We start from the raw sequence: 125,965 nt of genomic DNA on the forward strand, positions 1-125,965 counted from the left end.
CAATGCAAGTACCACCTGACTGGCCCTCATGCCAGTAGCACGTAAAAAGCACCCACTACACTCTCGGAGTGGTTGGTGTTAGGAAGGGCATCCACTGTCCCCACTTTGTGAACCCCTGGATTAGATGAATGGCCTGTGAAAACCAAACAACCAATGTACAGGGGTGTTATTAGCAAAGTTAGTTTAGCAAAGAATTTAACTTTCTAGCATTTAGACCAGCCATATCTAGCCAAAGTATTCTGTCTGTTTAATGTTCAAGCCAGCCAGAACTGGCCTCTCATATCAACACTACAATATCATTCTAAAAATTAACAGTAACCTCATCAAAATCTCAATGTTACAAGACAATAATGCATGATTAATTCTAAACAACATGAATAAATCGGCATTACATTTAACAGAGTAATGTGAATGCTAAAGGGTTAATGCTCAAGGAAGGGCTTCATTAGGGTGTCTATCTTCAGTAGCTTTCTGTTCAGTATAGTCCTCTGAGCTATAAAAAGACCGGACACATGGAAACCTCTATAAAATTGACCTAGCTCTTCAGTTGAATCAGTGGTGGATTGGGAGAAATTCCAGATGTGCAAGCAAAACCTGTAATTGAGAGGCCTGAGGGTTAACTTAGTAAAGACTAAAGATAGGGCCCTGCTATTAGCTGGGAAATGGTCACGCTCTGTGTGTAGAAAAGGAGTAGGTAGGAATTCCATAAGGTGTAAAGTGTAAACTATAGAGACAGAAGACACGTTAACCTAGGTGCGAAGAGGCATAACTCTATATTAATTTCGCCTCTGAACTGTCACTGGAGACCAGGGTCTCTTAGGCCGAACCGTTTAACTACGGGGACTCAAACATACCAACACCAGTTGTCAAGTGGTGATGGTGGACACACACATACATATATACGATCGGCTACTTTCAATTTCCGTTAACTAAATCCATTCATAAGATTTTGGTCAGCCAAAGGCTATAGTAGAAGACACTTGCCCAATGTGCCACGCAGTGGGACTGAACCTGGGACAAAGTGGTTGGGAAGCAAGAGTTTTACCACACAGCCAAGCCTGCATGATATATAAATGTATGTGTGTGTGTGTGTGTGTGGTGAAATTGTTGAATTCGCACGCTTCATTTAAGAAACGGAAGTGTTGTAGCAGCCGATACATATGCAGAGAACTGCTAGAAATAGCAGCTGAATCCCACCTCGAGTCACACTGTACTATTTTGAAAAAAAAAAAAAAGGAAAGGCACATTAAATAATATAGTATTTGATATGTCTGCAAAACAGAATAAATAAAAGATGATTATGGTTGGAATGTTCTTTGTTTTTCATCTTTCCAGGTCAATAAAATAAGTACCAGTTGTGCTAAAATTTGAAACCATTGTTATTATAATTATTATTCTGCTTCACGCTGGGCAGTATATCGTTGTAAATGCTTAGCAGTATATAGTTGTCCTTCGGTTCTGGGTTCAAATGTCGCCGTGGTTGATCTTGCCTTTCAACCTTTTGAGGCCGATAACATAATTGACTTACCCCTTACACCGAAATTGTTGGCTTTGTGCCAAAATTTGAAACCAATATCATTATTATTATTATTATTATTATTATTATTATTTGTTGAAGTATCGTAATCTGAAGAAATTACAGGTGGAAAAAAAAAAGGCAAAGTTACGACGCATTAATTGGTGTGCTTATTCCGAAACTCTGCCAAATAAGAATTAAACCGTGAAAATATTACAATATCTGATGATAAATTATAGGAAAAATATTTACCTGAAAAATTAAATCCATCCTCTGTCCACATCTAATTTAAAGGGACATGTATAGTTATACTGCAATACAATACTAGAGATATAGGTACATATGATAGATATTATTTTACTGTTCGATGTCAAATTATTTTCTTCATGAATTTGTTTGACATTCTTTTATAGTTTTGACGGTCGATATCCGGTTGAGCATGCGCAATGTGAAATGTCAGAAGAGAAAATGGGGTTTCGTGAACTGATGCATTTGCCTATACGTACATACATGTTACATGCATGCAGATATACATACATACATACATGCATGCAGATATATATACACACGTACGTACTTGCATACATACATACATACATACATACATGCGTACATGCATACATACATGGATGCATACGTACATACAGACATACATGTATATATACACGCATACATACATGCATATGTATATGCATACATACATACAGAGATATGTATGTATGTCCATGCATACATGCCTGCATAAATACATGCATACGTACGTACATACATGCATGCATACATACATACATACACACATACATACATACATACGTACGTACGTACATGCATACATACTTGGATACTACGTAGGTACATACATGCATATATACATACATGCATGCATATAAACATACATACATATGTACATGCATGCATACATACAGAGATACATACATATGTCCATGCATACATACAGAGATACATACATGCGTGTATACATACATGCATGCCTACATACATACATACATACATGCGTGTATACATACATGCATGCCTACATACATACATACATACATACGTACGTACGTACGTACATACATGCATAGATACAGAGATATGTATGTACGTACATACATACGCCCATACATGCATACATACGGAGATACATACGTACATTCATATATACCTACATGTATACATACATACCCTTTCATCCTTTCGGAGTTAATAAATTAAGTGAAACACTGGGGTCGATTTAATCACCTGGTCCCCTCCTCCAAATTTTCAGACCTTGGGCCTATAGTAGAAAGGATTATTATTATTATTATTTTTATTATTATTATTATTTTTATTATTATTATTATTATTATGGTGGCCAACTGGCAGAATTGTCAGTATGCCTGGTAAAATGCTCCACAGCATTTTATCTGACTTTATGCTCTGAGCTCAAATTCTGCCGAGGTCAACTTTGCCTTCCATCCTTTCGGGGTTCTATAAATTAAGTACCGGTGAAACTCTGGGGTCGATGTAATTGACTCGTCCCCTCCCCCAAAATGTCAGGCCTTGTGCCTTTAGTAGAAAGGATTATTATTATCATTATTATTACTAAGGTGAGGCGCAATGGCCCAGTGGTTAGGGCAGCGGACTCGCGGTCATAGGATCGCGGTTTTGATTCCCAGACAGGGCGTTGTGAGTGTTTATTGAGCGAAAACACCTAAAAGCTCCACGAGGTTCCGGCAGGGGATGGTGGCGAACCCTGCTGTACTCTTCCACCACAACTTTCTCTCACTCTTACTTCCTGTTTCTGTTGTGCCTGTAATTCAAAGGGTCAGCCTTGTCACACTGTGTCACGCTGAATATCCCTGAGAACTACGTTAAGGGTACATGTGTCTGTGGAGTGCTCAGCCACTTGCACGTTAATTTCACGAGCAGGCTGTTCTGTTGATCGGATCAACTGGAACCCTCGACATCGTAGGCGACGGAGTGCCAACAACAACAACAACAAGTTTTTATTGTTGGTGCCTGTTGCTGTGTAGTTCAAAGTGTTTTGCTGATGTTGAGATGTGCAATCTGAAAGTTGTGCATGTGAATTGGGTTGTTTTTGTGAAGATGGTGTCTGTGATAGTAGTGGTGGTGGTGATAGTAGTGATGGGGGATGTTTTTGTTGTTGACAGTACTGGTGTAGTTGCTGTTGGGAGGAGGTACTTGAGAATTGACCTCAGTACTCAAGTGGTACTTAATTTATCAACACCAAAAGGATGAAGGGCAAAGTTGACCTTGGCAGAATTTGAACTCAGGCTTGGATAATTCACCTCTGGAAACATGGGTGTTTTGTTCAACATCCTTAAACAACCCTTATCCAGGGATCTTTTGAGTGGAATAGGCGACTCACCCTGAAGAGAATTCTAACTGGGGCCCACCTGCGAGGTCATGCGCTGTTTATCTTGATATGAGATCACTATGTCGCGCACATATGGTTATGATGCATGTGCCTGGTGTACCCTTATCAGACAGGTAGTCATGATGGGTATAATGGGCAACCAACACTGATTGTCAAGTAGTTGATGATGGGGTAACAAACACACACACAAACACATAAGCATGCACACACACACACACACACACATGCACATATATGACAGGCTTCTTTCAGTTTCTGTCTAGCAACTCCAACTCCAACTCCAGTTAATAAGCCTTGTTTCACTTGGGGCTGTTGTAGAAGACACTTGTCTAAGGTGCCACACAGCAGAACTGAACCCAGAACCATGTGGTTGGAAATCAAACTTCTTACCAGACAGCCACACCCATACCTAAGAATATTTATGAAATTTTATTTCAAATTCAGGAAAATTGCTGTTTTTAATAAAAACACTTGTTAATTTCTCAATGTAGTTCTTATCCGTTTCGTTACCATATTTCTTTTAAGATGCTTTATGTTTCTTTCAATTAATTTTGAATATAACAAAGAATTTAGTAAAATAACTTAGTTATCATTAAGCTAGTGTTAGGAACATAAATTGTGACTAAGGTTTGGTGGAAGATTTTAATTCAGAACTTATGAAAACAAGACATTAGTACTACAGAGCCAGAAGTGGTTTCTGCTGGGTTGGTATCGAAAGGGTTAATATTTTCTCTCATTAAGGTGGTGAGCTAGCAGAATTGATACTGTGCTGTACAAAAGGTATTTCTTCCAAGTAAATGTTCTGAGTTCAAATACTGATCGTATTGATATTGCCTTTCCTCTTTTGAGGGTCAATAAATTAAGTATCAGTTGAGCACTAGGATCAATGCAATCAATTTATCTCCTCTCCTGAAATTGCTGGCCTTGTACCAAAATTTTAAATCAGTATTTCCTGTTGTTTATGCCACAAATTAACCCTTCATTCACCAATTCCAAATCGCCTGGTTACTTCATGATTTCTTTCTTTTCTTGAGCTGCTTTTAATATTTGGAAGATTCTAAGGCAGCAACATTAGCACACCGGGTGAAATGCTTAGCTGCATTCTGAGTTCAAATTCCACCGAGGTCAACCTTGCCTTTCATCCTTTTGGGGGTCGATAAATTAAATACCAGTTGCATACTGGAGTCGATCTAATTGACTGGCCCCCTCCCACCAAAAATTTGGGACCTTGTACCTAGAAAAGAAAAGAATATTTGGTAGCTCCCCCTGTCTGTAGAAGAACAACAATGCTTTTCATCATCATCATCATCATCATCCTTGCTTTTGTTGTTGTCATGACCACCACCACCACCACCACCACCACCACCACCACCACCACCACCACCACCACCACCACCACCACCACCACCACCACCACCACCACCACCACCACCACCACCACCACCACCACCACCACCACCACCACCACCACCACCACCACCACCACCACCACCACCACCACCACCACCACCACCACCACCACCACCACCACCACCACCACCACCACCACCACCACCACCACCACCACCACCACCACCACCACCACCACCACCACCACCACCACCACCACCACCACCACCACCACCACCACCACCACCACCACCACCACCACCACCACCACCACCACCACCACCACCACCACCACCACCACCACTACCATTATTGTACTACATCTTTGCATGCTGCTGTTAAGTAGTTCCTGGTTAAATGCTGGGATAATTCGAGCTTTGCATTGGCCTTCATTTTGTTGGGTTGAGCAGAAGTATCACTTTAGTTGGGGACAACCCAAATATGGAACAAATGTATAGGATTACATGAATTACATGAAATGAATAAAACTGATTGTGACTTGATAAATAATTGTCAAACCCATACATACACGCGCACACATAAACAAACTCATTACACACACATACATTTTTCCATACAAACATGACAACAACATATGTATATATATATATATATATATATATATATATGTATATATATATATATAAATACACATGACATACACTTTACTCTTTTACTCTTTTACTTGTTGCAGTCATTTGACTGCGGCCATGCTGGAGCACTGCCTTTAGTCGAGCAAATCGACCCCCAGGATTTATCCTTTGTAAGCCTAGTACTTATTCTATCGGTCTCTTTTGCCGAACCGCTAAGTTATGGGGACGTAAACACACCACCATCGGTTGTCAAGCGATGTTGGGGGGACAAACACAGACACACAAACACACATACACACACACACACATATATATATATATATATATATATATATATATATATATATATACATATATACAACAGGCTTCAATCAGTTTCCATCTACCAAATCCACTCACAAGGCTTTGGTCGGCCCGAGGCTATAGTAGAAGACACTTGCCCAAGATTCCAGCAATGGGATTGAACAGATTCAAAAGCATTTTTGTGGGCCATGGTACATTCGTCCCAGACAATTAAGTGACATCTTTGTATTAGTTCACCCATTCCAGAATTTTTAGATATATTACAAACTGGATCTTTGTTAGATAAATCGGATCATTTCAATCTGGTAGCCACATCGATTAATTGATTTTTTGTAAGTAAACACTTTGACAATGCTAAGAGTAAATCCTGTTCTATGTGACATATTGTACCAGTATCTGAAGTTTCAAAGTGTTTAGTTAAAGAAAATTAATTGATGAGTGTGGCTACTAGATTGAAAATATCCGATAAATCTAAAGGTAACTTGAATGTTGAATGGGCTGTCCAACCTCCAGGTAATAATCTTGCTGCAATCCCAGGAATAGCAGTAGCTAAAACTATTTTGTTTTCTTGACAAACTTTAGCCAGGAGGAGTTTAATTACAAATGTTTTCCCAGTACCTTCTGGAGCATCTAAGAAATAAAGTCCTCATGTGTTACTGTTAATACATTCTATGACAGTAGAACATGCACCACATCGATCAGGTAGAAGCTTGGGAAGAGTATCATTTAAGTACATGGCCAGTTCCTCCATGTCATAGGAAATTTCCCACATTATTTTAGTGGACAGGCTGTTAAGATCCCCTTTATTAGTTAGTGGAAGACCTAAACTTTTTATAGATTAACCCTCCCATCGAAATAATTCGATCTTCTATTTCAATCAAAGCCACGTTGTATATCGCATCAGTGAAACCAATATCTTGCTCACGATTACTGAACTGAACTTCTTGCTTGAAATCTTCAGCAAGTTCATTTCTGAACTTATTCCACAGTTCAGCAGGATTACTTCCTTTACAATTTTTGAGAATAATAGCAAAAAGACCTCTTAAAATCTTTGGTGTTTTTGATATTGAAGCTTCTTCCAGTGTTGCTTCTTATTGCTAGCCATTTCCAAGCTTTAACCACACTTCTTGATATGCTCTGTAAATCTCACCATCAACTTCTTTCAAACTTTCCCAATTGAGAATTATTTTAATGGAAATAAATTATAAGAATGCAAAAGGTGTGCATATAAATAGGCACATACATACATACATAAGTACATACACACACGCACACTTACATATGCATATACTCATAGACTCGCATACACAATTATGCATGTTCGATTTTGTTTAGTTGTACTTGAAAAAAATATATACGAATATTTCCTATGATAAAACTATCCCTTCATAAAGTTAACACAACTTCTAATCGAATTATATATATATATATATATATATATATATATATATATATATATATATATATATATATATATATTCTTTTCTTTTATTCTTTTTCTCATTTCAGTCATTTGACTGCAGCCATGCTAGAGCACCACCTTTAGTCGAGCAAATCGACCTTAGGACTTATTCTTTGTAAGCCAAGTAATTATTCTATCGGTCTCTTTTGCCGAACTGCTAAGTTACAGGGACGTAAACACACCAGCAACAGTTCTCAAGCGATGTTGGGTGAACAAACACAGACACAAACATATACACACACACACATATACATATATACGACGGTCTTCTTTCAGTTTCCATCTACCAAATCCATTCACACGGCTTTGGTCGGCCCGAGACTATAGTAGAAGACACTTGCCCAAGGTGCCACACAGTTGGACTGAACCTGGAACCATGTGGTTGGTAAGCAATCTACTTACCAAACAGCCACTCCTGCGCCTATATATATATATATATATATATATAATTCGATTAGAAGTTGTGTGTATATATATGTACGTATGTATGTATGTATGTATGTATGTATGTATGTATGTGCATATATGTGTGTGAGTGTGTTGGTTGTGTGTACACACACACACACACAAATGCCTACATATGTAGACACATACTATGTGGGGACACAATTGTTTCAAGTGGTTTTTATCTGCATGTTTCAGTGTGTGTGTGTGTGTGCCTACGTGTGTGTATCTGTGCATGCGCATGCACATGTGCGTGCATTTGTGCAAGTGTCACAACATATAAATAGCAATCCCCATTTCTGCCTTCACTACAACCAGGTCAGCTCTACTGAAACAACAAAGCAAGCAAGAACAACACTTTCAAGGTTTGATATTATCATTTCTCTTAAGCATTTATTTACTTCTCAATTACTTTCATTTACTTATAAATGATCATCCCTACACACACACACACACACACACACATATATATATATATATATATATATATATATACATATTACAGTTCTATATTTAAGAGATGAGGAATTATTTACATTATTTACATTTGACGGATATTTATCCTCATCTTTTTTGTTGTTAACGGGCATATGGCGTAGTGGTTAAGAGCGCGGGCTACTAACCCCAAGGTTCCGAGTTCGATTCACGGCAGCGACCTGATTAATAATAGTAATAATAATAATATAATAATAGTAACATCATTAGGAATGAGAACCCAGGTTCGAAATTTCCCCAAGAGACCTGACGAAGGCTGGAGGGTATATCAGCCGAAATGTTGTGTTAACAACAAAAAAGATGAGGACAAATATCCATCAAATGTAAATAATATATATATATATTTCGAGCGAGATTGTTGCCAGTGCCGCTGGACTGGCTCCTGTGCAGGTGGCACGTAAAAAACATCATTTTGAGCATGGCCGTTGCCAGTACCTCCTGACTGGCCTTCGTGCTGGTGGCACATAAAAGCACCCACTACACTCTGAGTGATTGGCGTTAGGAAGGGCATCCAGCTGTAGAAACTCTGCCAAATCAGATTGGTGCCTGGTGTAGCCTTCGGGTTCCACCAGTCCTCAGTCAAATCGTCCAACCCATGCTAGCATGGAAAGCGGACGTTAAACGATGATGATGATGATGATGATGATGATGATTTCCATGCTCTTTCGGTAACAAACCATCACTCTTTCCTGTTTCCTGTCCGGTGGCTTTCTCGGCTGTAGCCCCTTACTCTCCACCTCTGTTGCTAATATTTCTGTGCCCCTTCTCACTTTCAAGTCTCTTCTTCCGTCTTTCTTCCTCCTTACCAGTTGAAGGTTCCGGTCTCTGCGTTCGTTCCTCCATTGGAACCTCATTTTTTCTTTTTCCATTCTTAATTTCCTCCACCTTTCTTTACTTTTTAGGTGGAGACTCCACATTGTTTCTCTTCCTTTCTACCTATACTCCTCCATTTCCTCCTCTGCAGTTGCAGTCGCTTCTTCCCGACTCTCCTCCACCTCCTCCTGTTCGCTTTTCTGGGGACACTTTGCTCTCATGTGTCCCCTTGTTTCACAAGAGCAGCATACTGGAGGTCTCCCCTCCACAACGATTCGCAGTCTCATGTCATCCGCAAGCACCAACTCCTCTGCTATTTTATGGAGGTCTGACAGGCTAATATGGACCAGAACCTCCAGTCCATATCCTCCAGCAATTTACCTCCGTTGTTTGGGATATTTTTAATATCTGCACATCCTCTTCTGAATTATATAGGATGGCTGCTACCAGCCATGCCTCGTCGATTTCTGGGGGCACTCTACCTATCCTTACTTTGGCCGCATGTTTGCCGCAGTAAGAAAGTACAAAAGGCGGCGAGCTGGCAGAATCGGTAGCTCACCGGGCGAAATGCTTAGCGGTATTTCGTCTGCCATTACGTTCTGAGTTCAAATTCCACCGAGGTCAACTTTGCCTTTCATCCTTTCGGGGTCAATAAATTAAGTACCAGTTACGCACTGGGGTCGATGTAATCGACTTAATCCCTTTGTCTGTCCTTGTTTGTCCTCTCTATGTTTAGCCCCTTGTGGGCAATAAAGAAATAAGAAGGTACAAATGCCCACCTGTCTGTTTTTTATTTCTTGAAGGCACTCTTCTACTTCATCCTCTGCTGCTATTTCCACCTTCTTTGTTAGCATATTCAATGTTCGGTAAATTACAGTTCTCTTCTCTGCTTCTTCCAGTATTTCCTTCAGGGGTCCCCCAGGCTGTCCCCCACCGTCTTCAATAAGGCGTTAAACTTTTTAAAATTGCGTCTTTCAGTTGGATTTCATGGACCTGCAGTACTTCCTCTGCCAGGCCTTTACTGGTTACCGCAGCGTAGCTTCCTGTCTGTTTTCCTTCCATGGCGCTTATATTCTTTACTTCACCCATAAATGAGGAAGAAAAAACAAAAACCAGCAGAAAAAATAAAAGTCAGTTCACAAAACAATTACAACAAAAGTTCTGTTGAGCTGTTAATTTAAATTTGGCTATGGTGGATCAAATACATTTCATGCCTGCAAGATCCTACACACACACACACACACACACACACACACACACACACACACACACACATATATATATATGTATATATATATATATAAATTAAAAACGTAAAATGAAAACAGAACACAAAGGATTCCGCAGTACACGTGTTTCAAGCTTTATACACAAACAGTCATTGCATCATTATATGGGTATATAATTGATAGACAGGATGGTATAAAGCTATTTTCAGCTGCAAATATATTCTTTCCCAAGATTATATCACAAAGAAGAAATTACAAATATATATATATAATATAATATAATATAATATGATATAATAAATGTGAAAACTACCATAAAAACTCATGTAATTTGCACACCTGCGTAATTTACGCAGGTGATTTTCAGGATAAAATTTGTTTAAAAAAAGACTTCTACTCATGTAAAATTCGCACCCAAAAGTTTTCAGAATCGCCGATATAGCCAGGAGAAATAGGTTTTCAGTTTAGTTGTATTTAGCTTAATTTCACTTACTTATGATCAGATTTTATTAAATTTTCATTAAATAAAAATCGTTTCTGTTTAACAGGTATCACATTGACAGCTATTAAATTACAAAGTGTTTGTGTTGTTTATAATAAATTTTATTTTGCATTTCTTGCCCACGAGAGATTATGTCCAATCTTTAGCATACTGCTGTATGTCTTCTCAAATCATGATCACCGGAAAAGTTGTTGATAAGAATTACCAACAAAAGCAAAGCTGATAAATACGCACAGGTGTTGCAAATTAAGTTTTATTACCAATAAAGATCAGTTTGAATGATACTTTACTCAACTGACAGGGGAAGGTGACCATGTGTGTGTGTGTGTGTGTGTGTGTGTGTTGTATTTTTGAGTGCAAGTATCCTTGCTTTTGTTGTTTACTACTTTATTCGTGACACTTCTTCATAACACTTCTTCTTCGTGACACTTCTTCGTGACACTTCTTCTTCGTACGTGTCTTTCATGACACTTGCTCTTGTTCTGTTGTGTAGGATTTATCAATTTTGTGATATTTCAATGAAGTCGTGATGACGATAAGGAGCAATCCAGACACACCTTCATACACACACACACACATACACACACACACACACACGCACGCACACACACACGTGCACACAGGGCTGGTCTTAGGAGGTGCAGGACCCAATTGGGAGCAATTTTGGTGGGGCCCCAGGTTCCCAGCCAACTTATACCAAGGTCTATAGAATCACAAGGATATAAACATCATTGAAATATTAAAATCCAGTCGTTGAAACTATGCCACCATGCGGTGCCACCTTAAAAGCACTCAGTCCATGCTGTAAAGTGGTGGCATTAGGAAGAGCATCCACCCACAATAAACATGCCAAAGCAGTCAGGTACCAGACGTAACGGTAAATAAATACTTTCTTAAAAACTTCCTTCATTCTCCATCTTTTGCATCCTACAATATGCAATTATTTCAAATCTTACCGGTTACAATTGGTAACTACACAATTTTTTATCGTTACATATATATATATATATATATATATATATATATATATATATATACTACACTCTCGGAGTGGTTGGCGTTAGGAAGGGCATCCAGCTGTAGAAACTCTGCCAAATCAGATTGGAGCCTGGTGTAGCCAACCGGTTTCACCAGTCCTCAGTCAAATCGTCCAACCCATGCCAGCATGGAAAGCGGACGTTAAACGATGATGATGATGATGGTGATGATATATATATATGTATATATATATATATATATATGTAAAAATTTAGATTCTGATGAATATGGTACTTAAGTTGAGGCACCAGAATTTAGTACGGTATTATCCATACAATTTGAAAATAAGGTGATTAAAATCAAAATAAGCAACAAGGATATCCAGAGATAATGCAGGACGATTGTTTCATGCAACTCCATTTAAATGGATTTTATATAAGTATGTATGTATATATATATATATATATATGTATATATATATATATATATATATATATATATATATATATATATATATATATGTATGTATATATATATGTGTGAGTGTGTGTGTATGTATGTATGTATGTATGTATATATGTATGTCTGTATGTATGTATGTGTATGTATATATATATATATATATCTCCAAAGTTTTAGATTTTTACATTTAACCCTTTAGCATTTAAACCGGCCATAAGTATCCTGCCTGTTTTATGTTAGAACTGGCCAGATCTGGTCTCTCACACCAACCCTACAATATCGTTTTAAAAATTAGCAGCTACCTTATCAAAATCTCATAGCTACAAGAAAATGCATGATTAGTTCAAAGCAATGTGGATAAAAAAGCATCAATTTTGGCAGAATAATGTGAACACTAAAGGGTTAAGAAAGATTATATATATATATATATATATATATATATATATGCACACACCTATACATATGTATGGAAATGTGCATATATACAAAAATTTCTAAGACCAGTCATGTGACTGTCCTTTGCAAATCAAGTCCTATTCAAAACATATACTAATCTAAGTTATGAACTCCCTATAAAAAAAGGGGAAAGCTTCAAACACTAGTCAGGAGCAAGACGGCTGCAACATCAGCCCCATCTTTCTATTTCAACCTTTTGAGAATCAGTGTAACCAAGGAAACTGGTTAAATCTTTAAATATAATAATAAAAGAAATATTTCACCTATTTTCGGTGCATTTTCAACTTTTATTTTCCCTATATTTCTACCTGTGTGGAATAAAGTAACTTTCTTTTCTATATATATAAACAAGGCTACAAAATAGTATTAACATTGCGAGAAACAAGAATCAGAAATGACTCAGTTAGCCACATATGTGACTCATTGAGTTGTTTTTGACTCTTGTTTCTAGACATGCTGGTACTATTTTGTACCCTTGTTTATAAATTTGCTACATTATACACACACACACACACATATACACCAGTTGCAGAAGGTAACTAGGAAATTAGAGCATGCAGTCCAACATGAAAAGTGTAGTATTCTATATGCTTTGAGATATGGGGAGTCTAAAAAATGAAAATAGTTTCTCCCCTACAATGCACTGTTTTGAAACATAACAGCAACAAATGCTGTTTTTTTTTTTTTTTTCCATCATTGGTTTAATTACACCTTCACTTCTAACACCTATACAATTAAATGGTTTCATTTTGAACATCACTTGAAAGTGATATTCGTTTACAATATTACTTCTAAGCTGAGAAAATGTGTTCTTATACTGACAAATTAAAAGTCATGGGAAATAGAAAAATTTATTCAGAATGGGTCATCTCGTCATTCACTCAGACTATTCATAATTCTTTCAATCAAAATAACAATGACATTCCTTGCTGCCCACTTCGGTTTCGATTTTCAGCTTAAGCGTTGGTTTCTCTTTTCTGAGAATGATAATATTCTTCTTATCTGTTTCAAAGTTGGGGAAAGTAGAGAGAAAACTGAACTAATTGACCCTTTTGCCATTCTGGGGGTGATTGAAAGCATCAGAAATTCTACTGGGTTATAATCTTTTTAAATGAATATCAAAGCTTTTTGCTAATAGATAATTTAGCTGCTCATTTACTTTTTTATGTAACTTTTCTTAGATAACTTTGTATGTTTGTATATATATATGAATGCATGAATATATATGTATATATGAATGCATGTATAAATGTATGTATGTATGAATGTATGTATATATATACATGTATGTATGTATCATGATCATCATCATCATTTAACGTCCGTTGTCCATGCTGGCATGGGTTGGATGGTTTGACCGGGCTGGCACGCTGGAAGGCTGCACTATACTCCAGTCTGATTTGCCATGGTTTTTCTACAGCTGGAGGCCCTTCCTAATGCCCACCACTCTGAGAGTGTAATGGGTACTTTTAAGTGCCACCAGCACGGGTGCCAATTTGCACGACACCAGTATCTGCCACCATTGTGATTCTGCTCGGCTTGATGGGGCGTCTTCTCAAGCATGACATAATGCCAAAGGTCTTGGTCATTGCCTCCATGAGGCCCAACACTCGAAAGGAACTCAGCCACTTTGCCTTTGTGAGGCCCAACACACATGTATGTATGTATGTATGTATGTTTCTGCTCCAGTCTGGGAGCTCTGGAGTTTTGGGGAGTATGGAGTCAACCCCCTAATTACCATTACTCCTAAGTCTGTTCTGATTTGAAATGGTAGTTCCAGTCTGGTTCCTGTCTTTGGGGTAAACAGATTTCCCAGTGGTAGAGGAGGTTCCTGTTATTCCTGGCAAAGCCAAGGAGAAGATAACTCCTCCAAGAAAATGATACTCTGTCATAGAACTTGCAGTCAAACTAGTTACCAATCATCTTTCAATGCTTGTCACTGGAACTTACTATGGCAACCGAGAGTGGCAGGTGTTGGAAAAACTTTTGTCACTTCAATTCAATGACACACAAGTGTATCAATATCATTTCACTTTTTGATCTGTTTTGTATTTTATGAAGTCCTATGATAATGGATATCTGTGCATATGCAGGTATGTATGAGAGTATATCAGAACAACCTAACTGGATGTGAGATGGCTATCATTTGACAGGATGAGGCAATCATCTTTTGTGTATTTATACTTATAATGAACTTTAACTAATTGCTATTCTTCAAATGTTTGTCTCTTTAAAATCAAGATGGCAACCAACATCACAAAATTCCTGCTACCATTAATTCTTCTGGTATTGGCTTTCAAGGCAAAACCTTCTAATGCATTTACTGGTATGTGTGTCTGTACTAAAGTGAAAATAATTGCAGCACGTTGGAGTTCTTTTAGACGTAGATTTATATATGGGGCGCATTTCAGAAGAGGAGAGTGCTTCAAATCACTTCGGACTACATCTTCCTACGTCTTTGCTCTCGGAAGAAACGGGGTAAGGAACGTTTTTACATTTCTTCGTGCCACTTGTCAACAGTTTTATCTATTTATTCATCATTTATAAAATCTGCTTAGAACTACTACTATTGGTTCATCCCATAAATAATGCTGTTTTTTATACTTCTTCTGTTTTTCAAAATTAAGAACAAAGTTCTTTTTTAATCTAAAATATACTCTCCTTCATTTTCTACAATGCTCTTCCATCTATCTGGTGGACTTGCAAGGCCCCTCTTCCAAAATTCACTTGTCCGTGATGAAAAATATTCCTCCAGCACTTTTCTGACCTCCTCTACAGATTCATATTTTTTCCATCCAAATGATTTTGAAGGCAGTGGAATAAAAGATAATCAGATGGGGTAATGTCCGGCGAATATGGTAGGATATCATTTCCCATTTAAACTGCTCCAACCTTTGGAATGTCGTCCTCGCTGTATGTAGCCAAGCATTATCCTGATGCAAGAACACCTTTCATCTTGAAACCAAAGATGGTCGTTTTTCTTCTAGCGCTGACTTAAGCCACTCAAGCTGGGGCAGGAGATCTCCTTTGTTATCATTTGGTTTGGGTTTAAAAGTTCAAAGTGGACTAAACCTTTCATATCCCACCAAACAGATCACAACACCTTACATAGGTGAAAAACTTCTTTAACCTGGTGTCTTGGTGTTTCTCCTTTCCCTACCCACTGTCTTCGGTCCTTGACATTTTTATAGAGAACTCATTTCTCATCACCAGTCACTATTCGGTCCACAAAAGATTCATTCCTACAGAAATACCTAAATCACTGCAATGGTGTGAACAAAGGTGAATTGGTGTGGGAGTCCTTCGTGCAACACGGCTTTCTGCAGCTCATCTCATTGACACAGCTAAAGTCATGGGTCAAATATAGGCCAATGTTGGGCGTTTGGCATGTAGAACGTCGCCAGGCACTGACTGTATTGTACCAGCTGCACAAAACAACCCAAGATTTCTATAGGTGATTAGTTGAGGGTATGAGCATCCAATGTAAACCCACTCCCCCATTGGGTTTTGTTTTTGTAATCTTTATTTTGTTTTGTTTTTGTGAGTTGTAAGTTGTCCTTTGATATTATCCTCCATGTCTTGGACCCTTGTGGCCAATAAAAGAAATTAGTTTTATTGTTATTATTATTGAGTGAGAGAGCAGTGCATGCCATCAAAGTGACACTGGGGTACAAATATATGAAACCCAATATACCCATCATGATTACCTGTTTGATAAGGGTACACCAGGCACATGCATCACAACCATATGTGCGTGACATGGTGATCTCATATCAAGATAAACAGAACATGACCTCGCAGGTGGGGCCCAGTTAGAATTTTCTTCAGGTCGAGTAGCCCATTCTGCTCAAAAGGTCCCTGAATAAGGTTTGTTTAAGGATGTTGAGCAAAACGCCCATGTTTCCAAAGGTGAATTATTCGAACCCCAAAGAATTCCTCTCAACACATGGCTATGATGTTCCCCCACTACTTCTGCTCATGATCAGAGATGCACATATTGTCAGCCACTTAGAGACATGCTCAACTGGTTAAGGTCAAACAACTGACAAGCAAATCTGTGGTATTGAGCAGAATATTTGCTGTAGCCCATCTTTTTATACCAAGACAAAACAATGTACATGATAACACTTCCAATCAATTAAGATCAGAAGCCATGAGAGCCACTGCCTGGTACTGCATCCGGGCATTTATTATTATTATTATTATTATTATTATTATTATTATTATTATTACTTTTATTGTTGTTGTTTTGCAATATCCTTTTGAAATTTTCAGGACAAACTCATAATTCCGGCAAATCATCTCGAAGCTAAGTTGTGTCCTATGAGTTGTAAGTAATTCCAAATCAAATATTACCATTTTCTTCAAAATTTCCACTGAAGAAGAACTCTACATTGTCACATGAACAGTAGAAAAAAAAAACTGAAAAAGGTGAAGAGACATTGAGTATAAAAAGAGATAAAAGACAGGATCGTCACCAGAATGAAGCAGAATGCAATTCAGCTTGAACTATTCTGAGCAGGACAACTTTTCAGATCTTCAGGTCTCTGGTCTTTCCTGTCTTGCTATGTAGTTGCAAAACTTGGACAATGCCTGAGGCCTTTTGGTGACGGCTTGTGTTGGTTAACATATACTACATGGTCATGGCAGACAAAAAAGAATCTCGCAGAGATGGAGTGTGGCTGGGACACTGCTCAGAGATTTGCCCAGGATGAGCCAAGCAAATACTGACAGATGATGGATGCAGAAATGTGCTGTAATAGCGGCCCCACCATCACCACCACCTGATCATCCTCATTATCCTTGTCTCTTCAGAGACAATATGGATGGAAAGATGTCTTTCCACATCCAAATTTACATGAACGTATTAAATATGATCATACATGCATATATTTCACTCAAATCTGCTTTTTGTGTCTCTAATTAATATACTCATATGTATATTCTCATGTAACTGTACTTCTATGAGAAGTGTTCTTCATTTTAACTAAAGTTACTCATGTACAAGAGTAGGTACCGACAACTACCAAAATGTATTCTAATCGAAAAAAGCAAAATGGAGGTTAAAAAATCTGCACCAATGATGCACTACAACTGTGTGCACAGTCTATCAAAGGGTTACTCACTTTAGCCAGCTGATTGGACAGGAGCAATGTGAAAGAAGCGTTTTGCTTAAGAACACAGTGCATCACCTGGCTCAGGACTTGAAACCACAATCTTATAATCATGAGTTCAACACCCTAACCACTAAGCTGTGCACCTCCACTAGTAGTGATTTTGGCAGTCGTAAATGATGATGGTGAACATGATTATGGTGATGATGGTTGTGGTGATGTTGATGCCCTTCCAACCACTCTGCAGAGGGGACTCAATACTTTTTACATGGCACTAGCACAGGTGAGGTTAGTTTTGGGCAGGATTTCTATGCAGCTGGGTATCCTTGCAAAAGCCAACCACTTTAAAGTGTGGACTGGGTGCTTTTTACGGGACACCAGCACTGGCAGGGTCATCAAGTAACTAGCAAAACAAGGAATTATGAGAGGGGCAGGGACATTTGTGGAGGAGAACTCATGTCAGAGGATGAAAGGTTAGAAGGTGAGAAGGAAAGAGATTGGTAGAAACAAGCTTCTTGCTATAATGGACGGGGCATTGGAGGAGGTATCTGGTATCAGATGATGAGAGGTTAGAATGTGACAGAGAAATAAGGGTACAGAAATAGGTGTGTTGCTATAGAAAAGGTACATGGTTACCCAGTGTGAGAGAGAGAGAGTGTGGGGTGAGAAGAGAGAGACAGTGCAACCAAGAATGAGGGCAGAATTAGGTATGCTGCTGCGGAGGAGATACATGGCTACCCAAAGGGAAGAGCGAGTGAAGAGAGAGAGAGAGAAGAAAACAGCAAAAATATAAGACAGAACAGGAGAGAGATGGTGAAGTGGCAGGGTGTACTCACAAGAAACAAGGATCACTAGGTTATGGGCATGTAAACTTACCAGCACCTGTTGTCAAGTGGTAATGGAGACAAACAGACACAAGCACACACACAGATTATGACAGGCTTCTTTCAGTTTCCCTTTACAAAATCCACTCACAAGGCTTTGATTGGCCTAAGGCTAAAGTAGACGACACTTGCCCAAGGTATCACACAGTAGAACTGAACCCAGAACCATGCAATTGGGAAGCAAGCTTCTTACCACACAGTCACGCCTATCGTTTTTATTGTGTTTTTTTATCTTTTTTTTTTCCTTATTTATTTTCATTCTTATTTTTTCATGAGATGTGGCCAGAGTGCCGCAGTACAATTCATGCCCAAGCATACGGAGTCGGTCTCAATGGAAAGCCAGAACAACCGGATCAGCGACAAAACTGAACGTCCCTGTCGAGAATCTCGTTGTCCATCATTCAGCTACTAAGAGCTGCTTCACAACTGAGGACTGTGACTCGAGAGTGCGGGGTATCCAGAACTATCACATTGATAATAAAAGTAAGTAAATCTTCAGATATCCTCCTCCTCATCATCATTTAACATCCCTTTTCCATGCTAGCATGGGTTGGATGGTTTGAGCATATAAGTGTACATATGTGTGTGTGTGTGTGTGTGTGTGTGTTTATGAGTGTGTACATGTAAGATAAGATGAGTATATAGGTAATTCAAAGGAGATACAGGGTGTCCCAGAATTAACTTTGTATTAAAGTAAAATCGGACAATTGTTTTAGAAACTCCCTTTTATTTATGTTTATCATGTTTGATATGCATTAAAGGTACAAGGCAGCAAGCTGAGAGCACTGTTAGCATGCTGGGCAAATAGCTTAGTGGCATTTTACCCACCTTCACGTTCTGAGTTCAAATTCCGCCAGGGTTGATTTTGCCTTTCATCCTTTCGGAGTCAATAAAATAAGTACCAGTCAAGTACTGGGGTCTATGTAATAGACTTAACTCCACACCTAAAATTGCTGGCCTTGTGCCAAAATTTGAAATCAATATGTGTTAAGAATGTATAAATTTTATAATTTTTTTGATAATTATATTGTAAATAGTGAATAGTTGTCATAGAGACTTTAGTCTCGCTCTATCACCTTTCAACAGCATTATATATGAAGAGACATTAGAACAATTAACAACATAATAAAAAGGTTTTATTTATGATGATGCTTGGTTTCACAATTCCTGTCATTCAGCTTAGCAGCCTTTGATTAAGTTGTAATTTGGTATTGGAAGGTTAAGGGCTTCCTTGATGCCTGCCAGAGAAGCAAGTAGCTATCACCATCGAAGGCATCAAGGTGAAGAGTGCTTTGTGGAGGAGTGAGGTGTTGTCACGTCAACGGTCTCAGGCTCAACTCGCTGAGAAAGTGAAACTCACTGTTTAAGTACCAGTTTTACTACACATGCGCACTCGAGGAGCTTCCGGTGGTGAAGTCCCTTGCATATGCGCAGAATAGTACTTCCTCAATGGCGGCTATAATTTCGCGCCACTAGAATATTTTCATTCCTGTTGGATCCTGCTTATCTGTCCACGACAGCTTTTTCTCAGTTTGGGTGCACTCGTTTTCTCTACTTCCATCCCCACGATGGAGCAATGATTTAGCAGAACTTAAAAGAATGCATTCCGTGAGCAGTGCAGGAGATGACTCTTGAAATGCTTCAAAATGTGTTTTGCAACACTAAGGAGAGATTGGAAATTTGCAGGGATACAGACCGAACACACATTGAAAATTTCCAATAAAGCTTCGACACATGCTTTATAAATCTATTTGTTTTGGTATCAATAAACTTGAAGTTCTGTTTTGTTTTTTAAAAAATTTGCCCTATATCATTGAAATAGATTGTTAATTCTGGGACATCCTCTGTGTGTGTGTGTGTGTGTGTATTCTTTTATTGTTTCGGTCATTTCATTGTGACCATGCTGTAGCACCGCCCTTTAGGAGAAGAAATTGACCCCTGGACTTATTCTTTATAAGCCTGGTGCTTATTCCATCAGTCTCTTCTGTTGACCCACCAAGTTACAGGGACATCCCTGTAACACACCAACATTAATTGTCAAGCGATGGTGAGGGGGACAAACACAGACACAAACACCAACACATAAATATATACATATATATATATACACACACTAAATCTGAATAGTATGTTTTGTTGTTAAAACTCTCTGATATCTCAACCTATAAAGCAAGAATTTGGAATCAAAAGTCTCTCCCAATTGGGAAGGAGCGGCTGTGTGGTAAGTAGCTTGCTTACCAACCACATGGTCCCGGGTTCAGTCCCACTGCGTGGCATCTTGGGCAAGTGTCTTCTACTATAGCCTCGGGCCGACCAAAGCCTTGTGAGTGGATTTGGTAGACGGAAACTGAAAGAAGCCCGTCGTATATATGTATATATATATATGTATGTGTGTCTGTGTTTGTCCCCCCAACATCGCTTGACAACCGATGCTGGTGCGTTTATGTCCCCGTAACTTAGCGGTCGGTTCGGCAAAAGAGACCGATAGAATAAGTACTAGGCTTCTAAAGAATAAGTCCTGGGGTCGATTTGCTCGACTAAAGGTGGTGCTCCAGCATGGCCACAGTCAAAAGACTGAAACAAGTAAAAGAGTAAAAGAGTATATCAACCCTAAAACAGGAACTGGGTGCTACTCTTGAGAACTTTTAAATTTTTTTCTTTATATTCCGTTTTTTTTTTTCACTTATCCATTTCCTTTTTGTTGTTTTCTTTCACCTATACCATCACCATCGCATGTACTATTGTCATATGAAGACTTTGGGGATATTGGTTACAACTTCCTGATTGGTGGAAACGGTGCTGTCTATGAAGGCCGTGGCTGGTCCATACGTGGTGTTCATGCTAAAAGCTATAATCCTAAATCAATTGGTAAGTCCTTTTTCATAAATCTCTTTTATCTTTGTCAGTGTGCTTGTAATGGATGTGTGAGTGTGTATATATATATGTGTGTGTGTGTGTGTGTGTGTGTGTGTGTAGAAATAATTGAGATTCTGTTGCATTAGGTACTGAAGTTGGAGCATCAAATCAGTTTGGTATCATCCGCACACACCAAAGTTTGGTGACTAAAATCAAAATAAACAACAGGATATCAAGTATATATACATATGTATGTATGTATATATATATATATATATATATATATATATATATATATATATATATATATATATATATAATTTTCCAGTAAATTTTGTAATCGTTACCAATATAGCATAAGACTTCACCCCAAAGGATCATTGATTAGCTTCCTTAAGGGTCGTTCTCATTGTTTATATTTCCAAGGTTTCAAATTTGTATGTTTAAAAGGATAGAGACCTTCAACACGACCGATTTTTATTCCATTTATTTAATTATTTACCATTCGATGTCAACATTTCTGTGCTCAACTCTATCCAGCGACTGATCCGTTGGATGTCTGACGTTTGGCACTTCCTCAGGAATGGCTTCCATCAGAACAAATTACCAAAAAACACAATTATCGATCATAACAGATTATTAAAAATTATTTAACTATACCGTTCTTCCGCCATGCTGTCTTTATTTATTTTGATTATGATATACAGGGGAGGTAACTCCTTAATCTTTTCTATTGCTACCGCTCTCCTGTGAATGTCTACTAAATTAATTTATTTTATTTATTTATTTATTAATTTAATTATTAATTTATTTTTTAATGACTATTGATTATCCCCGATAGGTAGATTATTTTTGTTGCCCCTGGGAGGTTATCATTGCTATTATTTTATTTTACATTATTACTGTGTATCAGTAATAATGTAAAATGGTGGTTTATTAGCAATTAGAACTTAAAGGCAAAATTAATGGAGGTCATAAAAGTGACAGAGGGTACTGACTAGTAATGCTTTTGCTAAAGATAAGAGTTAAATTAACTCAAAGCCCCAAACCCACTGTCTTAAGTGTATGTATGTATGTGTATATGTATATTTGTAATTATGTATAAATTTAATATTTTACAAAGATTTCTGTTTCACTCCTCTAGCAATTTGTTTGCTGGGCAATTTTGAGAATGAGAGACCCACTGAAAAGGCACTAGGATCGTTGAGGAGAATGATTAGCTGTGCACTCAGCAAGGGACAAATCAGTCAAAATTATATCCTTAAAGGGCATAGGGATGTGGGAAGCACACAATGCCCAGGGACCAATTTGTATAATATCATAAAGAAATGGCCCCATTTCAAATAAAAAATTATATTAAAATTAAGACATTTTTTATTATATACCTATACTTAGATATTCATGTATGCATGTGTATATATGTGTGTGTGTGTGTGTGTGTGTATATATATATATATACACACTGAGTCCATCCCCAAAATGTATTCACACTTCAGGAAAGGAAAAATCTGCAAAGATATTTTAATTCAGTGTTATTGTAGTTTATTCATTGTCATCACAATTTGATAAAACATCAAAAGTGGTATCTATATTTATAGAGCTACTTATACAAGTTGAATATGTACACAGAATTTTCCTTCCTTGAAGTGTATATACAGTTTTTTGGCAAACTCTGTATGCACATACACACACATGCACACACACACACACACACATTTATATAAATATATACACACATATATGAGAATGCATGTAACAATGGGTTGACAATGTAGTCCCCAATATATACACAAATGTAAGTTCCCTCTTCTGAAGATCTGGCATTTCAGTGTTGCTTTTCAATTATCCACATAATGATTACTGCATAACATACTAATGTTTGCAAATGAAACATGTGTAAAAACTATGTAATTTGTGATGTCGTTATAAATAAAAGTACTGAAACTACTTGTTGTCCTGTTCTATTCTACTCTTACACACACACGCACACACACACACACAACACACACACACACAAAACACACACACACACAGAACACACACACACACACACACACACATGCACACACACCTTTTATCAACTGAAAGCAATGCAGTTAATCAAAGTATGCACCTAAATTATCAACACAATTTTAACAATTTTATCGGCAACTTATTTATGCCTGCAGCAGAGAATTCTGGAGAGCAAGAGGTGATGGAATCACGAAAGGCTGTTTTTGCATCTTCTTCAGATTTGAAGTTTTTTCTTTGCGAAAAGTTGTCTAATGCCTAGAAAATGTGATAGTCAGTTGGTGCAAGGTCTGGTGAATATGGTGGATGACAGAGTACTTCCAACTTGAGTAGTGTTCTTTGTGCAACATGTGGTCGAGCATTGTCTTGCAAGAGAATTGGCCTCTTTCTATTGACCAATTTTGGTTGTCTAATTGCAAGTTCACTCAGCATTTCATCCAGTTGGTTGATGTATACATCCACTGTAATTGACTGACCAGGTCCCATGAAGCTGTAATGGATGACACCAGTGCTGGATCACCAAACAGACACCAGTAGCTTTTTTTGGTGAATATTCTTTTTTGAATTGAGCTTTGGCACTTCATCTCTATCCAACCACTGTGCAGAATGCTTGCTGTTGTTGAAAAGAATTCATTTTCCTCACACGTAACAATACGATGCAAAAATGGTTCACTTTTATGTTGTGATAGCAAAGAACAGTAAGTTTCAATATGTCGTGTCATTCGATGCTCGTTCAGTTTATGTGGTACCCACTTGTCCAGCTTCTTTACCTTGCCGATTTGTTTCAGATGGTCCAATACAGTTAGAATTGAAACATCAGAACTCGCTTTCCATGGGTTGGACGATTTGACTGAGGACTGGTGAAACCGGATCGCTACACCAGGCTCCAATCTGATTTGGCAAATTTTCTACAGCTGGATGCCCTTCCTAACGCCAACCACTCCGAGAGTGTAGTAGGTGCTTTTATGTGCCACCGGCACGAAGGCCATATATATATATATATATATATATATATATATATATATATATATATATATATATATATATATATATATATATATGTATATATATATATATATACTTGGAAAAGGATATGTGGCGTTCGATCAGATAATAATATAAATAATATATAAATATATGCATATATCCATACATATATGTACATACCTACATCTATATGTATACATACATGTATATATAGGTACAGAAATAAAAAAAATGCGTTGTCTCGTTTCTGTTTGATTTTTTTTTTTGTTGTTTAATAAAAGTTCGTTTTCTATGTTTTCATTTCTCATTGTTTAACATTTTTTTAATGTCTTGTACCCATATATGCTTGTATGTATACATATAGATGTAGGTATGTACAAATATGTATGGATATATGCATATATTTATAGTTTATTTATATATATATATATATATATATATATATATATATATTTTTTTTTTCAGGATTAAATAAAAAGACAACAAACAGAAAATATGACATACCTATATATATATATAGGTATGTCATATTTTCCTTCTGTTGTCTTTTTATTTAATCCTGAAAATATTATTTATGTAATGCATGTACTCATAATTTTTTTACCCTATATATATATATATATATATATATATATATATATATATATATATATATATATATATATATATATATATATATATGATCATCATCGTTTAACGTCCGCTTTCCATGTTGGCATGGGTTGGACGATTTGACTGAGGACTGGCGAACCAGATGGCTGCACCAGGCTCAAATCTGATCTGGTATAAATATATATATATATATATATATATATATAAATGTATGCATGTGTGTGTGTGTATATGCATATATGTGTGTGTGTGTGTGTATGTGTGTGTGTGTTGGATGTGTGTACCCAAAAAGACACAAACACACGCCTACGTATGTAGACACATACACACTTGCTTCAAATAGTTTTGGATCTGCATGTTTCAGTTGTGTGTGGGTGTGGATGTGTGTATTAGTGTGATTGTCACAACATATAAATAGCAATCCCTGTTTCTGCCTTCACTACAACCAGGTCAGCTCTACTGAAACAACAAAGCCAGCAAGAACAACACTTCTAAGGTTTGATATTATCATTTCTCCTAACCATTTCTTTACTTCTCAATTACTTTCATTTACATATAAATTATCATGCCTACATATATGAATATATACATATATAAATATATACATATATAAATATATACATATATAAATATATACATATTATTTTATTATATATATATTATAACATATATATATATATATATGGACTGGCTCTTGTGCGGGTGGCACATAAAATACACCATTTCGACCGTGGCCGTTGCCAGTACCGCCTGACTGGCCTTCGTGCGGGTGACACTTAAAAGCACCCACTACACTCTCTGAGTGGTTGGCGTTAGGAAGGGCATCCAACTGAAGAAACTCTGCCAAATCAGATTGGAGCCTGGTGTTGCCATCCGGTTTCACCAGTCCTCAGTCAAATCGTCCAACCCATGCTAGCATGGAAAGCGGACGTAAAACGATGATGATGATGATGATGATGATATATATATACGTTATATTATTACTATTTTACTTGTTTCATTCATTTGACTGTGGCCATGCTGGAGCACCACCTTTTAGTCGAGCAAATCGACTCCAGGACTTATTCTTTGTAAGCCTAGTACTTATTCTATCGGTTTCTTTTGCTGAACCGCTAATGTTACTGGGACGTAAACACACCAGCATCAGTTGTCAAGCGATGTTGGGGAGACAAACACAGATACACAAACATATACACGCACATATATATATATATATATATATATATATATATATATATATATATATATATATATATATATATACATACATATGCATATATACGACAGGCTTCTTTCAGTTTCCGTCTACCAAATCCACTCACTAGGCTTTGGTCGGCCCGAGGCTATAGTGGAAGTAACTTGCCCAAGGTGCCACACAGTGGGACTGAAACCCAGAACCATGTGGTTGGTAAGGAAGCTACTTACCACACAGGCACTCCATATACATACATATATATATATATATATTAAATATAACTTACATTGAAAGTGAACAAACAAATTATTTCCTAATCTGTATCTTTCAATATATATATATATACACACACACCCGCGTATGTATATATGTATATATGTAAGTATGTATGTATGTATGCATGCATGCATGTATGTATATATGTATGTATGTGTATATGTATGTGGATGTATATGCATGTGTGTGTGTGTGTGTACACATACACACACACACACACATACACCTATGTATGTTAGACACATACACACTTGATTCAAATGGTTTTCTATCCACGTGTTTCAGGATGTGTCTGGGTGGGCGTCTGTTCATTTGTGTGAGTGTCACAACATATAAATAGCAATCCCCATTTCTGCCTTCACTACAACCAGGTCAGCTCTACTGAAACAACAAAGCAAGCAGGAACAACACTTTCAAGGTTTGATATTATCATTTCTCTTAAGCATTTATTTACTTCTCAATTACTTTCAATTACATACAAATGATCATGCCTACATATATATATATATATATATATATATATATATATATATATATATATATATATATATACTCTTTTACTTGTTTCAGTCATTTGACTGCGGCCATGCTGGAGCACCGCCTTTTAGTCGAGCAAATCGACCCCAGGACTTATTCTTTGGAAGCCTAGTACTTATTCTATCGTTCTCTTTTTGCCGAACCACTAAGTGACAGGGACATAAACACACCAACATCGGTTGTCAAGCGATAGTAGGGGGACAAACACAGACACACAAACACACACACATATACATACATATATATATATACATATATACGATGGGCTTCTTTCAGTTTCTGTCTACCAAATCCACTCACAAGGCTTTGGTCGGCCCAAGGCTATAGTAGAAGACACTTGCCCAAGGTGCCACGCAGTGGGACTGAACCTGGAACCATGTGGTTGGTAAGCAAGCTACTTACCACACAGCCACTCCTGCACCTACATATATATATATTATATTATTATATATATATTATAACATCTATATATACATTATATTTATTATATATATATATATATATATATATATATATATATATGTATATTATATCTATCTGTCTATCTATCACGGATCCCTAGCTCCTGCCTTAGCTGTGAACTTGAAACTAAACACCTGTCCAGTTATAGCACTAAGCATACCTAGTCCTTTAGAATACCAGTGAACTAAACCCCTCATATTCTCTCTCTCTCTCTCTCTCTCTCTCTCTCTCTCTCTATATATATATATATATATATATATATATATATATATATATATATATATATATATATATATATATATATATATAAATTTAATGAATGGAGTAGAACGCATATGTTAACTGCATACTTTTATTTTCAACATATGTTTCGAAGATTACAAATTATACTATAGTTCTCATATTCGATTAAAATGTCTTACGTTTAAGCTGGTTCCCATGCATTTCCCTGAAGAGAAGATTACATTCTTAACTTCACCGATTCCTATGGAAGGTATGATTTGTAATCTTCGAAACATATGTTGGAAATAAAAGTATGCAGTTAACATATGCGTTTTACTCCATTCACTAAATTTATATATACTCAAGTACCCAAAATATCAAGGAGTTTCTACCTCATAAACAGGAGTTACACCACAGTTATTTTGTGATCTTTGCTACCCTGGTATCTATTAACCAATTTATTTTGTCCAAATTATTTATTAATTAGGAGAAAATAAATACATATAATAAAATATATATATATATATGTCGTTGTTGTTGTACTTGGGGATGGTCATATTGCCAGTTTAGCCAATAAAAACACACGCACAGTATATTTGGTGTTAATTTGCTTCAGCTTTATATTACATTACATTACATTAATCCTATTTCGGCCAGAGTTCTTTCGTCACACTTCTGTGACCTCATCAGTGGTCCTTTGCTTTCTTCTTTCTTATGTGTGTGCCACCTTGCTAACTATCAGCCATTTTGTAATGGCTGATAGTTATATATATATACATATACAGATGCATATATATATATGGGCGAATGTACGAAAAAACAACAACAGACGAGGACAGGTGGTGTAAATAACAAAAGGATGTATTAGTATGACGCTCGGGAATACGGAAAGTCTTTGACTTTTCGAGCTACGCTCTTCAACAGAAAGAATACGGAGACAAGGAGAAAAACACGGAGAAAAAAAATTGAATAGTGTTCAGTCAACGGTCAATCATATGTATGTATGTATATATTTGTCTACACATATACACACAAACGCACACACACGCACACACATATATATGAGATAGAAAGTATGGTTGTTAATTTCACATGGTTGAATATACAAAGAAAGAGAAAAGACGAAAAAACAGGTTTGTTTTACACAACTAAAGAATATATTACAATAACCATAGTAAAAGTATTATACAATATTATACAAAATAAGAATATTTTTTTTTCTTCCAACTTACTATAACCGGTTTTATATTTAAGAGATGAGGAATTATGTACATTATTTACATTATTTACCTTTGACGGATATTTGTCCTCATCTTGTTTGTTGTTAACACAAGACACCTGATGAAGGCTTGGAGGGTATATCAGCCGAAATGTTGTGTTAACAACAAACAAGATGAGGACAAATATCCGTCAAATGTAAATAATGTATAGGTGTAGGAGTGGCTGTGTGGTAAGTAGCTTGCTTACCAACCACATGGTCCCGGGTTCAGTCCCACTGCGTGGCACCTTGGGCAAGTGTCTTCTACTATAGCCTCGGGCCGACCAAAGCCTTGTGAGTGGATTTGGTAGACGGAAACTGAAAGAAGCCTGTCGTATATATGTATATATATATATATATATATATATAATCGGACTGGAGCCTGGTGTTGCCATCCGGTTTCACCAGTCCTCAGTCAAATCGTCCAACCCATGCTAGCATGGAAAGCGGACGTTAAACGATGATGATGATGATGATGATATATATGTATGTGTGTATGTGTTTGTATGTCTGTGTTTGTCCCCCCAACATCGCTTGACAACCGATGCTGGTGTGTTTATGTCCCCATAACTTTGCAGTTCGGCAAAACAGACCGATAGAATAAGTACTAGGCTTCCAAAGAATAAGTCCTGGGGTCGATTTGCTCGACTAAAGGTGGTGCTCCAGCATGGCCACAGTCAAAAGACTGAAACAAGTAAAAGAGTAAAAGAGTAAAGAGTATATGATATCAACCGGTTTCACTAACACTTTTCAAAAGCTTGAGTGTTGGAAACAATTAGGAGTTAGAGATTTTATTTGCTAGCGAGGATAATTGATAACGAAGATATTTTTCAGTAAATATAAACCCATATTGAAAAGTAAAGTTTTACCCCATCTTTTGAATATAATATTGATATAAGCCAGAATCAAATACAAATCAATATTAAAAATTACAAATTCAACTTCCCTTTACTGAAAAATACCTTTTATTTTGTTTTGTTTTTGTGTGTTGTAAGTCGTCCTTTGATATTGTGCTCCATGTCTTGGACCCTTGTGGCCAATAAAAGGAATCAGTTATTATTGTTGTTGTTGTTGTTGCTGTTGTTGTTGTTTTGTTAATATCCTTTTGAAATTTTCAGGGAAAACTCATTGTTCTAACAGTTGATCTCAAATCTAAGAAATGTCCTCAGAAACGTAAGTAATTCCAAATAAAATACTACCTTTTTCTTCAAAATTTCCACTGAAGAAGAACTCTACATTGTCACATAAACAGTTGGAAAGAAAAAAACTGAAAAAGGTAAAGAGACATTGAGTATAAAAAGAGATAAAAGACAGGATAGTCACCAGAATGCAATTCAGCTTCAACTATTCTGAGCAGGACAAATTTTCAGATCTTCAGGTCTCTGGTCTTTCCTGTCTTGCTATGTAGTTGCAAAACTTGGCCAATGCCTGAGGCCTTTTGGAGATGCCTTAAATCCTTTGGCACCTGCACATTTTGTAAGAATATAGGTTACCATTGGTCAGATTTCACACCCAACCAATGATTCTACTCAGAAACTGGGATTTGTTCTGTTACCTGTATGATTCAATGTAGTGTCAGCTCAAATTTTTTGGTCATGTTGCTCGATTTTCAGAATCAGATCTTTTATTGTGTTCTCTTCTCTGGTTGGGGTGATGGCTTCTGTTGGTTAACCTTATACTACATGGTCATGGCAGACAAAAAAAGTATCTCGCAGAGATGGAGTGTGGCTGGGACACTGCTCAGAGATTTGCCCAGGATGAGCCAAGCAAATACTGACAGATGATGGACGCAGAAATGTGCTGTAATAGCGGCCCCACCATCACCACCACCTGATCATCCTCATTATCCTTGTCTCTTTAGAGACAATATGGATGGAAAGATGTCTTTCCACATCCAAATTTACATGAACGTATTAAATATGATCATACATGCATATATTTCACTCAAATCTGCTTTTTGTGTCTCTAATTAATATACTCGTATGCATATTCTCATGTAACTGTACTTCTATGAGAAGTGTTCTTCATTTTAACTAAAGTTACTCATGTACAGGAGTAGGTACCGCCAACTACCAAAATATATTCTAATCGAATATATATATATATGAACAATTGCAGCATGGAAGGTGTTTATAAGCCATTTAAGAAACACACAAAAACCGTTAGATTCACTTCAACATTTAAATTTAATTTGGCATTCCAGCACACGATCTCAGATCAGGTTGCTTGCTATGCAAGTACATCTCCGTAATATATATATATATATTATTTTAGCCTGGTACTTATTCTGTCATCTCCTTTTGCTGAACCACTAAGTTATGGGCATGTAAACTCACCAGCACTGGTTGTCAAGTGGTAATGGAGACGAACACAGACACACAGACAGAGGTTTTGACAGCTTTCTTTCAGTTTCTCTCTACAAAATCCACTCACAAGGCTCTGACTGGCCCAAAGCTAGAGTAGACGACACTTGCCCAAGGTGCCACACAGTGGAACTGAACACAGAACCATGCAGTTGGAATGCAAGCTTCTTACTACACAGCCATGCCTATCTTTTTTGTTTTTGTTCTTATTTTTATTTATTTATTTATTTGCATTCATATTGTTTCATGCCCAAGCATACGGAATCGGACTGAATGGAAAGCCAGAAAACCGAAATCAGTGACACAACTGAAGGTCCCTGCTGAGTATCTCATTGTCCATCATTCAGCTACTGGTAGCTGCTTCACAACTGAGGATTGTGACAAGTTAGTGCAGAGTATCCAGACCAATCACATGGATAACAGAGGTAAGAAAATCTGCAGTTATCCTCCTCCTCCTCATCATCATCATCATTTAACATCCATTTTCCATGCTAGCATGGGTCGGATGGTTTGACAGGAGCTGGGAAGCTTGGAGAACTGCACCAAGCTCCAGTCGTCTGTTTTGCGGTGGTTGCTATGGTTGGATGCCCTTCCTAATGCCAACCAGTTTAGGATGCCCTTCCTAATGCCAACCAGTTTAGGATGCCCCTCCTAATGCCAACCAGTTTACAGAATGCACTGGGTGCTTTTTACGTAGCAGTGGCACAAGTGCTTTTATAGGCGTGGGCATAGCTGTGTGGTTAGGAAGCTTGCTTCCCAGCTACATGGTTTCGGGTTCAGTCCCACCGTGTGCCACCTTGGGCAAGTGTCTTCTGCTATAGCCCCGAGTCGACTGAAGTTTTGTGATTGAATTTGGTAGGCGGAAGTTACTGCTGCATGTGTATATGTCTGTGTATGTGCTTGTGCCTCTCCCAGAGAGTGAGAGAGAGAGAGAGGGAAATTTATATATATATATATATATATATATTGGCTGTGTGGTAAGTAGCTTGCTTACCAACCACATGGTTCCGGGCTCAGTCCCACTGCGTGGCAACTTCAGCAAGTGTCTTCTACTATAGCCTCGGGCCGACCAAAGCCTTGTGAGTGGATTTGGTAGACGGAAACTGAAAGAAGCCCGTCGTATATATGTATATATATATATATATGTATGTGTGTTTGTGTGTCTGTGTTTGTCCCCCCAACATCGCTTGACAACCGATGCTGGTGTGTTTACGTCCCTGTAACTTAGCAGTTCGGCAAAAGAGACCGATAGAATAAGTACTAGGCTTACAAAGAATAAGTCCTGGGGTCGATTTACTCGACTAAAGGCGGTGCTCCAGCATGGCCGCAGTCAAATGACTGAAACAAGTAAAAGAGTAAAAGAGTAATATATATATATATATATATATATATATATATATATATATATATATATATATATATATATATATATATATATATATATATATATATATATATATATATAATTATGTGTATTTCTTCTATCTTAATGAATAAAAATTCTTCTGATAGAATAAATGGGTTAATAGAAACCAATGTAGCAAAGAACACAAAATAACTAATCGGTCATAATGTCTTACGTTTAAGATGATTCCCATGCTTTCCCTGATGAGAAGGTTACAATTTTAATATCAAAGATCCCTATGGATCACACAGGTTGTAATCCTTTGAAACATATGTAGGAATAAAGTATGCAATTATAACATGCGTTTTCTCCAATCCTTAAATTCTTATATATATATATATATATATATATCGAAGCTTTGTGATTGAATTTGGTAGGTGAAAGTTACTGCCGCGTGTGTATATGTGTGTGTATGTGCTTGTGCCTCTCTCCCAGAGAGAGAGAGAGAGAGAGGGAAACCATAAAATGTCAGGGGTTATGATCAGTAAATATATCTATTTATCCTCTTGATGTCTTTAGGGTTATGACTGTTTTCACGGCCTTCTTTGTGTAGTAATAATTTCAGTGTTGGATGAATTATGGTTACACATTTGTGTTATGTATTTTCAGAAATAAGCCTCTACATTCACTTAACGTATGCTTAACCAAAATTATTCTTTTACTTTTACTTGTTTCAGTCATTTGACTGTGGCCATGCTGGAGCACCGCCTTTAGTCGAGCAAATCGGCCCCAGGGCTTATTCTCTGTAAGCCTAGTACTTATTCTATCAGTCTCTTTTGCCAAGCCGCTAAGTTACGGGGACGTAAACACACCACCATCGGTTGTCAAGCGATGTTGGGGGAACAAACACAGACGCACAAACATATACACACACACACACATACATATATAAATATATATATACATATATATGACGAGCTTCTTTCAGTTTCCATCTACCAAATCCACTCACAAGGCTTTGGTTGGCCAAGGCTATAGTAGAAAACACTTGCCCAAGGTGCCACGCAGTAGGACTGAACCCGGAACCATGTGGTTGGTAAGCAAGCTACTTACCACACAGCCACTCATATAAACATGGCATAGTAACTGATTTCAATACTTTTACACACATCAGCTCAACATCATGTCACTTGAAGTGGAGACTTTACAACCATTTTTTTTCCTTCAGGAATCAAGAAATAAGTTTATTACCTATTTGTTGTATTTTGTATTTTGTGATGGCCTTTTTTTTTTTTTATTTTTAGAGATAGACCATTTTGTACTAAAGAAACACATACATATCATTACACACACACACACATGCACTCTCATGCACATATACGCACACTCTGTCTTTGACACACACACACACACACACACACACAAACATGCGCGCACGCACGCTCACTCACATGCGCACGCACCTGCACACCTTCACACACATGTATAAACGTATACATACGCATGCACTCTCTCATACATACACTGTCTTATAGACACAAAAACGCACAAACATATACACCGCATATACACACGTGTTCTCACACAAACATACATGCGCGCACACGCACTCAAACACACACACACACACACACACTGGCATACACACGCAGTGACCGAGATTGACAGAGAAAGAGAAGAATTGAAATGAAAAGGATATAATTAAAAGATAGAGTTGTCTCCCTTTATACTATGTCCCCAGACAACTAAACACTTCTGTTATTTCTAAGTGTAGTACTTGTTCTGTGGAGGAGCGATGGCCCAGTGGTTAGGGCAGCGGACTTGCGGTCATAGGATCGCGGTTTCGATTCCCAGACCGGGCGTTGTGAGTGTTTATTGAGCGAAAACACCTAAAGCTCTACGAAGCTCCGGTAGGGGGATGGTGGTGAACCCTGCTGTACTCTTTCACCACAACTTTCTCTCACTCTTACTTCCTGTTTCTGTTGTGCCTGTAATTCAAAGGGTCAGCCATGTCACACTGTGTCACGCTGAATATCCCCCGAGAACTACGTTAAGGGTACACGTGTCTGTGGAATGCTCAGCCACTTGCACGTTGATTTCACGAGCTGGCTGTTCTGTTGATCGGATCAACTGGAACCCTCGACGTCGTAAGCAACGGAGTGCCAACAACAACAGCACTTGTTCTAACGGTGTCTTTTGCCGAACAGCTAAATTACGGGGACATAGACAAACTAACATCCAGTTGTGAAGTGGTAGGGAAGGACAAACAAAACACATTCATATGTACATATACATGAGCACAGATGTGGGGGCTTGAAAACTTGCTTTCTAACCATGCAGTTTTGAAAACAGTCTCAATATGTTGCACTTGCGCAACTGTCTTCTGGGAAGTGATGCCTTTGTTGTTTTGAAAGTTACTAAATCTGAATTGTGTGTCTTGTTGTTAAAACTCTCTGATATCCCAACCTATAAAGCAAGAATTTGGAGTCAAAAGTCTCTCCCAATTGGGAAGTTATATATATCAACCCTAAAACAGGAACTGGGTGCTACTCTTGAGAACTTTTGAATGTTTTTCTTTATATTCCGTTTTTTTTTTCACTCATCTATTTCCTTTTTGTTGTTTTCTTTCACCTATACCATCACCATCGCATGTACTATTGCCGTGTGAAGACTTTGTGAATATTGGTTACAACTTCCTGATTGGTGGAAACGGTGCTGTCTATGAAGGCCGTGGCTGGTCAGTAGAGGGTGCTCATGCTAAAGGCTACAATTCTAAATCAATTGGTAAGTACTTTTTCATAAATCTCTTTTATGTTTGTCAGTGTGCTTTATATATATGTGACAATCTGTGTACAATGGTGTGCTGAAAAGTTCCTGGCTTTGGGTAAAAGAAAATACAGGAGGATCAGTTAATTATGATTTTATTCAACATATTCCCCTCTCAGGTTCACACACTTATTACAGCAGTCCTTCAATTTTTCTAAGCCTTGCAAAAGAACTCAGAAGGTTGGGCTTCCATCCAGGCCTTTCACAATACCTTTAAAGCCAGGAGATTTTCTGTACTCCCTTATATTTTATATACACACAAACACACACACATATATACAGGGTGTGTAAGGTATTTGAGGGTGGAGGCACAATGGCACAGTGGTTAAGGCAGCGGACTTGCGGTCATAGGATCGCGGTTTCGATTCCCAGACCTGGTGTTGTGAGTATTTATTGAGCGAAAACACCTAAAGGTCCACGAGGCTCCAGCAGGGGATGGTGGCGAACCCTGCTGTACTCTTCCACCACAACTTTCTCTCACTCTTACTTCCTGTTTCTGTTGTGCCTGTATTACAAAGGGCCAGCCTTGTCACACTGTGTCATGCTGAATATCCCTGAGAACTACGTTAAGGGTACACGTGTCTGTGGAGTGCTCAGCCACTTGCACGTTAATTTCACGAGCAGGCTGTTCCGTTGATCGGATCAACTGGAACCCTCGACGTCGTAAGCAACAGAGTGCCAACAACAACAAGGTATTTGAAGGCATACCTTTTTGGGGTCATGGCTGTTACGATGGGATTTTGTCTCACCAGGGTTGGCAGGATGTCCTCGTTGAGCTCTACAGACCTTCCAGGATGAGCCTCATCTTCTAGGCTGTAGTTTCCAGCTCAGAATTTCTGGAACCACCATTGACACTGGCTTAAGTTTATTGTCCGATCCCCATATACTGCATTAATATTCCTCACACTTTCCATTGTGTTGTTGCCTTTATTGAACTCACAAAGCAAAATATACCGAATATGCTCCTTTGTTACTTTCATTGTAGCTTTGAAAAAATAACTGCTAAAATCGAACTGCACTCTTCAAAATTTGCACTAAGAATATGCACAAGGTAAAATTACTACCTGCTTTTATAGCAAGCTGATGCAGGTAATTTATCCCATCCCCCTCCTACCTTTAGTTCTTGCAATTGAAAAAAACCACAATATTTACGGGATAACCCTATATATATATATATGCGTGTGTGTGTATGTATATATATATATGCAAAAGATCAAAAGATATTAGCTGTTTCTGTTGGGGTGATTCTAACAGATAAGCACTCTGAGTGCTCAAATTGGTATGTCACTAAAATTCTGGTTTAAACATACTTGAACTGGTGATGTCATGAATGCCTCTCTGAGCTGGGATATTCTACAAACAACCATTAGAGGCAATGAATACCTTTTTATTATACAGCCAAATTTAATAACCTTTTCAAGTCTTGCTAAACCGTTTGCCTTTTCATTTCAGCTTTTAATTTATATATATATATATATATATATGTATGTATAATGAAGTATGTATTTAAAATATTACCAAGTTTTTGCATATAATATTCCTGTTAATTTATATTATAATAAACGTAAAGTTAATTATAGAACGTTTATAATTTTGATATTTTTAATAATATTTTTCTATCTTAATATAATAAGTAATTTATATACATTCATTTATTTATTGTTGGTTAATATATATATAATGAAGTATGTATATATATATATATAACCTTATCGGTAAAACCATTTATAATCATAATTAATAATTAACAATTTTGCCGGGTAGCTCAGTATGAAAAAACCTTATCGGTAAAACCATTTATAATCATAAATATATAGGGATTAGCAGCATCATGCTTCTCCAACATACTGAGAATTCAGAAATAGCAGCCAAAGAACTACTGATTCCAAAACTACAAATTTTTCTCTAAATTGATAGCGATATTTATGGTACACACAGAGCAAAAAAGGCTGCTATTTCTGAATTCTCAGTATGTTGGAGAAGCAGGATACTGCTAATCCCTATATATTTATGATTATAAATGGTTTTACCGATAAGGTTTTTTCATACTGAGCTACCCGGCAAAATTGTTAATTATTAATTTTATTACTAATTGACGATTCCCTGCCCTGTATATCTATTCGTTTATTTTTCATTTCGTTCATCGTTTAACGTCCGCTTTCCATGCTAAAATTCTACAAAGATTTCTATTTGTTTTGCTCTTCTAGGAATTTGTATGCTAGGCAACTTTCAGAATGAGAAACCCACTGCAGAGGCAATGAAATCGTTAGAGGAAATGATAAAATGTTCGGTCAACAAGGGACAAATCAGTGAGAATTATATCCTTGCAGGGCATCGCAATTTGGGAGACACAGAATGCCCAGGGACCAATTTGTATAATATCATAAAAGAGTGGCCCCATTTCATAAAAACAAACTAAAACTCAAAACATGTCTTATTATATGCCTACATCTTAATATTCATGTATGCATGTGTGTGAGCGTGTGTGTATCTATATATATATAAATACATATATATATGTATGCATGTCTCCATATATATATATATATATATATATATATATACACACTGAGTCCATCCCAAAAATGTATTCACACTTCAGGAAAGGAAAAATCTGCAAAGATATTTTAATTCAGTGTTATTGTAGTTTATTCATTGTCGTCACAATTTGATAAAACATCAAAAGTGGTATCTATATTTATAGAGCTACTTATACAAGTTGAATATGTACACAGAATTTTCCTTCCTTGAAGTGTATATACAGTTTTTTGGCAAACTCTGTATGCACATACACACACATGCACACACACACACACATTTATATAAATATATACACACATATATGAGAATGCATGTAACAATGGGTTGACAATGTAGTCCCCAATATATACACAAATGTAAGTCTCTGCTTCTGAAGATCTGGCATTTCAGTGTTGCTTTTCAATTATCCACATAATGATTACTGCATAACATACTAATATTTGCAAATGAAACATGTGTAAAAACTATGTAATTTGTCATGTCATTATAAAAAAAGTGCTGAAACTACTTGTTGTCCTGTTTTATTCTATTCTTAATAACACACACACACACACATGCCGAGTACTTATTCTATTGGTCTCTTTTACCAAACCGCTAAGTTACGGGGATGCAAACACACCAACATCGGTTGTCAAGCGATGCTGGGGGGACAAACAGACACATAAACATATACACCCATACATATATATATATATAAATATATATATATATATATATAAATACATATAATACGGGCTTCTTTCAGTTTCCGTCTATCAAATCCACTCACAAGGCTTTGGTCAGCCCAAGGCTATAGTAGAAGACACAGTGGGACTGAACCTGGAACCATGTGGTTGGTAAGCTACTTACCACACAGCCACTCCTGCGCCTGATTAATAAACATTCTTGTATCTTCCATCTTTCTCATTACACAAATACCCTACAAACACCATGAAAGTGAATGTGCTTGACTGGTAAGCTACCAGGTATATACCATACAATTTTATTATCTTGAGCACGTTTTCTCTGCTATAGCCTTGGGGCGACCAAAGCCCTGTGAGTCGATTTGGTAGACGGAAACTGAAAAAAGCTCATCATATATATATATATATATATATATATATATGGCAAAAAACGCAGACGACCTATTACAATATATTCTACGTTGTGTGGCAGCGTGTGCATGCATGATCGAGTCATTGAAGGCTCCATAAGTCAGGGAAAAGATGCATTTGGATACCTGTCTATAGAGTGGGCATATTATCCGAATTATACATTATCATTTATCCACCAAGGCTGATCTTACCAATCGCTTTTGCACTAGGAATACAATGAAGTGTATATATATATATATATATAAATATATATATATATATATATATATAGAAAAGCTGAACATTAGAAGCATCAGTTGTGGCGTGCAAGAGAGACGATTGCGCTGGTATGGACATGTGGTGAGAATGGAGGAGGATAGCTGCGTGAAAAAGTGCCACACCCTAACAGTTGAGGGAACCCGTGGAAGAGGTAGGCCCAGGAAGACCTGGGCTGAGGTGGTGAGGCAAGACCTTCGTACATTGGGCCTCACCGAGGCGATGACTACGGACCGAGACCTTTGGAAATGGGCTGTGCGTGAGAAGACCCGGCAAGCCAAGTAAGATCGTTGCCAGTGCCCCTGGACTGGTTCTTGTGCGGTTGGCACATGAGATGCACCATTTTGAGCGTGGCCGTTGCCAGTACCGCCTGACTGGCTCCTGTAGGATTTTCGAGCGAGATCGTTGCCAGTGCCCCTGGACTGGCTTGTGCGGGTGGCACATAAAAGACACCATTTCGAGCGTGGCCGTTTTCGTGCGGGTGACACGTAAAAGCACCCACTACACTCTCTGAGTGGTTGGCGTTAGGAAGGGCATCCAGCTGTAGAAACTCTGCCAAATCAGACTGGAGCCTGGTGTTGCCATCCGGTTTCACCAGTCCTCAGTCAAATCGTCCAACCCATGCTAGCATGGAAAGCGGACGTTAAACGATGATGATGATGTATATATATATTTGTTTTGCAAGATTTTTGATGTGAAATCGTGTGTTGAAACAGATGTTGTTGTACTTGGGGATGGTCATATTGTCAGTTTAGCCAATAAAAACACACGCACTGTATACTTGGTGTTAATTTGCTTCAGCTTTATATTACATTACATTACATTAATCCTATTTCGGCCAGAGTTCTTTCGTCACACTTCTGTGACCTCATCAGTGGTCCTTTGCTTTCTTCTTTCTTATGTGTGTCTCACCTTGCTAACGATCAGTCATTTTGTATTTTGTATTCCTATTGTATGTGTCTACGGATGCGTATCCCTCTATGTGTGTCTATGTTTTGTAAGTGCATGTGTGTGTATGGGGAGTGCCTGTGACAATATGACCATCCCCAAATACAATATATATATATATATATATATACAGGCATTCTTTCGCTTGAATCTGCAGTTTGTTAATTTCCGTAATTTTCTTTTTATTTATTTACTTTTTGCACGCCGTGTTCAGTTCTATGTATCTGTAGTCAGTCACACATGCACACACGTTTTTGTATGTACATTTGTATAAATTTATGTATGTGTGCGTGTGTGAGAGAGAGAGAGAGAATGATGTCTAAGTGGCACTCTCTCTCTCTCTCACAAACACATACAGGGGTTGGACAAAATAATGGAAACACCTTAAAATTTATTTAAATATGGGGTAGGACTGCTTTTGGCAGTAATTACAACTTGAATTCTACGAGGTATGGACTTGTATAAAGCTTAAATTGTTTCCAAAGGAACTTTTGTCCATTCTTCAGCTAAAACAGTCTCCAGTTCTTGTAGTAATGATGGTGGAGGATATCGACTCCTTACTTGTTTTTTCTAAAATCCACCATAAATGTTCAATAATATTGAGATCTGGGGACTGTGGTGACCAGATACGATGTTCAACTTCAATAGAATTTTCCTCGTGCCATTCAGTAACAACTATAGCTGTGTTAATTGGTGCATTATCATCCTGAAAGATTGTGTTTCCCTCTGGAAAAAGTTCTGCAACCATAGGATGAATTTGATCAGATAAAATCCGTAAATAGTCTTCTGCCATGAAGGGAAACCATTGGGTCAGCGGATTTCCAAGATATAGCCCTCCCAGATGATCACAGATCTTCCTCCATGTTTAACAGTTGGAAAAAGGCAGTTTGGGTCAAATGCTTCTTTTGGCTGTCTCCGCACATATACTTGGCCAGTGGTCGGAAATAAGGTACAGGTTGACTCGTCCAAGAAAATAACTTTCTTCCACTGCTCTAGGGACCAATTCTGTAGGTTTTTACTCCAACTCTAAATGCTTTGCAACGTTTGTTTTTGAAAGTAGTGGTTTTCTGATTGCAGCCCTCCCACAAAATCCAGCTTTGTGCAGCTCCCGGCGAACAATTCTTGTGGAAACTGGGTTCTTAAGGTGGTTATTAAGCTCTGCAGTAATTTTGGGAGCTGTACTTTTGTGATCCTTTCTAACAATTCACATAAGAATCCGACGGTCCCTATCTGAAAGTAGTGGTTTTCTGATTGCAGTCCAGATTTGTGCAACTCCCAGTGAAGGTTTCTCGAGGTGGTCATTAAGCTCTGCAGTGATTTTGGGAGCTGTACTTTTGTTATCCTTTCTAACAATTCGCGTAAGAGTCCGTCAGACCCCATCTGAAAGTTTTGGTTTTCTTCCGGAGTTTTGTTTCGATGAGGAGGTTTTTCCCCCATTCTCAAAGGCTGTCGTTAATTTCGAAACAGTGCTTCTTGATACACCAAACATTTCGGCTGTTTATATTACGCTAGTGCCTGCCATACAAGCACCAACAATTTGACCTGTTTGAAAGTCCAATTGATCTGTCATTTTAATGAATTTTAATTACCTTTTTCGGATCTTTTTTAAAACGGGGGCCACATTTTTCATTAACGAAACACTTTGAAACTTGGAACACTGGTAGAATGTGTCATATAAAACATCTTTTTCTCTTAGTCTTCTTAAAAAAAAAAGAAATCCATAAATTATTCCATGTTAAAGTTGTCGTATTTCTGTAATTTCAACCAATCACTGACGTCCATTCAGCCGATATACATTAAGTGCCGACTACATAAACAAACGATTCTGAAACAATTAACCCTAACCCTAACCCTAGGGTTAGAGTTAGGGTTAGGGTTAGGGTTAAAGCAAATTTAAAATGAAAAAAGCAAATAAAACGAAGAATCGTTTGTTTATGTAGTCGGCACTTAATGTATATCGGCTGAGTGGACGTCAGTGATTGGTTGAAATTATCGAAATAAGACAATTTTTTACATGAAATAAATTCGAATACAAAAATATTTTTCTGTTCTATAACACAAAATAGATAAGTATACGAAGTTTGAAAGTCTTTCGGTACCAAAAACACTACGTAAAACATTAATGAAAAATGTGGCCCCCGTTTTAAAAAAGATCCCCTTTTTCTGATGATATCTGAAAAGAAAGAGCAATTTTAGCAAAACATATTAAGCATGACTAATAATAAATCAAAAACAAAAATAAACAAGCTTTTGATGGTTTTATAGATATTTCAAACTTATGATGTTAGGTGTTTCCATTATTTTGTCCAACCCCTGTACATACAATAAAGATTTAATACCGAATCCATCTCCTGTTAATTAATATTATTACCTGCAGAGTTCTTGAAGTAGATCCAACTGAAGTGTACCACAACTGCGGATGACCACAGGTAGCCAAAACTGTGCCGGTGCTCTACTCAACATTTAAGCACGCTAATCGACTTCTATACTTATTTGTCCAAATTATTCATTATTAGATATATATTTATCTGTGTTTGTCCCCCACCAACATCGCTTGACAACCCATGCTGGTGTATTTACGTCCCTGTAAAAAGTGACCGACAGAATAAGTCCTAGGCTTACAAAGAATAAGTTCTGGGCTCGATTTCTTCGACTAAAAAGCCATTTAAGGCGGTGCTCAAGCAGAACTATAGTCAAATGACTGAAAGAAGTTAAAGAATAAAAGAATATATGACACACCCACATGCAAACACAAACATTCTCTCTCTCCTGTCACTGTTTTCTGTCCAGCGCGCGCAAACACACACATTCCGTTGCATTCTGAGTTGAAGAGAATCGAAATATTAAAACGAACAGAAATATTAATTGACCAATCAGAAAAAGTGAAATAGAATCCTGTTTATCACATAGAAACGACTGTTGAACGAGTGCCATAAATAGATATTGTTCTTACGACAATCAATTAAAAAATATTTTCTTAATTGTAATTATTATTACTAGCGTAGGCATAAGGTTATAAATTTTTGGGAAGGGATTAGTCTGTTAAATTGACTCCAGTGCTCGACTGGTGTTTTAGTTTATCGATCCCGAATGAATGTCGGGATTTGAAAAAAAAAATCCGAATAAATGAATGAAGAAAAATAGTTTGTCCGATGCTCTGATAATTTTGCCAATATATTGCCTAACTAAACACTTGCTTTAAGGACCATTCGTGATACTAAATGTCAAGTAATAATAATGATGCATATGTATTTTTTATTTTCGGCTACAAAGGCAAGGGTACGTGGCGGGCATACCTACACAAATGTACACCCACCGTTCGACTTTGTTTCTTCGTAACTTTCAGAAAAATGAATATTTTTTAAATGAAATGTTCTTCAAATATCTTCGAGATGGTATGGATTATGATCATATTAGAATTTAGTATTAAAAAAAAAATTCGCAGCGGAAAGGAGAGGAAGATCTTCAAAATGCACGTGTTAATAGCTGTTCAACATAAACTCCCAAAATCAACAAAACGCGGCTCCTGAACCCAGTAAGTGTTGGATGCGTTTCGTCTCCCTACTCTAATATGACTATGGCTGCAGAGTTTATCCAGAACAGACAAAGCCCCATGTTGCACTACCAGGTCTAGAACTGTCGAAGAACGTTCATAATCTCTAATCTGAAGTCATCGACGAGGAATGATCGAAGCGGTCCCAGAAGAGACCGCTTCGATCATCCTCGTCGATGCATTGAGAAGTTATTATTGCTTGAGAAGTTACTATCCTCTTCTAGTCCTCTGTAGAATGCATTCACTAACTTTATTTTCTGACTAATTGACTGCAATGAGCGACCTGGTAACATTTCAGGTACCAAACACCTGACCCCAGTCTGCACTTAACACGGGATTGTAACGCAGTCAAAGTGGAGTCTTGAGAAAACCTATCGTATGAACACTCACAGGAATATCCATAGATGATGCATATCATCATTCACGGTATCCCGACGGACTGGGGTGGTTGTTAGCTGCGGACTATCGTCCGACCTGCAAAACTTGCTGTCGCATAGACTTGCCTTCTCATGTCCCAAGCTGTATGCCGGTACAACCCTCAACATCTCCAAATTTCTCGGCAGTGACTCGAGTACCAAAACAGACAGTAGAAATAACAACGGGCATCCTTGTTGAACCGAGTACGCAACGTGAAACAAATACCGTTGTTCATTGCAGCGATCCGGTCTCACAAACGAAATCAATGCATTGGACCCTATAGTATTTATTTATTGACAGCAAGTCACAACATACACAGATCAGAATAGGGCCGCTAGATCCGTGAGGACCCTGGGTAACTGCCCTGTCTGCTCATTCATAAAAACATAACTACTCTCGAGATCAATAAAAGCCAGCAACGAACGTCTTATAGCAATAACAAATTAGTAAATAAATAACAGTGCAGGTCGCCTTCCACACCATGCTGTTCTTGAGATCATAAAGCATGGTGGCCTAGACGCTGCAGGCTTCCCTTCCTAGGGAAGATCGAGGAACGGTAAAAGGCCTGACGATGACAATTTTCCCGTTGCGTGGTGATAGGCCCCTCATCTGGGACGCCACATGCTGTGACACGTTTTCCAGCGATAACTTGGTTTGTTCAGCTACCAGCCTAGGCTCCGGTGCACGTCAGGCAGAGAAGGGCTAACTGTTAAAGTATCGGTTGCTCTTTGACAGGTTTATGGTTGAGCCTGTGACAGTGGGAGACCTCCAGCGTTCTCGGCCCCCGGACTATATCCCGCTCACCACTTTCGGGGCGAAGATAGCTATCCACAAGTGCGAGGCCCTGTTTGTCAGATTGACTGTTCCAACGCATCTCTCTCTCTTCAGACAAGCCATTTTAGATATTTCTCTGCTTGTTGACGATTTAGGTAGGGTCTTTTACACCATTTCATTGATCATTATTGCACGTCACGCTTGCTGAGAAAAGAGAGAAGAATGTGGCATACTTTTGCCAAGCCATAAGATAGTGCTCCAGCATGGCCGCAGTCAAAATGACTGAAGCAAGTAAAAGAATAAAATAATTACAATAAAACTCATGAGATAAAAAAATTTAAAAAATCGTAGCCCCAATTTTTATCTTAATTTCAAAAATAAGTTTTCATAAATATTTCCTGTTTACTTTTACGTGTTAGAAAATTTGACAACCGTTGTTGGTTTGTTTACGTCCCACTAACTTAGCGTTTCGGCCAAAAGAATAAGATAGAATTAGTACCAGACTAAAAAAAAAAAAAGAAAGAAAGAAAGAAAAGCTTACAAGCACTGGGTGGATTCGGTCGACTAAACCCTTCAAAGTTGTGCCCCAGCATGGCCGCAGTGTTCAGTGACTAGAACAATGCTTCCAAATCACATGGTTCTGAGTTCTGTCCCACTGCATGGCACCTTGGGAAAGCGTTTTCTACTATAACCGCAGGCCGACCAAACCCTTGTGAGGAAACACTTTCGGTTTCCTCATAATGAAACCAGTGTTAGTTTGTGTACGTCTGCGTTACTCAGTGGCTCGGGAAAAGTGACCGACAGAATAAGTGCTAAGGTCGATTCGTTCGACTTAAGAACCTTCCAGGCGGTGCCCCAGCATGGCCGCAGTCCAATGACTGAAACAAGTAAAAGCTGTGTGTGTGTGTGTGTGTGTGTGTGTGTTTACGCAGATGTGGCTGTGTGGTAAGTAGCTTGCTTACCAACCACATGGTTCCGGGTTCAGTCCCACTGCGTGATACCTTGGGCAAGTTTCTTCTACTATAGCCTCGGACCGACCAAAGCCTTGTGAGTGGATTTGGTAAACAGAAACTGAAAGAAGCCCGTCGTGTATGTATGTGTGCGTGTGTGTGTCCCTACTATCGCTTGACAACCGATGCTGGTGTGTTTATGTCTCCCGTAACTTAGCGGTTCGGCCAAAGACACCGATAGAATAAGTTCTAGGCTCACAAAGAATAAGTCCTGGGGTCGATTTGCTTGACTAAAAGTAGTGCTCCAGCATGGCCGCAGTGAAATGCCTCAAAACAAATAAAAGAATAAAAGATATATATATATATATATATATATATATATATATATAATAATAATAAATGAGTATATGCATATATACGTACAAGTATGTGCATACCTACATCTACCTGTATGTATAGGTGAATATCTGGGTACAGGACGTTGCAAACAAAACACACACACATATATACATATATATATATACATATATATATATATATATATATATATATATATATATATATATATGCACACACACACACACATGTATTATAACGCTCACACGCAACCATGTGCCATAAAGCGGATCTTTCTTTACGACAGACGCACTGTCGTTAAACCAGAAACGAACCTTTTTCCAGTCAGTTTGATGGCGGAAAAAATCCCTTTTGAAAAAGACGCACGTTAGTTTGGCGTTGTTTTTATTTAACTTGAAAAACCTACAATGAACGAAGTGATCGTATAGCCAACAGATACATAACATCTACAGTGATTCTACCCAATTACTAACAATTCCAATTAGTAGTGATTTATATATATATATCTAGTAATAATGTTCCGAACGAAGAAAGAGGTAGACCGGCACGCTGCCGATCTGTTGAGGAGGACTCGTGACGATAAAGAGGTAATATTTATGTGATATATATTGTTTAATACACGTTATAGGCATGGAAATGTATTGGTGTATAAATATATATACATTGATTTCGGTTACGTGTGGATATATGGACGTATATGTACGTATATCTATATATACGCGTATGTCTATCGGTCTATCTATATGTACATGCATATCTATACGTATATGCCTATATATATATATATATATATATATATATATATAAAGATGTGTATATATGTATAGGCATATATAAATATATACACATTTATTTCGGTTACGTGTAAATATATGTACGTATATCTATCTCTCTCTCTCTCTATATATATACTCGTATGTCCATCAGTCTATGTATATATATATATATGTCTATCAGTCTATCTGTGTGTACATGCATATCTATACGTTTCTGTCTATATATATATATATATATATATATATATATATATATATATATATATATAAAGATGTGTATATGTATAGGCATATATAAAAGTGTATATAAATATATACACTTCGGCTGTGTATATGTACACGTATACTATCTATATATGTGTATCTTTATACGTTTATTTGTGTGTACATATATATATATATATATATATATATATACACATACATAAGTGTATGTAAATATATACACCTTTACTTTAGGATATTTCTCTCTCTCTCTCTCTCTCTCTCTCTCTCTCTCTCTCTCTCTCTCTCTCTCTCTCTCTCTCTCTCTCTCTCTCTATATATATATATATATATATATATATATATATATATATATATATATATACACACACACACAAACATAGCATAAATCAATGTATAGCTATCTATGATACTGTGCGTATTTACCTGTACATAGCGATACAGTGTTTTAGAACACGAATTCGCAAGAATTTTCTGTAAATAACAAAAAATAAAAGTTATGACTTGTTAAATGGTATGACTCGATGAAAATTCCAACCGTCTATCTATCTATCAACCTATTTTTCTATCTATCTATCTAAACATACTTTTACTTGGTATATTATTTCCCTTCTATGTATCTATGTTAGATTATTTTTCCAAATACCAGATAGAAATACGAACTCCAAATTCTTCAATTTTCACTTTTTTTTTCTTAAAAATTGAAACTTTACAAAATTGTTTTTTTTTTTTATTATCATAATCACCGTATTTTTCTACGCATTTCGCAAAAAAAAAAAGAAAAAAAATTCTGAATAAAGTTAAAATTGAAGAATTTGGAGTGGTAGGGTGGGGGAAATTAAAATTTTAAAATGCCGTTTTTTTTTGTTTTTTTTTTTGTAGAATCAGAATCTCCTTTTTCGAAAATGGGAGATTCTGTATGTATATATATATATATATATATATATATATATATACATACATCACATTCTTTACGTCCGCCAAACACACACACCCATACATACATATATATATATATATATATATATATATATATATATAATATATATTATTGTGTGTTGAACCACCAATTGCATTAGCGGATTCTACGTAGATTGTACGACGTATGCATAATTCTCTTTCATGTACACTGTTGGTCTACATGCGTGTTTATATGTTGATTGCAAAATGTGTAGATCTAACGTGTATATACAACGCTCGCAGACTATAATGTACTTAGAGAATACACACACACACACACACACACACATATATATATATATATATACACATTTGTGTTTAAGTCTTTATACACGTATTGGTCTACATGGGTTTTTTATTACTCTGATTGTAATATATAACCTCGTATATATATATGTACAACGTACGTAAAAAGAATGCATCTTCTAGTAATTGACAATATTAAAACTCTTACTGTTCAAATTTTCTGTAGTGTGTGCTTTCCCCCTCCCCCCACTAACAACTGACCGATTATATATATATATATATATATATGTATATATATAGTGCTGTGCATCTTTTAACAATGATATATGTGTTTGTGTATACGATTCTATCTATATATAAGCATAATCCTGGCCGGTGCGCGGAAATAGACTCACACTTGTGGCGTATTTTAAAGTCGTTTGTTAATTACCAACTCTGCCTCCTAATAATATCTTATACGTGAAATCTACATTAGTTTATTTCACAAAGCAGTGTGATACATTAAAAATGGACAAAATTGACATTTTATTCAGTATCCTTAATTAAAACAATAAAATTAAAAAAAGGAGACAGTATTAAATCAGTTATTAGTTGAACTTTACATTTGTCTATATTTTCCTCTGTATTTTTAATTAGCCACACCGGCAATGGCTATATATATATATATATATATATATATATATACATATGTGTGTGTGTATTCGTTGTACGTTTACGCATACACGAGTATATATAGAAAGTGGTGAGGTGTTTTTTTTTTTTTTTGAAATGGTATATATTACGCAATCAAATGATATACACGCGAGTGTATATTGAATGAGCTAAGGCGACAATCCCAGAAACCTGGTCTTTTTTCTTTATAGAAATTCTGTAATACATAACGCAATCAACTGCTGTGCGTGTATAAATATGTAGGTGTGTGTATATATATATATATATATATATATATATATATATATATATATGTGTGTGTGTTAGTGTAACATTAGAATGCCTATTTATAATACTTAAGCACTAGCTCTGTCACGTTCTTTTGTATTCGTTCGTTGGAAACATTAACGGTAGTTCCTTGTTCATTGGACAGAAACAATATTTGGTTAAAAAACCCCATTTATTTTAATATAAAAAATATGAATTCATGTATGAAAAGAAAACACATTCACACATTGTATGTTTGTGTGTGAAAACACAACGGGCGGGAAACCGATTAACCAAGAATTGAATTGCCGGTCTCCTCCAAATAGATGTACTCTCTACCATGCATTGAGTGCACCTTTGGGATTAAATTAGGAGTAAAGATCTATTATATATTGCATATTATCTTCTTCTTTCCTTTAAGAACTTTAACGTTTGTGTGTATTTCGTAAACGAATGTTTCCGTTAGTCACGAGTTCAAAACCTAGTTAGGTGGGCCGTGGCAATTAAGATTCGCATTTAATTAGTTTGCCTATATTACAAGTCAAGCCCTAGTTTATTATTATTATTATTTCGATCGTAAATTACAGCGTGTTGAGTAATACACACTCACGTTCAATGATTTGGGTTACTTAGTCAGGGCTCTGTTTTTTTTTTGTTTTTTTTTTTTTATCCGGAAGTGACCTTTCGGGTCTGAAATTAGGAATATATGTCAAATTCCATGATAAACATATGAATAAAAGGCGGCGAATTAGCTGACCCGTTAGAAGCGTCGGGCAAAAATAAATACCTCGCATTATTTATCCGGATCTTTGCAGGGTTGACAAAATGAAGGGCATAATAATTTTTACCTGGACTGCGGCCATGCTGGGACCTCGCCTCGAAAGATTTTTAGTCTAACTAATCAACCCTAGTAATTTTTTTTTTCAAGTCTTGTACTTCTATGGTTTATTTTTTTCTTCTTTACCGAACCATTAGGTTACGATGACGTAAACAAGCCAACACCGGTTGTCGAGCGGTGGTCTCACACATACACACTTTATGGTCTTCTTTCAGTTTCCTTCTACTAAATCCATTCACAAGGCTTTAGTCGGCTCGGAGCGGTGGTAGAAAATACTTGCGCAGTGGGACTGAACCCGGAATCGTGTGGTTGGGGACTAAACTTCCTACCACACAGTTGCAGTGGAGACGCAGTGGCCCAGTGGTTAGGGCAGCGGACTCGCGGTCATCGGATCGCAGTTTCGATTCCCGGACCGGTTGTTGTGAGTGTTTATTGAGCGAAAACACCTAAAGCTCCACGAGACTCCGGCAGGGGATGGTGGCGAACCCTGCTGTACTCTTTCACCACAACTTTCTCTCACTCTTACTTCTTGTCTCTGTTGTGCCTGTATTTCAAAAGGTCAGCCTTGTCACACTGAATATCCCTGAGAACTACGTTAAGGGTACACGTGTCTGTGGAGTGCTCAGCCACTTGCACGTTAATTTCACGAGCAGGCTGTTCCGTTGATCGGATCAACTGGGACTCTCGACGTCGTAACCGACGGAGTGCCAACAGCAACAACACAGTTACAGCTAATTAGCTGACTAACTAGAGCGTCGGGCATTCCTTCGCAACCTTTTTTAACTTGCGATACACACATTCTTTTCAAAATTTGGCGGCACACCTGAACCAAAAATATAGAGAAAGAAAATTAATATTCAGGAGACACCCCTGCACACCTACGTCATTAGGGAAGGTTGCGTGACGTTGTTTTCCTAATGACGAACGATTGCTGAGCGACGGATAAAAAATGCGTCGCGGTATTTTTAAAAAATTTTTTTTTCGGCGGACGTCGGAGTTAGGAAACACACCAGCAAGTTGGAATTTCTCCATTTCCGCGGAGATTTTTCAGATTTTGTTTTCCACGGTGCTGTTGGAAATAATCTGGAACATCGGATCTATTTTAAAACGGGGGCCACATTTTTCATTAATGTTTTACGTAGTGTTTTTGGTACGGAAAGACTTTCAAACTTCGTATACTTATAACTTGCGTTATAGAACAGAAAAATATTTTTGTATTCGAATTTATTTCATGTAAAAAATTGTCTTATTTCGATAATTTCAACCAATCACTGACAAGTATTCAGTTGTTAATATTTACTCCTTTAGCTGATTAAGCGATGTAAAGCGTATTTAATCTCCATACCTTCGTTTTATTTGCTTTTTTCATTTTAAATTTGCTTTAACCCTAACCCTAACCCTACGGTTAGGGTTAATTGTTTCAGAATCGTTTGTTTATGTAGTCGGCACTTAATGTATATCGGCTGAATGGACGTCAGTGATTGGTTGAAATTACAGAAATACAACAACTTTAACAAGGAATAACTTATGGATTTCTTTTTTTTTAAAGAAGACTAAGAGAAAAATATGTTTTATATGACACATTCTACCAGTGTTCCAAGTTTCAAAGTGTTTCGTTAATGAAAAATGTGGCCCCCGTTTTAAAAAAGATCCGGAACATCTTTTTTAAGAAAGAAAATAAATTTTTTCGAGAAATTTTTTTTAATCTTCCCTCATTATCCCCTCTTCGGACCGGTTTCGGTCGATATTATGGGCACTACGCACGTTAATTTTTTGGTGGGGAGCATTACGCACTTAAAAACTATAAGAGAAGCCTTTTTGGCAAAAACGGAGAAATTCCAACTCCGACGTCCTTTTTTCTTGCCCGGATCTTTGCATTGTGAGTTCAGATCTCGCCCGGGGGTCAACTTTTACATCGATAAAGTTCCAGTCAAATACTGAAAAATCTGAGTCTTTTCACTCCGCTTATCTTAAATTCAAAAATCCCCCAGTCTTCTCCCATTGTACCGCACCGATTCTGCTTTGGAATTACAGACAGCAAGGGTATACGCGTGTGTGATTGCGCAAGCCTCTTAACTGATTGGAGGATGGGAGAGAGAATGTGTATGTGTGTGTGAGTCCCCTTGTTGCCACGTTTCTGTTAAAATACACCGATTTTGTTTTAATGGATTTTCATTAGGAAAACTTGGCAGTCCCACTGCGTGGCACCTTAGGCAAGTGTCTTCTGCTATAGCCTCGGGCCGACCAAAGCCTTGTGAGTGGATTTGGTAGACGGAAACTGAAAGAAGCCCGTCGTATATATGTGTATATATATATATGTATATATATGTATGTATGTGCGTGTGTATGTTTGTGTGTCTGTGTTTATCCCCCCAACATCGCTTGACAACCGATGCTGATGTGTTTAGGTCCCCGTAACATAGCGGTTCGGCAAAAAGAGACCGATAGAATAAGTACTAGGCTTACAAAGAATAAGTCCTGGGGTCGATTTGCTTGACTAAAGGCGGTGCTCCAGTATGGCTGCAGTCAAATAACTAAAACAAGTAAAAGAGTTTTAGGGGCCAATGGTGGTTTGGCACCTATGCCCAGCGTCGCCTTCCTGGCACTTGTGCCGGTGGCACGTGTAAAGACATTCGAGCGAGATCGTTGCCAGTGCCGCTGGACTGGCTCCTGTGCAGGTGGCACGTAAAATACACCATTTTGAGCGTGGCCGTTGCCAGCACCACCTGACTGGCCTTTGTGCCAGTGGTATGTAAAAGCATCCACTACACTCTCGGAGTGGCTGGTGTTAGGAAGAGCATCCAGCTGTAGAAACTGCCAAATCAGATTGAAGCCTGGTGTAGCCATCTGGTTTCACCAGTCCTCAGTCAAATCGTCCAACCCATGCTAGCATGGAAAACGGACGTTAAATGATGATGATGGAAGGTTGTGGATGTTTTCCGTCTCAAAGCACGATAAACTGGAAATAGTTCTTTTTATTTCACGGTAGGTGACCAGGGTTGCCGGGTATGCGGCTAAGAATACAAGAGTCAAGGAACGGAGTAGATAACACACACACACACGCGTACAAGCGACAGAGCATCGGGCTTACAATCGTGAGGTTGCGAGTTCGTTTCTCGGATTGGGCTGTGTTCTTGAGCAAGACACTTTATTTCTGCTCCAGTTTTACTTCGCTATAGAAAAATGAGTTGAAGATACTTGCCCAAAATGTCAAGCAGTGGTTTTTATTTTTTTAAGCACACAAGTAATCGTATTTGCGAAATACTATTTTTCTGTTGGATCTTGACCAAATTTATTACGTCGCATAAAATTCATTCAGACATGTATGTCCCTAACAAAACTAATTATTCTCTTTATTCATAGTGCTGGCATGGCTGTGTGGTTGAGAAACTCGCTTTGAAACAATATAGTTTCTCGGGTTCAGTCCCACAGCGCGGCACCTTGGGTGAGTGTCTTCATCTATAGTCCCTGGTCGACAAATAAATACTTCGAGAGTGAAATTGGTCGACGGAAACTGCGTAGAAGCCTGAGTGTGTGTGCATGCGTGGTGTATCTTTGTCTCCATTGCTTGAAAATCGGTGTACGTTTGTTTACGTCCCTGCAACAGTGGGATTCGATCAGAGGAAACCGATAAAATAAATACCAGACTTGGGGAAAAAAAAGTAAATAATGGGATCGATCCTCCGCAGTCCAGTGATCGAAATAAAAGATATTAAGAACAAAAATAAAAAAAATGACCCTTGTATTTGCGAAATTTACTATGCCGCATAAAGCCATTCATATATTTCGCTAACAAACCTAAACAATTAGGTAATTAGCTAATTAATTATTCCCTATACAGAAAGAAAGAAAAAGACGTTGCAGGTTGATTAATAATGAAGAAGGTTCTTTTTTTTTTCTATCTTTCTTTTGAGCTTTTCATTTATTCAGTTGCTTGGTTTTTGCCTTTGTTTTTGAAAGACAAACAGCTACTTGGTCACTCCAGACCAACTATAAATAACTTTAACGTTGGTCTTAAGTACAGTTTACCTGTAAGTGTGATCTGATCTTGGTACTTTGTACCAAGGCTCTCTCTCTCTCTCTCTATTGGAAGGTTTGGAGGTGATGTACAGAAATTATATAGAAAAAAAATTAAGGTGCTCAGAAATCTGGATGTTTGTACATTTACAGATTTTTGTTAATGTCACATATTAAATAAAGCGCTTTTCACCTAATCGTGTAGGATTTTCAAATTGAAAATCCTGCACGACCAGGTGAAAAACGCTTTATTTAATATGTGACATTAATAAAAATCTGTAAATGTACAAACATCCAGATTTCTGAGTACCTTAATTTTTATATATATATATATATATATATATATATATATATATATAGGCGTAGGAGTGACTGTGTGGTAAGTAGCTTGCTTATCAACCACATGGTTCTAGGTTCAGTCCCACTGCGTGGCACCTTGGGCAAGTGTCTTCTACTATAGCCTCGGGCCGACCAAAGCCTTGTGAGTGGATTTGGTAGACGGAAACTGAAAGAAGCCCGTCGTATATATGTGTGTTCGTGTGTCTGTGTTTGTCCCCCTAGCATTGCTTGACAACCGATGCTGGTGTGTTTGTCCCCGTCGCTTAGCGGTTCGGCAAAAAGAGACCGATAGAATAAGTACTAGGCTTACAAAGAATAAGTCCCGGGGTCGATTTGCTCGACTAAAAGGCGGTGCTCCAGCATGGCCGCAGTCAAATGACTGAGACAAGTAAAGAGTAACACACAACAATAATTTGAAAATACACACCCACGAAGAGTTGGTTAAAAATTCTTGGCTTTGGGTGAATGAAAATACTGGAGGATCAGTTAATTGATTTTTATCCAATATATTCCCCTTTCAGATTCACACAGATATTGCAGCGGTCCTTCAGTTTTTCTAAGCCCTGTAAAAGAACTCAGAATGTTGGGCCTCCAACCAGGCCTTTCGCAACACCCTTAAAGCCAGGAGCTTTTCAGCATCCGTATGTGTGTGTGTGTGTGTTGTTGTTGTTGTTGTTCACGCATTCTGTTGTTAGTATGTAGATTATCGACCTCTGCAGTAACACGAGCTGGCTTTGTTGATGCAGTTTAGTTAAACGTAGAAAACCGAAAGTGAGATATGCGAGCTGAGAATGAAAGTAGTCCGGCGCTTTCTAACTGTGCCTGCTGCCCTGCGACTACTGTTTTTCCTAAAATGGCGCACCTATCAGGTGGCAAACCAACTCTGGTCTGCTAGAAATAACAGCCAAATCGCCCTCACCTCTCTGTCTATCATACACACCACACAGCTATCTTTGAAGGAAAATACATCGGACATTGTGTAGTTCTAAATATGCAAAACAAATAGGATGGTCGTGGTTTGGAATACTTTTGATCCCAAAATCTATTTAATCGGGGCTAATTTTAGCTTGAAGCAGCGGGCCATGAATCATTTGACACCGGGCCGTGTTTCTGCATTATTATATTTTTATTATATAATACATACATATTACATATATATGAATTGTGTTATACTCTTTTACTTGTTTCAGTCATTTGATTGTGGCCATACTGGAGCACCGCCTTATTTTTAGTCGAGCAAATCGACCCCAGGACTTATTCTTTGTAAGCCTAGTACTTATTTCTATCGGTCTTTTTTTGTCGAACCGCTAAGTTACGGGGACGTGAACACACCACCATCGGTTGTCAGGCGATGTTGGGGGGACAAACACAGACATATACACACACACATACACACACATATGTATGTGTGTGTATATATATATATATATATATATATATATATATATATTAGAGTCAGGATTTGACTGCTATTTTTTCAGCGTGGTGGTATCTCTTGATACCCTGTATTATAATTTTAAAATATATATATATATATATATAAAATACATACATATATACGATGGGCTTCTTTCAGTTTCCGTCTACCAAATCCACTCAAGGCTTTGGTCGGCCCGAGGCTATAGTAGAAGACACTTGCCCAAGGTGCCACGCAGTGGGTCTGAACTCGAAACCATGTGGTTGGTAAGCAAGTTACTTACCACACAGCCACTCCTCTCTCTCTCTCTCTCTCTCTCTCTCTCCCTACACACATATATATATATAAAATTCAATAATAGGACAAATTCTTTTTACAAGAATTTATCAAGTAGCTAGCGTGAAAAAAAACCTATATATATATATATAAATATATATATATATATCTAGGTACTTCTCTGTGTGTGTGTACATTCGCCATGCTTGACCGCTAGATCTAGAATTTTTTTTTTTTTCATTCTCTCTATTTTTTCATATCCCTTTCTGTTGAAGAGCGTAGGCTCAAAACATAAAAGACTTTCTCACTTCTTCGACCGTCAAACTAATGCACCTACTTGTTGTTCATACACCTGTCTTCGTCTTTTGTTTTTCTATAAATTTCAACTATATATATAGTTTCAGTCATTGGATTACGGTCATGCTGGGGCAGGGTCTTGAAGGATTTTTTAATCGAACTCGACCCTTGCACTTTATTTTTTTAAAGTCTGGTATCCTATCAGTCTTGGACAAGTCTTCTATAGCCCTCAGCTCCGACCAAAGCTTTGAAATTTGGTAGGTGGAAACTGATGGGGGCTCGTCGTGTGTGTGTGTGTGTGGGGGGGGGCTCTCCCACCCCATTTGACAACCAGTGTTGGTTTATGTCTCAATAACTTAGCGGTTCGCCAATAGAGATCAATAGAATAAGTACCCGGCTCGTGAAAATAAGTCCTGGGATCTATTCGTTCCATTAAACCTCTTTCGAGGCGGTGCCCCAGCATGGCCGCAGTCCAATGATTGAAACGAGTACAAGATAAAGATATCCGACGGGCTTCCACATCGTTTCCGTATACCAAATCCACTCACAAACATTGGTCGGTCCAGAGCTTATAGTAGAAGACACTTGCCCAAGGTGCCGCGCAATGGGACTGAAACCGAAACCAAGTGACATACGAGTAGCGAAAACTACTTTTATGTAATGTGGTCTTAGCCCTGGTTTTAACCTCGCGGTATGACTTTGTGATTCGAGGGACATTTGGCTGTTATTTCTAGCGTGTGTAGCAAACCACGTAGAAGTTCATTTCCATCCTATCACAAACTGTCTTATCGACCCGGCGCCGTCCGCTCTATTTTGGAACGTTTGATCGTCATAAATCATTGAAGTCCTCGATACATTTTGTGCTTGAAAACGAAACCTTTGATCAAAAGACTTGCACGCTTGGTTAGGTTGAACTGTGACATGTAATGGGTTTTGTGTGTGTGTGTGTGTGTGTTTGCGTGTGTCAGCGCGAGCGTGATAATTTTGAAATGTGTTCCTGGTCGACCTTGTCAATGTGTGAGGCAGTATGAAGATTCGCTAAATTTGTCTCTTGTTTTCCTTTTCTTTCTCTCTCTCACTCTTTTTTCCTCTCTCTGTCTTCCTTCTTCCTCACCCGCTCTTTCTTTCTCCTCACGCACTCTTTCCTCCCCTTCGCTCGCTCTGTCTTCCTCTTCGCCCGCTCTTTCTTCCTCTCCCTTTCTTTCTCTATCTGTCTCCCTTTCTCTCTGTCTGTTTCCCTCTCTCTCTGTCCCTCTCTCTCTTTCCCTCTCTCTCTCTGTCCGTCTCCCTTTCTCCCTGCCCGTCTGTCCGTCACTCTTTCTTTCTGTCTGTCCGTCTCCCTTTCTCTCTGTCCGTCTGTCTGTCTCTGACACCCTCACGATCACTGTCTCCCTCTCCTACTCTCTCCCTCTCACTGTCCATCTCTCTCTCTCTCTCTCTCTCTCTCTCTCTCTCTCTCTCTCTCTCTCTCTCTCTCTCTCTCTCTCTCCTACAATTATCACCATAGCCTTTTCTTTCTTCTCGTTTCACCGTTGTTCCTCTTTGTCGTTCAATCACCGTTTACAATACCAACACCACCACCACGATCTTTCCTCTAATTTACCCCTCCGCTCATTTAATTACTACTGCCTTCATACCCCCACCCCACCCTCATTTCTACAGTCTCCACCTCTGGCTTGTCTTACTAACTTAATATAATGCTTCTGGTACTGGATTTTACAATGTAGTTTAGCCCCACCCAAGGACAGATAGCTCCTTTAACCAGAAGACCTATTTTTGTTCGCACATGTTCTTTTATTTTTACGGTAGTGTGGCTCGAAGGAGGCATAGGGTTTGGGCTGCTGTTTCTAGCCGATCGGGTAACCAATTAGAATACTGCTCTCTCTCTCTCTCTCTCTCCTCGTCTTAGCTTGTGGGTTTTTTTCATTATATAAGAGACGTGTGGTCTTTTACTTCAATATGTATCCGTTTCTGGGTATAGACCTACCTACACGGGCCATTCTTCGATATTCGTACATGACATCATTCACTCACACAAGTTTCGCTCATAGATAAAGAGACGAGACTGAAAATTAAAGGATAAATAACGTCGTCTCTTCACGCCGACACCCTGTAAAATAATACCCATGGAACACCCCTACACAAATGTTTCCCTCCCCACCGACTTTGTTTCCTCATAACTTTCAGAAAAATATATTCTTTTACTCTTTTAATCTTTTACTTGTTTCAGTCATTTGACTGCGGCCATGCTGGAGCACCGCCTTTAGTCGAGCAAATCGACCCCAGGACTTATTCTTTGTAAGCCTAGTACTTATTCTATCGGTCTCTTTTGCCGAACCGCTAAGTTATGGGGACATAAACACACCAGCACAAGAGCCAGTCCAGGGGCACTGGCAACGATCTCGCTCGAAAATCCTACAAAGGCCAGTCAGGCGGTACTGGCAACGGCCACGCTCAAAATGGTGCATCTTATGTGCCACCCGCACAAGAGCCAGTCCAGGGGCACTGGCAACGATCTCGCTCGAAAATCCTACAAAGGCCAGTCAGGCGGTACTGGCAACGGCCACGCTCAAAATGGTGCATCTTATGTGCCACCCGCACAAGAGCCAGTCCAGGGGCACTGGCAACGATCTCGCTCGAAAATCCTACAAAGGCCAGTCAGGCGGTACTGGCAACGGCCACGCTCAAAATGGTGCATCTTATGTGCCACCCGCACAAGAGCCAGTCCAGGGGCACTGGCAACGATCTCGCTCGAAAATCCTACAAAGGCCAGTCAGGCGGTACTGGCAACGGCCACGCTCAAAATGGTGCATCTTATGTGCCACCCGCACAAGAGCCAGTCCAGGGGCACTGGCAACGATCTCGCTCGAAAATCCTACAAAGGCCAGTCAGGCGGTACTGGCAACGGCCACGCTCAAAATGGTGCATCTTATGTGCCACCCGCACAAGAGCCAGTCCAGGGGCACTGGCAACGATCTCGCTCGAAAATCCTACAAAGGCCAGTCAGGCGGTACTGGCAACGGCCACGCTCAAAATGGTGCATCTTATGTGCCACCCGCACAAGAGCCAGTCCAGGGGCACTGGCAACGATCTCGCTCGAAAATCCTACAAAGGCCAGTCAGGCGGTACTGGCAACGGCCACGCTCAAAATGGTGCATCTTATGTGCCACCCGCACAAGAGCCAGTCCAGGGGCACTGGCAACGATCTCGCTCGAAAATCCTACAAAGGCCAGTCAGGCGGTACTGGCAACGGCCACGCTCAAAATGGTGCATCTTATGTGCCACCCGCACAAGAGCCAGTCCAGGGGCACTGGCAACGATCTCGCTCGAAAATCCTACAAAGGCCAGTCAGGCGGTACTGGCAACGGCCACGCTCAAAATGGTGCATCTTATGTGCCACCCGCACAAGAGCCAGTCCAGGGGCACTGGCAACGATCTCGCTCGAAAATCCTACAAAGGCCAGTCAGGCGGTACTGGCAACGGCCACGCTCAAAATGGTGCATCTTATGTGCCACCCGCACAAGAGCCAGTCCAGGGGCACTGGCAACGATCTCACTTGGCTTGCCGGGTCTTCTCACGCACAGCACATTTCCAAAGGTCTCGGTCAGAATATATTGTAATAAAGATATATATATATTGGCACCTGGAATGAAAATGAATAATTACATTGTAAATTCTACTCCGCTGAAAACATATTAAGATGTTTAGATCAGAAATTTGGAAAATCAAACGTGTCTATTTGCTTCCTGCATGTCTGTGTGTGTGTGTGTGTGTGTGTGTATATATATATATATGTGTGTGTGTGTGTGTGTGTATATGTATGTACTACACTCTTTGAGTGGTTGGCGTTAGGAAGGGCATCCAGCTGTAGAAACTCTGCCAAATTAGATTGGAGCCTGGTGTTGCCATCCGGTTTCACCAGTCCTCAGTCAAATCGTCCAACCCATGCTAGCATGGAAAGCGGACGTAAAACGATGATGATGATGATGATATATGAAATGAAATTCAAAGCAATGTCAATAAATAAGCGTTAAATTTGACTGAATAATTTAAATGTTAAATGGTTAAAACAAAATTTCTTCCACTAAATTTTCCTTTGGCAAAAATGTTTATGGTGAAATTTTCTATAATCGTTCTGTACGTTGTAATATAAAGAAACCTTTCCTTTCATAACTTCAAAGTTACTCGGGTGGTTTGACCGAGGCCTTTGGCGATATGTTGTGCTGGAGAAGACTCATCAAGCCAAGTGAAATCCTAGTCGTGGCTAATACCAGTGTCGCGTGACTGGTACCTGTGACGGTGGTACGTAAAAAGCACCCATTACATTCATGGGGCAGCTGGCGTTAGGAAGCACATCCAGCTGTAGAAACCATGCCAAATCGGACTGGAACTTGGTGCAGCTCTCTGGCTTAGCAGTTACAATCAAACTATCTCACCTATGCCAGCATGAAAAGCAGACACGAAACAATGATGGTTTGATATTTGGGCGCTAGGTAAATATGCCCCATGTATATAAATGATGTACAGCACAGATGAAAGGTGTAAGGAAGTGCCAGGCCGTCAGTTGCTGGAAAATCTGTGGTTGTCATGTGTGCGATTTTTTTTTTTTTTTTTTTTTTTTTTTTTTTGTCTAAACTTTTATTTAATCAAATTTTTTTTCCAATTTTTATCTTATTTTATTTTTTTGTGCAGAGAAATGGTAAAGGTTACCAAATCGCTAAACTATACCAACAAGTTGGAGAATATGAAATTGCTCGCAGGTAAAAATCTCTATCTTGTTTCTTATACTTGTTTCAATCGTTGAACTGTGGCCATGCTGGAGCCACCGTTTTGAAAGGTCTAGCTCAGTGGTACTCAACCATGGTCCATACGGCCCCCTGAGGGTCCACATAAGATTGTTGGGGGTCCATGCTTCAGAATAGTAACAGTTTTTAAGGGCCCCTGAAAAAACTATTGCTTTAGATGTATTTGTGTGTATTGCAGGAACCAGCCAGGTTTCTTTCTCTAACATTTTACAGAGTTCAAACTACATAAGTGAATGAGTGAAAAACAGAATAGGGATTTTGAAAGAAGTTTCTATAAGACTAGTTTTTAAACATCGAATGGCTATGGGAGGGACCACCAGAATAACATAGTATTCAAAAGGGATCCATAGACAAAAAATGGTTGAGAACTCCTGATCTAGTTGAACTAATCAACTAACCCACCACCCACCCACCCACCCACACACACGTGTGTGTATATGTGCGTGTCTCCCCCCACCATCACTTGACCAACCGATGTTGGTGTTTATGTTCCCATAACTTAGCGGTTTGGCAAAGGAGATTGATAGAATAAATACTAGGCTTACAAAGAATGTCCTGGGTTCAATTTGTTCGACTAAAGATGGTGCTCCAGCATGACCTTAGTCAAATGACTAAAACAAAAATATATACACACACATGATGGGCTTTTTTCAGTTTCTGTTTACTAAATCCACTCCTGAGGCTTTGGCCAGTCTGATGTTATAGTAGAAGACATTTGCCCAAGGTGCCACACAGTGGGACTGAACCCAGAACTACATGGTTGGGAAACAAGTTTCTTTCCACACAGCCATGGCTTTTTGAAAAGATTTAAGCTTTTAAAAATTTTTGTCAAAGCATTTAAAAAATTTTTTTTTAATTTTTTTTTATTTTTTTTAGATTTGAGATTTCTTAAAAACAAAAGAAAATTCTAAAGACTTTTCATGTTTTCTTGCCTTGTTCTTAATTACTTTTAACTCCTCTCATCTTCCCTTAATTTATAATTATCTGTAAAACAAATTCTGGAAATTAAATTGTAAATGTTATTTTTTTTTTCATTCTTTTTACCAAGGTACCTTACTGCATTCCTCACTGTCCAAGATGCTGTACCCCAGGCGCATAAACTCATGGGACAAATTTCTGAAAGTCTCAAAGATTACAGAAGAGCAATTGTTTCCTATGAAAAGTAAGGAAGGATGATATCACTTGTATCTCGTTATTGTTACGTAATTAGTTTTGGCTTCAGCTGTGGTTTTTTTGTACCTGGTGGGGGTTGCACTGTCTTGTGGGTGTTGAGAGCTCATTAAAGTGAAAGCTGATGTCAGTGGGGCTCACTATGGTGTCTGTGTGCTGGGTGTTTTGATAGTTAGAAAGGGCATCAAGCCATAGAAAATTGATGTAATTACAGCTACCCCTAAAATTACTGGCTTTGTGCCAAAAATTTGAAACCATTATTATTCTGCCGAGGTCAGCTTTGGCTTTCATACTTTTTGGGGTTAATAAAATAAGTACCAGTTTGAGGACTGGGGGTTGATGTAATCAACTTACCCCTTCTCCAGAACTTGCTGGCCCTGTGCCAAAATTTGAAACTTGTGAGCTGGCAGAATTGTTAGCACGCTGGGCAAAATGCTTAGCAATGTTCTGAGTTCAAATTCCATCAAGGTCAACTTTGCTTTTCATCCTTTCAGGGTTGATGAAATGAATACCAGTTATGCACTGGGGTCAATGTAATTGACTAACCCCTCACACCAAATTTCAGGTCTTGTGCCCATAGTAGAAAGGATTATTATTATTGTGAGCTGGTAGAATCATTGGCATGCCAGGCAAAATGCTTGGCAGTATTTCATCTGCTCTATATTTAAGAGATGAGGAATTATGTACATTATTTACAATTGACGGATATTTGTCCTCATCTTGTTTGTTGTTAACAAATGTTTCAGCTGATATACCCTCCAGCCTTCATCAGGTGTCTTGGGGAAATTTCGAACCTGGGTTCTCATTCCTAAAGTACTTTTTGGTGTTTTTATTATTATTATTCAGGTCACTGCCTCGAATCGAACTTGGAATCTTGGGGTTCATAGCCTGCACTCTTAACCACTACGCCATATGCCCGTGGGCATATGGCATATTTCATCTGTCATCATGTTCTGAATTCAAATTCTGCCATGGTCAACCTTGCTGTTCATCCATTCTTTTGGTGTTGATAAATTAAGCACCAGTGAAACATGGGTCAATGAAATTAACTAGTCCCCTCCCCCAAATTTCAGGTCTTGTGCTTATAGTAGAAAGGATTATTATTGTTGTTATTATTATTATCATTATTATTATTATTATTATTATCATTATTATTATTATTATCATCATTATTACTATTATTATTATTATTATTATTATCATTATTATTATTATTATTATTATTATTATTATTATTATTAATTATTATTATTATTATTATTATTATTGTTATTATTATTATTATTATTATTATTATCATTATTATTATTATTATTATTATTATTATTATTTATTATTATTGTTATTATTGTTATTATTATTATTATTATTATTATTATTATTATTATCATTATTATTATTATTATTATTATCATTATTATTATTATTATCATCATTATTATTATTATTATTATTATTATTATTATTATTATTATTATTATTTATTATTGTTGTTGTTATTGTTATTGTTATTGTTATTGTTATTGTTATTATTATTGTTATTATTATTGTTATTATTATTATTATTATTATTGTTGTTATTATTATTATCATTATTATTATTAGGGTGTCAAGCTGGCAGAATCGTTAGCACACTGGACAAAATATTTAGCAGTATTTCACCCATCACTATGTTCTGAGTTCAAATTCTACTGAGGTTTATTTTGCCTTTCATCCTTTTGGGTCAATAAATTAAATACCAGTTCTGTAATGGGCCCTCTCCCCCAAGATTTTAGGCTTTGTGCCTACAGTACAAAGGATTGTTTTCATTATTATTGTTATTATTATATTCCAGGTGTTTGCAGTTAAATGAAAACCAGAAGGATGTTGTACTTAAAGGTGTGTACATCTATATTTCTCTCGTATATGTGGGTGTATCTTGGATTGGTATTAGTATGTGTTAGTGTACATTTGTGTACCTATAGGAGGCTGGTGTGCTCATACTGCACCAGCGAACTTATAATGGAGCAAAGCTGAGTATCTGTAAAACTGCTGTTTGTTAATCTTGTTCTGTGCAATTCTCTCTCCCTCCAGCTCTTTTCTGTTTTGTTCTTCTCCCCTTTATGCCTATATTTACAGGTTTGTCTTCCTTCCTTCCTGTATGTCTGTATTGTGTGTGGAGAGAGAGTGAAGTCTGTTTGTGTGTGACAGGTTCAATAAGGTCTGTGTTGTTCGATAGCTGAATGGAATTAACTGTATTTTTCTTTTTTTTCTTTTCCAGTCTGTGAACTTCTGCTGCGGATTAAGGTTGATAAGGATACAGTCAAGGTAAGTACATTCTGAGGGCAGGAGAGGGGAAAGGAATTATCTTCCAATAGATTAAACCCAATGGTTCCCATACTTTTGTCATGGATCCCATTATATATGATTCTCTCCCCCAAAAAAACTCACAGAGCCCATAATTTTGTAGACGACATCCCCCACCACCCTAATTTTAACAAGACCATAACTCTTTAGCATTTCAACTGACCATATACAGCCAAAATATTCTGTGTTTTATATTCAAACTGGCTAAATACACTCTTACATCAATGCTACAATATCATACCAAAAGTAAACACAAACACACACACATATATATATATGTATATCCTTCATTGGACACGAAACTCAGCTTGCGAAGACTTATTGGGGAAAGCGAAGTCGTGATGGCACCTGTGCCCAGCGTCGCCTTTCTGGCACTTGTGCCCGTGACATCTGTAAGGATTTTCGAGCGAGATCGTTGCCAGTGCCCCTGGACTGGCTCTTGTGCGGGTGGCACATAAAATACACCATTTTGAGCGTGGCCGTTGCCAGTACCGCCTGACTGGCCTTCGTGCGGGTGGCACGTAAAAGCATCCACTACACTCTCAGAGTGGTTGGCGTTAGGAAGGGCATCCAGCTGTAGAAACTCTGCCAAATCAGATTGGAGCCTGGTGTTGCCATCCGGTTTCACCAGTCCTCAGTCAAATCGTCCAACCCATGCTAGCAAGGAAAGCAGACGTTAAACAATGAGGATGATGATTATATATATGTGTGTGTCTGTGTTTGTCCTCCCACCATCACTTAACAACCAATGTTGGAGTGTTTGTCCCTGTAACTTAGCAGTTTGGCAAAAATACTAGGCTTACAAAGAATAAGTCCTGGGGTCAATTTGTTTGACTAAAGGCAGTGCTCCAGCATGGCCGCAGTCAAATGACTGAAACGAGTAAGAGAATGAAAGGATAAAAGAATCATAATCGAAATTTCAAAGCTACACCATAATGCATGATTAATTAAAAAACGTGAATAAACGAACATTACGTTTGATTAAACTAATGTTTATCCTTAAAGGGGTTAAATGAAACAAATTTTTTAGAGAGAGAATTCGTAGAAACAAAAAAAAAAAAAACTTATTTCCTGGAAAAAAGTATGTTATTTTTTACCGGTTGCTGGTTGTAATCATTGGACTACAGCCATGCTGTGGCAACACCTCGAAGGGTTTAGCCAAGCAAATTGAATATTGACCCCCCCCCCAGTATTTGTTTTTCTTTTATTGTTATGTTTGGTACTTATTCTATTGATCTCTTTTGCCAGACTGCTAAATTATAGGGATGGAAACAAACCAACATTGGTTGTCAAATGGTGATGGGGACAGATACAATACACACACCTATATCCATATACACACACACGTATGCCTATCCATTTATATATACACACACCTATATCTATCTATACACACACACACATACCTATATTCATATATACACACACCTATATCTATCGTACACACATGCATTTACATATACACACACATATACATATATATATATATATTTATGTGTGTGAATATATATATACACAGTAATCCCATGCCATATCGTGGCTTATTTAAGCTTACATCGATTCCTCTGTGGTGTTGTTTTGCATTTATAGTAAAATAAATATATACAAATTATAAAAATAATAGAGAAAATATACAGTACTGTTTCTACTTTGCGGATTTTCACCTATCTTGTGGGATTCTAGAACGTAACACCTGCGATAGTTGAGGGATTACTGTGTGTGTATATATACACACACACACACAAAGTTTATATTATATGTGAACACCTACTCAGTCACACATGTAATGTAAATTTGTAATTTTTTGTTTGCTTTAGTTATGGAGCGTAACCTTCTACATATAAATATAAACTTTATTTCTTTTATTTTCAAAGTATTGGATTGAAAAAGCTGAAAGTGTTGTCCAAGGCAGTGAAGTGGTATTTCATTTGAAGGTTGGTGTGTTTGTTGTTAATATATATTACGTAAAATAAGTACTGGAGTCAATGTAACTGACTTATTTCCTCCACCTCTACCGAAATTGCTGGCATTGTGCCAGTTGAAATCAATATATATATTGCGTAACTTTAAGCCAGAATTGTTAGCACGTCTGGCAAAATACTTAACCATAGTTCATCCTTCTGAGTTCAAATTCCACTGAGGTTGACTTTACCTTTCATCCTTTCTGTGTTGATATCGATATAACTGACTTACACCCCCCCCCTCCACTGAAATTGCTGGCTTTGTGCCAAAAATTTGAAATCAATATACATACATGTATATGTTATATTAAACAAACTGTTTGTTTTAGAAGTGTTGAAATGTGTATTGTGAGACACAAATAAGATGATAATTTATTTTCAAATGCATAAACACTGATAGAACAGCAGCGACTGGATGAGACATCCATAGAAAGTGGAAAAATTTGTCAGCAACCAGCCATGGGACTTGAACTCACATCCCGTTGATTACCAGTCAAGTACTTTACCAATTAAGCTAAACTGCTTGCTGACAAGTTAATCTGCAATTTTAGAACTTATAAAGCTACCGACCTGAATGCTGCAACGCTGAAATTATATATATATACATACATACACAGTATAACCAGGGCAGCGAGCTGAATTGTTAGTATAGAGGTAGAACTGTTAGTATGCTGGGGAAAATGCTTAGTGGTATTTCATCCGTTTTTATATTCTGAGTTCAAATTCCAGCAAGGTTGACTTCGCCTTTCATCCTTTAGTTGTCAATTAAGTAAGTTCCAGTCATGCACTGGGTTCAAGATAATCAACTAGTGCACTCCCCACAAAATTTCAGTCCTTGTGTCTATAATAGAAAGGAGGATGCGCAATGGCCCAGTGGTTAGGGCAGCGGACTCGCGGTCAAAGGATCGCGGTTTCAATTCCCAGACTGGGCGTTGTGAGTGTTTATTGAGCGAAAACACCTAAAGCTCCACGAGGTTCCGGTAGGGGATGGTGGCGAACCCTTCTGTACTCTTTTACCACAACTTTCTCTTACTTCCTGTTTCTGTTGTGCCTGTAATTCAAAGGGTCAGCCTTGTCACACTCTGTGTCACGCTGAATCTCCCCGAGAACTACGTTAAGGGTACACATGTCTGTGGAGTGCTCAGCTACTTGCACGTTAATTTCGCGAGCAGGCTGTTCCGTTAATCGGATCAACTGGAACCCTCGACGTCGTAAGCAACGGAGTGCCAACACACAATAGAAAGGAATATATATTTATGTAACTTTAAGCATATGAAAATGTTCTTTTGTAAAATAGTCATATGTTAAGGGGGGGAAAAAAGGCAAAGAGTGGATGTGGGGTAGGGTGCTGTGTTAGCTACCTGGGTAGCATAGCAGCTAATCAAAAGACCACGGTTTCAATCCTGGCTTGGTTGTACAGTCTTAGATGTATTTGTGTTGACCTACCTGCTTGTTAATTGGTGTAGAGTTATTTGTGTGTAACTGTATCTACATGTGTGTGTATTCTTTTATTGTTGTCTGTCATTGGACTGAGGCCATGCTGGAGTACTGCACCTTCTACGGAGATGTGGTTAGCTACGTGAACTTCCGTACTTATTTGGACTGACTGACCTTGGAAGGATGAAAGACAAAATGGACTTTGACTTGGATATTTCTCTGCATTGAAGCATGGTCTTCAGACGTTGAGTCTGATGTAGGCAATGACAAGTGGTCGAGACCTTTTGGCATTTTTTGTGGCCAGTGATATGTAAAAGGCATCCAGTGCACTCTTGGAGTGGTTGGTGTTAGGAAGAGTATCCAGCTGTAGAAACCAAGCTCTCTGGTTTACCTGTGCCAGTTAAACCATCTAAGACATGCCTGCATGGAAAATGGATGCTAAATGATGATGATGGTGATGATGATCGAGAGGCAGCAGCTGCAGTACCCACAGACTTTTGGTTATGAAGCAGCAGGAAAGTTTCCCCAAGACAGATTCTTCAAGCCAAGCCAACTGGCAGGAGAGCTTGGGGTAGAGTAATAATGTGATGGTTGGATAACATCCATTGTCTCAGTTGGTCACACTCGAGAATCCAACCAGAGAATGTCATGATTTTTGCTTCTGATAGGAACCTATGGAGGAGGTACTTGAGAACTCGACCCTCACCATGATCCTCCCAGGGTTAGAGGGTTGCAGAAATCGATGGATAGTGGAAATTTCCCATGTACTCCTTGCAAATGTTGGCTGGAAATGGATTAATGCCTCAGCTTCACATGCATGAATGTGGGTTTGGTTGATTATATTGACACTGTTACTCTTTTACTCTTTTCAGTCATTTGACTGCGGCCATGCTGGAGCACCGCCTTTAGTCGAGCAAATCGACCCCAGGACTTATTCTTTGGAAGCCTAGTACTTATTCTATCGGTCTCTTTTGCCGAACCGCTAAGTTACAGGGGCGTAAACACACCAGCATCGGTTGTCAAGCGATGTTGGGGGGACAAACAAACACACACACACATATACACACACACACATATATATATATATATATATATATGACAGGCTTCTTTCAGTTTCCATCTACCAAATCCACTCGCAAGGCTTTGGTCGGTCCGAGGCTATAGTAGAAGACACTTGCCCAAGGTGCCACGCAGTGGGACTGAACCACACAGCCACTCCTTATTTTATTGGTCTTTATTTGTAGAAGTGCCAATTTACTGGACACATACATAACGAGCAGTCCTTTTTTTTATTTACTTTTTACTGTACATAAATACACATAAATACACCTGGCTGTGGATACACACACACGTGCACACTCGTTTTATCCCTCTTCCTCCCTCTCTCTCACAAATTTGGTTTTGTTACCTTTGTCTGATTTCCCCCACAGGTTAGAATCTTTCTGTAAAATTTATTGTCAGTGAGGTAATCTAGAGCAAGCATATATGTGTCTGTCTGCATGTGTGTGTGGGTCTGCCTGTGTGTCTGTGTGTGTCTGCATGTGTTTGTCTGTCTGTCTGTCTCTGTGTCTGCATGTGTTTGTCTGTCTGTCTTTGTGTCTGCGTGTGTCTCTCTGTCTGTGTCTGCCTGTCTCTGTGTCTGCGTGTGTCTGTGTGTCTCTGTGTCTGCGTGTGTCTGTCTGCCTGTCTCTGTGTCTACGTCTGTCTGTCTGCCTATCTCTGTGTCTGCCTATCTCTGTGTCTGCCTATCTCTGTGTCTGCCTATCTCTGTGTCTGCCTATCTCTGTGTCTGCCTATCTCTGTGTCTGCCTATCTCTGTGTCTGCCTATCTCTGTGTCTGCCTATCTCTGTGTCTGCCTATCTCTGTGTCTGCCTATCTCTGTGTCTGCCTATCTCTGTGTCTGCCTATCTCTGTGTCTGCCTATCTCTGTGTCTGCCTATCTCTGTGTCTGCCTGTCTCTGTGTCTGCCTGTCTCTGTGTCTGCCTGTCTCTGTGTCTGCCTGTCTCTGTGTCTGCCTGTCTCTGTGTCTGCCTGTCTCTGTGTCTGCCTGTCTCTGTGTCTGCCTGTCTCTGTGTCTGCCTGTCTCTGTGTCTGCCTGTCTCTGTGTCTGCCTGTCTCTGTGTCTGCCTGTCTCTGTGTCTGCCTGTCTCTGTGTCTGCCTGTCTCTGTGTCTGCCTGTCTCTGTGTCTGCCTGTCTCTGTGTCTGCCTGTCTCTGTGTCTGCCTGTCTCTGTGTCTGCCTGTCTCTGTGTCTGCGTGTCTCTGTGTGTCTGTCTTTGTGTGTCTGTCTGCCTGTCTCTGTGTCTGCGTGTGTATGAAACAATGGTGAAATATGTCTAAGGAGCAAATGATTTAATCTGCATATTTTGTATACCATTTATATATGATATATATCAAGGACACTCGAATTATATACACACACACACTCACCATCATCACGTCCATTTTCCATGATGGCATTGGTTCTACAAAAAAAAATCAAGTGATATTTGTCTGGATTCTCCAAATATTATCTGTTATTTTGTCTGATCCATGCCAACATGGAAAAACCGACATTAAAGGATGATATATGTATACATGAAGATGCATGGCTCAGTGGTTAGAGTGTCAAGCTTACGATTGTGAGGTTAGAAGTTTGAATCCCAGACCGGGCTGTGTGTTGTGTTCCTGAGCAAGACACTTTATTTCACGTTGCTCCACTTCACTCAGCTGTAGAAATGAATTGCAATGTCACTGGTGCCAAGCTGTATCAGCCCTTGGAAAGCACTGGTGGCATGGAGAGAGGTGGCTGGTATGCATGGGCAACTGCTGGTCTGCCATAAACAACCTTGCCCAGACTTGTGCCTGGGAGGGTAACTTTCTGGGTGCAATCCCATGGTCAGTCATGACCGAAGGGGGTCTCAGCATGTATACATGTATATATAATTTGAGTATCCAGGTTATATAAATGATATACACACTGTAGTTTAAATCATTTGTTCGCTGTGTATATTTCACTTTTTTTTTTTTTGCATACTCTGCAGTGGGTATTCATTCATACTGCATCTTTCTGACTTGTTTGTGTTTTTCAGGAAAAGCTCATTGATTCTGAAAGTGATGGCAACCCAACTGAGATGGAGAACTTCTTCAAGAGTGAACTTGTAAGTATTTCACAGATAATCTCATTTAGTCACCTGTCACTGTCTCATGGAGGTGATGACAGGTGACCAAGACCTTTGGCAATGCACCGTTGTGTGTGCACATGCTTATGCAGAGGTATGTGTATATATGGATGCGTATGGATGCATATCTATAGTATGTGTGTGTGAGAAAGACAAGACAGAGCGAGACATATGCATTAGTATTGCCAAGAACTTGGTAATGTTTAATCTGTTAATATTTGTCACAGGTTAAGAAACCCGGGAACGTACACATCCGTATTAAACTACTCAAGTTGTATGTGGACAGCAAGCGGATTGACACTGCAATTGCCCATGCTGTATCTGTGGACTCTCTCTACATCTTTGACTTCAATGTTGAGTGGTATGACTACCTTGTTGAGTTTTACTCAGTAAGTCAAATATTTTCTTGTTTGTATATTTTTGTCTTTTTTTTATTTTTTTATTGGGATAGTGGAGGCGCAATGGCCCAGTGGTTAGGGCAGCGGACTCGCGGTCATAGGATCGCGGTCTCGATTCCCAGTTCGGGCGTTGTGAGTGTTTATTGAGCGAAAACACCTAAAGCTGCACGAGGCTCCGGCAGGGGATGGTGGCGAACCCTGCTGTACTCTTCCACCACAACTTTCTCTCACTCTTTCTTCCTGTTTCTGTTGTGCCTGTAATTCAAAGGGTCAGCCTTTTCACACTGTGTCACGCTGAATATCCCCGAGAACTACGTTAAGGGTAAACGTGTCTGTGGAGTGCTCAGCCACTTGCATGTTAATTTCACGAGCTGGCTGTTCCGTTGATCTGATCAACTGGAACCCTCGATGTCGTAAGCGATGGCAACAACTTCAAGTCTCAATGTTAAAACAATTTTGTTTATTTCTCTCAAAATTTCTAAAAGAAAAAAAAAAATTCAAATTTTTTTATAATGTAATTGAATATTTAAAATTTTTTAAATTCTTTTTTTCAGCTTCCATATGTCTGCAGCCACATGGAACACCACCCAACTGACATCAATGTCTACACACATAAGGTATTTGCCCACTGCAAACAGCTGCTGCTGTGGTTGCCAGCAAAAGATGTTTCGGATATCACAGAGGCTCTACATGCGTAAGTACACTTTCTCTCCTTTCTATTCCTCTTCCTAGGATTCAGAAAAATGGTGAGAACTATCAAAAATTGCCAAAACATTGGCTTTCAGTAGCTTACAACAGCTGTTCCCAAAGGAGTTTTAAGGAATCCTTTATACTTCATCATTATTTAACTCTTTCCGCATTCAGATTACAATGGACGTGAAACGATGATGATGATTACTCCATCAAATATAATGCTTTTTCATTCATCATCCTCATCGTTTGACATCCTCCTTCCGTGCTGGCATGGGTCGGACAGTTTGGCAGGAGTCTGTGCCCTGCTTCTGTGTTTGTTTTGGCGTGGTTTTTACAGCTGGATGCCCTTCCTAACACCAACCACCCCACAGAGTGGGCATGAGTGCTTTTTACTCATGCAGGTGAGGTTAGATTGTTTCTAATTAATCATGCATTATCTCAAAGCTTCAAAATTTTGCTGATGTGATTGTATATTTTTTAAAATGCCATTGAAGGGTATGTGTGATAGGCTGGATCTGGCTGGTTTGAGCGTAGAACAGAATATCTGGGCTGGATATAACTAGTTTAAATGCTAAAGGGTAAATGTCTACATTTCCATGCTTGTATGGGTCACATGGAATTTTGGCGGGGGGGGGGGAGATTTTTATATGGTTGGATGCTCTTCCTGTTACCAACCCATACCTGTTTCCAAGCAAGGTAATATTTTTTTCATGCAAGACTGGAAACAATCAGCATACCTTGAATGACAGTGGTTCTCATTGGCAACCATCACGTAACGTCACGACAAGGGTGCAAACATGCACATGCTCGTGCGCAATTTCTATCTACTAAATCCACTCATGAGTATTTTGGTTGTCCTAGAGCTCAGGAGCAAGCTTCTTAACAATCCAGAAGTTGTTCCTGAAGCATGTTGTCTCCAATGTACTTCGACAAATTCTGTGTGACCATGCAAGCATGAGAAAGTGGACGTTAAATGGTGATGATCACGAATCTGGAGGCTGAAATTTCTAAAATAATCAACCCTTTTCTGGACCTTTTGGTGGTTGATTGTGTTTATGCAAAATAAATATTTTAAAGGCGGTGCTCCAGCATGGCCGCCGTCAAATGACTGAAACAAGTAAAAGAGTAACCCTTTCGCATTTATGTAGTATTATGTGCTGGTAGTTCATAAGAAGCACCCACTACACTCTTGGAGTGGTTGGTGTTGGGAAGAGCATCCAGCTGTATAGTCCATGCCAAATCAGATTGAAACCTGATGCAGCTTACCAGTTTTCAGACAAACCATCCAACCCATGCCAGCATGGAAAACGGACGTTAAATGATGTAATGCTTATTTATTCACATTGTTTTGAATTTGTCATGCATTATCTCACAGCTTTAAAATTTTGATGACTGGACTGTTTTATAATGACTTTGTTGGGTAGGTGTAAGAGGTCAGATCTGGCTGGTTTGAGCATAAAAGAGGGAGAACATTTGGGCCAGATCTGGCCAGTTTAAATGCTAAAGGGTTGATAAATAACTGTAGACTTCTCGGGGGTGGATGGCAAAACTGGATTGTTAAGTAATAGTTTTTTGTTTTTATTTCAGGTTTGACCAACTGCTGTTGAATGTTGCCAGTTTACAATTCCACCAACCACAATGGACAGCATTTTTGTCAGAAATGCAAGGATATTTCTTCTTTTTCTGTGGCTGTTTGTTATTTAAGAGATCCCTTAAGGTAATCGATGTGCTTGCTTGTAACATACACTCGTTTCTTAGTGTCCATCTCTCTGGGTGACTGACAGGTTGTGTAGGAATTCCTCTGTGTGTGTGTCGGTCAGTGTTTATTACTTAAGCTCTCTGTTCCCTATAGAGCAGTGGTCCTCAACCATTTCCCCTCCCTATGGACCCCCTTTGGTTCCTGTTTTACTTGGTTGAACCCTCATAGCCATTTGATGTCTAAAAACGCGTATAATATTTTTTTATAATTAAATATTAGAAACTATAAAAAAAAAACATTGAAAATATTTTGTGTATTGGAGATGTATAACCAGTTTCTTGCACATAAATTTTAACAAAACCTTATATGAACCCCTCAGAGGGCCTGCTTGAGAAGCACTGCAATAGAACATATGCTATCAATAGCTTATCTCTACTGTCCCTGAGGCTGGGCAATCATTTCTGCTTCTTTCCAGTTGGATCCCTGCTTTTTTCCTTGGAGCTTTCTTTCGGATTTTGCTGCACTACTTCATATGTTTCCCTGAGGGAAGACCTTTCTCTCTGATCTTACAGCTTTTCAGTTATCAATTTTTCAGTGACTTTGTTTTTTCAAGGCAAGAGTATTATCCTTACACAAACCCATTTTTACACCTGTGTAGACCCGGTCCATATTAGTCTGGCCTCTATCCTTTGACTAGTCCCTCATAAGTGACCCTATTAAGAGCTTGCACTCTGCTGGCATAGCTCTCTGGATCATTGAAGCATGCAAGCTGTCACTTCACAACACAAATTGGACTTCTGGTGGTTTTGTGTTTATACAAAATGCAGCAGAATTCTACTTTATGCACTGAATGTAACTCCTCATAACATATTTTTATTTTTTGAAATTTTCAGAGAATTCTTGTAAATTTGTGTTCTACACAAGAAATCATACAACTATGCAAAACAATTAAAATTTGAGGAATGTGGTTTAGAGTAATTTAACTGTTGTTTTTAGTATCTCTCACAACCACCTTATACTGTCTTCATTTGTTTGTCACTCTGACATATTGTTGTTTTTCAATATCTTTATCTCCATAAACATGTTTAATGGTCTATTACTGGGATTTAAGCTAAAAATTCGGACTGTTTGTGTTTTAAACTGATTTTTAAAAAAAATTCAAGAAATTAAATTTTTTTAAAATTTGTTTTACATAGTCATATGGTTCTCTGTGTGTAGAACACAAATTCACAAAATTTTTCTGAAAGTTCCAAAAAATGAAGTTATGAGGGATTATATGCCTTGTGTAAAACAAAATTTTGCCCAAAATGCAAGTGGCTTCCACAACTTTGTGTTAGATGCCAGTCACATACACGTCTATGATTTTAATATAAACACAACTTCTATAAATATCAATTAGGATTTATTCTTTTTGTTACTATATTTCTAGTGAATTGCATTGCCTTTGTTTCGGTTAATTAAAAAAAAAATATAGATAATATAAATATTTATTCACATATCTATTTCTTTGTTTACTCAGGGTCAATCAACTTGGAAAGAAATTGAAGGTGCTGCAACTCTGTGTTACCTGGCCAGCGTAAGCTACCGTCCTATCGATAAACACTCTGACTTGTACCTGCAGGGGGACTTGACAAACAGGCTGTTTGTGAAGTACCTGCATAAGATGGGCTGTTACCGGTTATCACAAGTTGGTGAGTTAACATTTCATTCTGTAATAGAGTTGGTATTGTTGTTTGCATGGTTGGTGATGGTGGTGGTGTCGGTGGTTTTGTTATTGGGAGTCTTGTAGTTCCTGTATTGATCTTGCCACTTGTAGTCGATTAATTTAGTACTGGGTCAGCCCCGATTGAGCTGGCCTGTCATCAGATGCATTCCAGCTGTGACTATCATCATGTTTTCCCCATGTGCTTGGAACCCAAAGTTCACAAGGTCCAGAGCAGTGGTTCTTAATTGTGGCGGGGTGGATGGGGCTCTCCTGCAGCCATTAAGTATCCTTCAAGTGGGTCCTGGCGGTCTTCCATCTTTAAATATGGATTTTTCTTTAACCCTTTAACATTCAGATTACTCTGTTGAATGTAATACCTATTTCTTCATATTGCTTTGAATTAATCATGCATTATCTTTTGAAATTTTCAGTGGTGTGTTCGTTTACTTATGTAAGTGTAAAGGGCTGAATCATACCAGTTTCAACATAAAACAGTTGGAATAATTGAGCTGGATATGGCTGGTTTAAACCCTAAAAGGTTAACTGACTTGGTGCAGTCCCCTAAAAAAAAATCCAGGTTTTGGATGTGGCCCTGATGCTAAAAAGGTTGAGAATTACTGATTCAGTGTATCATCTTCAAATATAGTGAATTATGATTTTATGGAGATCTGGGTGCTTTTATTAGCAGATCAAGCAATCACATAGAGGCTCCTTTGATAAGTTTTCATGGGTTTGGTATTGGGTGTGTAGGGTCTTGTGACTGACTGGTGGAGGTTTTGCAACCTGAAAGGTTAAGACTCTGAAGGTCAACCTTGTGAAGTCTCAGTTTGTGCTTTAGCTGACTCCAACCCACGAGTATGTTTGGAGTTTCAGTATGAATACAAGTTCACATGTGGTCCCTAGTTGTATGCATACACACTTTGGGATTGTGGGATCTTTAACAGTTCACCTTGCTATCAGTTGCTGAGCCACTGACTAAGTCACCACCAATTATCGGAACAGGCATAGCTTGGGTTTGGTGCAGATTTTAGACATGCTTAAACCAAAGCTAAAGGGTGCCCCAATCTCAGTGGTCTTCCAACATGCTTGACACCAGGGGAATGATATTTAAACATGACTGACTCCTGATCAAAAAAGTTCACGACTGAAACAACCAACAACAGATACCATACTCTCGTTCTTCGAAAAGTAAAGCCTGTTTACGACCAATCCTTTCCAGTCTTCTATATTCAACAATCACTTTGATAACCAGAATTACTACAGCTTTCTCTTTCACTTTCTTTTCAGGCCATGTACTGTGTGATGTTGTTAAGAAGCATTCTTCCAACTGGATCTACGACCTCACAGTGCGCTGCTGCACGCCCCAATGCAAGGAGCAGTTGTATGACTTGGTGTTCACATTCCGTGACATGCGCAGGGGAAGAGGCAAGTCCTTCCTGCTGTCCGAAAACGCTTTCAACAATGTCACTTCAACTATTCCTACAAAGTCAGATCTTGCAGAGTACGATCAAGGTGAGTTTGAATGCTGCATTGAACATCTCTTCATATTTCCACTTTCTGTCTCCGTGTGTCAGTGTGTCACCATGATGTCTCATTCTCCATACTTGCATATGTCTGATAGAATTTGAGGTAGGTTTTCTACAGCCAGGTACTCTTCCTGTCACCAACCCTTCACCTGTTTCCAAGTAAAGTAATATTTCCCCACAATCAGGCACGTTTTTGTGGAATGTTGGAAACAAAGGATGCTGCTTGTATGATGCGAGTGACTTGTTTGCAATTACCAAGCGATGACAAACCTCAGCTACACATGCACAAATACATGTGTACAAACTCAGACATGCACGAACACAAGACATATCCCTTAACCCCTTGGGGGGGGGGGTCATTAGGATGCTGCATGCTACATATCTATGGCAAGAAAGCCTGATGGAGCCCATCCCTCTCCAGACTGTGTTGTGTTTGTTGGCACTCCGTTGCTTACGACGTCGAGGGTTCCAGTTGATCCGATCAACGGAACAGCCTGCTAGTGAAATTAACGTGCAAGTGGCTGAGCGCTCCACAGACACGTGTACCCTTAATGTAGTTCTTGGGGATATTCAGCGTGAGACACAGTGTGTGACAAGGCTGACCCTTTGAATTACAGGCAAAACAGAAACAGAAAGTAAGAGTGAGAGAAAGTTGTGGTGGAAGAGTACAGCAGGGTTTGCCACCATCCCCTGCCGGAGCCTCGTGGAGCTTTAGGTGTTTTCGCTCAATAAACACTCACAACGCCCGGTCTGGGAATCGAAACCACGATCCTATGACCGCGAGCCCGCTGCCCTAACCACTGGGCCATTGCGCCTCCACCTCTCCAGACTAAACCCATTTCTACAGTTGGAGTAGACTGGAGCAATGTGAAATGAAGTGTTTTGCTCAAGAACACAATGAATTGCCCGGTCCAGGGATTGAAACCACAATCTTAGGATCGTGAGTCCAACACCCTAACCATTAAGCCACACACTGTAACATACAAACACATGCACACACATACAAACGCGCATGCATATGGACTGAACCCCAAGTGCTACACAATGAGACTGAACTCAAAACCTATGATTGTGAAGCAAACTTCTTACCACACGGCCAAGCCTGCTCCTAATTAGCCCAACAAATTGCTGCAGACTGGGCCTTATTGCTGAATATTTTGTTCTTGTTGTTTGCCATTCACCAGTGTGTCTTATTTTCGTTCTTTTAATATTTCAGTCTCGGTCCTTCTTAACTCAACTGATCTCAATAGCATCATCTGGTTGTGTCTCCATTATTACAATGCAACCAAGGATGAAGCTCAGCCTAACTGTAAGTAGCATCCATCTTCCTTCAATCTGCATACGAATGTGGTTGATGATGATGATGATGAATTACCATCTCTCCTTTCTCCTTTTTCTCCCTCCCTCTCTCTCCTCCTTTCTCTTTGTCCCCGTCTCTCTCTGTCTCTTCCCTTTGTTCCCGCCTCTCTCTCTGTCCCTTCCCTTTGTCCCCGCCTCTCTCTCTGTCTCTTCCCTTCGTCCCCGCCTCTCTCTCTGTCCCTTCCCTTTGTCCCCGCCTCTCTCTCTGTCCCTTCCCTTTGTCCCCGCCTCTCTCTCTGTCTCTTCCCTTCGTCCCCGCCTCTCTCTCTGTCCTTTCCCTATATATATATAAAATATATATATATATATATATATATATATTTATTTAATTTTGTTTGTAGTAGTAAGCTTCTTGGTTTGTTTACATCCCTGTGACTTAGCAGTTCAGCTGGAGATACTTGTACATTAAGCATCTGGCTTGAAAAAGAAAAAAAAAAGCACTGGGGTTGATTAGTTCAGCCTAACCTTTCAAGGCGGTGCCCCAGCATGGCTACACTCCAATGAAGAAAGAGATGATTTAAATTTTATATTTTCTTTTATCACTAATTTTTATTAAAAAAAACTTAATAAAAAAACTAGTCAAGTCTTAAGAAGAAACTACATATTTTTCCCATATGAAGTGGGGGGGGGGGCACGGATAAAGTCACAGTTTTTATCACCACACTTATGGAACCACAATGATGTTAATATGTTGTATATTATTTCAGATAACTTTTCCCTGTTTGACAATCTACCCTACTCCAGTAGCTCCTTGTCCAGTGGATTAAACCTGGGTGTCGAATCACTTTGTCAGCTTGATACTGAGGTAAGAATTTTTCAGCGGTGTGTCTGCATATGTCTTTGGACAAGTTCTTCTGTGTCCCTACATCAGGGGTCCATTTGCCAAAAATACTTGAGAACCACTGATTTAGATGTTCCTCATAGGTACAGTTTTCATTTAGGTGTTCTTTGTAGCTGCTGTATATGTGTATATATATATATATATATATATGTATATATATTCTGCTGTTTTGTCTACAGTATATTTTGTTTTCAATTAGGTGTTCCTCATAGCTGTTGTATATTCTGCTGGTCGGCTACTGCAGCAGGTGCGACAGGAACCATCCCGACCTCAGCTGTTACCAAAGGTTTTATGTCGGCAGTTCTGTACCCCAGAGCAAGCTGAATGGTGGCAGCTGGCGTGTAAATTTAGAGAGAAGCTTGAACTGTGAGTATAAAAGAAAGAAAATAACCCTACATGGGTGCTCGTTTGTTTTGTGAATTTTTGTGCTTCTGGACTCTACACCGCGTATACAGGGTGTCTATAAAATCATGGTGCAATGCTACAAAATTACTTCATTCCCAAGCTCAAACAATTAGAACTGATAGAGAATACAGTTTTTCAACAAGATGGTACGCCTTGGCACTTTGCTCTGCAAGTTAAGCTGTTTCTAAATGCGAGTTTCCCAAACATGGATAGGAAGAGGTGGTCCATTATTTTGGCCTCCACATTCACCAGATTTGACTCCATTGGATTTCTTTTTATGGATGCTTGTGGAAAGTATTAATTATTCAACTAAGCATCAATCTTTGGGAGACTTGAAAGCAAGGATAACTGATGTGATTGAAGGCGTTGCTGAAGATCAACCGGAAAATGTTTTCCTTTTCCAAGAACTCCAGAATCGTATTTCTCTTTGTATTAGTAACGATGGTGGACATGTTCAAAATTAACAAGGTGACTAAAAAAAATTTAGATCATTCTTTTTTATTATCCATTTTACAGATTAATTCTATCATGTATAGTTACGAAGATACAAACATTTTAAATTGCACCATGACTTTATGGAGACCCTGTGTGTATGTGTGTGTGTGTGTATATATATAAAAAGTAACAATTGATGGTCAGGTGTCAAATCATTACAGCCATTTCTAACATTAGTACATAATCATCATCATCATCATCATCATCATCGTTTAATGTCCGCTTTCCATGCTAGCATGGGTTGGACGATTTGACTGAGGACTGGCAAGCCGGAAGGCTGCACCAGGCTCCAATCTGATCTGGCAGAGTTTCTACAGCTGGATAACCTTCCTAATGCCAATCACTCCGAGAGTGTAGTGGGTGCTTTTACGTGCCACCGGCGCGAGGGCCAGTCACGTGGTACTGGCAACGGCCATGCTCAAAAAGGTGTTTTTTACGTGCCACCTGCACGGGAGCCAGTCCAGAGGCACTGGTAATGACCTCCCTCGAATGATTTTCTAACGTGTCGCCAGCGCAAGTGCTAAAAGGCGACGCTGGTAACGATTACACTCAAATGGTGCTATTTACGGGCCACTAGCACGGAAGCCAAAGCTATTATCTTCAGATGAATACATGAACTCTACAATCAAGGACATCTAAAATAATCTAAAATCCACGGCGACGTGCATACCCAATGATTCTACTATCTTAAATGTCTTTGATTGTAGAATTTGTCTTCATCTGAAGTAAGAGAGATTTGTCAGACTACTTTCTAATCAATAGGATATATATTTATGCAAGTAGTTTGATGAAATATATATAGTCTGTTGAACAGCAGCATAGTCGAGATGGTATGTTTTCTTCTCTTACTCGTGTTTTTTGCACACGTCTTCAAAATGACTTTCTAAAATGAAATCCCATGATGCAGCTGAGGAGTTCATTTTCATTGTACATTCTATGTGGTGTTCCCACTACATGAATAAATGGAGCTTGTATGAAACGTACCTATTGAATTTTTGTTGCTTTTCTTCAAATTTTATTCACCAAATCTTTTGATTTTGTTTTTGGTTTTTACCCTACCAAATTCTGGTGCCTCAAACATTTTAAGTACCACATTTAATCTTTTGATTAAATCTATATTATTATTATATATATATATCACCCACACTCTCTAACTGCTCTCTCACCCTCTCTCACTGTTATATAGTCTAATTTGTTTTCCTTTTTGTTGCTAGTGATAACTTCACCAAGCTACGTCTGATCCTGATGAGAGGTTTGGATACTGTTCGTCTGACTGAGGGCCATGGCATGTCTGCCTCTCTTATCCTCCATGTGGCACGGACCTTACAGAACAAGGTAATATGATAAACCTTCTTGCTAATCATTTTTTTTTTTCCTCATATATGTTTGAGTGGACATTACAATCAGTATGGTATGCAATATATAGATGGGTAGACAGTGATGCAGATAAACACAATCTTGATAAACTTAAAAATACACACACACACTCTGTTACTCTTTTACTTGTTTCAGTCATTTGACTGCGGCTGTGCTGGAGCACCGCCTTTAGTCGAGGAAATCGACCCCAGGACTTATTTTTTGTAAGCCTAGTACTTATTCTATCGGTCTCTTTTTGCCAAACCGCTAAGTAACGGGGACGTAAACACACCATCATCGGTTGTCAAGCGATGGTGGGGGGACAAACACACATACATATATATATATAGATATATATACATATATACGACGAGCTTCTTTCAGTTTCCGTCTACCAAATCCACTCACAAGGCTTTGGTCGGCCCGAGGCTATAGTAGAAGACACTTGCCCAATGTGCCACGCAGTGGGACTGAACCCAGAACCATATGGTTGGTAAGCAAGCTACTTAGCACACAGCCAATTCAAAAATTATATATATTCAGAAGATAAACACATGTACAAGCGTATAGATATTTTTTTATATATATTAAGTTTACTTTTACATGGAGGAATACAGAAAACTAAGGAGAAAATGTAATTGTTTCTATGCATCACTATCTCCATATCAGCTCACCTTGATTTCTCTTATAGCCATTCTATTCACCCTGTGGACTTAGTCCCCAATAAACACTTCAGAGTTTAAGTTCAAATCATTTGAGCACTACTATGTGTTTTCTATATTGAGCATCTCTACATCTCACCTATTGAATATATATATATATATATATATATATATATATATATATATAGGCGCAGGAGTGGCTGTGTGGTAAGTAGCTTGCTTACCAACCACATGGTTCCGGGTTCAGTCCCACTGCGTGGCACCTTGGGCAAGTGTCCTCTACTATAGCCTCCTTGTGAGTGGATTTGGTAGACGGAAACTGAAAGAAGCCCGTTGTGTATATGTGTATATATATATATATATATATATATATATATATATATATATGTGTTTGTGTGTCTGTGTTTGTCCCCCCAACATCGCTTGACAACCGATGTTGGTGTGTTTATGTCCCTGTAACTTAGCGGTTCAGCAAAAGAGACCGATAGAATATGTACTAGGCTAGCAAAGAATAAGTCCTTGGGTCGATTTGTTCAACTAAAGGCGGTGCTCCAGCTTGGCCACAGTCAAATGACTGAAACCAGTAAAAGAATAAAAGGTAAAGAATGGTTGATGACCCCCCCCCCCCGCTTTAGTAGAAAGTCTTATTATTGTCTTTTTAACTCCCTGTTTTGTTGTTTTTTTTCTTTTGACAGGCTTCCCAAATAAAGACTGAGCTTGGAAACGGTCATGGGTCTTTCAATAAACTTGAGAATATTGAAGAAAGAGCCGCTTATTATTGGCAAGCAGCTTTACCTTTACTACAGAGGCTACAGAAGTAAGAAATTTAGTCTTTTTATTCTAATACATCGTTACACTAATGATACACCAATTTTCCAGTAACTGATGTTCTGGCACCTTTTAATCTGAATAAACTCCAAGGGGTAACTTGAAAGTTCATGTGGCTACCAATCTTTCAAAAAATGCCATTTTAAAAAATTATTCATAACCCTAGGTTTGCTGAGTCCAATATCTTTAATAGTCAATAGCATAGCCTTTGTCTTTTACGACTGCTTCTAAATGATTCTTGTATGTGTCCACAAGCTTCCTGCATGTCTATTGTGGGGTGTTGGCCCACTCTTCCTTGGCGAAAGCCTCGAGAGCTGGGTCAGCTATGAATAGAGGAAAAGTTTTTCTGGTCATTCTCAGTTTCTGATCATCGTGACCAAGGAGGAGCTCATTGAGGACCTACGTCTTGTGCATGTCCACAGTGAAGGGTAGCGTTACAATGCCTCATCCCACAGGAGACATTCAGGAAGCTTGTGGACATGTGCAAGAATTGTCTAGAAGCAGTCATAAAAAACAAAGGCTATGCTATTGATTATTAAAGATATTGGGTATGAATAATTTTAAACATGGCATTTTTGAAAATCCATGAATAAAATTCTCTTGAAATGAAGAATTTCTTGAATAGTGTATTGTTGTTATTCTTTCATTTGTCGGTCACGTATAACTCGTGAACAAACTTGACAAAATGCATTCATTTCATCACAAAAAATTAACAAGGGTAGGAAGCGAATCCAGCTGTAGAAACTCTGCCAAATTTAGATTGGAGCCTGGTGTTGCCATCCGGTTGCACCAGTCCTCAGTCAAGTCGTCCAACCCATGCTAGCATGGAAAGCGGACGTTAAACGATGATGAATAATTTTGAGGACGACTATACATGGTAATGCATGAATAATTCAAACATTTGACTGTAATCTGAATGCTAAAGGATTAAGACTTGTTTTCAAATTTCTCAGTGCCTTTGACAAATCTAAAACATAATCTTTGTATTTTAATCATGTTATTCATTGCTTATTAAGTTATTTTTATTTCCATTTCTGTTTAACAGGAATTTGGTCCTCAAAATGCCAAAAGTTCGACTATTTCCTGATGACTCTGACAATGAGCTGGATGCTGACCGTATCAAGGACCTGATTGGTGACTGCGAATACCACTTAGCCCTCAGCTTCATGTCCAAGGGTGACCACGAGGAAGCTATCAAGCGCTTTGAGTCCTTGTCAAACCCTTGGGCATCTTACCATACAGCACAGGTATGTTGGTTCTGATAGTGGTGGCGGCACTGCTTGTTTAGCCACGGGTCAAACTTGGCCAGGCAAACATTGGATCTAAAGTATTCCAACTATGACCATTCCAACTTTTGTTTCAATAGCTTTCTTAGTTTAACCCTTTAGCGAGATCGTTGCCAGTGCCCCTGGACTGGCTCTTGTGCGGGTGGCACGTAAAATACACCATTTTGAGCGTGGCCGTTGCCAGTACCGCCTGACTGGCCTTCGTGAGGGTGACACGTAAAAGCACCCACTACACTCTCGGAGTGGTTGGCGTTAGGAAGGGCATCCAGCTGTAGAAACTCTGCCAAATTAGATTGGAGCCTGGTGTAGCCATCCGGTTTCACCAGTCCTCAGTCAAATCGTCCAACCCATGCTAGCATGGAAAGCGGATGTTAAATGATGATGATGATGATGATGTCTGGCCCAAATATTCTACCTGTTTTATGTTCAAACTGACCAGCTCCAACCACTCATACCTACCCTACAATGTCATTCTAAAAATAATCCTGTTATCGAAATCTTGAAGCTACAAGATAATGTACGATTAACTCAAAACAAGGAATAAATAAGCGTTACATTTGATAACGATAACAATGCTAAAGGGTTAAGACGACAGGTTTGATTTTAGGGAGATTTGGCTGCTATTTCTAGCAAAATTCCACAGCTACAAGATAATGCAGGATTAACACTAGAAGGACCAAGTGTATTAATTGATATTTTCACCCCTTTTAACTTTCTTTCCCTTTAACTCTCTCTTTCTCTCTCTCTCTCTCTCTCTCTCTCTCTTCCTTCACTCTCTCTGCCCTTTCTTTCACTCTCGCTCTCTCCCTCTGTACAGGTTTACCGCAAGTTGGCATTGAACGAACAAAACACCACGAAGCAAGACGATGTGTCGCAGGATAACCATCAAAGCCGCTACATTGCCTTACTGACAAAGGCCAAAGAAGCCCTATACATCACTCTGGATCGATTAAAAGGCAACAAATCCCACGTGAGTCCCCTTTTCCATTGTCGACACTTGTTAACATGTTTTATTGTTTCTTTTTTGTTTTGTCTGGAGCATAATTTTAAAGTGTTTTATTTTTATCAACATCGGTGTGGTTAAGCAGTTTGCTTCATAGCCACATGGTTCTACATTCTGTCCCACTGCATGGCACCATGGGCAAAGAAAGAAGCCTACCGTGTTTTTTTTTTAAAATTTAGCAAGCTGGCCATTATATAGAAGTACATCCTTCCTTCAGAAATGATCTTTCATCAATATACTAAGTTTTTCATTAAACATCTAGAATTTAAGGGGCATATTTTATTTGTAGTACAATTACAGAGAACTAATTGCCTGTTCCTTCCTATTCTATTATCTATTATGTTGTAGTTCCTACTATTTTTCTCTGCTGCTCTCGTTTCTATCGATCTGCTATCTATCCATAGGTGTTTGTCCCCTACCACCGCCTTGTCAACCGGAATTGGTTTGCTGAAGTCCCTGTAACTTTACAGTTCAGTAATCCTTGGACCTATCAAGCTGATGGATCAGCCTCCAAGTCCTTTCAGTTTGTATCACTTGGGCCGATCAATCAGCCTGGATGTCCCAAGAGGGTTAAAAGAGAAATCTGAACACTAAAGGGGTTAAATAACATAAGTGCTATAAATGTGTTACATTTCTTTATAATTAAAGAATATGCAGTGTGACAGCTCTAGATGGCAGCACTGGTAAATTTCAGTAACAGGCCGTGGTGGTTAACATGTTAAAATAGCAATGTGTATATGTTTTACACAAATTGTTTTATTTTTTAAATTTTCTAATTGATTAATTTTAATCATTTAAAAAAATTTTTTAATTTTCCATTTAATTTTAATTAGTCAAAGAAGTGATTTTAAATTCTCAAGCGCAGAATAATGCTAATAATATAGCCTGAACAGGATAAACTACCCCTATTTTGCAGAGAAAAGTGTAGGTGGCGATTGAGAATTTAAAATCACTTCTTTGACTTTCTAAAGACATCTCAATGCTTCTAAAAACAAACTTTGTTTGTTTATTTACGTTTGTCGTAATTTGAATTTAATTTTAATTATTTTTTAAGGCTAATTTTCTAACTTATATATTTTCAAATCTTCCCTGCAGCAATTAAATCTGGTAATTTACGAGGAAATAGATGACATTGAATTTCTTCTGACTCGCCTTGCTATCAACAATGGTAAATATATCTTTTTTTCTCATGTACCTGTATTGTTTAATTCTATGTCTTCCTTGGTTGAACATGCTTATCATAAAATGCATTCCATCTGTGATCATCCCTTTTATTCACCCCCCACAGCTACCCTTGATGTCTTGGTCTCCATTCTAATGCCCCCATACTCTTTCAACTCTTTTGCTTTAAAGTTATCCTTCCAGCTAGAATCATACTAAATTATATTCCAAACATCAATTTAATAAAGAGAAAGTTAATTTACTAAATTCTTTGTTATTTCAGGCCCATTTCCTTTAATTGATGATGCTTCCAGTACAGAATCGTTCTGCTCTGCCAACATGAATGTTTCTACAGGTATTCCAGCCTTTGACTCACCCCCTCACGACAGCCACATTCGTTCGTCCAGTCCAATTCAGTGTCGAGACAGCTCCCTGAATGATTCTGAAAGAAAGAAGTCTCCCTCGAATAAGAAACAAACATCCAAATCCCATCGTAATTCTTCAGAAGTAAGTTCTTATTTCATTTGTTTAGGTAGACGTTTTGTCAAATCCAAAGGATGGAAACCAGTCTTTCACTGCTCTCCTTGGGCCATTACATTTGGGCTCAAGCTGTGCCTGTGTGGTTAAAAATCTTTATTCTCAACCACATGGTTTCAGATTCAGTGAAACTTTGGGCAAATGCCTTGTACTATAGCCATGGGACAATGAAAGCTAAGTAAGTGAATTTGGTAAATGAAAACTGAAAGACGACCATCGTGTGTGCGTGTGTCTATATATGTGTATGGTTGTGTGCTTTTTTTATATCGTGTTTCTTTATACTTAACTGGAGGGTGGAGTGTTACCCTTTACTATTTGTAGAGTACATATTCTTTCACAAGAATAATGTTGACAGTGGCTTCAACGTTTTGGATGAGGGCATAGCTGGCTGAAACTTCAAATTTACTGTCTTCTTGTAAAAGAATATACGTATACATGCATGCAAATGTGTGTGTGTGTGTGTGTGTCCTCGTCTTGGCATCCGGTGATAAACTGTATCAGTGAAACGAGTATCAGCGTTATATGAGTGATGTCATTTATTGCCAGATCGTTGTACCATATTTGTTGTTGTTGTCATCTACAGGGCAGTCACGTGCGACCCAGTCCTGAGCGTCTCGATGCCCAGTTGCGTGCTCTACAGCTGTCTCACATCTCAATCCTCAAGCCAATAGTCGACCAAAATAAGGAGTTGACCAAATTTAATGTGTCCCTGCAACAGCAACTCCGAGAATGCAAGGAATTGAACCAGCTATATTTGGTAACTAACATTTCTCTTTTTCTCTCTCTGCCCCCCTCCCCACTCGCATCTGTCTCCCCCACCCCCGATTCTATCTGTCTCCCCCACCCCCGATTCTGTCTCTCCCCCACCCCCGATTCTGTCTCTCCCCCACCCCCGATTCTGTCTCTCCCCCACCCCCGATTCTGTCTCTCCCCCACCCCCGATTCTGTCTCTCCCCCACCCCCGATTCTGTCTCTCCCCCACCCCCGATTCTGTCTCTCCCCCACCCCCGATTCTGTCTGTCTCCCCCACCCCCGATTCTGTCTGTCTCCCCCACCCCCGATTCTGTCTGTCTCCCCCACCCCCGATTCTGTCTGTCTCCCCCACCCCCGATTCTGTCTGTCTCCCCCACCCCCGATTCTGTCTGTCTCCCCCACCCCCGATTCTGTCTGTCTCCCCCACCCCCGATTCTGTCTGTCTCCCCCACCCCCGATTCTGTCTGTCTCCCCCACCCCCGATTCTGTCTGTCTCCCCCACCCCCGATTCTGTCTGTCTCCCCCACCCCCGATTCTGTCTGTCTCCCCCACCCCCGATTCTGTCTGTCTCCCCCACCCCCGATTCTGTCTGTCTCCCCCACCCCCGATTCTGTCTGTCTCCCCCACCCCCGATTCTGTCTGTCTCCCCCACCCCCGATTCTGTCTGTCTCCCCCACCCCCGATTCTGTCTGTCTCCGGACTCTCGATTCTCCCCCACTCCTGTTCTGTCTATCTCCTGCATCTGTCTCTCTATCTCTCTCCCCCACCGCCTCTTTCCCTCAACCTCATCTGTCTGTTCCTCTGCCTCTTTCCGCCCACCGCATTGGTCTCTGTCTCTGCCTCTCCCCACCACATCTGTCCCTCCATCTTCTCTCACCCCTGCATCGGTCTCTGTCTCTCCTCCCGCTCTTGCCCATCTCTCTACCCCTCTCGTCTCTCTCTCTCTCTCTCTCTCCACCTCTCCTCTCTCTCTCTCTCTCCATCTCTCGTCTCTCTCTCTCTCTCTCTCTCTCCTCCTCTCGTCTCTCTCTCCTCCTCTCGTCTCTCTCTCCTCCTCTCGTCTCTCTCTCCTCCTCTCGTCTCTCTCTCCTCCTCTCGTCTCTCTCTCCTCCTCTCGTCTCTCTCTCCTCCTCTCGTCTCTCTCTCTCCATCTCTCGTCTCTCTCTCTCTCTCCATCTCTCGTCTCTCTCTCTCTCTCCTCTCGTCTCTCTCTCTCTCACCACCTCTCCTCTCTCTCTCTCTCTCTCTCCACCTCTCGTCTCTCTCTCTCTCTCTCTCTCTCTCACCACCTCTCCTCTCTCTCTCTCTCTCTCACCACCTCTCCTCTCTCTCTCTCTCTCTCTCCACCTCTCGTCTCTCTCTCTCTCTCTCTCTCTCTCTCTCCACCTCTGAATATGTTTGTGTGTGTGTACACACACACACACACATAATCTTTCCCGTATGTAACTCTCACTAAGCTGTTTTATCTTTTTCTGTCTCTCCCTACAGACTGAACTCACTCAGTACCGTATGATGGCCGGCACATTTCATCCTACCACCCCAGGGGTGGCATCACCAGCAGCAGCTGGCCATCCTCCGCCGCCACCACCAGCACCACACAGTCTGGTTGCAGCCGCGTACATGAACAGCGCTACCCCTTATGGGGCACACCCACCTCCAGCACCACCACCCCTAGCCTTCTCACCATCGCCTGCGCCGACATCCTTGTGGGCGTCACAATTCACTGGGTACCAGCTTCACACTCCGCTGCCCCCGAATCCTCATCAACACCCCCATATTCCTCAGTCCCCGTATGGCGCGGCGACACCCGCTGCTGCGTCTGTTTCCGCAAAGGCAATGCCCGGAGACCGAATGCCTGCCTCGGCCCCTTATTCTAAGGTGGTGAAGATGATGGCGTCAATTACATCCCCAATGGTCACTCATTCGACTTCAGTTTTCAGCTCAAGTACTCTGGGTACTGTGGTTACTTCTGCAGCGGGCAGTGGTACTGCAGCCCCTATTTCCACGACCATTGCTGCCAGCTCCCCTGCTGCAATCCCCGCCATGGAGGCGGGTAGCAGCAGCGGACCAATGGGCGCTCCTGAAGTGGCGGTGTCCGGCAGTTGCGAGGACATCATTAACGAAGAGGAAGAAGTCGTAGAAGAGGAATGTAAAGAGGATGAAGAGGATGAAGACGAGGAGGAAGAGGAGGAGGAGGAGGAAGAAGAAGAGGACGACGAAGACGAGGAGGAAGAAGAGGACGATGAAGAAGACCTGTGTCACGTGGATGGCGAGTACTATGACGAGAGCGAGTTCAATCGTTCTTCTTCCCCGCCACAATCGCTGCCCATCGCCGCGGGGTCAACCGTCCTGAACCCACCCATTGTGGGCACTACCCGTTTCCACATTCCAGACTCACAGCTGGTGCAAGAGTATCCGTTTGGTCACAAGACCAGCTTGGTGGGCAAATCTACGGTCACCTACTTCCCCCAGCAGCCGGGCGGGCCACTGCATCACCACCACCAGCACCATCACCACCAGCCGTCCCAGCTTCAGCACCGCAGTCCGGTCCCTGCCCCCGCACCGGCCCCTGCTCTGCCACGCCCAGGCTATTTTGCCGATGCCCTTCGAGGCCACTCACTCCAGTACGGTTACCAGACTAGCAGCCCCGGCTCCAACACTGGAACAAACCTAAATGCAAGCCCGTGTAGTTCTGGTACAAGCCTGACTGGAGCACCAGAGCTTGGGGTCAGTCCTGCTGGATTGAACATGGGCCTTGGTTTGGGCTCAAGCCCCACAACAGTTGGCATCACAAGAATGTCTTCTCCTTCACCTGGCTTCTTCAGTGCTGACCCCGTTAGCAGCAGTGGAAACATGGCTGCTGGAACCCCTAAAGGTGTGACTGGCATAGGCATGTTTCCTTCACCCCATTCTTCTCCAGCCACTCAGATGACCAACCCGTCCCCTTTGCAGTCTGGTGACCAGAGTACAGGTGCTACATCAAGTAAGTACTGAGTCTTTTTTCTTCTCCCTCTTTATATATATATATTTTATTATATGTATTTATTTTCTCCTAATTAATAAATAACTCGGACAAAATAAATTGGTTAATAGATACCAGGGTAGCAAAGATCACAAAATGACTGTGGTGTAACTCCTGTTTATGAGGTAGAAACTCCTTGATATTTTGGGTACTTGAGTATATATAAATTTAGTGAATGGGGTAAAACGCATATGTTAACTGCATACTTTTATTTCATATATATATATATATATATATATATATATATATACATGTATATATATATGTATAGACAGGGTTGGCCAAAAGTCACCTGGCAGTAAACCAAAACCGTTTAATTCCAAGATTAAGACAAAAAATTATTTTATATGAGACTTCGCTAATAAATAGACTGTTTGAAAAAAAAAACTGATTTTTACTCAGAGCATTCGATTATTAAACATTCATAATTGGAATGAATAAATAAAATTGAATCTTAAGTATTTATGAAATTTTGATTTACTGTCAGGTGACTTATGACCAACCTTATATATACAGATATATGACAGATGGAGTATATATATGTATATAATAGAATAAAATAGAAGTATACTGTAGTAATACTACCATCTTAACCCTTTCGTTACCAACCCAGCTGAAACCGGCTCTGGCTCTGTGGTACAAATGTCTTGTTTTCATAAGTTTTGAATTATAATCTTCCATCAAATCTTAGTCACAATTTATGTTCCTAACACTAGCTGAATGATAACCAAGTTATTTTACTAAATTCTTTGTTATATTTAAAATTAATTGAAAGATACAGAGAGCATCTCAAAGTAAATTCGGTAACGAAAGGGTTAAATATATATAATCTTGATAATGCTAAAACTATAGAGATGTTTGTTAGTATCTGGAATATCTCAGAAATATCTTAATTTTATTTGCATATTTATTTTCATACTTGCCTTTGGCAGTGCACTACAAATTTTTGTGGTATCTGGGACTCTATTCATTAAGGAAAACGATTAAACACAATTTTTGTTTATTTCTTGATGAATAAAAAAAACATCACTTCTGTGACATCAGCACACATACAGAATACACGCGTAATGAAATGTCATTGCGTGTGAATCAACACAAACACGTCAGCTATCTGTGACATATACACACACACACATACTCTTTACACTCTCTAAGAAAAAATGTCGACTTTTTGACGTACACAATATTTTAATCGATTAGAAATATTCTTAACTGAATGTGATTTCAAAAATTTAGACAATATTTTTTTTTTTTTTTAATTATTTTAAAGTGAATGGTGATCCTGAGTTTAATTTCCATAAAAAATTTTATTTATTTACTTTTGTTTTAAAGTGAAAGAGAAAGTGCGAGGGAGTGAAGGTGTGTGTAGTCATGTATACTTACATACATCAATACATATGTGTACATCTTTCTCTTTTTCTCCCTCTCTCCTCCTCCTCCTCCTCCTCTCTCTCTCTTTCTCTCTCTCTCTCTCTCTCTCTCTCTCTTGTAGTGATGATGGTGGAGGATATCGACTCCTCACTTCTTTTTCTAAAATGCACCATAAATGTTCAATAATATTGAGATCTAGGGACTGAGGTGGACAGATAAGATGTTCAACTTCACTAGAATGTTCCACATGTCATTCAGTAACAACTTTAGCTGTGTGATTTGGTGCATTATCTTCCTGGAAGATTGTGTTTCCCACCGGAAACAGTTCCGCAACCATAGGATCAGTTTGATCAGATAATAGAAATGGAGTATATGTACGAATGTATGAGGGAGGTGTGTGTATATATATATATATATATATATATATATATATGTAATCTAACCTGTTTTCTTAAATGTCTCTACAGTAACCACTCCTGGACAGCCACCCTCGTCAGCCCTCCTAAAAGTTCTAAACAATAATCATCAGCCAGCTGAAATAATGAAATACCCTGCTTCTAGCTCGTCTTTGGGACTTGGTTTGACTCTCAACACACCCGAAGCATCAAAAGGCCCCACCCAGACATTTGGTGGTTTCACCTTCTCCTGTAAGTAGATCTCTCTTTCTCTCTCCTTTTTTTTTTTTTTTTTTTGTCATTGGCGTTTTGTTGTTAGACTGATACATGCAGGTGTGGCTGTGTAGTAAGGTGCTTAAATCCCAACCATATGGTTCTGGTTTCAGTCCCACTGCATGCCACGTTGGGTAAGTGTCTTCTATTACAGTTTCAGGCTGACCAAAGCCTTCTGAGTGATGGAAACTGAAAGAAGCTCATTGCATGAGTGTGTCATCCACTCCTTGCAAGGTACATGGCTCAGTGGTTAGTGTTGGGATCATGAGGTAGTGAGTTCAGTTCCCAGACCAGGCTGTGGGTTGTGTTCTTCAGCAAGACACTTTATTTTACATTGCTCCAATCCATTTCAGTTGGGGATATAGTTGCAATATCACTGGTGCCAAGCAGTATCGGCCTTTGCCATTTCTTTGGGTAACATCTGCCGTGTGAAGAGGGAAGGCTGGTATGCATGGGCAACTACTGGTCTTCCATAAACAGCCCTGCCTTGGAGGGGAACTTTCTAGGTACAATTCCATGGTCATTCATGACTGAAGAGGGTCTTTACTCTTATGTGTGTGAAGATGCATGGCTCAGTGGTTAGTGTGTCAGGCTCACAATCATGAGGTAGTGAGTTCAATTCCTGGACCAGCCTGTTAGTTACATTCTTGACACTTTATTTCCTGTTACTCCAATTCACTCAGCTGTTGAAATGAGTTGGGACATCACTGGTGCCAAGTTGTATCGGCCCCTTTGCCTTTTCCTTGGATAACATTGGTGGTATGGAGAAGGGAGGCGGGTATGCATGGACGACTGCTGGTCTTCTGTAAAGTAACCTTGCCCAGACTTGTGCCTCACAGGGGAACTTCTAGTTTAAGCCTTTGGCAGAAATATAAGATAATGCATAATTAATTCAAAACAATGATCTGAATGCTAAAGGGTTAATGATTATTTGTGTAACTCTCTCTTTCTCTCTCTCTCTAGGTACACCAAAAGTAGACTTTGATGCAGCCAACAAAACAAGCCAGCCTGGTCAGAAGACCCCTGCTACCATGACAACCTCAGCAGTGACATCCTCGACAAGCAGCACTCAGAAACCTTTCTGGAACTTCTCGTTCCCCGACGCATGCAAGTCATCACCATTATTCCTCAGCAAAGCAGACAAGACCCCAGGTGGAGATGCTACCCCCACTACCAAGACGCTGTTCAGCTCAACAACTCCGAGCAACATTTTCAGTAGCTCTCCTTCGTTTCTTTCGAGTAGCTTGTTCTCCAGCTCGAAAGCGGACACGAGCAACAAAGAAGACGAAGTGGAGGAATATGAACCGAATGTGAACTTTGCTCCAGTCGTGCCACTGCCAGAGCTTGTCGACCTAAAGACAGGCGAGGAGGAAGAAGAGAAACTATTTGGAGACAGGGCGAAGTTGTATCGCTTTGACAAAGAGACTAACCAGTGGAAGGAGCGAGGTGTCGGAGAGTTGAAGATTCTGCACAACAAGTCTACGAACCGCTGTCGCATGCTGATGCGACGGGAACAGGTACTAAAGCTGTGTGCCAATCACTTTCTCTCTGCTGACATGAAACTGACTCCCATGTCGTCGTCTACAAAAGCATGGTGCTGGAATGCTCAGGACTTCGCAGAGGAAGAACTAAAGGTAGAGAAGTTTGCCGCACGCTTCAAGCTCCCTGAAATTGCCGAGGAGTTCAAAGTTGCTTTTGAGAAGGCGCAGCAATATTGTGCCTTGCATGCAGCGAACAGTGGCAAGAAAAGCACCCCGGTGAAGGACACGGCTGACAAGAAGGACATCACGCTCAGTCCGGCTGCCGGCGCTGATGCTGCTAAGCCATTGAGTGAATTATTCAAGACTGAAGAAGGCAGCTGGGAATGCCCGACATGTTGCATCATCAACAACAAAGATGCAGCTTGCTGTGTTGCCTGTCAGTCGAGTAACCCAAAGTCAAAAGCCGTTTCCCCTGCGCCAGCAAAGGGCCTCACGGTTTTCCAACCCACATCAACTGCCACTGCATCAAGTGATAAACCGCCACTGTCAGAACTCTTCAAGGAGAAGACGGGCACCTGGGAGTGCGGCAGCTGTTACCTGATGCTCGAGGAGGATGTGCTCAAGTGCCCTGCATGCCAGACACTGAAACCTGGCGTGGAGAAGAAGGATCTAAAAACATGGGCACCAGCGACAATGGCAGCATCCAGCATCTCCTCTAGTTTCATCACGTCGACTGGCTTCAAGTTTGTGCCTGCTAGCCCAACAAGCAGCATTGGTAAAGATGGTTTTAAGTTCAGCTCCGAGTTTACTTTAGGTAGCGTTTCAAAGGCACCCTCCATAACAGTCCCCTCGTTGTCGACGGCCGTCACCACCACTGCCGTTACCACCACCATGACCACCACTTCGGCAGTGTCAACACTTTTTTCACTGAACACCTGTTCACCCCAGTCCTCGTTCACAACCGCCACAACCAATCATCCGTTTGTGTTCTCCAGTGCGGAGACTTCCAGTGTGTTCGGAAACAAAAGCACAGGCCCCAAGGCAGAATCGTCTGCAGAGAAGTCCAATGTGCCGCTTTTTGAACTCTTCAAGAGCCAGCCCGGTGAGTGGGAGTGCCCGACCTGCTGTCTGTGCTGCCAAGCCACTCAGGTGAAATGCGCAGCTTGTGGCACCAGCAAACCAAACTCTGCTGGACTACCGGGTTCGACCTCAATAACTGGCACCAGTCAAACTAGCCCTGGCCAAACTGGCACCGTGTCAGGATTCCCGATGAACAAGAATTGCAATTTCGTCTTTGGTGCTTCGTCATTTGGCTCGTCGACTTTTGGGTCTCCGGCATTTCGATCTAATTTTGGTGAGTTTATAAACCAACATTGTTTTGTTCTTTGACATATACTCAAACACTTCTCCCTCTCTCTCTCTTTCTCTCTCTCTCTTACTATCACTGTTTCTTTTACTGTATCACACTATCTTCCACTCACTGTCACTCTCACACAGTCCCACACTCTTCCTGTCACTCTCTATCACACTGTCCAACTCTTTCTTTCTCTCTCTCACGCTGTCTCACTCTCTTTCTTTCTCTCACGCTGTCCCGCTCTCTCTCTCTCACATTTGTACTGCTCTCACTCCCGCCTCTCTCACTCACTTGCTCTCTCACTCACTCACTCGCTCTCTCACTCACTCGCTCTCTCACTCACTTGCTCTCTCTCACTCACTTGCTCTCTCTCACTCACTTGCTCTCTCTCACTCACTTGCTCTCTCTCACTCACTTGCTCTCTCTCACTCACTCGCTCTCTCACTCACTCGCTTTCTCACTCACTCGCTTTCTCACTCACTCGCTTTCTCACTCACTCGCTTTCTCACTCACTCGCTTTCTCACTCACTCGCTCTCTCACTCACTCGCTCTCTCTCACTCGCTCGCTCTCTCACTCGCTCTCTCACTCACTCGCTCTCTCACTCACTCGCTCTCTCACTCACTTGCTCTCTCTCACTCACTTGCTCTCTCTCACTCGCTTTCTCACTCTCTCACTCAGTCACTCTCTCACTCGCTCTCTCACTCACTTGCTCTCTCTCACTCGCTCTCTCACTCACTAGCTCTCTCTCATTCACTCGTACTCGTTCAAGCGCACTCACTTGTACACGTTCACTTGCACTCACTCATACTCGTTCACTCACGCTCATTCACTCACACTCTTTCACTCTCTCTCACTGTTATTCTCTCAGTCTCCCTCCCTCCACTTACAACATCTCCTCCTTTACCTACTTTGTTGCACTTTCACCTTCTAATTTATTCGTTTTAATTGTTTCATTAACTACACTTCAAAACTGTTTCTCTTTGTCATTGATCCCTCTCTAACCCTAATTATCTCTCTCTCCCCATCTCAGATGCTACAAAGACAACTGGCTTAAAACCAACACCAAACTGGTCGTCTCCTCAGATCGCATCACCTGGTACGATGTCTCTCATCAGTAACGGGCCAGGCATGGCCACCACAACAATTACAACGACTACGACAATATACACAACACCCTCATTTAGCTTTGGGGCCAATACACCAACAAGCCAGAACAGCAAACCACTGGCATTCAATTTGAGTCAGCCAAAATTCAATTTCAGCCTCACGCCCAACACTTCTGGCAAAGGCATTCTGGGGCCTGGTCCCAGCAATGCTGCCCTGACACTTGTGACTACTGGAGGGGCTGCAACACCCTTACCGACAATTACCACGCAGGGAGCACCTGTGACGCAGGCAACAGCAGCAGCGACACCGTTCTTCTCGTTCAGCATGACGCCGTCTCAACCTGGGGCGTCGACTACTCCAGCGGACAGTTCCAAGGGCCTGAGCCCGAACCTGGGTGTGGCCAAGTCACCCGACGGCGCCGCCGACGACGGCTACTACGTGAACCGAGACGGTGAGGATTCACACATCAAGTTTGACCCCATCATGCCCCTGCCTGACAAGGTGGAAGTACGTACTGGCGAGGAGGATGAGCACTGCCTGTTTGAACACCGTGCCAAGCTGTACCGCTTTGACAGCTCCGAGTGGAAAGAGCGAGGCCTTGGAAACATCAAGATTCTTGAAAACACACAGACACAGAAGCTGCGATTGGTGATGAGAAGAGAGCAGGTTCTAAAGGTAAGTAGGAGTTTTCCTTCATCATTTGATACTCTTTTACTTGTTTCAGTCATTTGACTGCGGCCATGCTGGAGCACCGCCTTTAGTCGAATCAAATCGACCCCAGGATTTATTCTTTGGAAGCCTAGTACTTATTCTATCAGTCTCTTTTTGCCGAACCGCTAAGTTACAGGGACGTAAACACACCAGCATCGGTTGTCAAGCGATGTTGGGGAGACACACAGATACACACACATATACACACATACATACATATATATATATATATATATATATACATATATACGACGGGCTTCTTTCAATTTCCGTCTACCAAATTCACTCACAAGGCTTTGGTCGGCCCGAGGCTATAGTAGAAGACACTTGCCCAAGGTGCCATGCAGTGGGACTGAACCCGGAACCATGTGGTTGGTAAGCAAGCTACTTACCACACAGCCACTCCTACGCCTATACATATATACAACGGGCTTCTTCCAGTTTCCGTCTACCAAATCCACTCACAAGGCTTTGGTCGGCCCGAGGCTATAGTAGAAGATACTTGCCCAAGGTGCCATGCAGTGGGACTGAACCCAGAACCATGTGGTTGGTAAGCAAGCTACTTTCCACACAGCTACTCCTGTACATTTTTCCATGCTTGCATGGGTCTGATCCAACTTGTTTCTTTTTTGAGGCAAATTTTCTACTGTTGGATGCCCTACCTGTTGCCAGTTTTTACCTGTTACCAAGCAAAGTTATATTTTCCTCGTATCCAGAGATGTTTTCTGTGAAAGACTGGCAACTGACCTCACTTGTATGATGATGATGCTTATTTACAACATGTGGTGTTAGGACGTGGGTATACACACACATACACATGTGCACACACATTTGCCTACATACATGGTGGGCTTTTTTTTTTTCACTTTCTATCCACCAAATCAACTCACAAAGCTTTGGTGGGCCCAGGGACCCCTATAGTAGACAACACTTGCCCATGGTGCTGTACTTTGGGACTGAACCGAGGTTCACATGGTTGAGAAGTAAGCTCCTTAACTTTTTAGCACTTAAACTGGTCATATCCAACCCAAATATTCTACCTGTTATAATTGCTATTAACAATACCCAAACACATGTACAATTGCTGTCGGCAACATTTACACAAACCCAGGGGTGGCTTGTAGGCGCAGGGTTTGCTGTGTGGTAAGTAGCTTGCTTACCAACCACATGGTTCCGGGTTCAGTCCCACTGCGTGGCACCTTGGGCAAGTGTCTTTTACTATAGCCTCGGGCCGACCAAAGCCTTGTGAGTGGATTTGGTAGACGGAAACTGAAAGAAGCTCGTCATATATATGCATATATATATATGTATGTATGTATGTGTGTCTGTATTTGTCACCCCACCATCACTTGACAACCGATGCTGGTGTGTTTACGTCCCCGTAACTTAGCGGTTCAGCAAAAAGAGACCGATAGAAATAAGTACTAGGCTTACAAAGAATAAGTCCTGGGGTTGATTAGCTCGACTAAAAGGCGGTGCTCCAGCATGGCCGCAGTCAAATGACTGAAACAAGTAAAAGAGCAATGCCCCGTACACACTAATCCCTCTTTATAATCTCTGGCTAATCCCTTATATTTTGATGTTGTAATCCACAGGTTTGCTGTAATCATTACATCACTGCCGACGTCGACCTGAAGCCGAAAGCAAACAGTAAAGGCTGTGCTTGGGTCTGGGGTGCCTTTGACTCCTCAGATGGCGGTGGAGCCCAGCTGCAGCACCTCTCTCTCCGATTCAAGACGGCTGAAATTGCTAGCAACTTCAAAGAAGCATTCGAAGAGGCCAAGCAGAAGGCTATCGCTTACCAGAGGTCTCCAGAGAAGAACAAAGAGGACGGAAGTGATGGTTCCTGTACCAGTACTGACCACCAGACGCCAACCATCTCCCCTGCTGTCAAAGGACCTAAGTCGGATGTCAAGAGATCTTCTGTAGCGACGACACTATTCCCAGATCCTGACTACAAGAACCTAGGTGAGACAAAACACGGATCTTACAACATCAGTCTTATTTATTTTACATTCCTCTCTGAGTGGTTGGCGTTAGGAAGGGCATCCAGCTGTAGAAACTCTGCCAAATTAGATTGGAACCTGGTGTTGCCATCCGGTTTCACCAGTCCTCAGTCAAATCGTCCAACCCATGCTAGCATGGAAAGCGGACGTTAAACGATGATGATGATTCCTTACTGCTTTGTATTTATGTTTGCAATGGGTTAGGGTTGGGGGTTATTTCATCCGGTCAAGACGATCCTTCTGGTTGTGTAAAACAGGGGTTTTCAAACTTTTTGACTTGCGGACCCCTTTATATTTCAGGCTTTACCTTAGGGACCCCCTTATAAACGCTTATGAAATTTATACATAAATATTTGGTAATATCATATGTTACAAGCTCTGACTTTTTTTTTTCTCTCGCGTGCTGTCATGTCCTTGTGCAGGTGATGGTAACGAGGCCCAGAAAAACGAATTCGGTGACGAGGATGATGTCATCTTCATAAAACAAGTCGAAGCCACACCCGAGCAGGTTGAGAGGGCGAGGAAACTGATGCTGCCCGACCATTTCTATTTGTACGAGACCAAAGAGCCTTGCCGTGGCTGCCGAGGTTGTGATCCTGAAGACCTGAAGAAATCACCCAAGCAGACATATGCTGGTAAGTTAAAAAATGGTTGGTTTGATTGGTCAAATTGGTTGACTGACTGACTGACTGACTGGATGGCTTCTTTCTCTTTGTCTCTCTCCCGCTCTCTCTGTCACTCTGTCTCCCTCTCTTTCTCCCTTTCCCTGCCTCCTTTCCTCTCTCTCTCTCTGCCTCCTTTCCTCTCTTTCTCTGCCTCCTTTCCTCTCTCTCTCTCTCTCTCCCTGCCTCTTTTCCTCTTTCTCTTTCCCTGTCTCCTTTCTTCTCTCTCTCTTTCCTTGCCCCCTTTCCTCTCTCTCTCAGCCTCCTTTCGTATCTCTTTCTCTTTTACTGCTTCCTTTCCTCTCTCTCTTTCTCCCTGCCTCCTCTCTCTCTCTCCCTGCTTCCTCTTCTCTCTCTCAGCCTCCTTTCCTCTCTCTCTCTCTCTCCTCTCTCTCCCTCCTTCCTTCCTCCACCCTCTTTCTCCCTCCTTTCCTCTCATCTCTTGGCATAAAGCTATCTACAATTCTACACCCATCCTAGTTGGGAGATGGGGGCTTTGTCTTGCAAGTTACTTGGTGACCTCACTGATGCCAGTCTCATTTAAAAAGCACCCATTACACTCCCTGAAGTGGTGGGCATTAGGAAAGGCATCTGGCCATAGAAACCATACCAAAGCAGACATTGGTGCTTGGCATAATCCTTTGGCTAACTTGGGAAAACAGATGTAAAGCAAAAGACTACTGCAGAGAAATTTGTTTTTTGTTATTTATGTCACCTAAATTCTCCGCTCTGTCACGGTTAGCACATGTGCTATGCGTTGGCCATTATTTGGCATGTAGACTCCATCAGTGGCTCCCCTGTGTGTCTGTAGAATCTGGCGGTGCAGCCCGCATAGCTCAGCCGGTAGAGCATCAGACTTTTAAGAACTGTCGAGTGATGAAATCTGAGGGTCGTGGGTTTAAGTCCCTCTGCGGGCGATAAAATTTTGAAAGTTGCCAGTGCCCCTGGACTGGCTCTTGTGCGGGTGGCACATAAAATACACCATTTTGAGCGTGGCCGTTGCCAGTACCGCCTGACTGGCCTTCGTGCGGGTGACACGTAAAAGCACCTACTACACTCTCGGAGTGGTTGGCATTAGGAAGGGCATCCAGCTGTAGAAACTCTGCCAAATCAAATTGGAGCCTGGTGTTGCCATCCAGTTTCACCAGTCCTCAGTCAAATCGTCCAACCCATGCCAGCATGGAAAGCGGACGTTAAACGATGATGAGGATGACTGCAGCAGAAGGTGGACTTCATCAGGATGTGCCATTTGCTGGTCCTTTGAACTCATTGGTTGTTTTCACTGTTATTCATTTCTTTTTTTTTTTTTTTGTTCTTTCCTCAGCAAAAGCAGCTTTGTCTGTACCAGACCGACACAAGTCCCCGTCTCCGCAATCTCCAACCAGTTCCACTGTTGCCGACATCACTATCACATCAGGGACTACCACGATTACCAACACGACTGCTATTACTACCACGACGACCACCACTACTTTTCCTGCAGATTCATCGACTTCCAATATGCCGTTTTCTCGGTTAATGAACAGTAAGTGGAGCAAAAAGGCTTTCTTCTCTGTGTGTCTCCACATAAATATGCATGTGTATATGTTACTTTGTCTTGCAAGTTACTTGGTGACCCCACTGGTGCTGCTGCTACATAAAATGCACCCTGTACACTCTTGGCTTGCCAGATTGTGAGTCAAATACCCTGGCCACATGTTTTTCCCTAACCCCAAGGGATATTGTTCCAGATATCCTGTTTCAGTCCTCTACCAACATTCAGTCTATGAAGTCGGCAGGTATTCCTTGTCATGAATAAAATCCTTCCTTTTATAATTTCAGACACAGAATATTCCGGAATGTTATTCAGTACACTGGCTGCCCAGGCAAACACACAAGAAACAACTGCCTTTCAGAAAGGTAAGAAAGATACTACTCGTTAGCACATCATTTGTATGTTTATATCTAATTAGCTTAAAAGCTGCACTCTGTGTGAACTTTTAAGCTAGCTCCTGCGGCCCAAAACTAAACAGAGCTAAATAGCATGAACGTAATATGTCTATAATGACTATATTCCCTGGCGTTGTTCAATCAGAGGTTAAGAATGGATAAGAATTAATTCTGTAATGCAATCATTCTATTATTCCAGTCCCAAGTTAAATTCTAACTGTTGACCAATTTGTGGTGGTGGTGATGATGGTGGCCTTCTTCTTAACGTGTGACACGACTTTAATTTTCAGACAAAAGCAAACCATTTTCCTGGCAAGGTGCCGGTCAGAAGCTGTTTGATGTGAAGTCCAGCCCTGGTGCCGCCAACAACGATGAGGATGATGACGATGTTGTAGCTAATGTTGATATTCACTTTGATCCTGTTATTGAACTCCCAGCTCTCATTGATAGAAAGAGTGGTAAGTAACTTTTGTTTGTTCATCTCTTTTTCTCTTCCCCTTCCCCCATCCCCTTTCTCTTCCCCATCCCCTTTCTTTTCCCCCACCCCTTCTTTCTCTTCCCCATCCCCCTCTTTCCCCATCCCTCACTCCTCCCATTCTTTCTCCATTGATCATTAATTTTTGTGCGCGTGCGCACGCACACACACACACACGATGTACATCTAAGCTGTGCATTGTGTGTGTATGTGTTTGTGCATATTCTTTATAGTTGTGCATTGAGCCAAATGACAACTACCATCTTTGGAAGACCAGTCAGGCGGTACTGGCAACGGCCATGCTCAAAATGGTGTATTTTACGTGCCACCTGCACAGGAGCCAGTGCAGCGGCACTGGCAATGACCTCGCTCGAATGTCTTCATGTGCCACCAGCACATGTACCGGGAAGGCGACGCTGGTAACGATCACACTCAAATGGTGCTATATAATTGTATATTTTTAGATGTCCTGCTCCTTGATATGCAGAACCAGTCAAAACCATAAACATTTCATTTGGTAATTTGTTGAGGCAAATTTTCTGCTGCCAGGTGCTCTTCCTGTCACTAACACTAACTCTCATGGTAATCCATAGCCAGACCTGTTTTCCATTGAAGACTGGAGACAACCTCACTTATGACAGTGATGCTCATTTACTACCATCCTATGGCATCAAGGCAAGGGCACACACATGCACAACAGGCTTATTTCAGTTTTTGTGTACTTACAGGCTTGTCCTTTACAGGTGCCAGTTCCACATAAGAGAAACACTCATGTTGGTGCCACATGGGATATAATTGTGCCCGTGCCATGTGAGATGCAATCTGGTCAGTGTCACATAAAATGCACTTGTGTCGGTTCCATGTAAGGTGCACTTGTGCCGGTGTTGCATATGTGCACCCATACTGATGGCACGTAAAAAGCACCCAGCACACTCTGTAAAGTGGTTGGCATTAGGAAGGGCATCCAACCATAGAAACCATGCCGCAATGGACAGCTGAAATCTGGTCAGAATCCAGCTTGGCCAGCTCCTGTCAAACCATCCACCCATGCCAACATGGAAAACAGATGATGATTAACCCCTTTTGAAGCCAACCCTGGCTCTGTGGGATGAGGAAGAGGAAGAGACATGGGCAACTGCTGGTCATCCATAAGTAACTTTGCCTAGACTTTTGCCTTGGAGGGGAACTTTCTAGATGCAGTCTCATGGTCGTTCATGACCGAAGGGGGTCCTTACCCTATAAGTAGAAAACACTTGCCCGAGGTGCTGCACAATGGGACCGAACTCAAAACCAGTTTGGAAGCAAGCTGTTTAACCACACAGTCATTCCTGCATGTACCTTGAATTATAATTAATTATATTTTAATTTCAATTTGTTCGTCAGGTGAGGAGGATGAAACGCCGTTATTTGTACAGCGATCGAAACTATATCGGTTTGACAAGTCACTTAATTGTTGGAAGGAAAAAGGAATCGGAAATATGAAAATACTCAGCCACAACGGATCCGGTGAGTAGTATTTTGTTGTTTGACTTTTGGTGGATGTTCCTTAGTGATCAAAAAGGTTCCAACCATGACCACCATGCTGGGTTATTTGAAATCTGTTTGTGTCTGTGTACGTGTATCCATATGTGTGTCTGTGTGTGTGTGCGTGTATCTATGTGTGTGTGTGTGTGTACGTGTATTTATGTGTGTCTGTGTGTACGTGTATCTATATGTGTGTCTGTGTGTGTGTACGTGTCTCTGTGTGTGTGTACGTGTGTGTGTGTGTGTACGTGTATCTATGTGTGTCTGTGTGTGTACGTGTATCTATATGTGTGTCTGTGTGTGTGTGTACGTGTATCTATATGTGTCTGTGTGTGTGTACGTGTATCTATATGTGTCTGTGTGTGTGTGTGTACGTGTATCTATATGTGTGTGTGTGTGTGTATCTATATGTGTGTCTGTGTGTGTGTACGTGTATCTATATGTGTGTGTGTGCGTGTGTAATTTGTGGGTTAACAAAGCAGCCAATGGTTTTATGTGAAGAGACCTTCACAATTGTTCAAGCCTGCCACATGGCAGTGTTACTACTGGTCGCCATTATATATATATATATATATATATATATATATATATATATCTATATATATCAGTAGTAATTACATGGTACAATGTGTCGGGTCCTTTCTTTTACTTGTTTGTCATTAGGAGTACTGGAGTTAATGTGATTGACTACCCCCACTACCAAAATTTCAGACACCTTTTGCTTGTAGTCGAAAGGATTATTATTATTATTATTATGCTTGACTGGTACTTAATTTATCAACCCCTGAAATGATGAAAGGCAAAGCCGAAGTTGACTTTGCCTTTCATCCTTTCGGGGTTAAAGTACCAGTAGATGTAAAGAATTGCTGCCCTTGTGGCAAAAATTTGACACCATTATTATTATTCTGCAGTGGGAAAATGGTAAGCAAAATACTTCATGGTGTTCTAGATAGAATCCTTAATTCTTTGTGTCTATATTTGTAATCAACATTTACTTCTAGTTCGATTCCGGCTGCTTTTCCGAAGAGAACAAGTATTAAAGGTGGCATGTAACCATCTGTTGACAACCAACTTAGTCCTGAAGAGAATGTCCACCTCAGAGACGTCTTGGTGTTGGGTGGCCCGTGACTACACAGATGACAAAGAGGGTACAGTGGAACAGTTTGCTGTACGCTTTAAGGTAAGAAGCTTTTGCATCATTACGGTATTGTTGTTACTTTGTATGTGCTGTGTACATCAGGGACTGTTACATAATGTGGCTGTGATTTGAGGAATAAACTGCTTTTTGTTCTTTATTATTATTATTATTATTATTATTGAGTGAGAGAGCAGTACATGCCATCAAAGTGATACGGGTGTAAAATATACGAAGCCCAGGATATCCATCATGACTACCCGTCTGATAAGGGTACACCAGGCACATGCATCACAACCATATGTGCGCGACATGGTGATCTCATATCAAGATAAACAGAACATGACCTCGCAGGTGGGGCCCAGTTAGAATTTTCTTCAGGTCGAGTAGCCCATTCTGCTCAAAAGGTCCCTGAATAAGGTTTGTTTAAGGATGTTGAGCAAAACACCCGTGTTTCCAAAGGTGAATTATTCAAACCCCAAAGAATTCCTCTCAACACATGGCTATGATGCTCCCCCACTACTTCTGCTCATGATCAGAGATGCACATATTGTCAGCCACCAAGGGACATGGTCAAATAACTGACAAGCAAATCTGTGGTATCAAGCAGAATATTTGCTGTAGCCCATCTTTTATACCCAGACAAAACAATGTACATAACACTTCCAATCAATTAAGATCAGAAGCCATGAGAGCCACTGCTTGGTACTGCATCCGGGCTATTATTATTATTATTATTATTATAAGAGTTGGTGAAAATAGTTGATTTGGCAAATTTCTTAATGTCAGTTTCTGACATTCTAAGTTCATATTTGGTGTGGTCGGCTTTGCTTTCCATTTTCAGGGTAACTAAATAAAAACTTTTATTGCCATTTATATACTGTGGGTGTAAGTATTTTGTGCCTGTCCATCTAGATCAATGGTTCTTAACCAAGGTCCATATGGCTCTTGAGGCACCGTATGAGATTTTTAGGGGTCCACACAGCAAAACAGTAAACTGGGGCCCCCTGAAAATATTTTGCTGTTAATGTAGGCATTGCTATATATTGCAAGAGGCAGCTCAGTTTCTTTTACATAGTTTAACCTACACAAGTTAATCATCATCATCATTTAATGTCTGCTTTCCATGCTAGCATGGGTTGGACGATTTGACTGAGGACTGGCGAACCAAATGGTTACACAAGGCTCCAATCTGATTTGGCAGAGTTTCTACAGCTGGATGCCCTTCCTAACGCCAACCACTCTGAGGGTATAGTGGGTGCTTTTATGTGCCACCGGCACGAGGGCCAGTCAGGCTGTACTGGCAACGGCCACGCTCAAAATGGTGTATTTTACGTGCTATCTGCACAGGAGCCTGTCCAGCGACACTGGCAATGATCTCGCTCGTGAAAAACAAAACAGGAATTTTGATAGAAGTTTCTGTAAAACTAGTTTTTAAACATCAAATGGCTGTAGGGGGTCCACCAGAATGAAATAGTAATCAAGGGGATCTATAGATAAAAAATAGTTGAAAGCCCCTGATCCTAGATTTACAGGGATTGACAATAAATCTACATTTTTAAATTTTGGCATCCTCTGAATTGAATATTTCATTTCCCTTGTTTTGCAGACAGTAGAACTTGCCAGTACCTTCCAGAAATGTTTCACTGAATGTCAAGGGAAACTTTGGCAAGAAGAATCACATGTGGCCGGTAAGATTTTTTTTTTTTTTTTTTTTTTCTATAGTAACAGGCTGTGTGGCAAGAAGCTTGCTTCCAAACGACAAGATTCTGGGTTCAGTCCCACTGTGTGGAACTTTAGGCCCGTGTCTTCTGCTATATAGCCTTGGGGCAACCGAATCCTTGTAAGTGGATTTGGTGTAAACTGAAAGAATCTTGTATTTGTGTGTGTCCTACCATTGCTTGACAACTGGTGTTGGTGTGTTTACATCCCCATAACTTAGCAGTTCGGCAAGAGACCAATAGAATAAAAAAGTATGTACTGGGGTCAATTTGTTTGACTAAAAGTTCAAGGCAGTGCCCCAGCATGACCACAATCTAATGACTGAAACAAGTAAAAGACAATGATAGCATGTCTACAATTATCTTAGGGCAGCATCATATCCCCATTTCTGTTGGTCAGATAATGTATCTCTCCCACATCCCTGCCAATTGTATACTATGCCGTCCTCACGTCCCTGCCGATTAGGCACTATGTCTCAGACCAGCATCCCTCCCAGTCAGGCACTCTGCCTCTGGCATTCCTGCTGATCTATAGAATTCAGAGCTAGCACTCAGTTATGTTTCATAAACAATGCAATTGAACATTCAAAAAAATGTAGGTACTGTGTATATGCATATTTTGAAGATTGTTGTCCTCTCATCAGAACCTCTTCCCACAAATTTATAAGGATAAACCTTAATATGAAATAAAAACACTATTAACATATGGTGTTGTTGGCACTCTGTCGCTTATGACTTTGCGGGTTCCAGTTGATCTGATCAATGGAACAGCCTGCTTGTGAAATTAACATGCAAGTGGCTGAGCACTCCATAGACACATGTACCCTTAACGTAGTTCTCGGGGATATTCAGCGTGACACAGTGTGACAAGGCTGACCCTTTGAATTACAGGTACAACAGAAACAGGAAGTAAGAGTGAGAGAAAGTTGTGGTGAAAGAGTACAGCAGGGTTCACCACCATCCCCTGCCGGAGCCTCGTGGAGCTTTAGGTGTTTTCGCTCAATAAACACTCACAACGCCCGGTCTGGGAATTGAAACCGCGATCCTATGACCGCGAGTCCGCTGCCCTAACCACTGGGCCATTGCGCCTCCACTAACATATGGTAAGACATAAGTATTGACTTCATCATCATCATCATCATCATCGTTTAACGTCCGCTTTCCATGCTAGCATGGGTTGGACGATTTGACTGAGGACTGGTGAAACCGGATGGCAACACCAGGCTCCAGTCTGGTTTGGCAGAGTTTCTACAGCTGGATGCCCTTCCTAACGCCAACCACTCAGAGAGTGTAGTGGGTGCTTTTACGTGTCACCCGCACGAAAACGGCCACGCTCGAAATGGTGTCTTTTATGTGCCACCCGCACAAGCCAGTCCAGGGGCACTGGCAACGATCTCGCTCGAAAATCCTACAGGAGCCAGTCAGGCGGTACTGGCAACGGCCACGCTCAAAATGGTGCATCTCATGTGCCACCCGCACAAGAACCAGTCCAGGGGCACTGGCAACGATCTTACTTGGCTTGCCGGGTCTTCTCACGCACAGCACATTTCCAAAGGTCTCGGTCAGTAGTCATCGCCTCGGTGAGGCCCAATGTACGAAGGTCTTGCCTCACCACCTCAGCCCAGGTCTTCCTGGGCCTACCTCTTCCACGGGTTCCCTCAACTGTTAGGGTGTGGCACTTTTTCACGCAGCTATCCTCCTCCATTCTCACCACATGTCCATACCAGCGCAATCGTCTCTCTTGCACGCCACAACTGATGCTTCTAATGTTCAGCTTTTCTCTCAAGATACTTACACTCTGACGGGTATTCACATTGACATTACACATCCAACGGAGCATACTGGCTTCATTCCTTGCGAGCTTACGTATGTCCTCAGCAGTTACAACCCATGTTTCACTGCCATGTAGCATGGTTGTTCGTACGCATGCGTCATACAGTCTGCCTTTTACTCTGAGTGAGAGTCCCTTTGTCGCCAGCAGGGGTAAGAGCTCTCTAAACTTTGCCCAGGCTATTCTTATTCTAGCAGCTACACTTTCAGCACACCCACCCCCACTACTAACTTGGTCGCCCAGATAGCGGAAGCTATCGACTACCTCTAGTTTTTCACCCTGGAATGAGATAGAAGTTGTTTCCTGTTTGTTTGCAGTCTTTATTGCACCTGAACATCTGCCACAAACAAAAACTAACTTGCTAGTTAACCTGCCTTTGATGTTGCTGCACCTCTTATGTGTCCATAGCTTGCACCGGGTACATCTTATAGAGTTACTACCTACTCCTTTTCTACATACTGAGCAGGGCCATCTACCTGAAGGGGTTTGTGTTTTATCTACCTTCCTACTTATTAGGATTTTGGTTTTAGCTAGGTTGACTCTAAGGCCCTTCAATTCTAGACCTTGCTTCCACACCTGAAACTTCTCCTCCTAGTTCTGATAGTGACTCCGCAATTAGGGCAAGGTCATCAGCATAGAGGAGCTCCCAGGGGCAACCTGTCTTGAACTCCTCTGTGATTGCCTGGAGGACTATGGTAAATAAGAGGGGGCTGAGGACGGAACCTTGGTGGACCCCTACCTCTACCCGGAATTCATTGCTGTACTCATTTCCAACCCTCACCTTACTGGCAGCATCTCTGTACATGGCTCGCACAGCTCTCACTAACCATTCTTCTATCCCAAGTTTCCTCATTGACCACCAGATAAGGGATCGGGGGACCCTGTCAAAGGCTTTCTCCATGTCAACGAAAGCCAGGTACAGAGGTTTATCCTTAGCTAGGTATTTCTCCTGCAACTGTCTCACTAGAAATAAGGCATCAGTAGTGCTTTTACCTGGCACGAACCCAAACTGCATCTCATCTAAATTGATTCACTCCCTAATTAGTTGGGCTACGACCCTCTCTGTAACTTTCATAACCTGATCTAACAGCTTGATGCCTCTGTAATTATTTGTATCTAAAGCGTCACCTTTACCTTTGTAGCAGTTGACTATGATGCTGCTACACCAGTCATTGGGTATGACTCCTTCGTGTATCACCTGGTTCGTAATACGGGTGACTAGGCTATAGCCAACACTGCCAGATATTTTGAGCATCTCTGCAGTGATTCCTGATGGGCCGGGGGCTTTCCCGGTCTTCATACTCTTAATTGCTTTATCTACCCTGGTACTATCAACTCGGATAGCTGGTCCCTCTATTTGGTCGACATACGGCAGGCTCTCTTTCTCCCATTCATTCTCTTTATTAAGCAATCTATCATAGTGGCATCTCCAGACCTCTTTCTTTGCATCCTCATTTAATGCAAGCGTACCATCATCCATGCGAACACATTTCTCTCCTACAACATCACTATTCTCTCTCCTACACTGTCTTGCAACACGAAATACCTCGAGTCTTTGGTCCTCACGGCGCAGAACATTGGCAAATCTTTCCTTATCTGCTTCCCCTCTGGCTAAATAAACCTGTCGCCTAGCCTCCCTTCTGGCACATTGGTACAATTCCCTGCTACCACCGTTCTTCCAGTCCTTCCAAGCCTGTTTCTTTTGTCTAATAGCCCTGTCTACCTCCTTGTTCCACCACCACGTTACTCTGGGTCGGGAGGGGACCTTACATCACCCACAAATCTGGTCGGTGGCTTTCAACAGGTTGTCCCGCAGAAATCTCCAATTGTCTTCCACGTTGTATGATGCTATATCCCCTTCTATTTCGTTAAATGCTTCAAGTAACTTGTCTCTAAGTCTCTGTCCGTTTGCAGGGTCTTTAAGCTTCCACACCCTTCTCCTCCAAGCCTGTCTAATTCTGGGCACCCATTTTGCCTTGATCCCAAAGTCGCTAACTACTAATCTATGTTGTGGGGTACATTCTTCGCCAGGGTAGGTTTTGGCATTTATAAGCCGCCCTCTTTCCCTATTTCTGGCGAGGATGTAGTCGATTTGGCTAGAGTGTCTGCCGGAGCGGTAGGTGACTAGGTGACTGGCAGGTTTCCTGAAGTTGGTATTGCCTGTAATTTACTTAGGAGTGTATTATGGAAACAAAACGAAATATTGTTGCCTTGCTGGTTTTTAAATTTTCTTTTTCTATAAATCTATGCCAATCACGGAGTTCCCTATGGTTTGCATTAAAAAAAATTGTTTTTCTTTTGAATTTAGGATCGGGGACGGCGCCAGCAGATGTCCAAGGTCTGAGCAATACCCTGTCGAGTTTGAATGTTGAATTGAAAAACACTCCTGCTGAAGGATCGGGAGAAGCTGAGGCTGTTGAGAAGAGTGATGAGGAAGAAGAAGATGAAGAGGAGAAAGATGACAATGAGGCAGAAGAGGCAGATGTGCGATTCGAGAAGAGAGCCACCTTGTACTACAAAGTCGACAAGGATTGGGTTGTAAGTAGTTAGTTTGATTGATATCATGTTATTTAATTTGGGTTTGAGGGGACATTTTGATGTTGCTGATTTCATGCTGCCTTATTTGACATCATCAGATAGTTTAATATTTCTCTCTTTTTCTCCCTCTCTCTCTCTCTGAGCATCTAGCTTGTATGTCTGTCTGTCTCCATCTTTTCCACCTCCTCACTCAGTTTATGTTTGTCTGCATTTAGCCCACACAGCTGTAGAAATGAGTTTAGCCTGGAGAGAAATGGGCTTCACCAGGCTTTCTCACCTCTAGATAAGATGCATGGTTGCAGCGCCCAAACAACCCCTAAGGGTTTAACCCTTTTGATACTAACCTGGCTGAAACCGACTCTGGCTCTGTAGTACAAATGTCTTGTTTTCAAAAGTTCTGAATTAAAATCTTCCACCAAACCTTAGTCACAATTTATGTTCCTAACACTAGCTTAATGATAACTAAGTTATTTTACTAAATTCTTTGTTATATTTAAAATTAATTGAAAGAAACACAGAGCATCTCAACAGAAATACAGTAACAAAAGGGTTAAGGGACTTGTCATTCATCATCATCATTCGTTTTACGTCCGCTTTCCATGCTAGCATGGTTTGGACGATTTGACTGAGGACTGGCGAACCAGAAGGCTGCACCAGGCTCCAATCTGATCTGGCAGAGTTTCTACAGCTGGATGCCCTTCCTAACAAGTAAAAAAATTATATGTACTCTTGTTTCTGTTCATTTATTAAAACAGAAAAATGGTTGAGAACCCCTTCTTTGGACCCATTTGCTAGATGATGTTCCAGTATACCATGCGGTGAGACTGAACACACACACACACACACACACACACACATATATATATATATATATAGATCATCATCATCATCATCATTGTTTAACGTCCGCTTTCCATGCTAGCATGGGTTGGACGATTTGACTGAGGACTGGTGAAACCGGATGGCAACACCAGGCTCCAATCTAAATTTGGCAGAGTTTCTACAGCTGGATGCCCTTCCTAACGCCAACCACTCAGAGAGTGTAGTAGGTGCTTTTACATGTCACCTGCACGAAGGCCAGTCATATATATATATATGTGATGGGCTTCTTTCAGTTTCTGCCTACCAAATCCACTCACAAGGCTTTGATCAGCCTGAGTCTATAGTAGAAAACAGACACTGAAGCCTTGTGCAGCCTTCCAGCTTGCTAGTTCCTTTCAAACCGTCCAACTCATGCCAGCATAGAAAGCACACATCAAATGATATGCATGCAATTTTTTAAAAAAACCATGGGTATTTTTCTTCCAATATAATTGGTGGTGTTTGTGTATGCATGTATCAGTATTATATTGTCCACTAATTGTCATTTTATTTTCTTTCTCTCTCTCTCTCTCTCTCCTCTTTCAGTCACTTGGCCTAGGGAACCTCCAGGTGGAGTATGACACTACGATTGGTGGCCTACGCATAGTTATGACAGACAGCTCTGATAAGCTGTTGTGTAACCACATCATTACTCGTGAGGCAAATTTCACCCAGTAAGTTGACCCTTTTCCTATTTTTCTCCCACTGTCTTCTCTTTCCCCTTCTTTTGGTCATGCCTCCTTCATGAAATCATCATTATTATTATTATAGTTATTGTTATGGTGGTGAGTCTGCAGAATTGTTACCAAACTGGGCAAAATGCTCACAGCATTTTATCAATCTTTACATTTTGACTTCAGAATTCACCAAGATCAATTTTGCCTTTCATCTTTTCAGGGTCGATAAAATAAGCACCAGTTTTACCCTGGTGGTCGATGTAATCAGCTAGCCCTTCCTCTCAAATTTCAAGCCTTGTACCTATAGTAGAGAAGATTATTATCATTATTAAAGTAGCCCGTTGGCAGAATTGTTACTCTGCCAGTAACAATAATATTATCATTATTAGGGTGACAAGCTGGCAGAATCGTTAGCACGCCAGGCGGAATGCTGAGTGGCATTTCATCCGTCCTTATGTTCTGAGTTCAAATTCCTCTGAGGTCGACTTGCCTTTCATCCTTTCGAGGTTGATGAAATGCATACCAGTTAAACACTTGGGTCAATGTAATCACCTTACCCCTGGCCCCGAAATTGCTGGCTTTGTGCCAAAATTTGAAATCATTGTTATTGTTTATTGTTAAGGTGGAAAACTGGCAGAATGTGGCGGCACATGGATCAGTGGTTAAGGTGTTGTACTCATGATCGTAAGATTGTGGTTTCGATTCCTGGACTGGGCGATGCATTGTGTTCTTGAGCAAAACACTTCATTTCACATTGCCCCAGTCCACTCGGCTGGTAAAAATGAGTAATCCTGCGATGGATCGGCATCCCATCCAGGTGGAGAATATATATGCCATGGAAACTGGCCCCACGAGTCTATATGATTTGGGAAGTCTCTATCCATCTGAACTGGCTGAATCATTAGCACATCGGTCAAAATGCTTAGCAGGGTCCCCATTCATAATGCAAAGAACCGGAAGAATCCTTGCTGAAGCTGACCTTTCCTTTCATCGTTTCAGGGTCAGTTTAATGAATGTATTTGTACTCCCTCCCCTAAAAAGAAAAGTTACTGGCCTTGTGCCAGAATTTCAAACCCATTATTGTTGTTGTTGTTGTTGTTTCTTCTTCAGGTGTGCCTCCGCAAAACATAAATACTCCGGTACATGGGCGAGTATAGACGAAGTTTCTGGTGAAAGTGGACAGCGTACATTCCGGCTTGACTTCTCCTCTGCAGCGGCCTACTCAGAGTTTAAGGAGGTTTTTCAACAGGTGATACAATTAACTCATCATCATCATCATCATCATCGTTTAACGTCCGCCTTCCATGCTGGCATGGGTTGGACGATTTGACTGAGGACTGGTGAAACCGGATGGCTACACCAGGCTCCAATCTGATTTGGCAGAGTTTCTACAGCTGGATGCCCATCCTAACGCCAACCACTCAGAGAGTGTAGTGGGTGCTTTTACGTGTCACCCGCACGAAGGCCAGTCAGGCGGTACTGGCAACGGCCACGCTTAAAATGGTGTATTTTATGTGCCACCCGCACAAGAGCCAGTCCAGGGGCACTGGCCTCCATCAAATAAAAACTAGTTCTTCTTCTTATTATTATTATTGAAGCAAGCCTGACTGAATCATTAGCATGCTGGGAAAAATGCTTAGTGGCTTGTTGTCCGTCTTTATGTTTTGAGTTCAAATCCCACTGAGGTCGACTTTGCTTTTCATCCTTTCGGGGTCGATAAATTAAGTACCAGTGAAACACTGGGTTGATGTATATTTAGGGCATCAAAGGATTAACCACCAAGCAAAATAAGCACACACTTAGAGTATCAAGGGAAGTGGGGTTACCACAGAAATGGTAAATGGTTTACAGCACAAAAGAAATCACTTGCTAAAATAATATTCAATGTGGTTTGTATGATCAGAAATATAATTTTAAAGTGTTCATGGTATCATAGGAAGGAACTGATCAAAGGTTGAAAAGTGTTCTTGTACTTTTTTATAATTGCAAATATAAATAAAGGGGAAGTATACAAAAATAAACCTTATTTTCCATCCTACTCTCTCTTTTACTTGTTTCAGTCATTTGACTGTGGCCATGCTGGGGCACCGTGTTTTTAGTCGAGCAAATCGACGCCAGGACTTATTCTTTGGAAGCCTAGTACTTATTCTATCAGTCTCTTTTTGCCGAACCGCTAAGTTAGGGGGACGTAAACACACAAGCATCGGTTGTCAAGCGATGTTGGGAGGACAACACACACACACACACACACACACACACACACACACACACACACACACACACACACACACACACACACATATAAAATATATAGTTTTAGGGAAAATAACCAATTTTCAAGAACTCATCGATGAAAATCCACTATCACATATAGTAAAAATTAATAATTAAAAGCACAATAAATGAGTATAATATAAAGTAAAGTAAATATCATAAGATAAATATAATATAATATAAATGAGTATAATATAAAGTAAAGTAAATATCATAAGATAAATATAATATAATATTATATTTATCTTATGATATTTACTTTACTTTATATTATACTCATTTATTGTGCTTTTAATTATTAATTTTTCTATATGTGATAGTGGATTTTCATCGATGGGTTCTTGAAAATTGGTTATTTTCCCTAAAACTATATATTTTATATATACTTTATCTATAAGGCTCAATTTAATTTTAATTTTTTATAAATTGATTTTAATTGAGTTTTTTACCTGTAATTTTGGATTTTGTCCCTAATATTATTATATATATATATATATATATATATATATATATACACACACACACATATATACGACAGGCTTCTTTCAGTTTCCGTCTACGAAATCCATTCACAAGGTCTTGGTTGGCCCAAGGTTATAGTAGAAGACACTTGCCCAAGGTGCCACGCAGTGGGACTGAACCCAGAACCATGTGGTTGGTAAGCAAGCTACTTACCACACAGCCACTCTTGCGCTTTACTGTTAGTTTTGTTTCAATCTAAAGAATAAAAATTTATTTTATGGTTTGTTATTGCTTATATTTTGAATTCCATATATATATATATATATATATATATATATATATGGGGGACATCAAAATCTTTTTAGTGCTTAGGGTTGCTATGTCTTAATTCAGCCCTGCCCTGGTGGCAAACATTTTAGTGCTGTTTTTCTGTTCTAATTGGCTTTGTTTCCTTTTCTGTCACACAGGGGAAAACTATGGCGAAAGAATTGAATCTATCGGAACATTCTATATATAGTACTTAGGAACCAGGTATGCCATTTTTGTTTTTTGTTTTTTTTTTGTTTTAATAATTATGGTAGTAGTGGAAGTGGGTGGGTTGTTAAATCCCAGCTTGAATCCTGATTCTTTTTTTTTTTTTTTGTTATTTTGGTGACCCTTTCCATATCAATCCACCTGTGACTGTCCTTGGTCCTGCGATACAAACTTTGTGTTTTGAAGGGATCTAAATTAAAACCTTCCATCAAAATTTCAACTTAATTTATGTTCCAAACCCCCAACTTGACCCTTTAGCATTTAAACTAGCCAAAGTATTCTGTCCGTTTTATGTTCATACTGGCCAGATCTGGCCTCTCTCACCAACCAGGATTTTCACAGTTCCCTTAAAGCCAGGAAATTTTCAGCACCCTCTTGTATATAATGAAATTTCAAATCTGTGAGATAATGTGCGATTAATTCAAAACATCATCATCATCATCATTGTTTAACGTCTGCTTTCCATGCTAGCATGGGTTGGACGATTTGACTGAGGACTGGCGAACCAGATGGCTACACCAGGCTCCAATCTGATCTGGCAGGGTTTCTACAGCTGGATGCCCTGCCTAACGCCAACCACTCTGAGAGTGTAGTGGGTGCTTTTACATGCCACTGGCACGAAGGCCAGTCAGGTGGTACTGATGATGATGATGATGATGATGTTGTGTTGATAATGTTTTTACTATAGCGCTTGCTTCTATAATTTAAATAATTCTATAATTTAAATTTAAATATTTTTTTTTTTTTCTTTTCTGGATTTGTTTATTTTTCTACATTTTATGAAATTTTAAATTACTTTTTTTTTCTTTTTCAGATAATTTCTTTTGTAGGTTTGTTTTTAAAAAGAAGAAAAAAAAAGTTCTAAAAAAAAAAATCAAAAAAAGAATATTGAGAGAGAAAAGACAAAAATAACCCCTCCCCTCAAAAAAAAAAAAGACAAGACAATGTTGGTGACAGCTGTTTTGTGTTGGTGTATCAACAAGTTGACCATTTTACCCTCCATCCCCGCCCACCCACCCGCTCACCCACCTAATGGAAAGACGGGGGGAAAAACCAGGGAAAATCCTGAAGACTTTCCTATCCTGCAATTTCTACCCTAGCAAACCAACTTCTCCCTTTTTCCCCAGTCGTAGAAATTTCCATACCAGTCATTAACCATCCCTGCCACAACAACAACAACAAGCCTAACAGCCAATGCAGTATTCCGTGACTATTCCGAATATGTCCAGCATTTTTAACCACAGGTCCATAACCCATATATATATATATATATATATATAACTGGTGCATTGGTTGCATACGAAGCACTACACTTGTCTTCTGTTGAATGAACACACACACACACACAGACATACACAAACACATGTTTTCTGATTCTTTCTTTCTTTCTCTCCCTTCTGCTCTCTGTCTGTCTGTCTGTCTCTCTCTCTCTCTCTGTGTCTTTCTCTGTCTGTCTCTTTCTCAGGCATCACAAGCACACAGACACACACATGTACATATAAATACATTAATATATGCATACTTAGATTTATGTGCATACATATACACACATATTTTGATTTTATTTTATTTTGTGAAATAAAAAAACCTCTTCCCCCCTTTTTTTAAAAAAAAAAAAACATAGTTTGTTATTTTTTTGTATTGGTATGACATGATCGTGTTAAGTTCATTTCAGGTTCAATCCCATTGTGTGACACCCTTGCCATGTGTCTCCTATTTGTAGATGTATGATATGTCTTGTTGGCACTCCGTCGCTTACGACGTTGAGGGTTCCAGTTGATCGGATCAACGGAACAGCCTGCTCGTCGTGAAATTAACGTGCAAGTGGCTGAGCACTCCACAGACACGTGTACCCTTAACGTAGTTCTCGGGGATATTCAACGTGACACAGTATGACAAGGCTGACCCTTTGAAATACAGGTACAACAGAAACAGGAAGAAAGAGTGAGAGAAAGTTGTGGTGAAAGAGTACAGCAGGGTTCGCCACCATCCCCTGCAGGAGCCTCGTGGAACTTTAGGTGTTTTCGCTCAAAAAACACTCACAACGCCCGGTCTGGGAATCGAAACCGCGATCCTATGACCGCGAGTCTGCTGCCCTAACCACTGGGCCATTGCGCCTCCACATAGAACATAACCCTAACCCTATTTATACAGAAAGCCTTGATAGATATATTGGTCTTCAAAATGGTCATTGATGATTTCATTTACATTTCGGGTGTCTTGGCTGCTATTGTTTGTTAACCCATTAGCATTCAGATTACCCTGTGAAATATAATGCCTATTTATTCACATTGTTTTGAAATAATCATGCATTATCTCATAGCTTTGAGATTTCAATGATGTGATTGCTTATTTTTAAAATGACATTGTAGGGTAGGTATGAGAAGCTGGATCTGGCTGGTTTGAACATAAAACAGGTAGAACATTTAGGCCGGATGTGGCCAGTTTAAATGCTAAAGGGTTAATTTTATAATTACTTTGTGTTAGTAAGAAGGACTTAATTTTGTAGCAAAGACAAATAATTCCTGATTCTGTTGTTTGTAGAATAGTTCTTAAGACTTTTAGACAATTCTTAAGACTCTTGGACATGTCCACCTCATCAGATGTTCAAATCATCTGATGAGATGGGCACATCCTATGGTTCTGAAACTTCAGGTAAGCTTGATCTGAGTCAAAGTGTTATTACACACACACACACATGCATCATTAAATATGTTTAAATTATATATATATATATATATATATATATATACACATCTTTAGACCTCCTTTGGTCATGAATAACAATGGGATTGCACCTAGAAGGTTACCCTCTGAGGTACAAATCCAGGCAAGGTTGTTTGTGGAAGTCCAGCAGCTGCCCAAACATGGCAGTCTTCCAACTTCATGCCACCAATATTGTCCAAGGGAATGGCAAGTTTGTTTGTGGAAGACCAGCAGTCGCTCATGCATACCAGTCTCTCCTCTCCATGTCACTGATATTATCCAAGGGAAAGGCAAAGGGGCTGATACAGCTTGGCACTAGTGATGTCACAACTCATTTCTCCAGCTGAGTGAACAGGAGCAACATGAAATAAAGTGTCTTGCTCAAGAACACAACATACAGTCTAGTCTAGGAATTGAACTCACAACATTACGCTTGTAAGCCCAACGCTCTAACCATTGAGCCATGTGCAGTCACACACACACACTTGTGGCCAATTTACAGACTTTGGATCATAGAAATTCATTGTTTTGTTATACCAAAATCTATCACTAAGCTATCTTAGTGATTTGATCTCATTGTAATAAAAAGTATGTCAAAGTTCAATGTAACAGGACAGACAATTTCAGCAAATTCTAGCTATAAGTTTATACTGTGCTAAGACACTTGGTGTAGGCATGGTTGTGAAGTTATTGAGTTTGGTTTGAACCAAGAGGTTTCAGGTTCTATCCTGCTGTGTGACATCTTCGTCAAGTGTTAGTAACTAATACGCATGGTATGGTACCAAAAGATATTGGTGTATCTCAGGCAACATGGTTGATGTTTTTTAATATTTTGTTATACTTTTTAAAGTGGAGGCCCAGTGGTTAGGGCAGCGGACTCACGGTCATAGGATCACAGTTTCGATTCCCAGATCGGGCGTTGTGAGTGTTTATTGAGCGAAAACACCTAAAAGCTCCACGAAGCTCCGGCAGGGGATGGCCACCAGCAGGGTACGCCACGTACCCTGCTGTACTCTTTTACCGCAACTTTGTCTCACTCTTTCTTCCTGTTTCTGTTGTGCCTGTATTTTCAAAGGGGTCAGCCTTGTCACACTCTGTGTCACGCTGAATATCCCCGAGAACTACGTTAAGGGTACACGTGTCTGTGGAGTGCTCAGCCACTTGCACGTTAATTTCACGAGCAGGCTGTTCCGTTGATCGGATCAATTGGGAACCCTCGACATCGTAAGCGACGGAGTGCCAACAACAAACAAACATACTTTTTAAAACATTTTTGTCTTTTTTCATTTTGTCAGTTCTTCATGATTTTCTCTTCATTGCTCAATTCTACCATCTTTCACTCTTAACCTTTGGTTTCCCCAACCGGTAAGTAGCTACTCCCACCCCACCCCCCGGTATCACAGCCATGCTACTCCGCAGTGAAACATGGGTTGTGACTGCTGAGTACGTATGCAGAAACTTGAAAGAAATGCAGCTAGCATGCTTTGCTGGATGTGCAATGGCAGTGTGCCTGTATGCCAGAGCGTAAGAGAGAAAAATTGAGCACATGGAGCACCACATATGGTGTGCAAGAGAGGCGACTGCACTGGGATGGTCATGCGAGGTGTATGGATGAGGACAGCTGTGTAAAGAAGTGCCGATCTCTAACCGTGGAGGGAACCTGTGGAAGAGGCAGACCCAGGAGGACATGGGACAAGGTGGTGAAGCACGATCTTCGAATGTGGAATCTCACGGAGACGATGACAAGTGGTTGTGACCTTTGGCAATAACAGCGTCCGTGCCAATGACACGCAAATGCACCTGTGCTGGTGACACATAAGAGGCATTCACTACACTCTGGGAGTGTTGGAATTAAGGGCATCCAGTCATAGAAACCAAGCCAAATTCAGACTGGAACCTGGTATAGCTCTCCTGCTTACCAGTTCCTGTCAAACCGTCTAACCCAGGGGTTTTCAAACTTTTTGACTTGCGGACCCCTTTATATTTCAGGCTTTACCTTAGAGACCCCCTTATAAACGCTTATGAAATTTATACATAAATATTTGCTTAAAATAACATTTTTACATTTATTTATTTAACAGTATTTAACAAATAGGTTTATTGTCAATTAAAAGATTTCAATTAAAAAAACATGTATAAAATCAAATTGCCCATAAAAAGTATTTGCTGTCTATGGACCCCCTGTCTTGTCCTTGTGGACCCCCTGTGGTCCGGGGACCACAGTTTGAAAACCCCTGGTCTAACCCATGCCAGCACAGGAAAGTGGGCGTTAAATGATGATGATGATATATGGCAGTCTTTCGTTATTGGTACACGACATCCTTCACCCACACAAACTTCCCTCGTCACATAAAGAGGTTAGGCTGATAAAAGAGGATGAATGACGTCTCCTCATACTGACACTACACACATACAAAGGGAGAAACGTCGACATTGTTGCGACCATCACTGCACCTTCGTTACTCACCGACATCTAATATACCTCCACCGACACCATCATTTACAGTACATCGCCATTCCTCTCTCGTATCTATCTATCTCACACTTTCAGCTACCACTACCACCACCATCGTCAATTCTACAATAATCCCCCACTTTCTACTTTGTGAACTCGCCTCATAACTAAAAGCTATACACATGGGCCATCAGTTAAGTGGTTGTAACGATGTCCTACAACTCTTTCTATCAGCGCAGCCTACACAACTGTAACTCATCTCCTATACCAGGGGTTTTCAAACTTTTTGACTTGCGGACCCCTTTTTTATATTTCAGGCGTTTCTTATAAACGCTTATGAAATTTACACATAAATATTTGCTTAAAATAACATTTTTATATTTATTTATTTAACAGTATTTAACAAATAGGTTTATTGTCAATTAAAAGATTTCGATTAAAAGACATATAAAATCAAATTGCCCATAAAAAGTATTTGCTGTCCACGGACACCCTGTGGTCCGGGGACCACAGTTTGAAAACCCCTGTCCTATACAATGCCGGACTAATATCCGGCAAGCTTGGGACCGGAAGTGTTTCGGATTTCTGGATTTTCTGTTTTTTGTGAAGTCTAAATAGAAAACAAAATATGAAATATAACTATGAATAGTAAAGAATTAGATTGTATTTAACAGAATCAAATTAATACATTTCTAAAGCAGGGTCTGTTTGATATTTATTAAGCCACTGAAAATTCTTTAAAACATTTTTTGTACCGTGTGTATAATATGTTTTAGGATGAAAACTAAACATTAATACAATTCTAAAACTGAGTATATTTAATCTTCATTAATCTACTTAATAACAAAACTATATTTAACACACCGCATGCAAATTAACTAACTTCAAAGAACAGCGCCTGTATATATTCAATACATTGCATAAAATCGAACAATATCCCCGGATTTCTGGAAATTCCGGAGTTTTGGAAAGCGGATAAAGAGGTCCGGTACAAAAGCAAAATAGGAATAATGTAGAAGGAGGAGGAGGAGGGGAAAAAGAAACAGGAGGTAGGACGTAACCGGAAAGCTGTTCAGTTCAGCAGTGAATGATACTATTACTTAATAATGATGGAGACGATGACAATTCCTTTACCATAGGCACAAAGGCCACAATTATTGTTAATATTAATAATAATTGTTTCTTTAATTGTCTTTTAAGAGCCACGGATGTGGGGTGTAATAACACTGAAGACTGCTGCTTTTATAATAAATATTTATTTAGGAATGGTAATAAAAAAATAATACTGAGGCTATTATAGTTCGTCAGTGATTAGTTGAAATTATCGAAATAAGACAATTTTTAACGTGAAATAACTTCGAATACAAATTTTTTTATCTGTTCTATACCACGATATATACAAGTATACGAAGTTTGAAAGTGTTTCGGTACCAGAAACACTACATAAAAAAATGTTGCCCGTCAAATCATAAAGGTCCATAATTTCAACAAATAAAGACTTAATTTAGTAATATAATAAAAAAAACAAAACAAAGAGACATTTACTCGTGCATATATATATATATATGTGTGTGTATGTATGTATGTATATATATATATATATATATATATATACACACGTGTATATCATGCATGTACATAGGGAACATGGTAAGTAGGAGTCATAGAGCGCTTCCGTGAGATGCAAGATGATATAATTATAGAGATATAGAAAGAGCAACGGCTGAAGAAAGGATGAGAAATAGAGCTGGAGAGAGAGATACATAGAGAGAGGGAGAGAGGTGAAGACGCATTGACGGATATAGAGATAAAGGTAGAGAGAATGAGAGACAAGGAGAAAGTTGAGGAAGGTAAGGCAGCATAGAGAGAGATATAGAAAGATAAAGAGAGGGAGTGAGCGTCATGGGGAGAGGAAGAGAGCTGAAGCATAGAGAGGGAAGAGAGATAAAGATGTATAAAGGGAGGTAAAAATAAAAAGAGAGGGAAACAGACGCGGAGGGAGAAGGGAGATGAAGAGAGGTGAAGCATAGAGGGAGTGAGAGAAGAGAGATAAAGAAGTATAGAGGGAGGTAAAAATAAAGAGAGAAACAAACGTGGAGAGAAAGCGAGCTGAAGCATGGAGGGAGTAAGAGAAAAAGAGAGGGAAGCAGACGCGGAGGGAGAAGGGAGAGGAAGAGAGGTGGAGCATAGTGAGAGAGAAGGAAGAGAGATAAAGATGTATAGAGGGAGGGAAAAATAAAAAGAGAGGGAAACAGACGCGGAGGGAAAAGGGAGAGGAAGAGAGGTGAAGCATAGAGGGAGTGAGAGAAGAGAGATAAAGAAGTATAGAGGGAGGTAAAAATAAAAAGAGAGGGAAACAGACGCAGACAGAGAGGGAGAGGAAGACATATAATGACACAGATAAGAGAGAAAGAGTGAAAGACAGAGGAAAAAACGTAAACAGTGAGAAAATATCGAGGTTATCAGAAGAGAGAGAGAGAGAAAAAATGAGAACGAATCGAAAATAGTCAAAGGAAAATAAGTGTGAGAATGGCTGACAGGGAGAGAGTGAGGGTATGAAGATGAGAGAGAGGGGGAGAGAGTGAGTGTATGAAGATGAGGGAGGGGGAGAGAGTGAGTGTATGATGATGAGGGAGAGGGAAACCGAGTGAGTGTATGAAGATGAGAGAGAGAGAGAGAGAGAGAGTGAAAGAAAGCCTGTGAAAGTAGAGAGGGGAAGTGAAAGCATTTGAAAGACAAAGAGGGAGAGGGTGAAAGAGTGAAGGCGAAATAAAGAGAGAGAAAGACAGAGTGAAAGACAAGCAATCAGAGATAGAGAAAGAAAGAGTAAGGAAGAGATAAAAACAGAGCCAAAGAGAGAAAGAAAGTGTAGGAGAGATAAAGACACAAATAGAGAGAGTGAGAGATAAAGACACAAATAGAGAGAGTGAGAGATAAAGACACAAATAGAGAGAGTGAGAGATAAAGACACAAATAGAGAGAGTGAGAGATAAAGACACAAATAGAGAGAGTGAGAGATAACGACACAAATAGAGAGAGTGAGAGATAAAGACACAAATAGAGAGAGTGAGAGATAAAGACACAAATAGAGAGAGTGAGAGATAAAGACACAAATAGAGAGAGTGAGAAATAGAAAGTGTAGGAGAGATAAAGACACAAATAGAGAGAGAGAGAGATAAAGACACAAATAGAGAGAGTGAGAGATAGAAAGTGTAGGAGAAATAAAGACACAAATAGAGAGAGATAAAGACACAAATAGAGAGAGTGAGAGATAAAGACACAAATAGAGAGAGTGAGAGATAAAGACACAAATAGAGAGAGTGAGAGATAAAGACACAAATAGAGAGAGTGAGAGATAGAAAGTGTAGGAGAAATAAAGACACAAATAGAGAGAGTGAGAGATAGAAAGTGTAGGAGAGATAAAGACACAAATAGAGAGAGAGAGATACGGACAAAGATGGAAGCTATTAAAGTATGGAGTTGACAGATGCAAAAAGAAGGCAGCAAGAGGCGACGAAGATGAGATGGACGCGGGACTTAAAGCAAGCAACAATAGCAACAACAACAACAACAACAACAACAAAATTAGGGATCAGATCTGTGGTGGAGGCGGTGGCGGAGGAGGCTGGTGCGGTGGAGGCGGTGGCTGTGGTGGCGAACAGGGATTACTCTTTCTTCTAGATAGGATTCTAGATAACACTT

The 125,965-nt window shown here is 40.0% G+C and overlaps 6 protein-coding genes across 11 annotated transcripts in view; 4 read left to right on the forward strand and 2 right to left on the reverse strand.

Annotated features, from left to right (window-relative positions):
- Positions 1-1,907, reverse strand: part of LOC106878773 (uncharacterized) — a 15,383-nt gene extending 13,476 nt beyond the window's left edge. The window contains exon 1 of the mRNA XM_089343679.1: positions 1,769-1,907. The gene's annotated coding sequence lies outside the window, so the exon portion shown is untranslated. The remainder of the gene's footprint in view (positions 1-1,768) is intronic.
- Positions 1-1,911, reverse strand: part of LOC106878771 (uncharacterized) — a 5,015-nt gene extending 3,104 nt beyond the window's left edge. Inside the window, exon 1 of the mRNA XM_014928098.3 lies at positions 1,769-1,911. The gene's annotated coding sequence lies outside the window, so the exon portion shown is untranslated. The remainder of the gene's footprint in view (positions 1-1,768) is intronic.
- A 6,403-nt stretch (positions 1,912-8,314) lies between these two features.
- Positions 8,315-23,826, forward strand: LOC149130840 (peptidoglycan-recognition protein SC2-like). Of its 2 annotated transcripts, none has more exons than XM_089343125.1 (6): positions 8,315-8,455; positions 15,267-15,503; positions 17,301-17,355; positions 19,300-19,506; positions 21,778-21,891; positions 23,024-23,826. In XM_089343125.1, exons 2-6 carry the CDS (start codon positions 15,267-15,269, stop codon positions 23,224-23,226), a joined length of 816 nt encoding a protein of 271 aa, XP_089199251.1. In that variant the 5' UTR covers positions 8,315-8,455; the 3' UTR covers positions 23,227-23,826. The 2 variants fall into 2 exon arrangements, with proteins under 2 accessions (XP_089199251.1, XP_089199252.1); XM_089343126.1 differs by lacking the exon at positions 8,315-8,455 and adding an exon at positions 11,902-12,006.
- A 1,964-nt stretch (positions 23,827-25,790) lies between these two features.
- Positions 25,791-39,020, forward strand: LOC106880754 (peptidoglycan recognition protein). Of its 5 annotated transcripts, none has more exons than XM_089343128.1 (6): positions 25,846-25,984; positions 27,245-27,377; positions 30,557-30,611; positions 32,057-32,226; positions 35,817-35,930; positions 38,180-39,020. In XM_089343128.1, the coding sequence occupies exons 3-6, from the start codon at positions 30,598-30,600 to the stop codon at positions 38,389-38,391; spliced, it is 510 nt and encodes a 169-aa protein (XP_089199254.1). In that variant the 5' UTR covers positions 25,846-25,984; positions 27,245-27,377; positions 30,557-30,597; the 3' UTR covers positions 38,392-39,020. The 5 variants fall into 5 exon arrangements, 4 of the variants coding, with proteins under 4 accessions (XP_089199255.1, XP_089199254.1, XP_089199256.1 ...); XR_016238581.1 differs by lacking the exon at positions 25,846-25,984 and adding an exon at positions 36,958-37,023 and having other exon boundaries at positions 27,239-27,377; XM_089343129.1 differs by lacking the exon at positions 27,245-27,377 and having other exon boundaries at positions 25,791-25,984.
- Positions 39,021-47,183: 8,163 nt separating this feature from the next.
- LOC106877417 (E3 SUMO-protein ligase RanBP2-like) lies at positions 47,184-118,380 on the forward strand. Its single transcript, XM_089343319.1, has 39 exons — positions 47,184-47,448; positions 61,863-61,930; positions 63,024-63,137; positions 64,980-65,023; positions 65,406-65,452; positions 67,366-67,425; positions 71,962-72,030; positions 72,279-72,440; positions 73,004-73,143; positions 74,730-74,859; positions 76,361-76,532; positions 77,834-78,058; positions 79,289-79,381; positions 80,139-80,236; positions 80,472-80,638; positions 82,387-82,507; positions 83,886-84,007; positions 85,064-85,265; positions 86,122-86,274; positions 87,403-87,475; positions 87,752-87,975; positions 88,589-88,762; positions 90,247-91,741; positions 93,619-93,798; positions 94,783-96,654; positions 97,686-98,437; positions 100,069-100,441; positions 100,902-101,114; positions 102,466-102,666; positions 102,963-103,040; positions 103,361-103,528; positions 104,929-105,051; positions 106,071-106,249; positions 107,814-107,895; positions 112,065-112,294; positions 113,702-113,829; positions 114,943-115,081; positions 117,036-117,099; positions 117,917-118,380. Exons 1-38 carry the CDS (start codon positions 47,377-47,379, stop codon positions 117,090-117,092), a joined length of 9,000 nt encoding a protein of 2,999 aa, XP_089199445.1. The 5' UTR covers positions 47,184-47,376; the 3' UTR covers positions 117,093-117,099; positions 117,917-118,380.
- A 7,336-nt stretch (positions 118,381-125,716) lies between these two features.
- The window catches only part of LOC106877416 (P2R1A-PPP2R2A-interacting phosphatase regulator 1), a 21,914-nt gene continuing 21,665 nt past the window's right edge, over positions 125,717-125,965 (forward strand). The window contains exon 1 of the mRNA XM_089343320.1: positions 125,717-125,965. This exon is cut by the window's right edge and continues 725 nt beyond it. The gene's annotated coding sequence lies outside the window, so the exon portion shown is untranslated.

The sequence above is a fragment of the Octopus bimaculoides genome, chromosome 27, assembly GCF_046866305.1.
Source record: "Octopus bimaculoides isolate indiv1 chromosome 27, ASM4686630v1, whole genome shotgun sequence".
Lineage (NCBI taxonomy): Eukaryota > Metazoa > Mollusca > Cephalopoda > Octopoda > Octopodidae > Octopus > Octopus bimaculoides.

Excerpts from the sequence above, each read along its gene's own strand:
- LOC149130840 (XM_089343125.1), top strand. The coding sequence starts at position 15,267 with ATGGCAACCAACATCACAAAATTCCTGCTACCATTAATTCTTCTGGTA. Across the intron at positions 15,504-17,300 it reads TTGCTCTCGGAAGAAACGGG|GACAAACTCATAATTCCGGC; the intron begins GTAAGGAACGTT and ends TGAAATTTTCAG. Across the intron at positions 17,356-19,299 it reads TAAGTTGTGTCCTATGAGTT|ATGTGGCCAGAGTGCCGCAG; the intron begins GTAAGTAATTCC and ends TTTTTTCATGAG.
- LOC106880754 (XM_089343129.1), top strand. Across the intron at positions 32,227-35,816 it reads CAATCACATGGATAACAGAG|ACTTTGTGAATATTGGTTAC; the intron begins GTAAGAAAATCT and ends TGCCGTGTGAAG. Across the intron at positions 35,931-38,179 it reads CTACAATTCTAAATCAATTG|GAATTTGTATGCTAGGCAAC; the intron begins GTAAGTACTTTT and ends TTGCTCTTCTAG.
- LOC106877417 (XM_089343319.1), top strand. The coding sequence starts at position 47,377 with ATGTTCCGAACGAAGAAAGAGGTAGACCGGCACGCTGCCGATCTGTTG. Across the intron at positions 74,860-76,360 it reads TATTTAAGAGATCCCTTAAG|GGTCAATCAACTTGGAAAGA; the intron begins GTAATCGATGTG and ends TTGTTTACTCAG. Across the intron at positions 93,799-94,782 it reads TGGTGGTTTCACCTTCTCCT|GTACACCAAAAGTAGACTTT; the intron begins GTAAGTAGATCT and ends CTCTCTCTCTAG.